Here is a 140192-nt window from a genome sequence, read left to right on the forward strand (position 1 = left end):
GGCACTGTGTTAGTTGCTGGCATAAGACACAAACTCCCTCATCTGGAAGAATTCAGTTTGGAAAGGAGTCGGCCATATTCGAATAGTCATTATGATATTGGGTGTGCTCTGGAGCAGACCACTTGTGTAGGGTCCTATGTAAGATCAGCTGGGCAGCTCCATTAGACGTGTTGGGGACATTGCAGAGCCTCAGTCCAGGCCTGCGTGGTAGTGGTGGGAGCCTGCACTTTAGTTGTCTGTAGAATCAGAATCATGTGGAAGGCTGATACTGTGGTGGAGGCAGAACTCTTCAGGGGAGTTTCTGTTGGAACAAGCATAGCCTATGTCTGAGAGGAATTATTTTTGGAGGAGCAGAAGCCTTGATAGCATTGTTGAGTCATACCCAGGTGTGGGGACGATCTTCACATGCTTTCATCCAGTTCTGGTGTGGTGTAGAGGCAAGAACTCTGGGGAATAATAAGACGTAGGTTGAAGTCTTAGTTTTCTTTTTTTTTTTTTTTTTTAAATTTTTTTTTTTAATGTTTTTTTTATTTATTTCTAGGAGAGAGAGAGAGACAGCGTGAGCAGGGGAGGGTCAGAGAGAGAGGGAGTCACAGACTGAAACAGGCTCCGGGCTCTGAGCTGGCAGTCAGCACAGAGCCCGACGCGGGGCTCGAACCCACGAACCGCGAGATCATGACCTAAGCGAAAGTCGGACGCTTAACCGACTAAGCCACCCAGGCGCCCCTGAAGTCTTAGTTTTCTTACCTAGAGCTAGATCAATTATAACTTTACTGAGCACCTACCATGTGCAAGGAGGGTATGGGAATCAGGCATGTAGACTCCTTTTCTGATCCCAAAAGCCCATAGTCAAGGTTTGGGACAAAGGTTGCATGGCCTAAAGAAGAGGAAGGATAAGTTATTCAGTAATTGTTATTAAAACAATTTAATGACAGGAACTGAGTTACCTGTAATTATACCTCTTTTTTTTTTTAAATATGTTTTCTGTAGCTCCTTGCTTGGAGCTAGGTACTTAGCAAAGTCATTGATAAGTAGTAGTTGACTGAATAAGATTTTGTCATTGAAAGGAAAGCTACTTCTGAGGGTCCTGGTGAAGTGCATTGCATCATTTGAGAACAAAAAATTCCCTCAGCTCTTAAATATGTCTCTAATGCTTTAGAATCCTTGGTGGGAAATGGTGAACTAAATGCAGATGCCATCATTAGCCTGGCCTTGCCATTGGGAAACCTTTGTCCCATCATGAGATGTGACATGCTTATGGTTTCAGTCTAGGCCACTTTGGGTAGAGGCAAGTATCTTGGACCATGAGTCAGAAGGCCTGGCTTCCACTCCCATTTCTGCCATTGCCAGCTGGGTGAATCTGGGGAAGTCGCCTTGCAATTGCTGTGTAAAGGGAATTCTATCTACCCTACCTTAATATAGTAGTACCTCTTTATCCACAGTTTCATTTATTGAGGTTTCAATTACACACAATCACCTGCAATCCAGAAGCAAGTTGATCCTTCTCCTGATGTACCATGAGGTCAGTAGTGGCCTAACGCTGCATCAAAAGGTCTGTATCATTCACCTCTCTGCTTCATCTCATCAACAGGCGTCTTATCATCTCACATCATCACAAGAAGGGTAAGAGAGATCACATTCACATAACTTTGATTACAGTCCACTGTTACAGTTGTTCTATATTATTATCAGTTATTATTGTTCATCTCTTACTGTGCCTGATTGATAAACTTTATCATAGGTGTGTATGTATAGGAAAAAACATGGTATGTGTAGGGTTTGGTACTGTCTGTAGCTTCAGGCATCCATTGGGAGTCTTGGAATATATCCCCTATGGATAAGGGGAGAGTGGCTACTATTATGGAACAGAAAATTTCCAAACAGAACTTAAAGGCTAATGTGTTCCTATCCACAAAAGCACCCTACTCAGAATCACTCACCTTCTAAAGTATCCCTGCTCTATAGATGAAGAAACAAGGTCTAGAAAGGTTAAATGACTTGCATATTATGTTTTGAGCTGATCTTTGTTTCAGAGAAAGAGATCTTTGCTCAAAGGTCACCTTCTCTGTGTTTAAAATTGCCCTTTGCTCCTCCCTCTGTACACATCCTGGCTCCCTTTCCTACTTTATTTTTCTCCCGAATTTAAATTGTGGCAACACTAGGGAGAAAAATAAGGCACATACTTCATATATGTTATATAATATAGATAGATAGATAGATAGATAGATAGATAGATAGATAGATAGATAGATATCAGTGTATCCTATATGCAGAGATGGCTTGCCTACCGGACATTGCCTGAGGGTAGAGTTTAGGCTGGCATTTCAGAAGCAGAGGAAGGAGGTGTAGTGATTAAAGTCGGCCCTAGACATTCGAGCCATCGGCTCTATCTTCTGGTTAAGGAGGGATTCTGCCAAATAAATGGATCTTGGAAGTCTGCTTAGCTGGGTTCAGCTTCTAGGTCAAGAGTAAAGCTAATAGTAGGTAATGTTTGGAAAAAGAGATCTGAGAAATAGGGTTCTGGGGTTCTTTTGCTCTTGTGCTTGCTCCTGGGTTCTGTCATACTGATGGAGGCTCAGCTTCCTTGGAGTGAATTCTCCTATAGGTTTGTCCAGTAAGGAACAAGGCTACTGTATTAAAGCGTTAGGTTTATACAAGATGTAATGATTAACGAAAGAGGGACCATTACTTATGAAAGGATTCTGGGTATTTGTGTGCCGTAGATGACAAAACCCTGGACTAAGCCTTAGCAGCCCTGGGTTCCAGTCTCGGCTTTGTAGCTAATTTTCTGGGTGACCTTTGGTCAGGTGCTATACTTCCTTAAAGTTCTAGGTTTTAAGAATCGTGTAAGATTGCAGCTTTAAAAGTCTTGAAACCTATAAAGGAAGGAAGGAAGGAAATTACTGTTAGCATTTATTAGGTGACTCCTAAGAGCCAGCTACAGTGGAAGATGTCTTCATCAGGAAAATTGGCTCATTTAGCCTTCACAACAACTGGGACCATTTTACAGATGAGGGAACTGAGCCTCAGGGATTTGTCTTCAGAGGGTCTGTAATGTTTTCAGGGTTCTGGGTCTGCTGCATGGGCTCTTACTTAGATGTGGGTCTTCACACTCAAGAGACTTCCAGGTAACCCCACACTGGCTGCTCCATGGTTCAGTGGTGCTTGTCCTAGCATGATTCTCTACTGAACTTTAAGATGAATAAGTAAATTATTTTTGTTATTCAATGGCATTAAGGGGGGGTGGGGGGGGGGGTATCATGAAACACAGCAGTCCTAAGCAGTGTTTTCTGTGTCAGCAGCCTGCATGGCGTCGGTTAGAGTGGTCCCAGGATCTTAGCTTTGTCCAAACACAGTGGGTCTCAACATTTGACCTGTCGACCTCTTCTTCTTGAAACTCTTCTCCCTTGGCTTCTGTGACATACAGAATCACTCTGTTCTGTGTATCACTCAGTTCCTTCTTGGTCTCTTTTGGTGCAGGCACCTCCTCTACCCCTTATATGTTAAGATATCTTAAGAGTCTGCCTCTTCTTTACTTCGCACTCAGCATTTTCTCCCTGGGTGATAGCATTCATTCCCAAGGTTTCAACTCTGCCAATTTCCTATTAATTCCTATATCTCTGTCTTCAGCTCAGATTTCTCCCTTGAGCTTTCAGCTCCTCTATTCAACATCTGCTTGATGGGGCACCTGGCTGACTCAGTTCTGGTAGAGCCCACTACTCTTGATCTCAGGGTTGTGAGTTCAAGCCCCACGTTGAGTGTGGAGACCAACTAAAAATAAATCTTAAAAAAAAAAAAAAACCTTAAAAAAATCTACTTGATGGGTGTGTCTACCTGGATGATCTAAACAAACTTTAGCTAGACTTCTAACTTCAGACGTGTACTTTTAGCTTAATTTGTAAAATCACCTCCATTTTTTCCCCATCAAATCTACTTTTTTATTCACTCTCCTAGTAGGTAATTCCATTCTCTTCTTGATCGCGAAGCATGAGACCTGAACATCTTCCAGGATTTTTTTTCTTCACTCACCCCTATATACCACCAGTTAAGGAAAGACGATATTAAGTCTCCTGTTACCATTGTTTCTGTTCAGTTTCTAATCATCTCTGACCTCAGCCAGCCACAGCTTCCTGTTATTCCCTCCTCTGGTTTCATCCCCATTCAAATCTGGCCTCCAATGAGCCTCCAGAGTAATCTCTCTGAAGCTCAGATCTTACTCTCTTTCCCCTGCTTAAATCCTTCCGTTGCTCTTGATAGCCTTCGGAGTAACGTTTGCATATGCAGATGTGGTATATGTCTGTGAAGGCGCTTTCTGCTCTGCCTTCTACATGTCTTTGCCTTATACTTCAGAACCTCTAGAATAGGATGTCAGGGAATCAACTTAGCTAGGGAGACTTAAAGTTTCTCTGCAGGTATGTGTAAACCCCATTGACTTTTCTGCTCTTGATTTGGTGATGAAGAACTTGAGTCACAGGACTGTCCTGGGATTCAGGAGACTTAGACCTCGTCATGAATCTGTCACTTAGGGCAACTCCCACCCCATTTCTAGGCCCAGAATCAGTGGGTAAGCAAGGCAGTTAGGAGAATGGGCTCTGGAGCCCAGACTGCCTGATTGGAACTCCAGCAACTCTTCTCAATAGCTAACGTCTCCTTGCCTCAGTTTCTCCATCTGTAAATGGGTGTAATAATAGTCTGTCTCACAGAGTAGTTCAATTAGATGAGTCAGTATAGTGTGTGATACAGAGGAAGTGTTAAGTAAATGTTGGTTGCTTAATTGTTACTGTTGAAGGAAATATAGTTGGACTTGAGAGACCTCCAGATGACAGAAAATTATGAGCTTAACCTAGTAGACTTGGAGGAAACCCAAGGCTCCTTTTCAGTCCTTAGTGCTGGGATTAAATTATGACTCAATAACTCAGTCTTCCCTATCTGTGGAATGGGCAGGAATAATGCTTGCCTCCAGCAAGCTTCCAAAGAATGGAAGAGCCAAAGAAGAAAGAACAGAGGTGAAAAACCTAATGGGTATTCCGCATCCTATTTTGCTTCCTCCACCTAGATGCCTTTACACATAGGCTCCCAGAGCCCTCATCTTGCTCCTAGGACCCTGGGATAACCATGATATACCTTCTTGCTGCTGACTTGTTTCCACTGTCCCATGTTCTATCTTAGAGGATCCAGGAACCTCTGTGCTGAGGTTTGATTGATGGTGATTATGTCACCCCATTGGGAACATCTGCTTGATGGTCACTGTTCCTGGACAGGCAGAGTTGGTGCCCTTGGACTGGAATTTTGAGTCCCCTTCAGTTCTGATCATGAGAGCCTGTCTGTCTGGGTAATAGTCTGGCTCTTGGAAGCACTCCGGCCCAGCCAAGGCCCAGGCCACTTGCCTAGTTCGTGCTAGATTTCCCCATATAAAATAGAGGGAGATACTCCAATCATTCTAGACATGGTCATTTTCATTTGTCTACTTACCAAGTGAGATATTTAAACTTAGCACCTAATTGCTGAAGAAGCTATCAAAAATAGAAGGTTCAGAGTTAGGACATTCTGGAATATGGCCTTACCCAAGAGACATGCTTCACCTTAGCTCCATGCTGCTGCCCTCCTCTACTTCCTCAGTTTTTTTTCCCCATATTTCTGCAAGTGCTGTTTTAAATTTTTGTAGCTCTATGGAAAGAAAATGGCAAGCCCTACAAATCCATTTCTTTTGATCCTAATCCTAGGCAGAGCCATATCCTGGCGTTAGGTGGAATCAGAACAGAGACCGCATTAAGGCTCATTTAATAAGTCAGCTAGCTGTCTGCCTGCACTGAAGTTACTCACAGTGCGGCCCAAATAACACCTGTTATGAATAGCCACCTTGGGGATTGGGGAGAGTTGTTGAAAATACATCTTTCTGGGTCCTTCTCTGTTTTATTGAATCAGTCTCTGGAAGGTAGTGTGGTAGTAAGTGTTACAAGCCTATCAGGTGATTCTTATGTTTATTCAAGTTGGGGTAACGTGTTGTTAGAGGTTGGGCTTTTGGTCTGGGATGGCCTGAAATGGGGTCCTGAAGTCTGGGCTTGAAGTAACCTGACTGAGTGCAAGTCGGGGAGGTGCTTGGGATTCAGTAGTAAACATCTCACTTAAATATCCAGGTTTTCCTGAGTGGGATGTTCTTCAGGCTGTGATGGGAATGGAAGAGGATATAGGGGTATCCACCAGCCATCCTGCTGGAAGGTAGAAAGCACTCAAATGGCATTCTATCTCTCTCTGCTTCCAGCCCCAAATGTGAGATTAGTCAGGTCTGCTCAAAACATATACGATTCTAACCTTAGCTTCATTTTTTAACAGGTATTTATTGAACACCTTCTATGTGTCAGGCACTGTTATTGGTGCTTGGGATTCCTTCATGAATAAAGCAAATATCCTGACCCTTGTGGAGTTTACATGCCAGAAGTAAGAAATAGAAAATAAACAATATACATGATAAAGTCAGTTATATGTTAGAAGGTAATAGATGCAAGAGAAGAAAATAAAGAGTAGAGCAGGGTCAAGAGGCTGGGTGGGGGAAGTGTCAGTACTAAAGGTAGGCCTCTTGGGCAAAGAGCACCTGTCTAGGGAAATGCACACCAGCACCGAGAACAGATAGTGCAAAGGCCCTGGGGTGGAGAGCAGATCTGGTACAGCCTTAAGACTAGGGCTCAAGGTCTTAAACCATTTTCCTAGGGAACTTACTTCTATGACCCTGTTTCTGTTGGGTGTCAGGCCCTAAAAGAAATGTACTCTTTGAAAAAATTTTTTTAACATTTATTTATTTTTGAGAGACAGAGCACAAGTTGGGGAGGGGCAGCGAGAGGCAGGGACACAGACTCCAAAGTCGGCTCCAGGCATTGAGCTTTCAGGACACAGCTCGACCCGGGGCTTGAATTCATGGATCGCGAGATCATGACCTGAGCTGAAGTTGGCCGCTTAACTTACTGAGCCACCCAGGCGTCCCAGAAATGTACTCTTTTAGAAAATGTGCTAAGTCTTTGAATTAGAGAAGGTTAGCACTGGACTGAAGTTTAGGTACATTCCCTTCTCTTTAATGCAAATACCGGGAAGTTAAGTACCATTGAAGGTGTGGCAGAGATGGGACTAGACTATAGGCCTCTTTCCCGTTCACCATTGTTAGATTTTTCTAGGCAGCTTTAAGATTAACCCTCCAGAAGGACAAGTCAGGACAGACCCTGAAGAGTCAAAGTAAGCTGGTTCGTGTTGGGGACCATAGAAGCGGTGGGCTCCAGCCCAAGGTTTCCGGGCCCATTTGTTTTTCCCTCTGCCTAGTTTCCCTGCCTCCCAGGACCATCACTAACCGTAACTCTCTCTTCTTTGCTATAATGGTGGAAAGCTTAGAGAGTGGCTGTCAAATAGAGTGATGGTTCTAGAAGACAATATACAGTTTATCAATATTGAATTTTGTAGCTCGCCTCTGCCGCTACCATTGTAGGGAGCTGGCCAGGCTTGGCAATGTTATTTGATAATAGAATAATCATCATTTATATCGCAGCTCTGGAGAGCTTCTGCTACTGACAGTGGCTTGGTGCCTGGGTGTTAGAAAGGTAAAACAAGCTCCAGAAGGGAAAGTGAACCAGGTTGAAATCCTTGACCCTGGAGAGCTAGACTTTGGCCTGTCACTGACCACTAAGAGGGGGTAATTTAACAAAGATGCCACCCAATAAAAGCAGCCCCGAAATGTTTTCTTTAAAAAATGTGTCCTATGAGAACATGTAGGTTTACCTCTGGCTCTCTAGTTGGGTAATTGACTCTACTTTGTCCCCTCTTTATTACATGGTTCCTCAGCTGGAGGTGTGGCTAGTAGGTGGGCAGTGGGTCACACTCCAGTGGCTCTGTCAGCCTAACACCAAAGGGCTATCCTGTGAGAAACATGTGCAGGAAGGAGGAGATGGGGTCAGCAGGCGTGTTCATAGACTTTCAGATCTCCAAAGAAAGGACCTCATCGTTCCTGGTTACTTTTTTTTTTTTTTTAATGTTTATTCATTTATTTTGAGAGAGTGCATGTGCCACCCAGGTGCTCCATTCCTGGATATTTGGATGTAAGTCTCTTTAGCAAATCAAACTATTCTCTCTTTAAAATAGGGGTGGTGAGTTATCTTGTGAAGAGAGTCATCAGTCTTGTAAAGTGGTCGGGGTGGGGGGTGCGTGTTACGTACTGGAAGGATGGGTGTGAAGTGGGATGGATTTCGCATAATAGGACCCAGAAAGCAAAAAAACAATTTTAGTAATGTTTTTCAACATTTGAAATAAGCTGGACATCACCCTTCTCCATTGTTTCCAGGTCCCTAAAGGGCCTTGCAAGAAAAGAGGGGCTCGCACTGTAGCAGGAGGGTGGATGTTCAGAAGCTCCAAAGAGGCTGTGGGCCCTGGCAGGTCTCTGAAGCTGGCTCCGGAGTCTCCTCACTCCGGAGTCATGTGTCCCTGCAGCCTGAAGACAACCAACCTCTTAAAGTCTCTGATAGAGAGGTTAAGTGACCTCAAGGACTCCAGATGCCACAGCAGGAAGGAGAGGCAAAGGGAAGGTTGCTAAGAATACAGTAGGAGATGTTCCAGAAGGCATTTGGGGTTTCTTTTTTTTTTTTTTTTAAATGTTTTATTTATTTATTTCTAGGAGAGAGAGACAGCATGAGCAGGGGAGGGTCAGAGAGAGAGGGAGTGACAGACTCTGAAACAGGCTCCAGGCTCTGAGCTGGCAGTCAGCACAGAGCCCGACGCGGGGCTCGAACCCACGAACCGCGAGATCATGACCTGAGCGAAAGTCGGACGCTTAACCGACTAAGCCACCCGGGCACCCCTGGGGTTTCTTGACCAGAACAAGGTAAAAGTCATGAAGGAGTAGGATCTTTGGGTTGAAAGCAATAGTATATACGGCCACTGGGGGTGGGGGGAGCAGGGACAGGGCACCCTAGAAGACAAGTTCTGAATTCAGGGTATCAGGAGCACCTGGGAGCTTTTGTAAAACACAAACTCCTGCCCCATCCCCACTTCTACAGAAAGATAGGTTAGACTCTCCAGAGGTAGGGAAGTGCCTCAGGGTTCCAAAGGTGGGGGTGAAGAGAGTGGGCAGTGGGGTGAAAAGACTAGCCTCCAGCCTTAGTCAGCAGAGGGAAGGAGTCTGGGTGAAGCTCTTTAAGAGCATATGTAACTGATAAATCCCATGGCAGCCTAGTCCTGGAGTTTTAAGTTCTCGCCCATTCTAAAGGTCAGTAAATTCTGGTCCTAGTGTCAGTGTTGTCATCTAGTGGCTCTGTGATCTTGGGCAAATCACTTCACCCTTCTCAGTCTCAGTTGCTTCTGTTTTAAAATTAAGGAATGGTTGCTAAGGTCTCTTTCCAGCTCTGAAAGTGTAAGTCTGTGGTGCTAAAGATTGTTATGGCTTCTCCATCATGAGCTGGTGTATTACATTCAGAAAACCAGAGCCTAGGTGCTCGTCCTTTGTGGACTGTTGGGATTCAGCTGATCTGGGACCGGCTAGTCCGTCTGCCAGCTTCCAGGCCAAAGCCACACCTGATGACTTGATAGAGTTTTCCCCAAAGTGAAGCACTGCTTCTGTGTGAATAGAATTAATTAAATTAGAAAATATAAAATGAGGGTTCCATGGCCCAATGAGTTTGAGTATCTGAGTTAAACACATTTAACATTGTCTTTTTTTGCAGGACTTCTCAGAGCAATAACAAACCAATATGCATTTTCAGTCTCTTAAAGGGGGAATAAATGGAATTTCCCAAACAAATTTGATCATGGGATCCACTTTTCTAAGGAGCAGCCCTAGAAAGAAGTTTCCCTATACTGGCATCTCCCTTTCTTTAAAAACAGCAACAACTCCAAGCTAGATGGCCCTTACTCACTTTTTCCCAAATTCTTGACCTTGAGGATGGGAAGGAGTGTTTGCACTCTTCCTACCCTGGAATCCCAAAGGCAGTCAGTCTTTTGTCACAGTCTCCCTAGTGCAGCCTTGCAGGCAGTGCCAATGATTTTGCTAATTGCTATTGAATTCCCATTGAATTGACACCCCTCACAGTTCCCCATATCAGTCCCCCATGCCTCCCAGCAGCAGATGCTCACAGATTGCCCCCCCCCCCTTACCTTGATATCTGAGAGGGAGAGACTGACAAATCAACAGGGGCTCCTCTGAGCCCAGAGCTTCCTCTTGGTGATTTGGTTTGAGGATTACCGTGGCTGGATTAACAGGTAGTAGCTGTTGATTTTATGGTTTGGGGTTAATTTTCTATAAGAGACAGGAAGAAAGCTGCCGGAGTTCCTCACCCTAGAAATACATACTTGCTGGGATGGGAGGTAAGCTTGGTGAGAGGAATTGGCTCTGTCTTATTTGAGCAGGAAAGGTGGGCTGCTCTCCCTTCAACTCAGTTTTTACACCCCATTTTCTATGTTCATGTCTCATCGCTCTGTCCTCTTTCTCCATCCTTCTTTTGGGTTCTTTTCATCTTCCCCCTGCTCTTCTAAGCAGACCAGCTCTCTTTCCTCTTCCCCCATCCCAACCTCCCAATCCCCTCTTCACACCCCCACTGCCCTCCCAGCCTGGCAGCCTGCCCTGTAGGAATGTTAATTAGCATTCACGATTTAATTAATTCAGTAGCTAATTAATGATTGGGGGGTGGAGGGCTGGGGAGCTGGGGGCTGGAGGTGGCAAGGAGAAAGCGCGGAGGCTGCAGAAGGCATCGCAGATGGCTGTGTGGTGGCTGGCACAGTGCCCACCGCCATGGATGCAAACACTCACACGCACGCACACGTACACACACACGCACACCAAAAAAAAAGGAAAGGGTGATCGAGGAATAAAATCAAAAGCAGGGAGAGAAGGGCACAGGGGCCCTGGGAACTGGGGGTGGGGAAGGCTCTAGATCTATTTGAATCTGCTCCGGAAGTGGAAGAGGAGAAAAAAAAAGAAACCACCTCAGGCGCAGAGAGAAGAGAGCTCTCCCGATACCCCACCCCACCCCCACCCCACCCCAGCCACCCCTCCTCCCTGGCATGGGATTCATGGGCACCAGCTGAGGACAGGGTCCCCTCCCTCTGCTTGCCATAAATATTGGCACCGGGGACCCAGACTCAGAAGGACAGGACATTCCCAAAGAAAAAAATTTTTAAGTTGCTTTTTAAAATATATATGTATTTATATTTTTAAAACATTGCACCCGTTTTGGTATGAGGGCGAAGGCGAGTGAAAGAAGGTGGCCGAGCCAGGAGGAGAGAGCACAGATGGCTTGGTGGTGGTATGGTGTGGTGAGTTGTGGGGAGGAGAAGAGGGGGTCTGGCAGAGGTTGGGGGTGGGCAGAATGAGGACCCTGTTTTCTTCTTTTCAGTTTACTGTGGATGAAGGAGGGAGAGAGAAAGAGAGAGAAAGGGGGTGGGGAGAGAAGCGAAACAGATGGCAGAGTGGAGAGGCGGCAGCCAGTGCCGGCACTGCCCAGCCTGGGCGGACCCAACTCCCCCCGCCCCACCCCCCACCCCCGCCAGCTTTCCAAATGCCACCCTTCCCCCATCCTCCCCTCACCCTATCCCCCCAGCTTGGCACTGATTTCCGAGAGAGAGGGAGGGAGGCTGGGCAAAGAGCATCTGTTCCCTCCATTCTCCCAGCTCTATCGGCTGCCAACCTAGGGCCATCGTCTGCCTCCATCACCCCTCCGCCCGCCTGCCCGCCCGCCTACCCACCCAATCCCAAACGGTGCTGGATCAGGTGCCGAATCTGGCTGCCTCTTCGGGTATACCCGTCACTGTGCATTGCTGTGTGTCTGCCACCGCTGCCTGGCACTCATGGGGCCGTGTGTGTGTGTGTGTGTGTGTGTGTGTGTGTGTGCGTGCGCGCGCGCGCGCGCATGTACATGTACGCATAAGTGCGTGCTGTATGTGAGCCTCCTGGGCATGGGGTGGGGGTTGGCACTGCGGTTGCCAATCTAGTGTCCAACCAGAAGGACGGGGATTGAGCGGAAGGAGGGGAGAGGTTTGAGGCCTGGGAGGGCAGAAGAGGGTGCATGAGTTGCTTCATGCTGCCTGCTTACAGGCATTGGCACTGCAGCTGCCACCCTTTTGCCCGCGGAGATGGGAGGAAGCGAATGGGGAGGGGGGCAGCGGCAGGAATCCTGGTGCTCTGAGAGGGAGACTCGGTACCTGGGAGCCATTGGCATCACACCCGTCAGGCTGGTGCCCTGAGCTGGGGCAGTGGGATCAGGGGCCCCAGGAGGCAGAGAGGAGGGGCAGAGATGTGTTAATGATGTGTCTGTCCCTCTAGAGCTCAGCTCTGAGGAACGGTTGGACTATAAGGACTATGAGAAGAGGTAGTCGGCCCTCTTCTAGTCTGGGAAAGTAAAGTGGTGGAAAGAGTAGCCAGAGAAGTACCAAGAAAGTGTCTAAGAGCCAGGAGGAGGGATTGTGCCACTGTTCCCTGGGGGAGCGCCTTAGGGCTGGCAGTCTGGCCTTTTGTGAAAAGCACGGGGATGTGGGCGTGAGGCAGTGGGTGCTGGCACTGTCCACAGAGCCTGGCACAGGCTCTGGCATTGTGTGGAATGGAGGAGGGTAGCAGTACCTCTTGCCAATCTGGTTGAGAAGGTTGCTGTGCCAGGAATAAGAAGGGAGTTGAGATGTTGGGAGGGGGGGTGTGTATGTGTGTAAGTGAGTAAGACTTCTTCGGGAGAACAGACTTTTTTCTGCCAGGACCTCCATCCTCTTCCCTCTTAGGCATGGGGAGTGGAGCAACAGACGGAGAGAGGCTTGGGACACAAAGGAGGAACCGCGCCATTGCCAAGACCCCAAGGAAGAAGGACGGAGAGCGCTGGCAGTCCTGTCTGGCCCCCTGCCAGTTTCCTGCTGAAGATGGCCAAATCCTCTTGCCTGGTTTGTGTATGTCACTGTGCAAGCGTGGGGGCGTGGGGGCGGGCTTGCTTGCTGAGCTGGGATCTAGAATGGGAAGGGCACCTTTCTGTGGATCCCGTTTGGACTTTCCACTCTAACAAGTGAGGTATCTGATTTTCTCCCTGGTGCCTTCCTCTCCTCCCCCTCTCCCCACCCCACCCCTCTTTCATCTCTCTATCACCATCTGGGTCCTACTGCTTGGCACCCAACCAACTAGACGCTGCCACGCTTGGCAGTGCTGCATTGGCACGTGAACAGTGTCTCAGATCCTGGCACTGCGGCAAACCCAACGCCGCCAAACAATGCTCACGACCGCCACTTGGCGGCAGAGGGAGAGGGGGCGGCACACATGGGCATGCCGGGCGTCAGGCGGAGCTCACGGGGCGGTGGGGGGGGGGGGGCACGAGACGGCACCCTCCACAGCTTGCTGCATCAGTACTTGCCAGCCAACCCCAACTAGACACCCACCTCCCTCCTACCTCACTGCCCCCAAGAAACGGATTTAACTGCTACCACTCCGTGTTTGAGCAGCTCTTTCAAGGGAAGCTGGAGCACAGAGGGGCAAGGGCATAGTCAAGAAACCAAACCCAGGGCTCCAGGCCAGTGGCCTGTACATCTCTCTGGGCAGTGAAGACAGAAAATACTAGCAGGGCAAATGAAAGCTATAGAGAGGACAGCCAGCTATGTTGTCACAAAGCTGGTGCCAGAAGAGATTGGAAGAGACGTAGGAAGGAGGGACCCTCAGGCCTTGCTGTTGATGGTGGGGTGTTTTATGCCTGTATATGTTTTGTCTGTTCTATGCCTTGTGATCGGCTGAGCTGTGGTTGAGATGAACCAGTTCTCTCTCCCTCGTTAAAAGGCCCATATTCAGTAATAGTCCCAGAAAAATGAAGAGGTGCTCTAGGCCTACAAAGGTAGGTAAGTATAAGGAAAACAAAGGTACCCAGGACTTGTCCTTCCAGAAAGAATGTTTGGGGAGATTTAGTGTTCAGGAATTTCTCCATGGCACCCCAATTAGGTAGAACTGGATAAATGTCCACGTCTTTGAAATCCACCCCTGTAAGAGAAACCATAGGTCAGCAATGAGCCCTCATAGAGAGGAAGGCTCCTAGAAGGAGCATCCCCAGCATCTGTGGTGACACAGACCAGCCCTATGCCTCCAGAGGCAGTGCCATTAAATTGGACCTTGGGCCTCCATCTGGAAGAACTTCTAGTAGGTTGGGCTTTCCTTGCTTTCTGAGTAGCTGGAGGCTGTGGGTTATAATGTGGGAAGATCTTCAAGTAGAAGATTTGGCTCTCGGTGATGTTGGAGGAGGCTGGGTGGCTCCGATGGAGGAGAGGACCTGCCCAGAGGGAAATCAAACCATTGCTGTGTTGAACTGAACTGCTTAGGGTTGGGGGGAGTTCTGGTTTCAGCATCTCTGGAAGTGGATGCCAGCTTCAGAAGAAGGGATGTGGTTTCCCCAGCAGAGGAAAAAGCAGGGAGACACTCAGCCAAATGGGTGAGTGGATGATGTTTCTTTTCTCTTGTTCAAGAACAGCCTGTTGGCAGAAGGCACACATTTCCCAGGTGATGGGGGGGAGGGGGGGTGATGGCAGGGTAATGAAGAAAACAGTTCTGAGGTGATGCTCAGCCCCTGGTGTGGCCATGGGTGCTGAAGACTTTCAGGCAGATCGCAGACGTATATGGGTTGAGCAGCTCAAATCAGGGGTTCTTAAACTAATCTGAAATGTGGTTCAGGAATGTACATTTTAAGCCAGCACGGGTGACCATAATGCAGGTGGAGAGAACTTTGAGAAACTGTTCTGAGAGGCAGCAGTCACCTTGTAGGACAGTAACTCTAGATCGGATCTCTCTAGGCTTTTTGCATCTTCTTCTTCCCCTGCCCAACCACAGGCATGTCTTTATGTTGCCATGCATGGGATATGTGTGTTGTGGGATGTATGTAAATGTGTTTTGGGTAGGAGCAGCAGGAGGAATAGGACAGATTGTGAGGTCAAATCAGGCAGGTTTAGCTTGTCAGAACAGTGCTTCTCCCTGGCAGTAGTCATCATAGAAGAATCTCTTAGAGAGCGCTTTCAAATTCTGATGGTAGGCCGCCCTGTGTTTCTGAAACTTTACCACTGAGAACCACCAGGGTAGGAGCATGGCCGAAAGATGGCTCTCTGTGGTCCTGCAAGATTTGTGTGGACTCTGTGCTGGGTACAGGATGAGTCCTAATTACACTTCTTCTTGGAAACCGATCTGGGTCCTGGGTAGTAGAAGGAGGGGTCAACGGAGTACAGGGCCTGGCCTACCTTGGATACTTAGCAAGATGCCGACGATACTGTTGTTTGAGCACTTGGTGGGAATGAGCACGGTGTGGGTCATCCTTCAAGTCCAGGTGAAAAGACAAGGTACAAGGTTGGGTATCAGGGAAGGACTGTGGATGTGGGACATGCTGACCTCCTACTGATTACCTGTTTCAGTGTTTTAGCCATTGTTTAAGTGTGTGTACACTTGGGTCAGATTAAGAGTTAACCCCAGGAGGGCGCAGGGTGGCTTAGTTGGTGGAGGATCTGACTCTTTTTTTTTTTTTTTTTAAGTTTATTTATTTATTTTGAGAGGGGGACAGAGAGAGAGAGAGAGAGAGAGAGAACATAGCTGGGGGAGGGGCAGAGAGAGGGAGAGACAGAATCCCAAGCAGGCTTCATGCCATCAGTGTAGAGCCTGACATGGGGCTCAAACTCACAAACTATGAGATCATGACCTGAGGCGAGATCAACAGTCAGAGGTTAACTGACTGAGCTAGCCAGGCGCCTCGCATCTGACTCTTGAATTTGGGGCCATGAGTTTGAGGTTTATGTTGGGTGTAAAGATTACTTAAAAAAAAAAAAGTCAGTCCCAGGTCATCTCTCCCCATCACCTTCCTTCTGGTCCACATAAGCGGATCCAGCCTGCTTTCCCATGAGTTTCTAGCCAGACAGTTCTCTGGCTGGAGAGTTGTAGCAAACATCAAGCTCAGACTACTGACAGGGAATAATGCCACTTACCCCTTATCTGTCGTTTGTGTGGAAGGTTGTCTGAGTCCTCTGTATGAAGGAGAATGACAGGGTGGGTCCTTACCCAATTTGATGTTCTTCCTGTAAAGTATAGTCTCACCTGGGAGGCTTTCCCTAGGGATCACTTCCTGTCACTCTCCAAACTTGACGAGTCTAGATCGTTTGGTCTAGATCTTCTATGAATGTCCTCTATCTCACTTTTTCATCTGCCCTTTTCACAATGTATCTGAGCTATAATCCTGCAAACTGGGTCCCTTCTTGTTGTAGCAAAGGTTTACTTGGTATTTGGGGCTTCCTTAGTCCTAAATGACATCCCCATGGCTTACCAGTTTCTCACTTATTGCTCCCAGCTGGTGGTTTGAGCTTCGCACCACAGCCTAGAGAGAGAGGTTCCTCGGTGCCTACCCATCCTATAACATGGGGTCCCAACCCAGTTTATTCCTGTGTTTCATATGAGTTTTCCCTAAAGTTTCCTCCTGATTTCTCTTCTACCTCTCCCCTCCCTGGTGTCACAGTGCACAGAAATTTAAGGTCCTTTCCCCATGGATTATAACATTTGGTCACCCTTTCTGACACTGGTTACATTTCCCCTGACTGTCCATAAGCTTTTCGAACCTCCTGGTTTCTGTACAGAAAATGAGTATATCCTGGAGGGTGGTTCTACTTTTGCGAAGTGTGGGTGATAGGTCTGGGGGCATGTCCTTTGTGCCTCTGTGCCCATGGGGCTCCTCCTTGCGGGCATGTGTGTATCTCTGTAGCTCATCTGCTGCAGTTTCTGACTGTGTGTGGTTGTTCCATTGGTGCAGTTATATGCACAGAGTTCTGTATTTCAGGTGCAAGTTTACATATATTTTTCTATTGGATGGAAAAATGTGTCCTTAAAACAGTCAGGCTGGTGGAGATTTGGGGAATTCGTGATCTGATCGATAAGCCCTGACAGTGGCTAAGGAACAAGTAGAATTAAATAGATGGGTGCTACTGTGGCTGGTTCTTGCGCATGCTTCTGTAAGTACGCTCCAGGGGCTAGAGAGTTGGGGGAAGAATGAGTTTCTTTTAGTGATCTTATTGCAGACTCTGCCCCATATGGCTGCTGCAGCTTCAGATTTCTCTCATATTCTTGCAGAAGATTTTGAGTTTCATTCCTAGTTGAGAATAGGGTACCTTAAGCCATCCCACAATGATTCTGGTTTAGAGCAAAAACAGCCAAGCTCATTTCCACCTCCTGTCTCCTGGTACCGATCCTAGCAGTAAGTAGGGTGGACCAGAATTTGGATGCCTTAGGAGCCAAGGATGTCAGACCCCTAGGCCTTTGCCCCAGGCCATGGAAGACAGTCCTAGGAGCCATGGATTCAAGCTCACTTTAGGGCTGTTGGGGTGGAGCCTATACTACAATCTAGGTATTGATGTGCCAGGTGCTTGAGTTGGATCTACTTCTTCCCAGGAGAAGCAACACGGTTTACCCAGGGTGACCTGGTGTTCGCCTCTAGCATTCTGCATAGGGCCTAATAACTTCTGTCCGCCAGAGTGGCCCACTGTACATTTCTGAAGCAGGAGCTCTGCTCCTGTGGACTTCTGGTCTGAGAATGGGGTTAGGGAGGAATGTTTTCAGGCACTGGGAACATGGCATGGTGAGGAGCCTAACTCCACAGTCAACCAGGCTCTTTTGTCTCTCAAAACTGCAGGGCTCCTGGTTAGGACAATCACTTAGATCCAGTTGCTGTCCACTGCTCTGCATGTACGTGGTGTCTCCAGACCAGGGTGCCCAGGTATAAGGGAATGTGTTCGAGGGCAAGAGGAGGAGGAGGGATTTCTGGCTCTCTTAACTCCCACTAAAACTATACACAGTTCAAACTAAAGCCAACCTAACCTGTCCTGGTTGTGAACTCGTAAAATGCATGACACCACACCCCTAATCATCCCATACCAGGTGTTTGGCATGGTTTTCTTTAAAATGTTTCTTCTGTTTCTTTTTCTTCTGAATTTTTTTTGTTGATTTAAACTTTTACACACAAGTCATATTCCCTGAAAAGCACAGAGTGAAAAAGCTTCTTTCCTCACACATGTTGCTAAGAAAGTAGTTTTATACACAGAATCTCAACAGGAGAAGGAAAAGGATAGGGAGGCAGGCAGAGATGCTGAGAAGCGGGAAGGTTGGCAGCAAGATTGAGACGACAGTTGGACCTGCATTTATACCTGACATCATCAAAATGACTCTGCCCTCCCCCCCGTTTGCTAGAGTAGGAGCTTTCAATTTTAGAAATGAATGGGGCCAGAAGTGCGATTCATAGAACTTGCGGGCACTAGCGGGACTCAGCTGAGTTTTCCCTCCCCTCCCATCTTCTGGGCGTGTAAGCCACCGCTTTGGTGTTAACCAGTTCACAGGGCAAAGTGACAGGCCAGGAAGCCAAAAATCCCAGGGCTGGCTGAATTTGTGTGTCTGCATATTAAATGGATGATGGTAGTGGAAGAAGCCTGAAGGGAGAGTTTGCAAGGAGACGACCTTGAGAAGGGAGGTCCCGGGGGCAAGGGTGGTAGCAGAAATGACTTGGGACTGAGAGCTTTTGCAAGCTTTTCTTTGTTGAACTAAAGCACCTGCTTTTCTACCCTGTGGTAATTTAGCTGGGTTTTGGGGTTGCCAATTACCTGCCACTTGATGCCGGCAGAAACAGTGAGATTAGTGGTGGGGAGACCTCTTCCGGTTCGTTCCTCTTTCACTGGCTCCCTTGGTGACAGCACCCTGTCAGACATTCACCTTGTGCTTCAGTCACCTTGCCCACCCACCCCCTCATCTGTCATGGGTTCCAGAGGCCTTGGGGGCCTCCCAGACAGTCTGACTCCTTTGGTGGCGCCTCCAGCAGCTGCTGCTTGCTGATGGGAGGAAGGGCAGAGGATGAGGGAAGAACACAGATGGGGAACAAGGGACCCTACAAAGGCAAGAAGTCCAAGAAGTGACCAGAAATGGGAAGGAGCCACCAGGAAGGGAAATAGCAGGGCTTTGTGAATGAAGCAAAAGAGAGGCATACCCCAAACTCAGAAACTAAACTGCCCTGTCCACCCCTTTCTTCCTCAGACCTCCAAGATACATTTGACAGCATTGACTCTTCTAACTAGCAGCAGGGAACGAGGGGATGTTACCTGTCCTGATAAATACTCAATTCAGAGGGCAAGGGTAGGTCCCCACATCTCTGGGCCCTTGTCTCCATTACCAGCCCCAGTCTGTGAGGCTGGGCATGGCCAGGGCCAGGCTGCATGGCTTTCCATCTTGAGGATCATGGAACCCACACAAGGACTTAAAGCCAGTAGATCTCCCAAAGACCAGTGGTTTAAAGAAACCCTCAACATGGAGGGGGGAAGGTAACACAAACAGGAAAAAAACACTTGTTTGATTGGAGACTTTTCAGGTTTTTTTCTGTATTTTCCAAGTTTGTGTTTTACTTTAGTTCAATCCTCTGTCTCCATCTGTCTCCCGTGCACATGTGCGCGCGTGCTCTCTCTCATTTTTATTTTGTTTTTGTTTTTTTTTTTTGGTTGTGTGTGTGTTTCAGTTTTTTTAAAAGAACTTTGGATTTGCCGTTGGTGGGCAGCGCCGGTCCCGGAGGCTGGACCCCCACATGGCAGGGCTGGGGACAAGGGGCGGGCCCACGGCTGCTGAGAGGATCTCTGTGTTTAAAGCCTTTGAGAATAAGTTACTGCAGTTCCCAGGGTGCGGGGTGGGGGTTGGCAGAGGGGTTCCTGGCGACGGCTTCCCCTAGAGTCCAGGTCGCAGGGGCTCCTCTGTCAGGCGAGGAGAGGATTAGGAGGGTGGGGTGTGGAGAGAGTGAGCTGCGAGCACTTCTCCCCCTGCCAACCTCCAGTTTGGTTAGAGTTTTGTGGGCTCCCTGCCCATCCCAGGCTTCACTTTGAGAGCCAACTAGGTATTTGGAAAGTTTGTGAGCTGTGTGTCGCTCTAAACAAGGGGGTAGGGAGAAGGGGGAGTAGCAGTGTTTGTTTTCCTTCCCCCTTCTTTGCCTTGGGTATTCTTTTTTACTTTATTCTTCCTTTTTTTTTTTTTTTTTTTTGGTGTTTTCTCAGTCAGAACAGCATGGAGTAACATGTACTTGTGTGTTTGCAGGGATTGAGTGTTGCGGGGGTAGGGGGGTGACTGGGAATTCAGTGGGGAAAAGGTTGTAGGAAGATGGACTCTAGGATAGATCTTGTGTGTGGTGGGCAGGGCAGAGATGAGTGGACCGTCAGGATGACAAGGTGGATGTCTGTGAAGACGGGGCAAGGAGCCGCAGAGGATCAGTGTATATCTGGGGGCAGGGGAGGAGGCAGGACTCTGCTGGAGGTGGGGTGTGTGAAGCCCACTGAGGGTGGGAATTTAAAGATTCCCATGAGGTGGGCGGAAACAAGGGTTGGGGTGAGGGATTTGAGCTCCCACCGAACACCCCTTGGAGTAAGGGAGGGAGCCCTGAGGCCCTCCCCTCTCCCCCCATCTTGGTTTATCTGTTTATAAAGCTAGAAGTGTAGAGGTAGTAGTAGTTTTTGGATTGGAGTCCGTGTGAGGTAATCTTGCTTCCTCTTTGGCAAAAGCCACAGCAGCCGTGGCGGCAGTGGCGGCGTTGGTGACGGTGATGGGTGGGCCCCCTGGGGGTGGGGCCGCCTTGCGCCTGTGGGCCGAGGAGCGCAGGTGGGAGGCCAGGGCTTCGTGCCCACTCAGCAGCACCTCACATGCCAGGCAATGGTAGGTGCAGATGGGCACCCGCAGTGGGGGGGGCACAGAACCCCCAGAACCCCGCCCAAAGAAGCAGAAGGATCTCTGATGAGCAGTGGCCGGGGCCTCCCCATCAAATGCCATCTTGCACTGGCGGCACAGATAGCGGTGGGTCACATCCACAGTGGAGATGCCGGTACTGCCTGACAGCAGCTCATCAGCCTCCCCGGCTTCCCCCTCCCCTGGAGCAGGCAGTTCAGGAGGCTTTGGAGGCGCTGTAGCTGTGGGCTCAGGGGCCTGGGGTGGTGGCTGGAGGAGGGCGTTGGGGAGCAGTCCGATGAGGGTCTGAGGTATCACAGGGTTCATGGGAAATAGCCCCTTCTTCATGCCATAGAGCTGTTGGAAGTAGGCCCCCTGTAACTGTGGGCCAAAGACAGCTGGTGGTGTTGCTCCCCCTGCAGGGGGCAATGGGAAGGGCAGGAATTGGCCCCCCAACAGGGCTGGAACAGTAGCCTTCAGTGCTTTGAGGTTCTTGAGGGCGTCAGTGGAGGAGTTGGCGGGGGCTGCAACTGGCTTGCGCTCACCAGAGACCTTGTCCCCAGAGGGCTCAGTAGGGGGGCCTGGGACAGGGTCAGTGGTGCCTGCTGTGGAGTTGATAGTTTGCTCGGGCACAGGTCTCTGAGGTAAGGGGCACCCTGGGCCAGCAGTCTGAACCACCGTGGTAGCAGGCAGGACTGAAGTGGCGAGGCCCAGGAGGCCAGAGGAGGCTGCAGGGCCTAGGAAGATGAAAGGGATGAAGGATTAGCCACCTCCAGCCACACCCTCGCCCATTCCCACCACCTAGCTGCCTTGCTCCCTTCCCTCCCTTCTCTCCCCCAAAAGCTTGAAACTAAGGAAGGCCACGGGAGAGTGGAGGTGGAAGAGTCCAGGAGAAAAGAGGAGCATGTCATTAGAGAGAGTTAATTTCTGAAGTCCAACCGCCCCCCCTCAACTGCCCACTCACCTGAATTGAAAGGAGCTAGGCTGCCCAGCGGGGGCTGGGCCAAAGCTGGACCAGACAAGAGGACCGGGGCCAGGCGAGGCAGGGCCGGGGCAGCCCCAAGGGGCATAGAGGCAGGTGTGGTGGCAGGTGGGGCCTTGGAAGCCAGGGGTGCCTCAGGTGCTGGGGCCAACTCATAGCACTTGCTTTCACTCTTCAACTGGGCTCGGACTGCTTCTTTGAGCTTGGCCAGGTGCTGGCGGGAAAAGAGATGGCCTCGGCAGGAGACATAGAAATCATACTTGACATCACAGTAGGGGCAGTCCGTGCGCTGGGCTCCCAAGGGGCCCTCACTGCTGCCCCCAGCCCCACCAACTGCTGCCCCCTGCAGTTTGGCCTTCTTTTCCTTGGCACGAGCGTTCTGGAACCAGACCTGGATGACTCTCTTGGGCAGCCCAATCTCCTCCCCCAGCACCTCGCACTCCTGCATGGTTGGGGTACGGTAGGCTTCATAGCAGGCTTTCATGATCTTCAATTGCAGGCTGCTCATCTGGGTCCTGTAGCGCCGCTGCCCCATTCCATCTGGAGCCCCGACGCCACTTCCTGTTCCTCCACCGCTTCCTCCAGCCCCAGGAGACTCTGGTTCGGCCAGACTGGAAGCAGACGAATCGCTGAGATCACCTGCAGATGGACTACAAGCCTCGCTCTCTGGTGAAGCTTTAGACGGTTCCTCTGCACCCTCTTCCTCACTGGGTGGAGGGGGAGGTGGGAGAAGTAGAGGTGGCTCTGGTGTTGGGGTGGTGGCCTCTTTCCCAGGTGGTAGAAAAGGCAGGGGCCCGGCCGCAGGAGTGACGGGGGGGTAGGGAAAAACAGGTGCTTCCCGCTTTGGGGCTTCCCTCCCAGACCCATCGTCTACCTTGCCCAACAAGAGGTTGAACTTGGGGAAGGTTGCAGGGGCAGGAGTGACAAGGGGCTTGACTGCTGGGTTGGGCACCCCACCAGGAGTGCTTCGAAATTGGCCTTTCCTCTCCCGGGCCCTGGTGTTCTGAAACCAGACCTGCACCACTCGCTTTTTGAGTCCCACCTCCTCAGAGATGCAGTCGAGCATCTTGCGTGTTGGGTTGGAGTCTTGCATGTACCAGCGGTACAGGATCTCCAGCTGTTCGGGCAGGATGGTAGTACGCAGGCGCTTGTCCCTGGGGGGCTCGCCCTCCCCTCCACCCCCTGCTTCACTGCCCGTTGGGGACAGGCTGCCCTCCTCATGCTTCCGTTTCAGCGGTGGCCCTGGGGCTGGTGGAGCTCCTGCCACCAGGGGGCTTCGCTCCCCAAACACCAGCAAGGGCAAATCTAGGAGGTGGGGGGCAGCACTGGGCTGCACAGATGGCAGGAAGTGTAGCCGGCGGTGACTGGACAGGAGGTCTTGGCTGGGGAAAGACATGGTGCACTGGTCACAAGTATGGGCTGGGGAAGGTGAGGGAGGAGCCCTCGCTTCAGGCTCTTTGCCTCCTGGGTTTGTTGCCTCTGCTTGGCTCAGCTCTTCCCTGTCTGTGGGTTCTGGTGAGGGTCCCTCGGGCCTTGCGGGGGGTTCCAGGCTCTGTTCCTCTTCTGCATCCTCCTCCTCTACCTCTTCCTCTTCCTCCTCTCTCTCTGCCTCTTCCTCTTCCCCTTCAGGGGGCTGGTCATCATAGCATTTCTTGAGGTGCCGCACCAACTCAAAAACACAAGAGAAGGTGGCGTGGCAGCGCCTGCAGCCAGAGGCTCCCCCGCTGCCGCCTCCGGTCGGCACACCCTCAATGGCATTTTTGCGTGCTTTCTGGCGGGCATTCTGGAACCACACTACCACCACACGGGTAGCCAGGCCCAGGAGACTTGCAAGCCGCTCCACTTCTCCGTCCTTGGGGTAAGCACTGGTCTCAAAGAAAGACTGCAGGGCTTGGGTCTGGAACTCTGTGAACTTGGTTCTGGAGAACCTGCGGCCTGCAGGCACTAGGGGAGGCAGATTCCCTCTGGAGCTTTCTTCCTCCTCTGGTGGCCAGCGTCCTCCTGCCCGGCTTCGCTCCTCAGAGGGACGGGCCACCCCTGCCTCGGGCTCTGGGACCAGGAAGGGTGGGCCCAGTTGGGGAGCTGGTGAATCCAGTGACCCATCAGGAGGTTTGGGGGGCTCTGCAGGGGGTGGGTAGAGGCTATCATAGCTCTTTCGGAACTGAGCAGCATAACGGCTCAGGGCCTCAAAGGGCAGAAATCGGCGGTGGACGTGCTCCTCGTGGGTCTTGAGGATAAGCATATTGGAGAAGAGTTTCCCACAGGCCCCACAGGCCAGCTTGTCTCCACCCCCCAGGGCCTCTGGTGGGGGTGGGGCTGGGGGAGGGGGCACAGCCTGCTTCCCTTCGTTGTACTGGATTACCAGCTCAAAGCCAAAGTTTTCTAGAAGGGCTTTGGCTGCAGTGCGCGCCGCTTCATTGGGTGTTGAGCTGGGGGGCGAAGTGGGCCCTGCCTCATTCCCCTCTTCTGCCATGGGGGGCCGCTCCCACTCCCGCTCAGCCAGCTCGGCTTTAGGGGGTGGGGGAGGGGGAGGGGCAGCTGGCAGAGACAGCAGGGGTGTGGGCCCAGCCAGTGCCAGCTTGGGCCCCACCTTGAGGTCATGGAGGTAGAAGGGCAGGAGCAGCTGTTGCTGCTGGAGCTTAAGCAGTGATTCGGGCACCAGCGGGAAGGGGGGCAAGACCGGTGGGGTGAAGAGGGGTGCTGGGAAACGGTGCAGGTCCAAGGGGGGTGGGGGAGGTGACAGGAAGGGCAACCCAGATATGAAGCCACCAGGGTCAGGGCCCTTCTTCTCAGCGCCCACCTCCCCCTCCGTCTCGCCTTCCTTGGGCTCTTCTTGGCCACGCTCTGGCCCCTCAGCCTTAGCGTCGGTCTTGTTCCCCCGAGAGCGAGTCTGGTGCAGAACTGAGCGCATGTGGATCTCTAGGGTGGAGCTCTGGTTGTAGGAGACGCGGCAGACCGTGCACTTAAAGGGCTTGTCTGTGGCGGCAGCAGTGGGAGGCGCAGCACCTGCCTCTCCTCGGGCAGGGCCAGACGGGTCAATGGCAGCCTTCTTCATCTTGTGCAGGTGAGAGACAGAGTTGTAATGGACCAGGAGGATATTCTTCTGTGTGAAGGACTCCTTACACACAGTGCACTTATAGGGCCTCGCAGGGTCAAGAAACTTGTCCAGGGCAAAGTTGGTGGTCTTCCGGTAGGTCAGAGGGTGGCGGGAGTCAGCTGGAGTCGGCTCTGCATGGCGGGGCTCCCCCACACTCCCCTCTTCCTCCTCAGCCACAGCAGGTAGAGGGGCCATTTCTTCCGCCGGGGCATCAGGCCGAGGGGCTGGCGATGGGGCTGGAGAAGGGGGTTGATCAGGGCTTCCTGGGGGTTTGTCTGGGGCCTCGGCTGAGGGCGGGGGAGGCTCAGGAAGAGGATCAGGACTGGCTTCTGGAGTCAGGTGGGGGCCTTCTGAGGGAAAGAGAAAGGTGCCATGAGAAGGGAAATTTGTCTGAAGTCAGACCACACCCACCCAACATCCAGGGCAACTGATCCTTGCCTCGGGTGTCTTCAGACCCTCTTGGTCCCCAGAGCCCAGGTCCCCTTTCTTACCTGCTCCCTGTTCTCTGCTGGGTGCAGGCTCTGGCCCAGAAGCAGGGGGCTCTGGGGCATCCCCCAGTGGGCATAGAGTGGGCCCAGGCAGCACTTTGGTCATAAAGGTCATCTCTACCGTTGTTGCCTGTGATGGAAGAAAGCCCAGTGACTCCCCTGCAACGACCCACCCCACTACTCCTCATGCCCTGCTCTGCACCTGCGCTTATGCCCAGCCCCTGTCCGGGGCTCCAGTCTCCTCCTGGACATGCTCCCCTAACTTCAGCTTTTCCCCAGAGGAGAGGGCCTATGGCTGCTGCCTCTCCTGCACCAAAGCCCATGCCTCTCATTGAACAGCTCTGGTCAGGACCTAAGGGAAATGAAGGAAATGCTTAGCTCCCTCACCAGCGAGCAGAGGTAGCCAGACGAGCTCTGCTGAGTTTCCGTCCAATTCTAAAATCCCCCTGCAAACCTGTGAAATGCTGCTTTCCTCACCAACACCGTTCCTGCTACACACACACTTCCTGGACACCCTTGCCTCTTCCCCTCCTGGCCCAAACAGGGCCTCCTGGATGGCTCCTCACCCAGCCAGTACTCACCACAAGCAGCAGCTTCTCAACGCACTCGGGCACCACATTGTGAAGGTGGCTAAGGTGGAAGTGCAAGGCAGGCCGGCCCACCAGCTGCTCCTGGCACAGCGGACACCTGTACTTGGGCTGCACTGCATGCTGGGAGAGCACATGAGCCCTCACCTGGTCGGGCTCTGGGCTCAGGAAGCTGCAGTATGGACAGCAGAATACCTAGGGGCGCACAGGGGGTGGACGAGGTGTCAGGGAAGGCTGGGACCCACCGTCACCCAGCCCTTTGTGTTCTTGGACACAGCATGATCCCCTGCTCCCAGTTTAGGAGGCATGAGCCCCATTCGGAAGCATCAAGGCATCACCATGAATCCAGCCAGAAGCAAGAAGCTGGCTCCTCCCTCATTTCCTTTCCACTGGGACAAGGGCCTAGGCTAGACTTTCCCTTGCCTTCCTTTGTCCAGCCCTCTCCCTCCATCCTGGCCTGTCTCTCCTTGATCTTTCCCTGTCTCTGCTGCCTTGCTTAGTACTCCAGCTAACAGTATGACCCTCCTCCTCCGGATTTAGGTTTCTTACCCACCCACACACACCCTGCCCGTGTCTTCTCCGTGAGACGGCCCCTGCCTCCTGGCACATCTGGACCCAGAGTCTCCTTCATCCCTGCCCACTCTGCCTCTCCAAGGTCCCTAACCAGACTGTCTCTGAAGAGGGGCCCTCCCTACCTGTCTGCTCAGAAGCCAGCTCATTCTCCCAGAGGCTTAGCAGCTCCCACTTTCTTTCCTTCTCCCCTTCTTAATGTAAACAGATACCACAGCTCCCCCAGTGGCCCAGGAAAATTCTGCCCTGGCTCTGCTGGCACCTTCCCACCAACACCTCCGGAGGGGTGGGGCCGAGGGAAGGCCCTGTCTCTGTCTCAGTCACCTGACTGCCCGACCTCCTGCCTGCGTTCATCGGCTCACTTCCTCTCCTGCCCTCTGTGCCACTGGGACAGGAAGGCCATAAAGCAAAGGCATCCAGATGCCCATTTTAATGCACTCGGGCCTAGGAACAAACATCTGGAATCAGTCTGCAGGAGGGAACAGGAGTGAGAAGGGCCTGGCCAGCACAATGAGAATGCAGTAATCCTGCCTGTTGAGGTCCCATTTGGAGCCTCGGGACCCAGGCTGGGAGTCCCCTCAGAATCCACACTTTCAGGCCACAGAGCTAAGTGGTACCACCCAGGTCCTGCCTAGGCCAGGCAGAGGTCCAAAGTCGGGAGACTTGGAGAGCTGCAGTGTTTGCTCTCTGGGTCAGTCATCTGAGCTGGGGCCTCTGTCCTCAGGAAGGAAACGCCTGGATGGGTCCGTGCAGGCTTGGGGCCTTCTGCTGAGGGGACCAACCAGGACTAGTTGTTTTTCTGCTCCTGACAGGAATAGAGAGCTGGGCAGCTCACTTCTGTCTTCTCTCCTTCCTCCACCTACTTCCAGCCTTTCCTACCTCGGTACAGCTTCTGTCTTCACTTTTACCTCAAGTCCTGCCCTCCCTTGTCTTCTCCCTCTATGCTCCAACCCCCGGGGCCAGCTTTGCTCCCTGTACGGTGCTGGCCCTAGGTGGCTTCTCTTAATGTGTTCTGAGGGAGACGTCACAAGCATGACAAAACTAGGTCTGCCTTTAGTCTGAAATCTGACTGTAAAGCTCTACAAGAATTTCAGGCTTTAGAATATGAACAAATCTCAGTAAAACCAGTCGTTCCCCCCTCCCCTCCCTCCCCCCACTGCCGCCCAGCTCTTCCCAGTTATCCCAGTTCTGACCGTGGTCTGGTGGGCACTGTCTCCTAGAGAGCCGGTCTTGTTCTCGGCCTCTTCAGAAGCTGAAAGGAGAGGAGATGAAGAGAGACTGACAGCCCTCCCTCTTCCTTTCCAGACCCCCAGCCCTTAAGATGACCTGATTGTAGCAGAGAGCCCCCAGGGTAGGGGGCTGGGCTCGGGGGAAAGGGCAGGAAAGTACAAAGCTGTACCCATTATAGGGAGAGGAGGCCCAGCAGGGCTGATCCCAGGTTAGCGGGATGGCCAGATGTAAGCCTTTTGTGGCTCCCCCTCCTTTCCCTCTGATGAGCCCTTTCTTGTATCAGTTTGTCTCCGTGCACCTAGGAGGCCTTGCTGGGCGGCTGGCTTACTGCAGAATCCCATGTGCATCTCAGAAGTTATCAGGATGGGGCAGGGGGTGGGGGGCAGGCGGCAGGGATAGAGCGGAAATGGACCAGATGAACAACTCACCCAATTGCTCTGTCTTGTTCTGAGCATCTTTTTCAGGGGCGGGCGGCTCAGCTAGTGGGGTGACAGGAGCCTTCCCTGCATGGGATGAGGGGAGAGCCAACTTAAAAGAGTGAAGCATCAGGAAAGGGAGGACATAGGGCAGAGGAAGCAGGACAAGCAGCCAGGAGAAGGAGAAAATGGATGGAGGAGTCAAAAAGCTGCAGAAAAGAGACGATGTAGAAGTGACAGGGTTGGAGCTGGGAGACCCTAAGATTAAGTAAATGGTGGGGGCTGGGTCAAGAATGGAAACAAGTCTGGCCATAGGCAGCAGAGACGGGGCCACCTGGGCTCTCTGCCTACTGGTCCTCGAAACAGGGAGCCCAGAGACATAAAGGGAGGGGCACTGAAGAAGGAAAGTGAAGTTGAATGGAAGCAGGTGCGGCAAACAGGAGGCGGCAGGTCTGGCTGAGAGAGGAGATTACCACTCAAGTAAGAATTGACAGATGTGTAGGAATTTATTTTCGGTGGCAGCCTAATTAAAGTGTTAAAGTTCCTTAACTCCATTCAGCCCTGCGCCAGGATCATTAGCTATTGATCCGGGCCCCTCCGGCACTTAACTCGAGCCAGCATATTGGCAATTCAATTAGCACCGGTCAATGCTGCCTGTTCCCGGTTCCTGCTGCCCGTACCCTCACTCTCGCCCCCCACTGGCCCTTACAAAGCCCAGATGCCCATGCCCACCTCTGACAGCCCCTGCCAGGCTCTTCTCCTGCACCCTCTGGATCAATGGTGCCTGGCGGGCTGTTCCCGGTCTCTGCTGGTACAACCTCAGCTGCCTAAGGGGGGACCCTAAGCCCAGCCTTCGGGCTAAAGACCTCCTAGGAGACAGGAAGAGGCTGGGGAACTCATCAAGGACTTCCTACCCCTGCAGCCTTCAGGTCAGGCCCACAGCTCCCATCTTCTTCTGACCTGCCCTGACCCAGCACAAAGTGGATTCCATTCTTCTGTTTTTCGACTTCCTGTCTCCTTCCTGGCCAGCTCCTTCCACCCCCCCTCCCCCCCCACCCAGTGTTGCTGGGATGCTGGTCACGATTCAGAATCACTGGGTGATTCCCCCTCATATACCTTCCCGTTCTCTGCTCTCCACCCAGCAAAGCCCTTGCCTTTCACTGCCTCCTCCCTCCAGCGGCCTATTGCTCCTTGCTTCACTGGGCAGCCTCGCTCTTCCCCAAGTCTGGTTTTATCGCTCCTTCCCACTTGCTCTTGACTGCCCACAGACTCGTTTCTCCTCACTGGTATCCCCACACCTGCTGCCCACCCTGCCCAGTCCTCTCTTCCTCACCGGGAGTCCGGAGCTGCCCATGGCTGAAGCTCAGGATGCTCTGAAGAGCCGAGAGCCCTTCCTCGGCCGCAGGGCCGCTCTGCAGCAGCTGCAGACGCCGCTGGGCCTGGGCGTCGCGGTGGGCCGGTGCGCGCAGGTGCTGCAGCACAGCCAGGCGGGAGGGCGTCTCCCACGCACACAGCAGGCAGCGGAACAGCCCCAGCTCAGCCCCTGCCGCGGCCCCCTCCATCTCCAGCAGAAACTGGAAGCACAGAAAGAGGCTGCTCAGGCCCAGAAGAGACAGACGCCTCTACATCTCGGGGACCCCTTCACCTCCCCCAAAGGAGCCTGAGCGGCAGCAACCCCTCGTTGCCCATCCCTTCCACCCTCTTGAGCCCCCTCTTTTCCCCCCTATGGCCACCTGAGTATTACTGCTTTATCTCCCCCGCCTTTTCTTCCTACAGTCCTGGACTCCCTCCTAGTAGGTGAATGGAATCTGGTTCCATCCTCTTGAACTGTTGACAAGATGCCCTGAGCAGACACTCTCCTCTAGTCCCAAACACCAGAAAAGCTGAATAAAGTATTGGATTCGTGGGGCGCCTGGGTGGCTCAGTCGGTTAAGCATCCGACTTCAGCTCAGGTCATGATCTCACGGTTCGTGGGTTCAAGCCCCGCATCGGGCTCTGTGCTGACAACTAGCTCAGAGCCTGGAGACTGCTTCAGATTCTATATCTCCCTCTCTCTCTGACCCTCCCCTGCTCATGCTGTCTCTCTCTCCCTCTTAGAAATAAATAAAACAGTAAAAAAAAAAAAAAAAGGTATTGGATTCATTTCATCAGAGTCCACCATCCTTTGGTCTCCTCTCCACGACTATCTCCAAAAAAATCCCAGTACATATTTGCCATTGTATCCAATCCTGCCACCCTGGGTCTTCCCATCGCTCTCCCACTCAGCATCTCCTTGGTCTGTCCCCATGCCTTCCTCTTCTTCCCCACCCCAGAGGCTCTGTACTGCTCCCCTCAAGTCCCAGACACTCCCTGCCCCGCTCTCACCTTATAGATCTGGCTGTTTTCTTCATGGGCTGTGCCCCGGGCGTGCAGCTGCATCTTCTCCTTGCTGTTGGACTCGAAGTCACAGATGTTGCAGCGCAGGTGCAAGGGGGGAACAGAGCCATAAGGAGCCCCATCTCCCAGGGGCACTGGGGAGGGGGTGCCCATGGCCCCACCCCCCTCCCTCAGGTGGGCTGCCAGCTGGTACTTCTGAGCATGTTTGTCAGTCTTAAGGTGGAGTTGAAAGTTGGCCTTGAGCTGGGTGCCATAGCAGCAGAGCTTGCAGCGGTGGGTGTCACCGGCCACCTCCTTCCATTCGGCCTCCGGGAGGCTCCGGCCCACGCTGCAGTGGTAGAGCAGCAGCTCCAGGTTGTCTGTGCTGAAGGCCTGGCACACGAGGCAGCGGAACACTTTCGGGGACGGGCTGTCATCTGGGGGCGGTGAGGTGGGCAGGCTGTCGGACAAGGAGCCCAGGAGCTGACTTGGAGGCAGGTGGGTGTCCGGGGAGAGGCTGCCAGGGGCTGGGGGACAGAAGCCGATTAGTGGCCCAGGGAAGGAATGGGGCAGGTGGGTAAGTGAGGATAGTGCCGAGGGAGCTGGGGTTACCAAGTGGGGGGCTGGCCCTCGGGAGGAAGTGGGGACTAGAGTCAGACCCTGGGGAAGGGAAAGGGGAGACAGGTGCAGAGCCCAGGCTGCTTACCAGGTGGGGGGAACTTGCGAGCAGGCGCTCCGAGGTGGTGGAAGCCATTGAGAAGCAGCTGGGCTTCCAGGGGCTTGTCTGGCCTCAGCCCAGGGCCAGGCAAGGGAGCCTGAGGCTGCCCTAGGGCCTGCGGTCCGAAGTACTGGAAGAGCTCAGGGGGGGTGGTGGGGGCAGCTCCTGCCGGCGGAGGGGGCCCCGGCCCCACCAGTCCAGGTGGCAGGCCCAGCGGCAACCCCTGATGCAGCATGAGGACATTCTGCATGTGCTTCTCGGAGGTCATGTGGATGCGCAGGTTGCGCGAGATGTTAGTCTCATAGCTGCACACCTTGCACTGCCAGGATGATTTGGTCTTGGGCTCCTTGTCCCCGGCAGAGGGCGGGAGTGGTGCCTCCGGGGGACTGCCCTGCCCGCCGGGGCCCGCCTGGAAGCCTTGCAGGTTGGCCAGGTGCTTGTCGGACTGCATGTGGATGCTGAGGTTGCCCTTGGTGGTGGTGGAGTAGTTGCAGACATCGCAGCGGTAGGGCTTGTAGCCACAGTTGTAGCTCTCCCCCCGGGCCAGACGGGGGTGGGCGCCCCCAGCGCTGCAGTAGCTGCAGTGGCTGTTGCTCTCCGGGTGCTTTTCCCGCATGTGCACGTCCAGGGTCTGCTGGTACTTGTAATGCCAGTTGCACTTGGGACACTTGAGCGTCTTGCAGGAGTTGCGAGAGTGTAACAGAGACATGTGGCTGGACAGGCTGAGGCCCTGGAAGGCTGCAGGGGCTGGGGTGTAGTCTTCAGCTAGGCGGTAGGGCTGGGGTGGGTCGCTGGGGTCTTCGGGGGAGCCGACTGTGGCAGGGAGAGTGCCCCCCTCCTTGGAGGCAGGTGAGCTTTGGTTGAGTGGGGGGCAGAGCCCTCCTTCCTCTTCTTGCCCCTCAGGGAACCAATCTGGCCCTGCCTCGCCAGCTGCCATTGGCGATTCTTTGGCTTGGGTTGGGCTGGGGTCCCAGGTGGCGGAGGTTGTTGCCGGGGAGGGTGGGCTAAGGGCCATGACTTCTTCAGCAGGCAGGACAGGAGCCGCGGCTTCTGCCTCAGGGGGCCCATCCTCAGCCTGGGCTACATGTGCCTCTGTGTTCACTGTGCTGCTGTTATCAGGGGGCATTTCTAAGGGGGGGTGAGCAGGCGGTTTTGGTTCCAGAAAGCTTAGGAGAGCCACACAGCCCTTATCTCCCGCCTGAAGCACAGCTGTGCTACTGGGCAAGCCCAGATGTTGAGCTGGGGTTAGCTTCACCCCATGAGACTGTATGTGACCCATAAAGACCTGGGCCCTGCTGAAACCCAGGCGGCATATGAGGCAGAGCCAGAAGAGCGCCCTGTGGTCTCCTTCCCTGCTCCCCATAGGGCCATCTTTGGGATCTCCAGGTGGGTTTGGAACCAGCTGGTAGCTCCAGAAGGCTCCATCCCTTCCCTCACGGGTGGCCAGAGATGGCGCTGAGGTATCATGGGACAGAATTTGGTCAGAAGAGCTAAAGCCTTGGATTGGGTCAAAGCCACGTTGGATGTGAAGGGCAGTGAGGTGTGCAGAGGGTAGGTGGGCAAGGAGGGGCAAGCCGGGCTCTTCCTTGATTCCCACCTCACCCCAGGGGAAGCCCTTTGGTAACAGGAGTTCACTGCCACCTGACAGGGACAGCTTGGCCACTAGGTAGGCCTCACCACCAGCTGTGAATAAATGGTTGCTTAGGTCCACGGGAGGGAGCCCTCCTCCTTCTTCCTCCTCCTGCTCCTTGTCGTCTTGCCCTCCTAGGTCCTTTGGGGAGAGGCCACCACAGCCAGGCTCTTCTCGGGGCTCCCCAGTCTCCTTTGGTGGGACGAGGCCACAGCCCGACTCTGGGGCCTGTCCCCCCGGCTCTGAGGGCCTCATGCTCTCAGAGGTGGAGGGGGCAGCAGGGGGATCTTTGGTGACAGGATCAGCGGGGGTGCCAGGGGAGGAGGTGTCCGGAGGCGGGGACGGGGCATTGTGCCCGGGGGCGGGGGTGGTGCCAGCGGTAGAGGATGACTTAAGGGTGGCCATGGCAGACGGAGGAGTGCCGGGGGTTCATTTCAGCGTGACAGCCAGTACCCTGCGGGGGGAAACATGGAGAGAGCGGGGCTGTGAGCTGGCAGGAGAGACACCCAGCCAGGCACTTGCCTCTCCAGACACTCCAGCCCCACTCTCTTCCCTGAGCACCAGACTCAGCTACCCACCTGCCAACCTGAAGCTTCTCCTTAGTGCTAACAGACGTCAAACATAACGTGTCCAGGCTCACAACTCTCTATTTTCTCCCCCAGGCTTGTTCTTCCCATCTCAAACTTGGGACCACCGTTCATCTGGTTGCTTAGGCTAAAAACCTCGACGTTTCCTCTTGCCCCCTACCCACATGCAACAGGACAGCAACCTCTCAGACACGTGTCCTATCCCTCCACTAGCATCCACGTCGCCCAAGCCACGGTCTTTCCTGAACCAGTGCAATGGGCTCCACAGCGGCCGCTGTTTCCACTGCTGCCCCTACAGTCCCGTCTCCCTCCATCCAGCAGCCAGAATGATCTTTCATTTATTTTTTTTAAAATTTTTTAAAATGTTTTATTTATTTCTAGGAGAGAGAGAGAGAGAGAGAGACAGCGTGAGCAGGGGAGGGTCAGAGAGAGAGGGAGCCACAGAGCAGGGGAGGGTCAGAGAGAGAGGGAGTCACAGACTCTGAAACAGGCTCCAGGCTCTGAGCTGGCAGTCAGCACAGAGCCCGACGCGGGGCTCGAACCCACAAACCATGAGATCATGACCTAAGCGAAAGTCGGACGCTTAACCGACTAAGCCACCCAGGCGCCCCGGAATGATCTTTCATTTAATTCTCAATTATAAAAAATGCCAGACCTCTATATAAAAGTAGACCAAATAACATAAGGAACCTCTTTGTACTCATCACTCGACTTCAACAGCCACCAACACATGGCCCATCTAGTTTCATCCGTATCTTTACTCACTTCCCCTTTTCCTATAATGTTGTAAAGCAAATTTCAGGTATCAGAAAGAATCGTCTTTTAAAAGGTCAATTGTAGGGCACCTGGGTGGCTTGGTTAAGTGTCTGACTTCAGCTCAGTTCATGATCTCATGGCTTATGGGTTCGAGCCCCGCCTCAGACTCTGTGCTGACAGGTCAGAGCCTGGAGCCTCCTTCAGATTCTGTGTCTTCTCTCTCTGCCCCTCCCCTGCTCACACTCTATCTCTCAAAACAAAACAAACAAAAAAAAAAAAACCAAAAAAAAACAACTAAATGTTAAAAAAAAAATTGGGGTGCCTGGGTGGCTCAGGTCATGATCTCACGGTTTGTGGGTTTGAGCCCCACATCGGGTTCTGGGCTAGCGGCTCGGAGCCTGGAGCCTGTTTCAGATTCTGTGTCTCCCTCTCTCTCTCTCTCTCTGCCCCTCCCCCGCTCATGTTCTGTCTCTGTCTCAAAAATTAACTATAAAAAAATTTTTTTTAATAAATAAATAAAATAAAAGGTAAATTGGAGGGTGCCTGGGTGGCTTAGTCGGTTAGGCGTGTGACTCTTGATTTCAGCTCAGATCCTGATTTCGTGGTTCACAAGATCAAGCTCTGTGTTGACAGTGCAGAGCCTGCTTGGGATTCTCTCTCTCAACCCTCCTCTGCTCTGTCTTATAAATAAATATTAAAAAAATAAAATGTAGGGCCACCTGGGTGGCTCAGTCGGTTAAGTGTCCGACTTCGTCTCAGGTCATGATCTCATAGTCTTTGGGTTCAAGCCCCGCGTCAGGCTCTGTGTGGACAACTCGGAGCCTGGGGCCTGATTCAGATTCTGTGTCTCTCTCGCTCTCTGCCCCTCCCCCATTCATGCTCTGTTCTCTCGGTCTGAATAACAAATAAACACCAAAAAAAATTTTTTTAATAAAATGTAAGTTATACTATATTCTGCTTAGAACCCATCCATGATTTCTCACTGTACAATGAATAAGATCCAAACTCCATCCCTGATCTACAAAAGGATCTATCTGATCCGATGCCTGCCTACTTCTGACACATCTTGATACCCTCCACTCTGCCTGGCCTGGCTAGCTCCAGGCCACTGGCCGCCTTTCCGGCCTTAGGGCCTTGCCTAAGCTAAACAGCTTACTCTCAGCCAGGAAAACTCTTCCCCAGACCTGGGCATGGTGGCTCGTTCTCATTCAGGTATCTGCTTAAATATCGCCTCTTCCAATAGGCCTTCTCTCCCCACAGGAGCTAACATGCTCTGGGGGGTTACTTTCTTCAGAGATTTATCACTACCTGGTATTTCCTGGTTTACTTACTTCTCCCTTCTAGAAGTAGGGAAGTTCCATGAGAGTAGGAACCCTACTGTATTTCTCTATCATTAGCACCAACAAAGATGCCTGCCACATAGTCAATACATGTATGTTGAGTGAATGACCTCTAGGAAAGACCCTCAGATTTTCCACTCGCTGAAGGGGTAGTTTCCCTAAGTCAAGGTCCTCTAGCCAGAGAGGCCACAGTGAACTTCCACTGGCCTGCAGGCCCGGTGCTGCTCTCACAGATGCCCTCCAGAACCATCTCTGGTCACAAGCATGTGAAATAAGCGGCGGGGGTGGAAGGGCCGGGGAGAGGTTCCCTGGCCAGTTAGAAGACAACAGTTCTATGTGATTAGCCTCCTCCCCCACCAAAGAGATTACAAATGTAATAGTAATATTGCTAAAACCTGTTAAGGTACATATACCATGGTCCTTGCACTGTGCTAAATGCTTTCCATCAATCATTTCATTTAATCTTATTTTACAGATGATGTGGCGCCTGGGTGGCTCAGTCGGTTAAGCGTCCGACTTCAGCTCAAGTTATGACCTCACGGTTAGTGGGTTCGAGCCCTGCGTCGGGCTCTGTGCTGACCACCAGCTCAGAGCCTGGAGCCTGTTTCAGATTCTGTGTCTCCCTCTCTCTCTGACCCTCCCCTGCTCACGCTGTCTCTCTCGCTCTCTCTCAGAAATAAATAAAACATTAAAAATTTTTTTGAAAAAAAAATCTTATTTTATAGATGAGGCAGCCAAGACACAGAGAGGCTGAGTGAGCTGCTGTCACACAGCTCCAAGGAGGTGAAACTAGAGAAGGGCTGGCGGGGCATAGAGACCTGGGCTCCTCCATTTACCTGGATGGTCCCTCAGACCCAGTACCGGCCAAATGAGCCTCCAAAGATCTAGCAGTCAGGATTCCCGGGGTTCCTTCCAGCTACTAGAAGCACCAGGCCTCCCACGCTGCTCCCAACCTTTTCACCTTGATTACCACACCTTCTTCCCCGCCCCCCGTCCCCACCAAACTCACCAGTTTCCCATGCTTCACCATCCCGTACTTTTCCCAGTGTCCCAAGTGGCCTGCATCCTCTCCACGTCTTAATATCAGCCCATCTCTAATGATTAAACCTTTGGGGCTCAAGCCCATGCTTCCAGAAGAGATATTCCTTCCTTGGGCCACCTCTAATGCTCACCTCCAGATTCTTTGATTAGGAATGGGTCTTCAGTCTGGCCCCACCCGGCCTGCAGACCCCCTTTCCCACTTTCCCCCCTCCTCCTGAGGGGCTAGCCAGGCGTGAAGTCGGAGCCATTTAAGGAGCTCCGCGTGGGGCTGGATCAGCATGCTAATGAAAATGCAAATCAGCACCTGGGCGAGGGGTGGAGGGCTGAGGAGGGAAGTAAAGGAATTACATGGAGGGGTTATCCTAGATAACCAGAAAGCAGAAGCCCGAAACTACGGGAGAGAGGTGGCTCTCCTACGGAATTCTTGGGGGTAGGGGGTAAATGCGCTCGCTCACGAGGGTCTGACAGTCCACTGTCACCTCTCGCAGTGGGGGCCCACCACCCTTAAGCTGCCCCACCTGGTGGGAAGAAGGGAGGCTGGGCAAGACGGGCTTCTCCTGGGCCCTGCCGCTGAGGGCTGACCTGGGTGGTGCTTCATCCCTGCTGGGCCCCCGAGCCTACATCATATCCTGGCGCCTGATTCACAACTCCAGATCTAACTTCAGAAGAGGTGCTAGAAAGACCTAAGCCCCAGATCCTGCCTCCAAAGCTTCTAACTTCCCAGGACTGGAAAAAGACCCAGCTGATTCCTAGCTAGAAACCAAAGGAGTTGAGCTTTGGGCAAGCTTGTGGGTGAGACCCAGACCGCCGAGGGTAGGTCGGCAGCTGTTTAAAATTGCAAATCTCTTCCCTACCTCCCCCCTCCTCCTCTACAGGAAAGAATTTCAATTGCAAATTTATCTCTGCCTCAGTGCACCCCCCCAACTCTCCCCCCTTTTCTTCTCCGCGCTTCTCCCATCACCCTCTATTTATTACAAACCTTTAACTGCAGCAATGATTTTTTTTCACCTTTTCTTTCCTCCTTCCATTTCCCTCCACCTCAGTCTTTTCTTCCTTCCCTCTCTGAATCTGTGTCCCTCTCTTTGCCCTTCCTACCTTGAACTCAGTTTTCAGCTCTTTCTGGAGATGATGCAGAACTGGATGACAGACCAAAAAGTCACCCTCCACCTACCACCCCCAGGCCAAGAGTCACGTTCACGCTCAGACCACTGCCATTCCTCCCGTAGTTCCGGGTTTGCCTTAAGGGCGGCTTCTCTCCCTTGGGACACATCTTAGATGTGGGGAGGGGGGGAAGGCGACCCTCAAGTGCCCTGGCATTCCCGCCTCTGGGGAAGGGAGGGAGGAAGAGGGCGGTTCAGGTGTAGGGGGATAGTCAAAGGAGAGGTGGCAGGAGGGGCTGGGGCCCAGGAGGAGAGGGGTTAGGGGAGACAGCAGGCAGTGGCGGCGGTGTGATTAGAGCGGAGATTGATGTGCAGGGGCGCCACAGACGGCAGAGAGAGTCAATAAAACGAGAGGATCACATTAGAGGCGACAGAGAGAGCTTTAAATTACAAGGCTGCTGCCACCGAGGGGGATGGGAGGAGGCAGGCCTGGAGCCAAGGGAGGGTGGAGAGTTCTGAGGGTGTAGTCATCCCTTGAGATGAATCTTCCAGCTCCAAAATGGCCCTCAGTCTCCAGAGCTCCCCTGCTGCCCCTTCATTCCATTTCCATCCCTAATGTTTCTTTCCCTCACGGGGGAGGAGAGCAGAAAGGGGAAGATGGAGCGAAAGCTATGGAGGAATAGAAGAGACTTTTTTTTCCCCCCTATTGCCCTCTTCCTCTTTCCAGAGCCGGGTCCATGGTTGTTGCTTAGGATGAGAAGGGAAGGCAGGAAGTGCTACTTTCAAAGCTCGGCCAGGAAGGAGTTGCCCCACAAACAATCACTGAACTGCAAACATTTTTTCCATGGGAGGTGGGCGGAAATGCGCTTGGTAAATAGCTGCACAAGAATTCCTCCTTCTTGATAAGCGCTCCCCGTTCAGGGAGCAGATACACACTGCTTAAAACAGGAAGGAGCCAGGGAGCTGAGAGGCTCCAAGACAGACAGTAGGACCCAGAAAGCCACCTAGAGAGAAAGATGTTAAGTGATGGACTGAAAGGCGTGGATGTGAAATTATGGATGTCTGAAAAGGTGGGCGCTGAGACCACGCAGGGCGGGGAGAACACGGTGAGACTTCTAGGACCCAAAGGAGCAAGGGCAAAGGAAAGACCAAAAAATGAGGCCGAGGACAGAGAGACTCTGTCTCTCCCCGAGGAGGAACTAGGACACAGGTTCAGGAAATGGAGGCAAAGCCCCGTGCATGACCAGGACTACCCAGGATGGCGCCCCCTTCGGCCCTCAGCAGTCCACCGAGAGAAGAGACACGACTGCTACCTAGTGGTTATGGAAGGAACATCACCTAGGAGAAGATGAGCCAGGAGGGCCGAAAAGAAAGAACCAGAAAGCAAAATCCCACTCCCTTCTCTTCTCCAAACCCTAGCACAAGGCAAAGGCTCTCCCAGAGAGTCTACCAGACAACACCAGCACATTTGCTTAAAATTTGTATACAATGATTTCCACATCACAGCCTTCCAAATACTTTTGACTTTCACTTTTCCAACTGTTGGGTCCATCCCCTCTCCCTTACTGAAGAGTCAAGTTTTAGGGCCTTTCCTCTTCTTTTTCCTCTCTCTGAAATTCTTGCCTAGGGCACTGCCCTCTTCCACATTCACTTTGCCTCTTACCCCTTTTTGTCTCAATCTGTTGCTTTCAAGAGGTGGCAGCCATGGAGAAGAGGGGAAGAGAAAAAGGAAGGATGGAGTGTCCCGCCTAACAGGATTGTTTGGTATAGACAAGTAAACTCTAACTTGATGAGCTTTATTTTTAAAGCAGTGTAAGAACATGGGCTATGGATTCATTCAGACCCAGGTTTAGTGCTGGGCTGCTTCCCTCACTCACCAGCCATGCAACCTTGGTAAGTTACTTGTCTGTTTCCATATCTGGGAAAACGGGAAGAATGACGCCTTCCTTCCTGGCCCTTTGTGAAGAGCATATGAAAGCGCATACACTGCGTGATCAGTCAGGTCGGTTCTTTTCCTTCTCTCTTGGCTAGTTCCTCCCACAGAGCAGAGGGAGGTGTTTGCAGGTGGGTGACAACTTTCCTTCTGCTTCGCTCCTCCTTGACCGGGACTCATCATCTAATTTCTGCCCTTTTCAAAAATGGAGGGCAGAGCTTTCCGTGGCCAGGATTTAAAGCTAAATCTGCCCGTAGGCAGAGTTCATTTCTCCCTTGGTCCTCTCGATTGCCCGGCCTCGAGACACCCCATCATCCCAGGGCAGAGAATGGAAGCCTTGCCCAGGCACACAGTTCGACTGGGTGCAGAAGCAGTTAATACCTGGACCGAAACTATGTGGCCGCTTCCTTCATTTAAAACTATCATTTTCTCAGGGCGCCTGGGTGGCTCAGTCGATTAAGTGTCCAACTCTTGAGTGTGTGGGTTCCGCTTGGGATTCTCTCTCTGCCCCTTCCCTGCTCGCTCTCTCTCTCTCAAAATAAACTTAAAAAAAAAAAAAACTATCATTTTCTTCCTCACACTCCCCCCCAAAAAAACTCAAAAAGCATTATCATTTTCTGTCTCTAAATCTTCCCTTCCTATTTAAAAAGGAAACAAGTTTTACTCCTATTCCTCCATTCTATTTTTTTTTTCATATTTCAAGTTTTTAGTTAAATTCCAGTAACATTGAGTGTAATATTAGTTTCAGGAGTACCTCCTACCTACCTCTCCTAGCCCTCTCCTCCTCCCCAAATATTTGGGAGTGTTTACTTTGTGCAAAATACATTTGTCCAAAAGACAGAAAATGAGAGTTGGCAGGGAATGAAGCACTTAGGCAGAAGGCGTGTCATAGAGGGTAAAGAAAGAGACAGCTAAGGTAGAGAGGGGGAGGGAAGAGGCAGGCAAGTTGGGGGATGGCGCCAGATCTTGATCCACAAGTGTGATTACTGAGTCACACTTTGGTATCAGATTGGGCAGGTGGCCTGTCCCCACTGAGAGGGGTGGAGCCAGGGGACTGTGTGTTACACCTTGCAAGATGCTTCAGGTGGGCATGATGGAACTAGGCGAGATGTGAGGAGACAGCAGAGGCAGAGAGGAAGAAGATGGGGGTAGGCTGGGAGCAGACAGGTCAAAGGGAAGCTGTGGACTAGAACCGCAACCAGCTAGTCGAACATCTATCCACATTCACACGACTTTGCTGTGTGGACTGCAGGGTGTCTGCAGCCACAGGGGTGGATGTGCTGCAGAGGAGTGGACCCTCTTGCCCATGCATCTCCTTTAATGACACCACAAGTGTTAGGACAGCAGTGTGGAGCTGTGTGCTCTTATAAGTGCCTCTGGGAGATTCAGGCTCAGACAACCCCATAAAGCCAGCCCTGACCCTCGAGTTCAGATTCAGGATCCTATCTGATCCTGGCATAGAGGACCCCTCTGCAGAAGACTGTTGATCTTCCTGTACTTGAAAGGAATTACACACGATTCTTATGAATTATTTGGAAGAATACCATTGTAAGCGACTGTGTATATAAATAAAACCTTCTGATTCTTGGAGTCTATGTGAACCCTTGCCATAGTAATGGCATTTAAATAGTGTTAAAATGATGACAACTAATAATAATAGTATCTTTAAATGTTTGCCAGCCCTGTGCTGAGCCCTGGAAATTGCATCGCCTCATTCTCTACTACAATCTGATGAAACAGATAGAGCCGTTCATTCCCATTTTGCAAACGTGGAAACAGACATTGATGGGGTAAGGAATTTTTAAGGTCTCACACCTGGAAAGAAGTAGAGTCTAGACTGGACTCCCGTAGCCTGACCCCAGCCACTCCTCTCTTGGGTTAGTTTGTAAGCTTCTGAACTCTGGCCGCTGTACATTTTGAATAAAATCTTTTGAGTTTTGTGTGTGTTACTCTGTCCTATGTGTGTCCCCTTGAGTATATGAGCTGTTGTGCTCCTCTCTGAACTTAAAGGTGTTAGATGGCTGCTCTCAGTTTCTTGTAAAAGATGAGCTAGAACAGGACCACCGCTTTGTGCAACTCCAGGGGGTGCTAGTCACATTGCTGTCAATGAGGGGCTCTGGCCATTCCTTTTGTGTGTGTTTGGGGGGGTAGGGGAGGGTTGGAGATAGAAATGAATGGTAGGGGCTATGTGTATTCATGTGTGATACTGTCTCTTAAAGCTGCAAGTCTACACAGACGCATTCATAATAGCATATGAACTTCAAAACAAGCAGCATGCTAGCTGTTCTTGTAGAACTCGCGTTTAGGGCCAGACAGACCTGGTATCAAATTTTAGTTGTAATCTGCATTATGTAAATGACCCCAGGAGGGTTGCTTAAAAACTGTTTCTTCATATACAAAATGGGGAATAGTTCCTCATGGAGTTGTGCCCGTTGAGATGATCGTTATCCAGACCAGCACTTTGTGATCAATAAATAGAAACGGTAATTATTCACTCACGTGCCTTATTTCCTGAGTTGGGGTGTACGTGTGTGTTCACAGCTTTCTGCCTGTGTGTGTGGCTGAGGGCGTAGGGGTAACGCTGCCTGTCCCAGCACACCTTCGGGGTTAGGGAAGGTGCTAGCTGTCAGACCTCCAGCTGGGGCTGGGTCCTCCCAGGCCCTAGTTCTCGCCCGCGTGGGCTCGGGGCTGCCCGGTGCGGGTGTGTCGCCGCGTGCCTGTTTGCGCTCGGCGGCCCGGCTGGCGCGGGCGTGTTTGGGGTGGCGGTAATTACTGGGATGGCCCAGCCCTAATGAGTGTGATCCCGTTACACTCTCGCCGCCTCTAATGGAGCTAACCTCATTTCACAGCCATTAGAGATGGAGATGAGGCCCCGCCCACTGGCCCCGCCAGCTGCAGCTCCCGCAGCTCCGGCCACGTTCTTTCCCTCCGGCTCGCCATTTCCCGGTGCCACCTCTCCTTCTCCCGCCTGGTCTTCTGCTCCTCCTTCCAGGCTTCCCTGCCCCGTTCCCCATTGTTCTTTCCCCCTCCCGTCTTTCGCTGCTCTCTCCTCTCCCCTACTCTTGGCGCGTCCCCTTTCCCCCGGCCTCCTCCCGGCCCCGGTCCGCTCGGCCTCCGCATCCCCACTTCCCGGTCCTGTCCTCCGCGCCCCTCCCCCCCTCCCCGCCGCTGGCCCTCCCCTCCCCCACGTTGCCCCGTCTGGCCAAAGGACAAATCTCAAGGGGAAACCAGCAAAGACAAACAAGGAGCAGTGACTTCATTATCGTCGTTAATTTGCCACTTCAGTTCCTCCCACAAGGGTCAAAGCCAGCACGGCTTGAACTCAGGACTGCCACGGAGGCTGAGCCCGGGCGGCCTTTTCCGCTTGAAGCCTCTCCCCAGCCACTCTCCCTCCCTCCTCCTCCCTACAGCCGTCGTTTCCCGGCAGGGGGTCAGGCTCCCGGTTTTGCTCTTCCCATTTCTTTCCCCGGCCGCGCAGCCCACCGCCCTCCTTTCTTTTTCATTTAAATTGCGGCCTTCTTCACGGCGGCTCCAAGTCACATGGTTTTTACCTCGGACTCCCTCCCTCTGTCAGACTCAGGCTGCCCCCACTTCTCCCACTCCTCCCCGCCCTATCCCTCCTGCACTCCTTTCTTGGCCTGCCCTGGTCTCTCTTCCTAACCTCAAGTGCACTCCTTTCCCCGAAGCACCAGGATTTATCTCTGGGTTTTGAAAATCGGGTAGCGGGAAGAAACTGGAGATGGAAGAAGGCATTCTGGCCCAAGCAGGCCAGTGGTCCAGAACCTGGAAATGGCTGGACAGAAAGGAAGACAGCTGCCAGGGGGGCGGGCAGGCCCATGAATCAGAGGAGGGAGCGAAATCTAGACTCAGACACCCCAAACCCAAGACACACTGGGCCCCAGAGAAACAACCTCCTGAGCCCAGAGAAAAAGGACTGAGCCAGAAGACTGAGCTGGGGGCGGGGGTGGGGTGTGTGTGTGTGTGTGTGTGTGTGTGTGTGTGTGTGTATGGAGGGGGTCACTGACAACACAAGGGCTGAAAAATCTGAGGATGGGAATGTCGTGTATCCCATCAGTTCCTCAGGGAAACCCAATCTAACACTCCTGTCCCACCCTCTGCCTTCCTTCACTGAGAAGCCAAATGACTGGCAATTGACTCTTAACCTTTTGTCTGATCCCAGCCCCACAGGGACAGGCTGAGGGTAGCTGGCTGTGACCGGAGGAGGCACTAGGGAAATGTCCACACGGGAAGTAAAAATTTCTGCCCCACACCCATCCTGCTCCACTGCCTGCACGTCAACACACTACACTGAACTAGACACTGCGAACATTTACCTTCTCTGAGAAGAGAGCTCTTGCCACTATGTCCCAATGGCAGAGGCTTCCCGTGCAAGCCCCGTTGTGGTGGATGGCCCTGCTGTGACTCCAGGGCTGGTAGTTAAGCTTTAACGTAATCCCTTATTCCTGCCCAAAGAGAGGCCGCTCCTGTTCTCTCACTTGACTTTGGAAGAAAATTTTTGAGGGGCCCCTGGGTGGCTCAGTCGGTTGAGCATCCGACTTCGGCTCACGTCATGATCTCACAGTTCCGCAGGTTCGAGCCCTGTGTCGGGCTCTGTGCTGACAGCTCAGAGCCTGGAGCCTGTTTCAGATTCTGTGTCTCCCTCTCTCTCTGACCCTCCCCTGCTCATGCTGTCCCTCTCTCTCCAAAATAAATTTAAAAAACATTAAATAAAAAAATTAAAAAAAAAACTTTTTAAGAAAGAAAATTTTTGAGGGATACCAAGCTGTCTCGGGAGGAATTAGAAAAAGATGTCTCCTTCTAGGCACATGCAGCCTGCACTTCAGTGGTATAGCTTGGTGACAGGAGAACAGGCGGGTTTTAGCCCTGTCGCCCCTTAACTGGGCATCCTGAACAACCCTACAGAGGCCCTGGTTGGTCTCTGGACTAGTTCCTACATAAGGGGGTTACTGAGAACCAATGGGATTACCTGGGGGTGGGGGCTGGAAGGCCCTCTAAATCTTTAAACCCCTATCTCATGAGCCTGGAGTGGAGGGGGGGCAGGCAGTCCCCTGGGGCTCAGGCAAGGGGCTCTGAGAAAGTGAGTGGTGGGATGACTGAGAAGCCAGAGAAGAAAGATGGAAAAATCAATGAAATGAGTTTCTAACGGTGAGGTAAAGGACCGCTGTGTCGACAGCCTGTCGCCTGCTGCAAAATATGAGCTGCCCAAGTCCATGGTGGCGGCTGACAGTGCATCCAGCTGCCACTGCCCTCCCTTCAGGGTGCCCCGCACCCCCAGCACTCTCCAGTCTCCCTGGCCCTTCTGATTATAGCCAGACTCTCTCCTGCCAGGGCTCCCAGCTTGCTTGCTCCCTTCCGGGTCTTCTCTCCGAGAGTTCCCAATCCATTCAGGGTCCTTCTGACTCTTCACCACAGAAACGGGGCAGGTTGTAATCCCTGACTGGAGCATCTTTCTCTAAGTCTTCTGTGGACGGAGACCTCTACAGATTTCGTTTGGAGTTGCGGTGAGCTCTACATCTCTTGCCTCCCTCCCCACCTTCTAGATACCTCTGGACTCTTTCAACAATGAGCCATCAGGCATCAAGGCCATCGTCATAGTGTTCTTACATCCAGGTCTGTACCTCCTGCTTATTGGCCTACTTGGCCAACGCTGACTGACTTCCTTGGAGTTCTCTGGATTGGGACAAGGTCGGTGTGTAGGATGGGCCCTGTACTGCTTTATGAACTCTGTCACATGACGGGGAGGGCAGGGTACAACCCATTCAATTGTGGTTTCAAGGTTGGGAATGCAGTAGGGCGGGATGCTCCTTCCAGTTCAAATCTGTACAGCTCCCAACCTTTTCTGGAAACCATTTCCTTTCCCTACCCTCCTCCACATCTTCCTCTTGGGCTCCTGAGACTGTTCACTCATGTTTTCTTCCTATTATCTCTACAGAGACTCCCCAGAGCAGACCCTGGAGTCAGCCCTCCAAGCGTGGCTGCCCTGGGCTGACCCCAGGTGTGCCCCTGACCTAGTCTCTCCTCTCTCTACCTGAGAGCTCACTGTTGCTCGGAGAACTCCCCTGTAGACCTTCCCTTCAGTTTCTACTTTCCCAGCTTGCCCACTTATGCAGACTTAGGCCTGAAGGTTGGGGTGAGAGGGAAGTGGAAAACTCTTTTCCCTAGCTTCTCCCTACTAGTCAACATTCAATCAACAGATATTAAATAGCATCTTCTATGTGACAGACACCGAGCTAGGTGCTGGGAAACAGTCGGAAGGTAGACGGACAAGGCCCCAACTCATAAGACCATCATGACTCACTCTGGCTCTCTCACCCAACGGCCTCATCTCTCCAACTTAGAGCCGCCGAGCCCCAGCCAGATTCCACTGTGCCCTCTGCCAGTTCAGAACCCTCCTCTTTATCCCTGCGTCAGGTTACCCGCACACAGCTCTGATCTTGCCTCTTCTGCATTTCCAGCTTCAGTCTCCATTCCTGAACCCAGAGCTTGGTTCATCTTACATGTTCAATAACTCTCCTCCCTGCTCACAAAGCCCTTCTCTCTGCATGTTCTGTAACCGCCATTTCCAGTTGCCCTCCTCCTTTGCCTTTCAGTCCTATCGCCCGGTCTTCAATGGCCCCTGTCTCCCAAGGTCCCTTCCTCTCGCTCCGGCAGGAGCGAGTGAACGCCAGGCACTCACATACAAGATCTCACTCTGAGCTAAGAACGGCTTTGGGGAGGCAAGGTCAAGCTAGCTACCCAGGAATCCTACAGATCAGACTCAGGCCCCGGCCCCGTTACGTGTACAGCTCCCAGCAACGCAGCAAGTTGTTCTTCTGTGGGTTTCAAGGTAACACCAGCTGCTCTGACATCATGGAGGGAGGAACCCTGTCAGGTTGCCAAGGCAACACCAGCAATTTATGACATCAGAGGCTTGAGATCTTTGGTTCTCAGGGGGCTAGCAAGATTCAAGTTCCTGTCAGGTAAAGTAAATGGGAATTCTACTTTTTTTCATCTCTTTGCTTATGTCCCCCTGGCTTGGAAATGAAATGCAAAGTCCTCTGGTGGGGTGGTGAGGGATGTGGCCAATGGAATGAATGCTTGTAAGCTTCTCTTTCCCTCTCTCTTCACCAGTGTCTCTGCCTCTCCTTTGGCATCTCTCTCTTGTGGGGCTTCACCCAGTGGTATTTCTGCTATGCCTTTTTCCAAATCACCCCTCCTGCGGCTTCTCTTTGCACCGGTCATGCTGTGTCCCTCTCACACCAGAGGCATTTGTTTCCTTTGATACCTCATCCTCTCCTTTTTCCCCCCACCAAGCTCTATGCGGCTCTGATCTGCTTCAGCACTCCTCCGCTTGCCTTCCATTTACCTTCTTTGTACCATACTCTTTTTCCACCTCATCTTATTCTTCAGTTCCTCCCTTCCCCCACTCTACCATTGTATTCATTGCATATTGCCTTTTCTGTTGACCTCCTCTCGAGGAATACTCTATCATTTCTCTCCATCTTCTGTATCGCCATACAGTCATGTTTTATTTCATTCTCCCAATCACCCCTCAGTTCCTTCCCTGCCCCCATTCCGCATGGATTTTCTTCCCTTCCTTTTGCACATCCCTCACGCCATGCATTTCTCTACCCATATTACACCCAGCCTCTTCTTCCTTTCTGGAACACTGTTCACCTCGGAAATCTTCCATCCTCTGCCCCTGTCTACCTCCTCCTTTTACCCTTCCAAGCTCCAAGGGATGGAAAACAATGATGGGCTTAAATTGTAAACCCTCCATCCAGACTCTATCCACCTTTCCCATTCTTTAGGCTGAACGAACCTGGCCTCTTGCATAAGATAGCTTCTGTCATATGAATGAAAACGGCCTCGTAAAGGGTCACGCTGAATCCAAATACGATAATAACAGGAGCCCAGGAAGAACATGAACTAGAAAGTGAAGAAAAAGCCACGGATATCTAGAATGACCTGAAGGATGAGAGGCGACCAAGCAGGGTGGAGCTCAGAGTCCTAGAGAATGTCCCCTTACAAAATCAAAGTTGACAGGTAATGGACATAATGGCCCTGACTGATGAAGGGGTTATATGCCCCTGGAAGCCCATTAAATTGATTTCTTGGCCTGTTTATGTGCCTTCACAAACCATACCCCCTCTCTCTCCCAGCCCCTTCCTCTCTGGTACCTTCTGCTGCTGAGGTTAAAACACTGGGTGAGAGGATAAGGGACAAGAAGGAATTAGGGTGACCAAAGAGAAAAGGTAGGCAGAGGGCAGGTTATGGGAACAAAGGTAAATAATAGGCAAGGGAGACCATGGGAGACAGGAATGCAAAAAGAAAAAAAGGTGGGACACAAAATGGGGAAATGAAAAAATGTACAATGGCAAAGTGAGGAAAGGGAGGAAATCAAGTCAGCATGGAAAAGGTTTGCGGTGGGAAGCTCCTGGAGAGGCAGATGACACACAGGAGACCGAAGGTCCTGGTGGGGGAGACAGGCACATGGCAAAGGAGACAGTCCACAATGCTAGAAGTTCCAAAGCTTCCCGGGTGAAGGCGGAAGAGGAGTCTGTCCTGGCTGTGCTGAAAGGGTACCTGAGTCCTTGGGGGAGACACATCTGCTCCATCCCTCAGACTCTTTCCAGGCCCCTGACCACTGACTACCACGGTCATGGTAAGCATGAAAAAAGTAGCCTGAGAAGGCCTGAGATAATCATAAGGACCCCGAAGGAGAGGGCATGGAGTCCTAGACGGACCAGTCAGGCAGCCAAGGCATGACACACAGTGACAGGGACACACAGGGAGAGGATCACTAGGATAGGAAGAGTCACATGCGGAGACAGTGACACACAGACCCAGAGATGGATGGGTGGGGAGAATGAATGAGGCGAAGAATGGCAAAATCAAGAGGCAGGGACACATGGACAGAGATCAGCAGGGCGACAGGCACATCGAGACCAGCATGGTCCAGTGCTCAAAAATGATATGGGTACTCTGAGAGGGGGCCAGACAAGAGCGCATGGAGAGTTGGGGGGCCAGGAGAGACACACTTCACCTTGAATGGAGCAGTGGCCTCCCCTCACCTACTGGCACCTTTCCAAAAAAAAAAAAAAAACAAACCCAACTCAACTTCAGGCAAAAACGAAGATCGAAGATTAAGAGTTATCCATATCTCCTCCCACCCACCCCCACCCTCACCCCCATCCCCAGCACGCTAGCCCATCCATCAGCCCGCCCGCCGCGGTTCCCGATCCCGCAGCCGGCGGGGGGCAGCCGAGACCCAGGCCCCTCTGGGCTGACAGCTCCGAGCCCTCACTCACCCGGCCTCCCATTCCCTCCGGGACCCCCGCTACCCGCACAGCTCGGCGCGGTCCGTCTAAGGCTCTCGTTACCCTCCGTCTGTCCGGCTGGCTCCCGGTCCAGCCTCGATGCCTTTCCCTTCGCCGTCTCTCCCTCCACCCCTGCATCTCTATCTCCCACCCGCCACCATCCTCGCTCGCACGCCCCCTCCCCCCTGCCCATGCCCCTCCTCCTCAGGCTCTCGGTCGGTCTGTCCGTCCGTCCGTGTCCCCTCCCCCAGTCCTTTCCTGTCCCTCTCCGTGCCCTCCAGCGGCAGTCTCCGAGCGCCTCCTCTCCCCTCCGTCTCCAGCTTCCAAAGAGCAAGGAAAGGAAGAAGAGAGAGAGGGAGAGGAGAAAAAAAACAACCCAGCAGCATCGGAAATCGATGCACTTACACCTCAGCTGGAAGCAGGGACGGGAGTCGAACCGCGGCCGCCGAGCAGCGCGAGGCGGGGAGGGGAGGGGGCGGCTCTTGGAAGGGACTTCTCCGATGTGTTGATTCCTTTTTTTTTCCCCCTCCTCCTCCCTCCCTCCAGCGCTCACTCCGGGGCGTCGGGGACGGAGATGGAAAAAAAATAAATAAATAAATTCACGGCGGTGAGGGAAGTGAAGGAAAATAATCAATGCTATTTGGCTGCGGCTGAAGTGTTTTCCCGGCTTCGTGAGGGGGTTTCCATTGATTCACCCTGGGCACTCGCTCGCTCCCTGCCTCCTCCTCCTCGCCCTCCTCCTCCTCACCCTCCTCCTCCTGCTCCTCCTCCTCCTCCTCCTCGCCCTCACTCCTCCGCCTCATTCACTGGCTGGAGCCGAGGCGTCCCACACAATGGAATAATCAATACCCAGGCGCCCGGGGCGGCCCCACTGAGCAGGTGCAGCGGCCCGCCCGCCGCAGTGAATGCCGGTAGTTGTAGTCCATCTGTCCCCGCTCCCACCCAGAGGCCAGCAAACGCTGCGTGCCTGCGCTGGACCCGAGGCCCTAGGACAGGCCAGCGAGCGGGCGGGGCTGCCTTGCAAGATTGTGGCGCTGAGTCCAAGCCGGTGCTTGCAAAGGGGGCAGCTGTCTTTAAACTCTTTCCCGTGTTTTTCTCTTCTTTATCCCGCCTACAGAAACCATACATGTGTTTTTGTTGTTTTAAATCAGCTCTAGAGCAAGCCTGAGCTTCTACCAGCCTCCCAGAGCCACCCCAGGCCACTCCCTCTCCCCCCCCCACTCCCTTCTTTCTGCCTTATTAATCCCCCTCCTTTCCAGTTGGGCATTAGAAACTTCTCTTCCACAGCAATTACTCTGAAGTCCCTGAGAGCTTGTCTCCACTGAGTGTTGGATGGGGGAAAGGGAGGATATGGCTCCTGGTCCTCATCTTCAGTTTATAAGCTCATTTATATTGTAATAATAATAACTGCTAAGATTTATTTAGTGCACAGTGACAGTTTCCAAGACCTTTTATGTATAGTAACTTACTTAATCTTCACAACTATTCCCATTTTACAGGTGAGGAAACCAGGGCACAAACAAGTTAATTAGGTGGTGCAAGGTCACACAGCCAATAAGTGACAGCACCAGCACCTCAGTAGTCTGACTCTAGGGGCGCCTGGGTGGCTCAGTCGGTTAAGTGTCCAGCTTCAGCTCAGGTCATGATCTCATGGTTCATGGGTTCAAGCCCCGCTTCGGGCCCTGTGCTGACAGCCAGCTCAGAGCCTGGAGCCTGTTTCAGATTCTGTATCTCCCTCTCTCTCTGACCCTCCCCTGCTCACGCTGCCACTCTCTCTCTCTCTCTCAGAAATAAATAAAACATTAAAAAAAAATTTTTTTTAAAGTAGTCTGACTCTAGAGCTCACAACAGCTGCAATAGCCTACTCCTCTTAAAAATAAAATAAATAAGAAAAAGAAAAGGAAAGGAGGAGAGAAAGAAGGGAAAAGAAAAAGAACCCTGGAGTTCACAGGAAAAGAGGAAGAAGAAAGAAACTAACATTTTGAATCTCTTGTGACAATTTCTCACTGAATCCTCACACATAACTGTGGCAGTTCACATTTTACCATGGAGAAATGAGACGTTTAGGGAGGTGGAGTAGCTTGCCCAAGACCAAACATCTGGAAATCCAAGCTGGGAGTTACCTCAGGTCTGTCTGGTCCCTGAGTCTGGTCTTTCAGCTAAACTGTTGCCTCTGCCCGACTGGACTGAACCTTGTAACTCAGAGAAAAGCACTTTATAATTAAGGAAAAGAGGTCTTTTTCCCCAGGGAGGAAAACTGCAAAGCAAAGGAGGGATGAAAAGTAGGTCAGTGATTGGAGCTAGGGGCTGGAGGCCCTCACCTCCCTGACTGCTGGTTCCTGTTATGGGGTGGAGGAGGGATGCATCCGAGACATCCCAAGCTCAAAATGTCATGTCTGAATCAGTGCCTTCCCCACAGCACTTCCCACAGGTCGTTTGTTTCTAGAAAGCTACTGAGAAATGCAGATGTTGACAATCTGGCACTTCTCACCCATCATAGGAGTTGACAAGAGCCACTGTTCCTCAGCAAGCTACTTCACCCAGAGGATCAGACACACGGTGACATCTCCAGGTAAGCATAGTCCTCAGAGGGAGTAAGGAGAAGGGGCCTTCTCTATTTTGTCTCCCAAAGCAGTCAAGGGGCCATTCCAGTGTCTTCCTGTGTTTTAAGCGAACACGAGTATTTCTCCCACTCCGCACAAAGCCTGCTCAGGGGCCACTGGCAATTCAGTGACAAATTGCTCAGTCTGGTTGACCCTCAAGGCCATACATATTCTTCAGCAGTGTTTCTAGCCTCATCTCCTTCTCCTTACACACTGGCCAGGTGCTCTCCAGCTTCTTGGTCTTTGCTCATGCTATTCCTGTCTCCATCTATGTCTCTAACTGTTGAAATCCCAGTGTCTCTAGTTCTTATCCAAAATACTCCGTTCCTCCTCTGACAGTTTTCCACCCTTACCCTAAACTTTCACTCTAGGTTGCTACTCCAGAGTAGTTAAACTGGCCTGAGTTATCCCTTTTTTCAACCCATTGCCACTGGCCTGTATTTGTGGACCGCCATAATAGTCAGTAAAATATCTGTTGGGACAGCGTCCGAGTGAGTTGCTTGGATTTCAGGTCCATCTGCCTAGGGAGTGAGAGGGCTGGAGATGGGACTGGGGCTCAGCTCCTTCCGTCCGACCGTCCACACCGCCCCTGCTCAACTTTACGTAGGGTCTCTGGGGCACTAATCACAGCTTTCCTGTCACCATAGCGACGGGCGAGGCGAGGAAGCAAAATCTCCCTTTGGAACTACATCTCCCATCATGCACCTGGACCTCCCCCCCCACCCCTCCCGCTTCTGGGCTCAGACTGAGGCCTGAGACCCGGGCGGACCCGCGGGAACCAGGAAGAGTCGGAGAGGAGGAGCAAGGCACAGGGGGACTTCTGCGCTCCCGGCCTACCGCCGAGGTCGCAGCATCCCTATCACGTGACTGGCCTCTCAAGCCCCGGCCTGTCCTTGGCACTGCCACATCACACCTAATATGGCCGCTTGTGCTGGGACAGGCCTGGTGCACCGAGAGCCGGGCCGAGGTCCGAGGCCAGGTACTACTCCCAGCATTCCTCGCTAGCGTGGTGTGGGCACCCCTCTCCCATCTCCAGGTCCCCGGGGAGGGAGGTCCTCGGGCTTTGAGGTGAGACCCGGGGCTCCAATGCCCGGTGCTGTGGCGAAGGGCGGGGTCGTTCCTGGAAGTGAGCCACTGGCCACCTGGGGTAGCAAGGTGTGGACGGCAAGTACTGAAAGGAGGACACCCACCACAGTTCTCTAGGGAGCCCTTTAAATTGAGGCCATCGTGAACGGCGTAAGGGATTACCTGGAGGGCCTTAAAACATCAGACAGAAGGGGCCATCCATCACTAGGCAGGGAGAAGGGGCTATAGTCCCAACAGAGCCCTGTGACTGTGTGTTCCTCTTAAGTTCTTCCTGGGGGGAAAGGGGTTACTGAATTGTCATCCTGCAAGGGGGAGCACCCTTGGGAGCTCAGCAAATGTTTGTTGATTGACTGATTGCAGATATCACGGACCAGGCCTTGATTGAGGTGGAGCGAAAGTTCATTCCTGGGCCTGGCACAGAGAAGCGGCTGCAGGAGTTGGGGGGCACCCTAGAGCACCAGGTTACCTTCCGGGACAGCTACTATGACACCCCTGAGCTGAGCCTCATGCAGGCTGACCACTGGCTGCGGCAGCGAGAGGGTAGTGGCTGGGAGCTCAAATGTCCTGGAACAGCGGGCGTCTCAGAACCCCACCAGGAGTATGTGGAAGTTACAGTTGAGCCTGCAGTTGTGGCCCAGCTCTGTGAGGTGCTGGGGGCTGAGGTCCTGGGGGCAGGAGGTGTGGCAGCTGTGCTGGGCCCACTGGGGCTGCGGGAAGTAGCTAGTTTTGTGACTAAGCGTAGCTCCTGGAAGCTGGTGCTCTCTGGAGTTGATGAAGAGGAGCCTCCACTCAGGGTGGACTTGGACACAGCAGACTTCGGCTACACCGTAGGTGAGGTAGAGGCCCTGGTGCACAAGGAGGTTGAAGTCCCAGCTGCCCTTGAGAAGATTCGCAGACTCAGCAGCATGCTTGGTGAGGGAGCCAGGCCCTTCTGTGTGTTCCTCGGCTTCAGCATCCATCTGGGTGTACCCACTGAATGGGTTCGTGGGGAGGGTTCGTGCAGAGGCTCTCGGGGTTATTTCTGCAATAGGGGTTGCCTGAGCAGTTTTTTAGAGGACCCAGTTTGCTTTTCCAGTAGCTGCCTGCCCTGAGTCAAATCCTTCCAGGTTTCTAATCTCTCTCAATCCTTGCCTCATTTAGTTCGCACACCTCCAGCCACTCCCAAGTTTGCATCAGATCTCTGTTTTAATCCATCCACCCATCCTTCTTTCTCCCAAATCCTGTCCTCTTATTTGTACAACTACCTGGAGCCCTAATTTAATTTGTCCTGTTGACTTTAGGTAAAAAGGTGAGACCACTGTATTTACGTGACAGACAGCAGGACAAGTGTTGGCTGATTTCTTTTCTGTAGACAGTTTATCCACACAAGTGTGGGCCTGCGCATCCCACGAAGCCTTAAAGCCGTGGAATGCTGTTCTTGCTTTCCCAACAAGCATATGCTGAGCTCCCTGCTAGATGCTCAGCATGCTGCCGGGCACTAACAATAAGATATGACTTCTCATGGCTCCATACCACCACTCTAGAGGCTAGAATTCTGTGTGAGTCCCACCCCACGGCTGTAGCTACTTCTCTCCTTTCTTCTATAGCCTTTGGGTTCTCTGTGTGTATCTCTGCATGTGCATCATTACCAACCTGATGAGCTCCGGCCTGCCTAGATGGGCTTTAATCTCGATTGAGGGACAGGAGCAATAGCTGAAATGAGTGGATACTGAGGCACCCTCTGTCTTCAGGGCACCTGAGCGCCTCCTCACCATTTGTCCTTTGCTGGAGGTGAGGCTCACACTTGGCTTCCTAGCCCCACTACTACCTGAAGTGGTGCTCGTAGGCCCCATTTCCACACGCCAGGCAGGGTGTGGGCTGGAGGGTTATAGAAGCTGGTTCAGAATCCCAGTGCTGCCTTGGAAACAACTCTGGGGTCTGGCTCTGTGGACAGAGAGCAGAGTCAAAGCATCTGCAGCTCTGTCTGATTCTCTCCTGCTTCCCCTTTTTCCTGTAGGTGTGCCGGTACAGGAGAGAGCGCCTGCCAAGCTGATCGTGTACCTACAGCGCTTCCAGCCGCAGGACTATCAGCGCCTGCTACAAGGACACAGCTGTGGAGAGAAGCCACAGGGGGACTAAAGATCCTGACGGCAACCTGGGCTAGGGTGTCACTTCCTCAGCAGGGAAGAGAACTCTGAGTTTAAGAGGGTTCCCTCCTGGCCTCACTGTGCCTCTTCCCCGGCCTTCTTCCCACACTGACTCCTCTCTCTCCAGCTCCGCCTCTTCTTTCACCTCACCCTCAGCGATCCTTCCTTGAGCCCTCCCTGGCTGCCTCCTCTCCCTCATCCGTCAGATGCAATCTGTGGGCCGCCCCTCTCCCCTGGCCGCTAAGCAGCCTCCATTGATTTCCGCTCGTGTTTATAGGATTTCCACTTAGCTGTGATCAGTAGTTAAGCACAGGAAAATCCCTTGCCACCCCCCTCCCTTGGTCGATGCCATTGATTCTGCCAGCGGCTCCTAAACCGCCTTACAGCTGAGTTAGAGATGAGGGGAGGCAGCAGGGATTTCCCTGCCTTGGGGTGTGGGAAATAGCAGCAGGTTGGGGAAGGAGGTGGGAATCCGTTAGAGATCTAGAAGTTTTTGTATTACTTTTTGCTCCTGTACCCTACTCTGGCCCAAATGGTACAGTGTCTCCTATGGAGGTGTAGGGGCAGATTTGCTCCCAAACCTGGAAGGGGAAGAAAGCAAAGTCCTCATTTATTAAAATAGGTTCCTAAGGCTCAGGGGAAAATACACAAGTTTACTTTCTGAATAAGAAAACTCTTCCCAGAGCGCTAGTCGCTCAGTCTAATTAAGCCTCCAACTTCGGCTCGGGTCATGATCTTCCAGTTCATGGATTTGAGCCCCGCATTGGGCTCTGTGTTGACAGCTTAGAGCCTGAAGCCTGCTTCAGATTCCCTATCTCTCTCTCTCTCTTCCCCTCCCCCGTTCACACTTGGTCTCTTGAAAATAAACATTGAAAAAAAAAAAAAAGAAAATCCTTCCCTTGCTATGATTCATAAACGCCTTCTATCTCAAATATACCCAAATATGGCTTTTGCCCCTCAGGCTTTATTGGGCTCTCATTATTGGGGAAGGCAGCATCCCCCACTCCCCCAGTTTTTGCAGAGGCAAGCACAGGCGCAGAGCACCACCTGCTGGTAGCCATCAGGTACAGGCTCAAAGTGGCTGGGACCCTGGGGGGTTTGGGACACAGGAGGATTTCAGACCGTGAGTGGAGGCTGAGTCACTGCCATGTCTCCACAGGCAAGTTGTTCACCTCAAAGATCTCCTGCACCGACTGGCCAAAGTGGTTGTAGGTGAGGCGCAGCTTTAGCCTCAAGGGGGCCTAGGAGTACGAGAGTGGAGACCGGGGTTAGTACCTGCGACGTCTCCTGTCCCTGGGCCTTATCAACAGGAAGCGGGTGGGTGAGTGCTTTGGAGCTCACCTTGTTAGGATTGAGGATTCTGAGGAGCTGGGTCACTGGAAGGCCATCCTGAGCTGGAACTGTGTCCCCACTGGGGGCCTGTAGCTGCAGTTGGAAACTCTGAGCACAGGAGATTGGGCAGAACACAGTAAGGCAGCTAGCTGGGCTCAGCAACCCCTCCACACCCAAGAGTCTTAAACCCGCTTCCCATAACTTCCCCAGTGCTTGTCCCTGAATGTCATTCCCTTCTCGTTCTTCCCCCCACCCACCTCCTCTACATAGCCTTTTCTCCTCGAGTGCCCAGGCCACCTTGAATCCTGGTCTTCCACAAACCTTGGGCACGGCGGCCTGGCAGATGAAGTGGGTGACATCAGCCCCTGAGGTGTTGGTAGCAGTGACTGTGATTAAGAGCAAAGCAGGAGTTCCAGGGGGTCGAACAAAAGACAGACTCAGCTGTAGTCCTTCACGCTCAAACACTCTGAGATCTGGGATGGAAGCTGGAACATGGAGAGAGAAGCAGCTCCGTGTATGGGCGAAGATAAAAAGCTCGCTTATTCATTCATTCATTGAACAGAAATGAAGAGAGAGCCCACAGGGTGCAGGGCAGTGCTTGAGGTGCTAGTGACAAAGTAGACAACAAGATGGAACTCATAGTCTAGCAGTCAGAGAAACAATAAACAAGAAAACAACCAAGATAATCACAGACTAAGTGTTGCTATGAAGACCATTAACTATGTCCGAATAACTGGGGGGAACTAACTTAGGAGTGGCAGGGGGAGGCATCCGACAGTTTAGCTGAGGCCTGAAAAATGAGAAGGAGCCAGGCGTTTGGTGTGCTGGGCAAGAACATTCATGTAAAAGGAACACAAGTTGCCAAGGGCTTCAGGTGAGAGGGTCTGAGACGCTGGCAGGGGCCAGTGGAGCGGTAGCAGGGAAAGTAGATGAGGCGTGCTGGGAGGAAGCCGGGCACCACAGGTAAGGGTAAGAAGTCTGGAACAAAGGGGAGGCACTGAGAGTTATGTGGGAGGGAACTGGCACCAGCTAATGAACACTTTTACCTCTCACGATGGGGATGTGAGAGGGATGTGATCTTGGCAAAGAAGGAGAAGCAGCACATTTCTACCCCTCCTTTTCTTAAGACACCTCCCATCTCCCTCCACTTTCTTTTTTTATTTTTTTTTTATTTTTTTATTTTTTTTTAATATTTTTTATTTATTTCTAGGAGAGAGAGACAGAGAGAGACAGCGTGAGCAGGGGAGGGTCAGAGAGAGAGGAAGACACAGACTCTGAAATAGGCTCCAGGCTCTGAGCTGGCAGTCAGCACAGAGCCCGATGCGGGGCTCGAACCCACGAACCGCGAGATCATGACCTAAGCGAAAGTCGGACGCTTAACCAACTAAGCCACCCAGGCGCCCCTCCACTTTCTTTTTTTAAGGTTTATGTATTTATTTTGAGAGCGTGCATGCATGTGCAGGAGGGACAGAGAAAGAGAGAATCCCAAGCAGGCTCTGTGCTACCAGAGCCCGACGTGGGGCGCCGTCCCATGAACCACGAGATCATGACCTGAGCCAAAATCAGGAGTTGGACGCTTGGGGCACCTGGGTGGCTCAATCAGTTAAGTAACTGACTCTTGAGTTTGGCTCAGGTCACGATTTTGTGGTTCATGGGATGGAGACCCATGTGAGCCCCGCATCGGGCTCTGTGCTCTTGGGGATTCTCTCTCTCTTTCTCACTCAAAATAAACACTTTAAAAAAAGAAAAAAAGAGTCAGATGCTTAACTGACTGAGCCACCCAGGTGACCCAGGTGACCCCCGCCCCATCTCCCCTTTGCTGCGGCTTACGTGGGGGTGGAGGTGCACAGGGAAGGTCGAGGAGGTGTATTAAAGTGCCTCTGGGGGAGGGATCCAGAGGGGGTGGGGGCTGGGCATCCCCAGAAGTGCCATCCAGGAGATCTAACAGATCCAAGAGCTTGGAGGCCTAGGGGAAAGGGCAGAAGGAGCAGGGCTGGGTGTGGAAGCCCGACCAAGTCCTTATCCCCCTGCGGCTTCCGGCCTCCTCACCTGAGGCTCTGTGGACACAAGGGCTGTTTCCGAAAGCTGGGTTTCTTTGCTTTCCTCTGCTTCCCCATCAACCTGAGGCCTGCCTCGCTCCACAAGAGGCATCTTTTCCAGGATGGCGGCCCTGAGAGGATGGAATACAGGTGTGTCCCTCTGGGTGGACCTTGGGCTTTTCATAAGAACTATGGGGAAGGAAGGGCGAGACCATGCAGAACCCTGGGCACACGGTGGGTCAGAGTGCCTTTCTGATTTCCTAAGATGGCACTCTGTGGCCAGTTTTCAGATGAGCAATGAGGGTTGGAAGCCAACTTAGCTTCAATGAACTACAGGTGGGAGGCTCTGACTGTGTTTGAGGAAGGACACAGGTGAGGATGAGACCCTCATGCCCGGAAAGGGGTACTAGGGAGAGGACAGGTGGGGAGAGGGCAGGGGTGTGTGTCCAACACCGCGGCACAGCGCCAATCGCACCTCATGTGGTCGTACTTCCGGAAAAGCGTGCTGTACTCCACAGCCCGCTGCTGCAGCTCCACATCCAGGCAGCTCCCAAAGATGGACACCACCTGGCGGATGCGGCTGGGCCACACGATGGTGTGTGAGTGGAACGGCAGCCTGCCCTGCCCTTCAACTCCACAGTATGGCAGGGGAGGGAAAGGCCCCCCAGAGCAGTGGGGTGCCCATGATACTTGGCTCAAAAGGAAGAACCTAAGGATTGGGGGAACTGGGGTGCGTGTATGGAGAGAAACTCAGAAACCGGTGGGCATGATGAAGGGACATCTGTCCCTGGAGACACCAAGAAGAGGGTCTCTGGAGGGGCTGGGACCCTTTCTTACCTGCTGTCTCTACGAAGCCGGGTGCTGAGCTTCATGAGGGCTGTCAGGGCATATCCTCGGGTGGCTGGCAGGGACATATGGGACTGCAGCACCTTTTCTAGCAGGGCCAACACCTCCTCTTCCTCCACCTTCAGCAGAGACACAGTAGTAGCCCTGGGGCATCTTGCCTCTCCTGCCGAGTCCCTCCTTGGTGTCCTCCCAGCGGAGGTCTTACCTGAAGGGGCTCTGTTTCCTCACAGCTACCCTCCAGCAGGAGGTCCCCGTATTCTCCAATGCACCAGGCTGCCACTTGCACCAATGGTTGCTGCATGGGATAAGAAACGTGCTAGGCCAGGTTCTGGGTCCCCTCCTCAGCCTCCAAGACCCGTGACCTCCCTTTATGCAGCACAGAGGTGGTGGGGTTTGCAGGCGTGGGCAACGGGAAAGGTCTTGCCCTGAAACAGTTATGGAAGAGTGTTTCTCTCTGGCTCTGTCCTGGCTCTTGGACATCTTCTGCCCTCTGGTGGCCACGCATCAGAACTACATGGCTTCCTCAAAAGGGGCTCAGCGAGAGTGAAGCAAGAGGGTCCCTCCCTTGAGGAAGGGGTACATGGTTTCTGCCCACTTTACTTTAATATGGAGAAATGACTACGGGTAGTGGCTGGCTTCTGTTAATCCACTCAGAACTCAAGGTAATAAAACCTGATACATGCAGAAAGAACTCCATTTCATTTGATTCTCAAGACTGCTCTGGGAGGTAGACAGGGTGGAGTAGGCTGAGCAGATGGAGACTTACATAAGTCATCTGTAGTAGTATCTACGGCCAGTAGATACCAGAGCCAGTTCAAAAGTCTAGGTGTCCTAACTAAAAACAGGGCTCCATCCTTGAGTGTCTCCACTAAGTAGGTAGCTGTGACCTCCAGGGAGAAACAGTTAGGACTCAGATGTAGGGAGTAGGTGGCCCAAGAAGGCCAAGGAGGGTTGGGCGGCCCGAGGTCTGTGCGGTGGTAACAGTACTTGAGAGATGTCCTCTGCCAGGGCGCTGTAGAGGCGGCGCACGGAGTAGGCGTGTAGCTCCTGGGCCCCTCCAATCAGCTGGGTCAGGTTGGCCACTGCATCATCCCGTACATAGGTGCCTGCCTGGAGGAGGTGAATGTGGCCAAGTGAGGGTGGTGAGCCCCGCCCACTCCCTCCCAGCTCTTAGTCCAGTTCCTGCCTCACCGTTGTCAGCACGCGCAGGATGGTGTCTATGTGCCACCGCTTGGTTGGGGCAAACCTAGGGGACACACGGCTCTTCAGCCCTGGTGCTGACCCTCCCCAGATTCTCCCATCTTTACCTCCTAGTCTTTGCCTCCTGGGCACCTGTCACCTCACCTCTCTGCTGCCAGCAGGATTCCTGAGGCACAGTCGGCCCGTAGATCAGGGGGGCAGGATTCCAGAAAGCTCTGCAGCTCTTGTGTCATGGCTCGCACGTTGGAGCTATTCACCAGAGCCAGACTCAGTTCCAGGGCCCGGCTGGCAGGAGAAAGAGGTCTGTCTATATGGAATGGCCAGGTCACCCTGAGAACATGCCTCAGGCCCTCCCTTCTCCAGGCACCTGTCTCTTTAATACCCCTACTTCAGCTGCTCTGATCCGATCCAGCTCTTGGCTACCAGGTGCGGGGCCCTCTGCCCTCTCTTCTTGCTCCTCTGTCCTACTCACCGGCTGAGGGAGGCATCAGGGTCCCGCAGACATTCAACCACAGTGGGCCGATGCCGCTGCACAGCACTGTGATCAGACTGCACCATACGCAGCAATGATGTCAGGGCTACATACCTGGCCAGAGTGGGAGAGGCCCTATCACACCACAGCCATCAGCCCCCTCTCTGCCCCATTCTGCCCTGAGTATTGGAATAAGAGGCAGGTGAATCAGGAGACCCGGGAAGAAGCAGGGGCGATGGCCAGGGGCTCGGTGGCACAGCCCGGCCAGACACCTGGGACTATTACCTAATGTTCTTGTCATTGTTGAGCAGAAAGCGGCCAAGAATGTTGACAGCTAGAACCTGATGGGCGGGGGAGGAGAAACCAGTGAATAGGACCTGTCTGCCTGGCTGGGGCTGGTGGGCGGGGCCACAGTGGGAGAGGCATATGGGAGGATACCCGAAGGCCAGGTGCAGAGCGAATGTCCATGACGGTCAGCACTGTCTCAAACAAGACTGCGTTGCCCGCATTTCGGCTGGTATCTGTGTTAGTGGCCACCTGAGTGGATGGGAGAGAAGATGCAGCTAGAAGTGGCTCTGTCCTCTCTCAGGTCTCTGGAAGGTATCCACCACATCAGCCCTCCAGCATCTAACAAAGTTCCCTGAGCCCCCACCATGTGCCAGCGGCTGCCACACTGAGACAGACTGTGTCCCTGTCCTCATGGAGATCACAGTCTAGAGGGAAACGGAGATGTGATTATATGGCCACCACAGAGTGGATGGTCATGTGAGGAATCCTGGGGCCAGTGGGATCTCAGGGCAACACACCTAACCACTGCCCACTCTCCAGCCCCCCACCTGGGCCAGCAAGTCATTCATGGTCTCACTGCTCTCTTCATGGTTCCGGCCCAGAATCCGAAGAAGACGAAGTATCTGGACCTGAAGTTGGGTTAAAGGTTGAAAGGTGGAGGGGTTCAGAGGGTAAGAAGTTGGGCTGAGGAGAAAAATCCAACACTGAAGAAATTATCAGGAGGGATCTGGCTGGTTTCCTAGAGCTTCTCTGCCCCTCTCCCTCCCCTGCACAGGTCCCTTGGGTCCTGGGAGATCAGACGTGTGTGAGGCTAGGCGATCTGGAGACAGGTTTTTGTGTTGTCATTGTTACCAAACTGGATTTTCTGACCTTTAGGCATCCCCCTTCCCGCACTGGTCTCAGGATGACCTGTACAATACTGTGTCTGCCATGCTCCTGCCTAAGATTAACTGACCCAAAGGGTTCTCTGGGAGGTGACCGATAGCCATGGGCTTACTGCTAAGCCCTCTGTTCCAGGGATACAGCAGGAAAGGATCAGCCCACCTGCAGGAAGGGGTCGCTGACTCCAGATATACTGTGTTCTGTGGAATATCCTGTTGTCACCAGGGTCCGGAGGATCTGCACCAGCTGGGGCACCACCTGGAGGGAGGGCACAGCCTTACTGGGCATTCTTCCTAATCCTCTGAACCTTCAGCCCCATTCCAACCCCAGTGCCCCTCTTTTCCTGGCCCAGGGCCTGCCCCTTTCACCAGCCCACCTTTCGAAAGTGCTTGAGGGCTGCAGGGCTTCGTTCACAGAGCTCCGTGATCAGCGTGACGGTGCCCAGCAGGATGCCTGGTGTGGGGGTGGGGAGTGAATGGTGGGCCAGGGGCAGAGTCTACTGCACATGTGTTTGTGTGCACATGCCACCCTTCTCCTATGGGCTGGTGTTCTCGTCCCATTTTTCACTTCTGTCCATAGCCAGAGGTAAGGCAGGGGACGGGGAGCCCCATGGCCTTACCGTGGTGGCGCTCATGAAGCAGTTGGGCACAGGGTGGGAGGAAGATGTTGGAGAGCTCAGGGACCTTCCGGATCATGTGCACTGCAGTCAGAACAGCCTGCAGAGATCAGGGGGCTCAGAAGAGGGCAGGGGTCAGCCAGGATGGACCCCCCCCCCACCTATAACACATGGCCAAAAGGATAGTTTCTGGTGGGGTAAGTGCCTGTGGTCCTGCTGTCTCACCTTCTTGCGCACATAGGAGCTGGGCTGCAGGAGCAGTTTCTCCACCTCAGTGGCCAGGTCCCGGCACATCTCAGCAGAGCCCATAGTGCTCAGAGTGCACAGGGCCAGGCCTTGTACTGCCTGAATCCCCTGGCTCAGGTCACTGCAGAGTTGGGATGGTGGTCAGTCAAGCTCTGAGAAATCCATCTAGTCCAAGACCTTCATTAGGCAGCCCCCTGGGAGTTAGTTCCCCACTCTCCCATCTCCCTGATTCCAAGTGGTACCCAGACCCCTCTCACTTCTTGATGCTGTTGGTAATGAGCAGGTGGGCATCCTGCCTCTCATCCAGTAGAAGCATGGCCCCCAGGTAGCCCACCCTCTTGTCTGTGAATCTGGGGGAGGCAATCAGTTTCAGGCACTCCATCTATAGGGAAGGAGGCAGAACAGGAAGGGGCAGGGGTGAAACCGGAGGCACTAACATCCCTTTCCTATCTTCTTTACCAGCAAATTAACTTATGGTAGCACCATTTCCAATCACCCTTCTTCAACCAGAGGAATGGCTTAGGAAATTCAACTACTAGTGGGTAGTTTTAAGGAACCCGGAGTCAAAGAGGATGGGAGAAGAAAGGAGGTGACTTGAATGGGGCTGGCCAGAAAATGAAGAGTTCAGACCAGCTTATGACCCATCGGGGTTGTAATGGGGAAGGAGGTGAGCAGTGCATGCCGCGAGGGAGGGCTCAGAATTTTTGCAGGAAAAAAAAAAATCAGGGCACAACTAGGTAAGGGGGAGGGGTGTCCCAGATCCTGCTCCATTACTCTTTCTCATCAAACTCAGAAGGGAGGTGGACCTGCCCAATACCTGTCCAAAGTGGGCGGGGTAGCCCAACATGTGGACGTAGAGCAGTTTGGCCAGCTGGCGGTGTCTGTTTAAGGGGTCTCCATCGCGGAAGGAGGCGCGGATGTGGGCGCACTCCTTTTGGATCACCTCCCGCTCCTGGGCCTGGGTCTTGGCCCCACGTATCTCCTCAATTAGATCTTGAAGTTTCAGTGAAGGCACCACCATCCTGAAGGGGCAGAGCCCGGAAATGGAGAGGGCTTTAAACCTCTCGGGCCGAGTGCCAGGCCTTCTAGCCCAGGTTTGCCCTGTGCCAAGATCCTGAGGGACTGAATCTCGAAGCTACCCTAAAACCAAACCCACATTTACCTTTCCCCACGTGGGTCTCCACATCCGCCCCTTCCTCAGTGAGGGAGGATATTCGCCACCACGCATGCGTGGCCGCCCCACCCCGCGCCCTTTCGTACTGAGCATGCGCCAGAACCCCGCCTATTTCCACTCCCCACCACCCCCCATCCTCCGGCCCCACCTGGTTTCCCATCCCTAGCCCCGCCATTCATTTCCCTTCAAGGCTCTGCGCTACCTCTTTCGCGGGATTCCTCCCCAGGGTCACACCTCAGGCGGCCTCAGCTTCACACCTGGACGCCAGCCCTAACGACAGCCTCACCTGGCTTGTCTCAACTCCGCTCCTCTCCCCCCAGCACTTCCTGGTACAAGGCCCGACGGGGGTTGGTCCTTCGACTGGCCGGTCCTTCCCTCTTCCCGCCCTTATCACGGGACCCCGCCCCTCCCGGGCAGCCCCACTGAGCCATCTAGAATACTCTGACCTCAGGCCTCAGGCTTTGGAGTTAGGGGGAAGGAGCTCTTCTGGCAGTAAGACTGCTTGGCATGCCTGGGGTTCCCCAAGAGGTCTCTTTGTACATTCTCAGCACCCGGAGAGCCTCAGAGAGCTTGGATTTGAAGCCATCGCACCCCAAAGGAGATGACAATCCCCCCCCTTTTTTGAACTTTTTTATTAATATATTTTTTTGTTAAATTTCTTTGTATTTTTTTCCTGCAAGACTTGGTGTTGGCGGCACTGTAGTTTAACTTCAATCCCAAATTCCATGAAATAGAAATCAGAAGTAAAGGTTTAGAGGGGAGGGAGGGAGGCAGGCCAAGGAGTAAACAGAGTTTGACTAGAAAAAAAGAAGAGGGTATGTGTGGTGGGCATTCCCAGGCAAGGCCATTCCTTGAGGGAGGGGGTTGGCAGGCAGCTTGCGTCTGCCTCATGCAGGGGAGGGAGGAAAGATCCCCTGAGGACCCTACAGAGGGGTCCCCCTCTTTCTAGGGCTTCCTGCCCCCAGGGGAAAGCTATTAACAGGGATCAGCCACAATCTCAAACAGGGCTCTCAACCCACCTCTCACCCTGGTTTGACTTCCACCTCTGCCCTGCCTGGAAAGTGTGTGAGAGATTGGCTTCCTTTGATCCCTCTTTTCTGTTGTTTTCCCATTTCACAAGATCCTGATGTGATGGGGGAAGGGATATAACCCACTTAGAGACTACTAAACTTGTCACAGCTTCTGCTGCTCTGTGAGTTCCCCTTATCTAGGCTGGTTGTGTTCCCCGAAACGCCTCCCCGCAACCCACACGCCACAACTGAGTTGGGGAGTGGGGTCCTAGCTCAAGTGCCTCTAACCCTCTGCAGTAGAAATATCTTCTTCAGGCCCCGTAGAAATCTAATCAAAGGCCACAAGTGAGTCCAGACCAACCAAATACATTGTAGGGCGGGGGTGGGGGGTGGAGAAGAGGGTGGGAGAGGTCAGTGGGTAGACGTGACTGCGTTAGACATTTTCTTTCCTTTACACGTTGTCTTGACAAGGCATGCCACCCTAGGGGGTTGGGCGAGAGGCTGGCTGTTGAGTAAAGGAAGAGGGAGATCCTTGGGAGTCATTCTACTTTTCGTCTCCCTTAGCTCCTTCAGGGAAGGATGGAGTTAGGCAAGAACCTAGCTCAGTGCTTGGAGGTGAGATCGGATCCTCCAAAGTCAGAGATGGAGGCCACACCTCCTCCAGCTCTTCCACTAGGCCTCAGAGGGACACCAGGCCCCTTGGGTCAGGGAGCCGCAGCAGCCCAGCCAGTGCCTTGCCCAGTATACAGTCATCCCTTCTCCATTTTCTTCTTCCTTCCCACTCAGCTTCCAGGAAACCCCTCAGGACACCAGACCCCCACCCTCATCGAAGTCCAGGTCTAAAGAAAAGGCGGGGAGGACATGGGGCAATGGTCTGACTTAGATTTGTGTGTCTCAGAGAAGAGAGCAACTCTGAGCGAGAAAAGCCCTTCATATGTAAACAATCTAGAGAGAGAGGTGGGGCAGGGTGGGGAAGAGAGTGAGGAAGACAGAGACAGATCCAGAATAAATGAGAGAATCTGAAAGGAGAGCTGGAAAGAAAAAGCAAAAGACAAAAACAAAGGGGGACAGAAAAGAAAGGGAAGGGAGAAGAGAAAGAAAGATAGGAGAAAAAACAACCAGGAGGAGGAAAAGAGAAAAAGGCAGGTCAAAGAAGGGAAGAGGCAGCAACTGAAGCCAGAACTAGGCCGGGCAGGAGCCTCAGGTGAGGAGCTGGGAGAACAGGAACGCCAGGCTGAGGTCCAGGAGGGCCACGGCTCCCACCACCAGGGGGTTGGCAGCTCCCTAGAGAGATGAGGGGAAATGCAGTCTCAGTCCCTAAGGACCATGTCCAACGACAGGTCCCAACTTCCTGCCCTGGCAAGTGGCAAAGCTGAAGGGTCCCAGGCACCTCTCCTCAGAGGTGGGAGCAGGGGCATCTCCAACCTTTGTTTTGGATTGCAGAAACACCTCTCTTCTCGCAGGAGGGCCTTGCCTTCTCTCAGGCTCCCTCAAGTTAGGGACAGCCCTTCCTCCCTCCTCCCTCCCCTCCCCTCCCACTAGCATGTCACGTGGCCCAGGCAGAAGGTGCCTGGCCTTAGTAGCAGACGCTGGCAGCAGCAGCCAGTACTGCAGTAAAGCAGAGGGATGAAGGGGTGAGGATGTGGTTGCTAGGAAACAGGAGAGGTCTGGGGTCCAATCAGAGTAGAGGGTTCTGGGGAAACTCCACCCCTCCCAGTTTTCTGCCTCCTTTCCCATTTCCCGTCTTCCCAGGAGAGGGAGGGAGAGTCAGGGTAGGGAGGGAACAAGCTTTTCCTTTTTTAATTCTGGGCACCAAAGAGAGAAACTGTGGAGGTGGGGGTGGGGGTGGAGTAGGAAACCAGGAGCTGGAAATTATATGGAAGGAGAACAGGGAAAGATGTTTTGGCTCTACCATTATTCAGTGGTAACCTTGGGCAAATTACTTTAAGTGCTTTGGGCCTCAGTTCCCCCATCTGTCAAATAAGGGAGCTGGAGATGAAGGTCTCTAAGGTTGCTTGCAGCTCACAAGTTCCCTTTTTTTTTTTTTTTTTAGGTGGGATATGGTCCAAGACTGGGCAGGCAGAAAGGAAGCTGAGTCCAAATCGGAGGCCCTGAAGGGATCAGAGAGATGTCTGGAAAGGATGAGAGGCAAGGCTCTGAGGAGAAAAGGGGCCACAAAGCAGGGACGGAGGGCATCTCACCGGCTGGGCGGGCCTCTCTGTTGCAGCAGGCTCCTCAAACTCTTCCATCAGGCACCCGGCTTCAGGACCCCTCGAGAATGGGCCCCTCAGGACTGGCGTGGCCATGGGCTCAGGCTCAGAGCCCCCTGGGGTTCTCAGCTGGGGCAAGGGCTCTTCATCTTCCCCTTCCTCCTCTCGAAGACTTCCGGAGCTGTCACTGCAGCCTCCGAGGAGTGGGGAACCGTCTCTGGGCCCTGGCCCCTGCATCCCAGCCTCATCCTCAGCCTCATAGCCAGCTAGTTCCTCTGCCTGCTCACCTGGCCCCCCCCACTCCTCAGGCCAAGCTTTGGGGCTGGAGAAGGGACCCCGGTCCCCTCCAGGAGGCAGTGGGCTCCGGCGGGCAGGGGGTCGCCAGGGCTGGCGGGAGGAGGCAGGACTGCTGGGCAGTTCAGGAGAGCCCTCTGAGGGGGTCAGTCCATTCTCGTACACCCCAGGGCTGTCCTCATCCAAGGGCTCTGTGTCGGAACCTTCTGAATCTTGCCTGGGTCTGCGGCCTGCGACAGGGATAGCTAAGAATCAGAGGGGCCTAAGTGGCCTTGGGCAGCAAAAGCTATAGCTTTATCCCTCTGTCTGGGCACCTCCTGGGACTTTGGTATCCCCAGGCTTACAGCCTCTCATAGCCAGACCCCAAGCCCCTAGTCCTTATTACCAGATTTCATAAATTCCCCAAACAACAGAGTCTGGCCCCCCTCTTCATCCCCTTGGTCCCTCATACCTTGGCTTTTTCCGTCCCCAGTCCCCTGCAGGGACTTCCTTCCCTTTCCCCACACCTGAGCCCCTCCAGCTTCCCAGACTGCCCACGCCTCACCTGGGGCCTCTAACATGGGTTGCAGGTCCTGGGCTATCAGTTTGGCCATTCGAGCTGCCTCCACAGCCTTCTCAGCGACGCTGCTGGCTGCCACTGCCTTTAGAAGGGCATCTGCCGCCCTGTCGGGTTCCAGGGGCAGGGACTTAGCAGACCTGCTCAGATGCTCCAGGCCCCTGGCCCATGTCCCCACCACATCATGTCCCTCTGGATTTGAGCTCACCTCTGGAGTCCTCACTCTTGCTCACACACTGCCAGCTGTTCCCTTTCCTGGCCCGACAGGGCAGCTGGCTTCTGGTTTCCTCTCCTAGACCTGGAAACCAGGCCGTGCCTGCTCTCATCACACTCTTTTGCTCCTCTCATATCTGCCACCATCATGTCCTGTAGTAACACCTCCCTTTTTCCAGCAACAGGGGCAGGCCCTCCCTGGCTGTCCTCAACTCTGTCATCCCAGCCCTATCCTGCTCCCTTGCCAGGGACAGAGGAGACCTCATGCTCTTAGCACATCTCTCTGTAGTTGCACCTGCCTGGTACTTCCCAGCAGCTTCCTTGTTCTGGGCCACCTTGTTCTGGGCCACCTGCTCCCTGTGCTAAGAGTCTTTGCCTCCTGTCCCCTTACCGCTGCTAACCCCGCCTCTTCCCTGCAGATTCCCTGACATGAGAATTTCACGGGCTGCTTTTCTTCAGCCTCTTCTATTTTCACACTCTTCTCGCCCCTTGGTCACTGCCTCTGCCTGCCTGCACCATCACATCCTTTCTAAATTCTGGAACTGGGATAAAGCGTGGGTCCCCCCTTTCTGCTATTCCTACTTCCTCTCCCAGCTACCATGCATGTGTTCTCACCATGGTACTTATACCTCCAAGTAAGCTCTTAGTTTCCTTCCCTTTCATATGTCCCTCCCATTGTGCCTTGCTCTGTGGGTACAGGCCACTGTGAAGCATTATCAGTCCTTTCCCCGGGGTTGTTTCCCAGTTCTCCCTCTGATGTCAGATGCTTCTTCAATTTACCTTCCCTTTCACCCTCTGCTGTTAATCACAGATGCCCTGTGATCATTAAATTCATTCTGTAATCCTGACTAAAGGTGGGGCACAAAGGAACAGAGATAAAGGTAATCAGATATACGTGGGCTTAAATGGATCAAGCCCCCTCTGGCCCCAGGCTTGTTTCAACTGGCTTAGGAAGGCAGACTGGGTATGGGGATAGGGAGAGGGGTGGTGGTGTTCCTTATAGTCTTAAGCCCACCACCACCTTATGTACCTCAGGAGATATGATCAGCCTCCTCCCCTCAAACCTGCTGGGTTAAGGACTTTTAGAGCCTGTTTGGAGGGACCTCAGATAACCATGTTCTTCTGTCTATGGGCTGTTAGATTCTATATGACTAGTCCTCTTTGAAAGTAAGCTGGTCTCAGGGTTTAGAGCAGAGGAGGACGATCACAGTCTTGGGTTGCATGGAATTCTATCAGTGGCCAAAAAATTGCAACACTGACAAGAGCCTGTGTTTCTGAGTTTGGAGGGTGTCGATGAGCAAGTCCTAGGCAGCAGATCCAGTCATCAGGCTACCTGGCAGAGGCACCTGCTGCTGAGGCTCTGCTGTTTCCATGGCAGCTGGCAACCAATCAGGTTTGCCAGGCCTGTTGCTGGGGAGACCAACCAGCCTCCTCCCACTGACTGATCTCTCAGCTACTGAGATCAGTTTTTCCTGCCCATGCCTGTTCCTCATCTAGGCTAAAATGCTCCCTGGTGCCCTGCCCTCCCCCTTCCCTGGCTTAAGGCCTTGGACTCTAACTACCCAGACACGGAGATGTATCTACAGATAGAAATCTCTGGCTCAGGCATCTTCTTTGGATATGACACGTTCCTACACATACCTTGGTCACCCATTATACAAACTCACTGAAGCATATTTGGACATATCTTGGCCCCTAATCCTCCGAAACAGCCTCAGATTTAAACAAAATCCTTCAACTGTACCCCTCCCCTTTAAAGAAAATCCAATATATGAAAACTTACATGTATGAGTTATATATGAGGGGCCTGTGAATCACATTACAAATGGGTTTTTGCCTTTCTTTAGATTTGTGCTATCTAATCCAGCACTTAAATTGTGGCTAGTCTGATTTGAAATTATGTGCTACACATATAAAATATATTCTAGATTTCAAAGGCTTAGTAAAAAAAAAAAAAAGGTAATGTAAAATCCCTCCTTAATAATTTTATGTTGATTATATGTTGGAATGATCAAAATTTGGATCTACTGGTTTAAATAAAAATGTACTGTTTAGGGGGCACCTGGCTGGCTCACTTGGCAGAGTGTGCAACTCTTGATCTCAGGGTCGCTTGGGTTCAATCCCCAAGTTGGACCTAGGGCTTACTTAAGAAAAAAAAAAGAAAGTACTATTTAAATTCATTTACCTGTTTCTTTTTATCTTTTCACACAGTTACTGGAAGATTTAAAGTAACATATTTGGCATACATTATATTCCTACTGCACAGTGCTGTTTTAGATAATAAGGTTTCTGATGCATGGAAGTGCAAGCTGAATTACAGAAAGAAAATTTCATTTACAGGCAAGCCTCCTCCCCTCAAACCTTTTCAGTTGGATAAAGGAAGGCAGGGAGGCAAAGCTGACAGGAACTATCTTTTCATGTGGACAGATCAGCTGTTCAAACTAGATCTGCCGAAGGCCCAAAGCTGAAATTCTATCAGTCTGTGGGCAGGCTAGGATGTGGCTAGGGATGCCCGTTCCCTGTCTCCCTGCCCAAGGCTGCTGCCCCCAGCTGCTAGAGGAAGACCAGGGACATGTCTGACTTCCAAGAGGTTTCTGAGCCTGCATAAGCCAGCGCTCATTGCTACTCCCACACACAACAATGACACACATCCCCACAAAAGACACTAAGGCACACTTATAGTCTAACACGGCTTCCCTCAAATACCCAGCCACCCACAGTTACACCCACATCCACCTGTAGCCTCAGATATAAACACTCCCAGTATCCAGGGCTACAACTGCTTGGCCCTAGGCCTGTTCTTCCCCCCGGGGCTCTAGGCCTTTGGTCATGGCCCTCCTTTAGGCACCACCCCCTCCCCTCAAGAGTCCCCAGGGTACCTTCTCCACTTAGCCCAGCTTTGGCCTCTGCAGCGGATGCCCACCTGGCAGCGGCGATCTCCTGGCGCTGGCGCGCAGCGCTTACGGCTCGACGGGCGCCTTCGACAGCCCTGTCCACCTTCTCCTTGACTTTGCCCCGCCGTAGGGCCAGAGGCAGGAGGCTGCGCACACGCCCCCCGTGCACGAGCCGGTTGCGCTTGTACTTGCCCTCCTCGCGGGAGCCGTCCGGGCGGGTGGTTCGTCCGTAGCCGTGCCGCCGGTTGCCCAGCCACTCGCCCTCGTAGCGCAGCCCGTTGGAGCGCTGGCTCACACCGTAGCCGCTGCGCCGGTCGGCGCGCCATTCGCCCGCATACACCTCAGTGGCAGAGCCCTCGATGAGGGCGGGCGGAGCCGGGGCCGGGGGCCCGCTGGCTTCGGAGCCCGGGGGTCCTGTGCTGCCCACCTCACTGCTCACCTCGCTGCGCAGGGAGCCCCGCTTGCTGCCCAAGGAGCTGCGGCGCCCGCCCGCCCGGAGCCCGCTGAGCAGCAGCGAGCGGCGGAAGAACCCGCCGGCCGCGGGAGTGCGCTTTCGGGTGGACGCGCCTTCAGCGTCCCCCGGCCCGGCCAGCACGAAGCCGCCGCGGGAGCCTGAGGCCGGGCTGCCTCCCTCGTCGCCCGGCAGGGGCAGGGGCGGGGGCGGTGTCGGGGGGTCGCTGTGGCCAGAGTCCAGGGAGGTGCGGCGGGGCGAGCGCAGCAGCGCCGCCTGATGGTAGGGCACACTCTGGCGCACCCCGTAGCCGTGGCGCTTCCCGGCCTGCCACTGGCCCTGGTAGGTGCCTGCGGGCGGGGTAGGACGGGGACAAAGGGTCAGGATCCGCTGCTTCCTGCACCCTAGGCCCCAAGCGCCCCTGAAGGCCTAAGTGTCGGGAGGGAGAGGTGGGGGCAGTGAGCGGGGAGGTCGGGGAAGAGCACTAGGAGCTGGGACAGGCCAGATTGGGTCAAAAGGTGTGGAAGAGCAGTGAAGACCGACAGGTAGCAGGAGATCTGGGGATTTGGGGCGTGCAGGTAGACAAGGGAAAGGGGGAGGGACGGGCAGGCTGGGGTGTGTGAAGGACAGTAGTCCAGAGGGTGTGAGGCACAGGCTGACGGGTGTTTAAGATAGTCATGTGACAGGCAGACAGGACTATGAGGAGCAAGCGGACTGGGGAAATGTGAGGGGACAGGCAGAGCAGAAGTATTATGGGCAGGCAGGTGGAGAGGCGAGGTGTGGGACAGGCAGAGGGGAGGGGTGCAAGGGACAAGCAGACGGAGGGTGTGAGAGTCGGGTAGATGGAGGTGGGGAGGACAGGCAGACAGGGAAGAGGTGAGGGCAGGCAGACTGCAGGCTGGGGAGAGGGAGAAGCAGGCAGGGGCCAGACAAATGAGGGAGACGTGTGCGATGGGAGGAGAAGGCAACAAGATGGGCGCTCGGGGCGCCTATGAATGGGGAAGGCATACGGGAGGACAGCGGCGTGCGGATGCAGATGGTGGGGAAGGCGCACGCGGGACAGGCCGACGGGGAGGCGCACGCGGACGAGCAGACAGACAGTAGTGGGCCGGGCCCCGCACCTCCGTCGGAGTAGGTCTCGGTGCCGTAGCCGTCCTGGAAGCCGTCCTTCCAGAGCCCGGCGTAGCGCAGGCCCGACACGCTCTCCCACACGCCGCTGCGCCCCTTCAGCCCGCCCAGCCACTCGCCGCGGTACGTCCAGCGGCTCTTGCGCTCCACGCCCAGCCCTTCGCGCTTGCCATGCTGCCAGTGGCCCTGGTAGCTGTGTCCGCCGGGCCCCGTGAAGACGCCCAGTGACTCGAAGCCGTGCGCCCAGCAGCCGCTGTACTCGCCCTGGGCGCCGGGCCCCGTGCACACGCCGTAGCCATGTGCCCGCCCCGCCTCCCAGCCCCCCACGTAGCAGCCCCCGTCGTCAAAGTCGAACTTGCCCCCGGGGGACATGCATGTAGTTGGCGCGGCCTCAGCCCCCCGGCGGCTCAGCGCATCCTGGGGCTGGAGAGCCGGCTGGGGGCCTGCGAGCCGGGCGAGGCCTGGGGGCGGGGGCAGTTAGACCGGGGCCGGGCGGGGGGGCCCCAGCGCGGGCTGGCAGGGCCGGACCCTCATCCTGAGTGGCTGCGGAGAAAGAGGGGGGAAGTGGCGAGCGAGGCCCCTCCTCTTTGCCCGCCGCTCCCTGGCCCAGTGGCTCTGGGGCATCAGCACCGCCCCCCAACCCCCCACCCGTCGGCAGCATCTTCCAGCAGCTCCTAAGCTTCGGAGGCATGGGGGCTCCCCCACCCCTACCTCCTTGTAGAGAGCCCCTCCCAGGACTTGGGGCCCCAACCCCAAGCGGGCGTCCCGCTTCTTCAGCCTAGACCCCCAAAGTGTCGAGTGTGGACGGCAGCTGCTGGGGCGGGGGGTCTTGAGAGGGGGCTGGGCAAAGTCTTAGGCCACCCGCTCCTCTGGGTGCTGTCAGGACCCTTCGGCCCCAGATCTTTGGCTTCCCAGGCAAGGGGTGGGGGTGGGGTGAAAATGTAGGGGGGGGGGATCCGAGCAAGGTGGGCAGTGGGCTTGGTGGGGGAAAGGATGGGGATGGAGGAGGCTCTGCAGGGAAAAGGCGAGGGTGGGGATGGGCAGACAGGCGGAAGGGAGGGGGCAGGTTACTCACCATGTGGGCTGGGGCTCAGGCTGCCTCCCCGGCACAGCATCCATGGCAGGATACCTCCACTCCCACCTCGTCCGGGCAAGTCAAAGCCCCCTCCCCTTCCGGAGAGACTGCTCCTACCCAGAGAGCGAAGGTGGGAGAGCGGCAAGAGAGAGTCCCCTCTCTCCCCAGCTGGAGGAGCAGGCGGTGGGGGTGGGGGGCGAGGTAGTGGCAGGGGGGGAATGAGAATAGTGGAGGGGAAAAAATTTGCCTTGGATGGAGATAGGGAAGAGGAGCTGGGAACTGGATGGGAAGGGAGAGGGGTCTATCAAAAGGAGGTGTTTTTATTATTTTTTTCCTTCTTATGGTTGGGAAAGGAAAAAAAAATCAAAATTCCGATTCCATCCGAGCACAAATCAATGTTTGCTCCATCCCAGCATCACGGGGGAGGCTGGGCCAGGCAGATTTAAAGGGGCAGGGAGAAGAGAGAAGAGGAGAGGGTGGGGAGAGGAGGAGAGGAAGAAGAGACAGTGGCGATGTTAGCAGTGTGTGGGGGGTGCCCAGGCAGGAAAGGATGGGTGGCGGCTAAACCTGAGGTGAGCGCAAGGCAGGTAGAGAGGAGAATGAGAGGCACAGAGACCCCCAGGGTGGAAAGAAACCCAGGGATGCTGGCGGGGATTGGGGTGAGACCGAGGGTGGGGGGGAGAGAGGGGAGGGGAGCAGAGCGAGAGGGAGGAGACTGAGCTGAAGATGGGGAGGCTGGGGGAGGCTGAAGGCAGGCGGGGGAGGAGAGATACAGGCGAGGCCGGGAGAGGGCCAGAGGAATACAAAGAAAGAGGTGCAGGGGTGAGAGCTAAGGAGGTGGAGATGCTGTGGGGGTGGGGGGAAGGGGGGAAACCCATTCTGGGGCTGCTGAGGATCGGCAAGGAGGAGAGAAGAAGGGGAGGAGGAGGGAGAAAGAAATAGAGAGTGAATAAGGGTTGTAAGGGAGAGAGAAAGCTCTGCACAGGGAAGGACTGGCATGGGCTTAGAAATCCAGGCAGCAAGAGCCCAAGCAGAAACAGGAGGGCCGGAAGTGGTGTTTGTGGGGCTCTAGGGAGAAGGATGAACCTGCCAGCTGCTTGGGCTGAAGCCACAAAGCCTTTGGGCATGGATGTCTGTGTCCACCAAGCCCACTGTCCTCCCTCAGTGACTGCTGCAGCGGGACCAGAAGGCTTCCCTGCTTGTACTTTCTGAGGAAGCTTGAAATGGGGCCCTGCAGGAAGCCTGGCCTCGCCAGTGCTTTTCCAGATCTCACCATCTTCCACCCCCATCAGCTACTTCTCCCTGGATTTTCTCTCCGAAAGGGGAGGGTGGCATGAGGCATGTATTGTTTTTGAATGGTGAGCAGGAGTTCATGCTTGGTAGTGCCGTGAAGACTCTGGGGCTTTGGAGCTTTTTGTAAACCTAGGGGCTAAGACACATGGACATGTTTGGGTGGGCCCTTCTTGTGGCAAGCCTCCCTTTGGCCCACCAGCCCCCCCGACCACTCACTAGAGGGCAGGACATCCTGGGCCTTCCTTTTTCCAGACTGAAGTAGGCCCATGCTGTCTTCCTGCCCCTCAGCTTCTTGATGCATCTATCCGGCACCTAAGCTTTTAGGAGGGAAGGCACTGTCCAATTACACACTGTGGGGTAAATAGTCAGATGTACCTAACTGCTTTTATTTTCATACAAAATCAGGTCCATCCGTCATTTTACAAAGAGAACTGAGGCCCAGAGGGAAAGTCATTCACTGGAGGTTACACAGCTGAGGTGGCCGAGCTAGGATTAGAACACTAGACTTTAGACCTCTGAATCCTGTAATTCCTCTCCAGATTCCATCTACCTGGGAACCTCCCTCAGACTCAGGCACTCCATTTTGAGTACTGTAGTAAAATAAAGAGCATGAGGTTTGGAATAAACAGGAATTTCCCTTGCAACGTATTTTCCTAAAGGTGGATACAGAGTTGGAGAAATGTGTATATTTTAAGTCTCCAGGGCATGGATCACATCTTCAAAATGCTTCGCACAGAACAGGGCAGCTGTGAGTCTAATTGGTAAAGAGGCCCTTCCTCCCTCCCTCCCTCCCTCTTTCCCTCCCTCCATTTCTCCATTTAGCAAACATTTACATAGTTTACTGTGGACCAGGCACATTGCTAGGTGCTAGAGATCTAGGATCCTCCTCACGGAGCTTACTAGCAAAAAACTATACTAGGAAAAAAACTAGCCAGGGGCGCCTGGGTGGCTTAGTCAGTTAAACATCCGACTTCGGCTCAGGTCATGATCTCACGGTTCGTGGGTTCAAGCCTGTCCTGACTGCTAGCTCAGAGCCTGGAGCCTGCTTCAGATTCTGTGTCTCCCTCTCTCTCTGACCCTCCCCTGTTCATGCTGTCTTTTTCTCTCAGAAATAAACATTTAAAAAAAAAAAAAAAAGAAACACAACTAACCAGTAACTCTAGCGTAGTTAGTGCTATAAAACTTTGGAGGGGTAGACTAGGGAGTAGAGATGGAAACTAAGTTAGGCTGGCTCCCTAGGGAAAGAGGCATCTTAAAAGATGAATCCAGAAGGGATTCTGGAGCAGGCCAGCCTCCTTCACAATCCTCACCCTCAGATATGCAGGACTTCCTTCTCCACACAGGGCCCCATCCTGCTCAGCCCCTAAGATTTTCCTGTTCTTCAAGAAAGGGGGAGAATAAGAAATCTACAGGCCTGGTGAGACCTGCGCCCTGTTCTTTAGGGAGAAAGGGTGGGAGGGGTAAGTGGAATGTAGGAAGCGATGCCTCCTTGGTAGAGTGATTCTGTACTGAATTCCAGGCTGCAAAGCAACGTGTAGAGCTGCTAAAGCCCTGAAGAAGTCACTGGCAGAACTACCCTGGAACTCAGGACACTGTCCCAGCCTCCCTATCTCCCTGAGTGAGGCAGTCTTCCAGCCCATCTGGTTGGTTCCTGCAGATCCTATAATCCCTTTTAAACTTTTTTTTTTGGAGGGTGTGCTGGTTTGTTTTGCCACAATTTACCCTTATGCTGTGGTCCTAGAATAGGGAACGAAGCAGTAGAGCAGCTCTGTGCTTGGAGCCAGGCACCATGTGTGGGACTTTACCTGCATTACTTCATTCAGTCCAACAGAAATGCAACTGTAAACAGCCAAGGCTGGAGGGCCGAGAACAGGGCTTTCAAAGATGGACAGGCCTATGTCTGAATCCCAACTGTATTGCTTATTAGCTGGATAAAACTGAGCACTTCCCTAACTTTCCTGAGCCACAGCTCACGTAGCTCTAAGATGGCAGTACCCTAATCTACTCCAGAGCTTGTTGTGAGGATTGAAATGGTTATGTATGAATGGCGTGTGTGATTGTATATGGGGAAAACCCCCGCAACCAGAGTGCCTAGCACATAGTAAATACCCAGTAACTGGTGGCTTGAAAAATAGGTTGGTGTTATGCCAGTTTTATAGGTGAGGAATCTGGGACCCAGATGTGAATTTGCTCAACATTGCACAAGTAATACATGGCAGTCCTTGGAGTTGAATATATCTCAGACCCCCAAGTTGGTATACTTTCACAAAGGCAATTTTGGAACCTATTTATAAAAGACATGCTTATTGTAGAATTAAGACAATAAAGGGCAATTGTCAAGAATAGAAATCACCCCAGTCTCACTGTATAACAAACGTGTTAGTGTATTTCCATATAGTCTTCCTTCTATGTACTTTTTTATTTTTTTTTTTAAGAGAGAGCCAGCATGAGTGGGGAGGGGCAGAAGGAAAGGGAGAGAGAATCTTAAGCAGGCTCCACCCTGATGCAGGGCTTGATCTCACAACTCTGGGATCATGACCTGACCCCAAACCAAGAATCAGATGCTCAACTGAGCCACCCAGGCACACTTATGCACTTTTTATTTAACATACTTAGTTAAATACTACATATGCAATTTTGATTTCTACTTATTTGCTTCGTATCACACTGTAAACATTTTTCCACGTCACAAAAACACTCTTGCATTTTTAATGGCTGCATAATATTCCATGATTTGGGTGCAGCATAATTTGTTAACCATCCCAGCATAGCGCTTTTTTTTGCCATTTGCATGGGTTTGCTATTAAAAATTAACATCTTTCATACAAATCTTTGCATCTCTGATGCTTTCTTCTAAAAATATCATGGCAAATTTACAACATATAGCAAAGCAGACCAAAAAAACCCAACCAAACCAGAATAAAGAACTGTCATGTAACCATCATCCAGCCTCAGTGATGATCACGCTTGGCTTATCCTGTTTCTTCCTCTCCCATTTATTTCAAATTTTGGGTTTCGTGTTATTTGAGTATTGATCTTTTTTGAAGCTGGATTCCTAACTACTGGGTCAGAGGATAGAAATGCTTAGTAAGATTTTGGATTTATTTTGCTCAGCTCACTGAGCTAAGGGGTTAAACTTTCTGTATTATCCAGTGGAACTGAGTTATATAGTTATACAGGCAGAAGAGTTATACGAATTTGTACTCTCACCAATTGTGCATGAGAGTGCTTGTCTTATTGTACCCCGACCTGCATTAACTTTTAGTAATAACACACACACACATACACACACCCCTTTTTTAAACACACCTTATGCCAACTTGGTAGGTGAAAGTGCTTTCTTTATACACATTTATTTGACTGGTCTCTGGACTTATACTGAGAAGGTACCTGGTGACCACAGTGAAATAAACCCCCGTGAAAGACCCCTACAAAACACACTTGTACTTCCTGGGGACCCTAGCCAGGACCAGTAGGGTGGGGGATTTATGTTTCCTCCTATTCTGGGACCAGGGCAGGGAGGAGCTTGGGAAGAATGCTCGCCTCATCCCATGGGCAGCCACCAGGGGTCAGGATGGGGCCAGAGATCCTGATGGTGGGAGTGAGGGTAAGAATGGCGGGCAGCCAGACGCTGCATTTCCTCTCTCTGGCCACTGCTGGCTGCACAAACAGCTCTCCTCTGCTCCTCAGATGGTGATTCCAGAATGTTCTAGGTGGCTGTCCCCTGCCTGATCACTCCTGCCTCTGGCTGCTACCAGGTTTGGCTTGCTAAAAAGGGAAAGGATGTTTGAGAATTCTGTTTCTTTCTCTACACTCTCTATGGGACGAAGTTCACTAGGAGCAGGGCTTTTTAACCAGAGGGCCATAGACTGAGGGACTCAAAGAAAATGGGCAAGTGAGGCATGAATATCCATTCCCCACCCCTCCCTTGGGGAGAGGACAATTTTTTTTGTGAGATTCTGAGAGGGGGATCCATGTCCCCCTAAGTCCAGCATCTTCTGGTACCCCCATATCTCTCCTAAGCCCACTTGCTTCCTGTGGGTACTGTGAAGGGGACAGGTTAGTATTGACAACAGAGGTGGTCTTGAGGGTTATGCTAAGGGGTTAAACCTTCTGTATTATCCAGTGGAACTGAGAGATAAGAGTCTGGGGGCGCCTGGGTGGCTCAGTCAGTTGAGTGTCCAACTCTTTTTTTTTTTTTTTCGAGAGAGGGAGTGAGAGCTGGAGAGGGGCAGAGAGAGAATCCTAAGTAGGCTCTGCACTGTCATCACAGAGCCCCATGTTGGGCTCCAACTGCAAGATCATGACTTGAGCTGAAATCAAGAGTCAAACCAACTGAGTCACCAAGGTGCCCCAAGCATTCGACTCTTGATTTCAGCTCAAGTCATGACCCCAGGGTCATGGGATTGAGCCCCACATCAGGCTCCACACTGAGAATGAAGCCTGCTTGAGATTCCCTCTCTCCCTCTCCCTCTGCTCACCCTTCTCTCTCAAAAAAAGAGGGGGGCAGCTGAAGTTTTCCCTAGGGTGGGATGGGGTGGGGGAGGGGAGGTGTGTACTCTAACCACCTGAGCAGTCAGTGGGGCTGCACTAGATTTGGGTGCACACTGACGTACCCTGCCTCACACTGTGTTTATGTGTTTTAAATAACTGGCATGGGGAGCAGAGGATCAGGGGAAGGAAGGCTGATCCCAAGCCAGTGGTGGCCAGCGGATTTTGGAACCTGTACCTCTGAGTCATGAGTGGTAGCAGGTACAGGATGCCCAAGGGGGAGAGAAACCAGTCAGGTTACTATCTGCCAGGGCACTGCTCTGAGTCTAACCTCACCACAGCTTGCTCTAAGTCATAGTCCCTGCACCTGCACGTCTGGGAGGTGGGGTTAGGGCCCCGGGATTCTCAGACCTGTGCTGGTTGGCCCCATGGGTGCAAGAGGAGCTGGGGGCTAGGAGAGGCTCAGAGTCAAGGCCAGAGTCATCCAGCACATCAGATATGAAGGAAAATTTGTGAGCATGCCTAAATTCCACGTTAGTGCTCCATTTTGTTTCATAATAATGGTTTCAACTTGCATGTAAAGATAACCTGAAGATACAGCAAATTGTGATCATTACCCACATCCCTGTTTGGCAGCCATGCAAGGGAAGGAAGCAGCCGTTTAAACCACAATGATCATACTTAACGTGCATACAGGACATTCGGCTTTGGGCTTCCTGGTGTCTGATCTTCATTCTGGACTCAGCAGTTCACCCGTCTCATTTTCCAGAGCAGAATTTCACCTCTCGAGGCTGCCACTGCTTCCCACAGAACTTACTTGTTAAATGGGGAATGAGCACATGTTCAAGGCACATTCACATCTAGGTGACTCTGATGAAAATAGAGAAATTGAAAAAATATTTTAAAAGTGACATCTTCGAAGTAAACTGGGAACGACTGTTCAAAATGCTGTGTGCCAAGAATAACTGCGGGGAGATGTCAATACCTGGGAAACTCACGTTCAGGTAAAGAGGTTCCTCCTTCTGGCCCAGGGAACCTGCAGGGGCCCCACCCTTTCCTCCCTTGCTCCTTTGTGAGGCCTCCTTCCAGACATGGCAGCCACAGACCCCCGTTCCTGCTGTTTATACTTCAGGTTCTCCTGGGCAAAGCTGCTCTTGGTAACCATAGAGACCAGGAGGTGCCCCTGCACTGTTAGGTGGAAGAACAAAGGCTTTCACACCACGAGGTCACCCCCCCCACCCCTACACACCTCCCTAATGAATCTGTTTACACGAGCACATTCACCTGTCCAATCTGTTGTTTGATTCATAGCTTTCCAACCACCCTGGAATAGGTGGCAATGGTGTGGGCTGATCATCATGCAAAGCACAGAGAAGTTGAAGGCGATTTCACCCTTCAGTGACGACTGAAGGGCCAGCATGTCCCTGTTCTGGGGTGTGGATCGCTTGCCAAGAGAACATGGGACTGTATGCCTAGGGCAGCTCTAGAGTGTCTCATGCTGTATTATTTGTGGTTGTGCTGCCCTCCATCCCCCGCCCCTTGGCCCTAGAGGGCAGGGGCCCCCATTCAGGGCTAAGCAAAGCCAGAGGAGCAATAAGAAGCCAAAGACAGTCACGTCACATGACCTCCGGTGCTGTTAGCCCCTTCCCATGTCCCCCTGGGCTACTGGGTTCTCTGGATTTGTTCTAAAATTCAAAGCTCAAGCTACTCCAGCCAAATCCCCACGCTGGTGAGGAGGAGGCAGTCAGGGAGAGGGGAGATGAGGTGTGGGGGCGCAGCAAAGCTGTGATGAGCTGGGGACTGTACCTTATGCTAGGCTCCAACGGCGTGGGAATCTGCTGCAGAAAGGAGAGGGAATATTGGTGGGAGGCAAAGAAGCCCAAAGCACTAGAGTTTGGGACAAGCCTCCAGCAGCTGTTGTGGCTCCAACTAGGCTGGACCCCCCTCCCTTTGGAATGCATTCGTACTAGTAAAACCCATTATCGGATGGGTTTGGGATCTGGGCAGCTTAAGGTGGGAAGGGCAGAAGGCTGGGGGGTCCCTTGTAGGAGACAGGGGTGGGGTAGGGGATGACGTCACTTGACATTCGACTGTCCAGTAAACTCCTCATGATAGACCCGACTTGTATGTTAGGCCTAGGCTTGACCACAGGCTCCACACAGGTGGTTGGGACCCTTGACAAGGCTGCAGGGGCCTCTTCCCAGTAGCCTCGGTGTCTGAACAGGCTCTGGAGCCTGTAGATTGCACGTCGTTGGGAAAGCTGTGTGACCTCTCTGAGACTCAGATTTCCTTATCTGTTAAGTTGGACATAGTCACACCTCGCGAGCATGAAGAGAATTCAGCTGCACAGCTTGGGAAAGAGCCTGGCAGAGGGCTTGCCACAGGCCTGGTCCAGCAGTCCTTGCTCCTGGCCTCCCCTTCCTTCCCTGCCTCCCGCTCCTGCCAGTTAGAGGCTGTGCAGCTAACACACAGCTCTCTGCCGCAGCTTCTGGGCCAGGAGCTTCGTCCCCAGTCCCTGCGGTCTCCTAGAGCCTTTGGCTTGTTGTGTCTAGTCTCCTGGGCTCTGCCTGGGGCTCTGGGACAGGAGGCTGGACGCAGAGCTACAGGGCCTTGGGAATCCACAAGACTAGCATCTCCAAGCTCTGGAGAAGGAACCTTTTCCTGCCTCTCTGCAGGGTACAAACTGGCTCAAGTCTCTGGCCCAAATAAGCCACTTGGTGTCTCCTGCTTCAAGGTTTCATTCTCATTGGACCCAAGGCTAGACCGGGACTCTCTTCTCCATTACCTAAGAGAGAAGGAGATAGGGACTGGCTGTGGGCCCTTCACACCCTGGCCTTGCTCTGACCCTGTAGGACCTGCTCTTGCCAGGAAAAAAGGCCCTGTTTGGAGGTGAGACGGGGAGAAGTTAAAGACCCCTCAACTCCCTGCACCATTTTGCCAACCCTGGCCCTGCTTACCTCCCCTTGTGTGCAGACTGAGACCGGGTTGCCAGTCCTGACCCAAACTGAAGCTAGTGATTTGGGGCTGTAGAGAAGTCCTTTGTCTGGCAGGGCAGACATCCCAAGCATGCATCTGTGAGAGGTGGAGAAAAAGCCCTCAGTTAGAGGGTAAACCAGAAGGGGCTAACAAGAGATTTGTGCCAACAGCAGACACAGCTTTCTAGGCAATTAACAAAAGATTCAAGCTCTAAGTCCTTATCAGAGACTCTCCGGTGGCGCTCTTCATTAAGGTTTACACATGGTAGTTACTGAATGAAGGACAGCATTAGAGGCGCAGCCGGAAGAGAAGGGGAAACACTGGGAGAAAGCACTGATGGTGGGATCAGGCCTGCGCGCAGGCTGAGCTGCAGGACAGGTGGGAAGCATTGCAGACATAAGGCCACCGTGTGGTAGGGGACCGTGTAGATGCCAAATGTGGCACAGAGTCAGTGTCCTGGGATTCATGGGTCAGATGTCACATAGTCCGGGACTGCCTGGATTACCATACGACTATTTCATGGTTGGGGTGTAGCCAGCTCTGACCTATAGCTTTTGTTCTATTCTTCTTGGTACCTAGCCAGTTGAGCACCAGCCTATATTTGTGGGGTGTGACTTTTTATTCCTATCTATAGTGACATTGTTCTAAGAACAGAGGGATCATCTTGACCCCCGAAGTGTCTTTTCCACAATTAGTCACCTTTTACGGTGAATATCAGAGACATCACTTCTCTGCTCAAATGCTTTGCTGAGACCAACAGCCGAAGTCCTCATCGTGGCCTGGAAGCCTGACCCTCCCTGACTTAATCCTTATCCTCCCCTTCAGTCCGTCCCTTCCAGTGACACTGGCCTCCGTGCTGTTTCCTGAATGACACCACACACCCTATCTCCCAACTCTGCCTTAGTGTTTCCTATGGTCCAAAACATTCTGTACTCTCCCACTTCGTTTGGCCTCTGCTCACTTATTGCTTTAGCATCTTTTGCCTGACCTGGCCTGACATGAGACACCCCATCCTGCATTCCCTGGCCTCCTCACCTTGTTTGTTTTGGTTTGGTTCATTTTGTTGTTTTGTTTTTTTCAGAGCACGTGTCAGCACCTGCTCTTTTGTGTTTCCTTCTTTGATTATCTGTCTCCCTCCACAGGAAGGTAACTACTCCTTGAAGGAATAGACTTTTTAGTTTAATTTAATTTTTATTTGATTCGATTTTTTAAAAGTTTATTTATTTATTGAGAGAGAGAGAGAGAGGCAGAGATGGAGGAAAAGAGAAAGAATCCCAAGCAGGCTCCACACTGTCAGCACGGAGTCTGAGCCACCTAGGCACCCCTCATGTAATTTTTAAAAAGATTTTATTTTTAAGTAATCTTTGCACCCAGTGTGGGACTCAAACTTACAACCCAGAGATCAAGAGTCACACACTCTACTGACTGAGCTAGCCAGGTGCCCAGAGGAATAGATTTTTTAAAACTCGCTGCTGGGGGTGCCTGGGTGACTCAGTCGTTTGAGTGTCAGACTCTTGGTTTTGGGTCAGGTCATGATTTTGAGGTTTGTTAGTTCCAGCCCTGCATCAGGCTCGGCACTGACAGCGCAGAGCCTGCTTGGGATTCTCTCTCCCCACCACCATCCCTCCCTTGCACACGCTCACTCTTTCTTCTCTCTCAAAAATAAATAAGATAAACATTAACAAGAAAAATCTCGCTGCTGTATCCACAGCACCTAGAGTAGTACCTGGCACATAAGAGGTGCTGAATAAACATTTGCTGAATTAATAAGTCATGAAGACTTTGACAACACCCCCAGCCCTGTGCACCTGCTGTGACAGCTCTTGCAGGGTGTTCCTGGCTGTCATGCTGTGGTTGGTCCTCTGCAGGAGCTGAGAGGTGGCCGTTGGCAGTCTGCCTGTGCCTGCCTATCCATAAGGGTGTTACCAGACAAGGGGCTGTTGCCCGATGCCCAGTAAGCCAAACACCCACACGGATTTTGTGGTGCCACATCAGACCCTTTCCTCAAGCTGCCTGCCCTTTACACTCTCCCAAGAGGAGGCTGAGTCTTCCTCTAGCTTGCTCTTACCCCCACCATTGCCAGAGGCTGCTTCTGGGAGGTCTGGCCATTCTTCCTGTTCCTCTAATCGTCAGCCTCTTCTCATGTTTCTTCCTCTCTCAAGGGCAGTGACTGCTGCTCACCATTCCCAAACCTCTTTTCCCTTTTGTTTCTTTCATTCATGCATTTTTTTTTAACGTTTATTTATTTTTTGGGGAGAGAGCATGTGCATGAGCAGGGGAGGATCAGAAAGAGGGGGACAGAGAATCTAAAGCGGGCCCCACACTGTCAGTTCAGAGCCCCAGACACACCAACTGTGAGATCACGACCTGACCCAGGTGCCCCTTGCCTTCAGTTTCATGACACACCTACTTTGCCTCCTGCCTCTCTGGCTCCTTTTAGGCTTCCTCTTCCTCTTCCCACCCTTAAAACAGAGGGATTTCTGTGTCAATTTGGGCCCATCCAGGAAGATGATCCTATATATGGCGCTCCATACAGGGTGTGTATGCAGGGAATCACTAGTCCCATGTTGGAAGAGCAAACGGAGGCACTGTGGTGACCAGCCGAGGTAACTGCAGGGAGCACTATTACCCCCAGGCTGGAGGAACAGAGAGAAGAGGTGGTGTCCCCAGAACCTCTGGGTCCAGGGGAGGTGCTGTGACTGCTGTGTGGGCCCTTGGTGACCGTGCTGGTGTCTCCAAGGAGGTGCCCTTCAATGGCTGTTAACGCCTAACTTGGGAGCCAGAGCAGGGCGAGCTGCAGCTCCTGGGACAAGGCCACCTATTTCTCTATGACCTGTGAGAATTTTTTTTTACATTTTTATTAAAAATTTTTTTTTTAATGTAAGCTCTAAACCCAACATGGGGCTTGAACTCAAGACCCTGAGATCAAGAGTCACATGCTCTACAGACTGAGCCATCCAGGTGCCCCAAGACTGAGTCTTTATAAGACTCTGTGGCGGGGCGCCTGGGTGGCTTAGTCGGTTAAGCGTCCGACTTTCGCTTAGGTCATGATCTCGCGGTTCGTGGGTTCGAGCCCCGCGTCGGGCTCTGTGCTGACTGCCAGCTCAGAGCCTGGAGCCTATTTCAGAGTCTGTCACTCCCTCTCTCTCTGACCCTCCCCTGCTCACGCTGTCTCTCTCTCTCCTTGAAATAAAAATAAAAAAATATTAAAAAAAAAAAAAAAGACTTTGTGATCGTTTCCCTCCTTCTTCCCTTCCCAGAACCATCATCTGGGTTTGAGACACCATTACCTTTTGCCTAGGTTACAAATATGGCCTGATAATGGACATTATGCCACATGAGTCTCAGTCTAGCTCATCTCACACATAGTCACCAGGTTCATCTTTTGAATCATCATGTTCAAAGGTCCTCCTGGCTTCCTTTTGTGTGGGTTGGCCAAGCATTTACAGCTTTCCATACAGTCCAAATGACTGCAATTTGGTTTCCCAACTTCATTTCCTATTTCTTCCTTTCCTATACTTTATATACATCCCTTTCCCCCAGGTTCTGTGCACTTTATATTCTCCCCTCTGCAAGAATGGCTTTGGTACTCATGAAAATGTGTTCAGCTATGAGTGACTGAAAACCCAGGGCAAGGGGCCTGTTGAGATTGTACCAGATCCCCTTGGACCTGTTGGTCATGTCCCACAGCTTCTGCATATGCAGAGGGCCTGAGGGCAGTCTTTAGCTTGAACTAGTGAGGAAGGACGAAAGCCCAGTCCCTTGTCTCAAATTAGGACAAACTCTGAGGTGTCATTTGTGCTCCAGAGCTCCCTTTCAGGATCAGCCTGAGGCTGGCACTTTGCTGAAAGCACACCCTTGTTTTCTCCTTTCCTGTCTTGCTTCCCACACTTACTTGTTCCTCCTGGGAGCATTTAATTGTTCACTTGCAGGCGAAGTCTGGTCTCAGGATCGTTGCAGGCAGCCCACCCTAAGGCATAAACACAAGAGCAGCTTAAACAAGACCACAGCAGGTCTCATACGGTCTTTATGATTTTCATGGGCCCGGACTGCTTCAACCTCATAGCGCAGCAGTCTCAATGTGTAGCTTCTTCTTAGGTCAAAGGTGGCGGCTCCAGCTCATTCTAGCCAGCAGAAGGGAGGGAAAGGAGGGATGAGCATGCTCCCTGCATTGAAGAATACTTCCAGGAAATTGAATACCTTACTTCTGCTATATCCTTTTATTATCCAGAACTTGGTCATGTGGCCATGCCTGGCTGAAAGGGAGGCTGGGAAATATAACCTTTATTCTGGGTGTCCAGTTGTACAGCTAAAGTTTTGGGGGCATGATTACTGATGGAACAGATATAAGGGACAATGAATCATCTCAGTTACCCCCTCCTTCTTATCCCTGCCTGTCCAGGTTCTTCAAAACTCAGTACAAATGCCATTTTCTCCATGGATCCTTCTGTTAAAGAAACAAAATTCAACTGAGTAAATTTGAAGATCGAATTGGCTTACTGAAGGATTCATGAATCAGGCAGCATCTCATCTAGCAAATAGGGGAGAGCTCCACTGAGCTAAACAAAGGAAGGGTTTTCAAAGGCATAAGAAAAAAAAGAAGAAAGGAATTTATTAGCAAGGATGCATTGTTTAGGCAGTGTTACCCTCCTAAAGGGAGGGGAAGGAATCCATCATGAAATTTCCTCATATTGGCAGGAAATTCCTTGTTGACTGGTTAAAGATTACATTCCTAGAGGGCAGTTAGGTTAGGCTTTAAGTCTTGATTTACTGACTTTAGGCCTTAACCTGATTGAAGCTGTTTTGGTTGTGTGTGTGTGTTTAATGATTATTTATTTTTGAGAGAGCGGGAGAGAGTGTGCAAGTGGGGGAAGGGCAGAAAGAGAGGGAGACAGAGAATCTCAAGCATCCATGCTGTGCCCAATGTGGGGCACGACCTCAATAACCATGAGATCGTGACCTGAGTTGAAGTTGGACAATTAATCGACTGAGGCACCCAGGTGCCCCTGTGGTTTTCTTTTTAACAGAGCCCTATTTGAGGATAAAATTACTCTTTTTTTTTCCCTCAACAAAAGTGCATCGCTGGGGGTGGCTGGCTGGCTGAGTTCGTAGAACACATGACTCTTAATCTCAGGGCTGTGAGTTCAAGCCCCACATAGAGCATGAAGGCTACTTAAAAAAAAAAAAAAAGTACATCTCTGTCATACCTTGTCTTAATGAAAAGATATCTTACTTTCCCAGGAAGTAGAGATGATTATCTTATTTTCAGTAGCTTTAATTACATATATTAATTAAAATTCTTAACCCTTAGAAACCTTAATTTCTAAGTGAAAGCTAATAAGCAAGTAGGGCGCCTGGCTGGCTCAGCTGGTAGAGCATGAGACTCTTGATCTCAGGGTTGTGAGTTTGAGCATGGAACCTACTTTAAATAAGCAAACAAATAAATAAATAAATAAATAACAACCACAATGAAAACCACTAAAGAAGTAAGCAATTGTGAAGTGCCTATTATACTGATGAGGTTTTGGGGTGATGGTGGGGTTCGGAGCTATTGGTCAAGAAAGAATTCTTGAAGATGTCTTTGGTGCAAAAATGGTGATTTTATGAAAACACAGGGCCAGGACCTATGGGCAGGAAGAGCTGCACTGGGGTCATGACAGGTAATTCATTATATACCCTCAGGTTGGGAGGGGGTCAGGGACAGAATAAGTCTCTAGAGAATTTTAGAAGCAAGGTTTCCGGGACCTTGAGGGGCTAGCTGTTGCTAGGGAAACACCATTTATCACTGTTTAATACAACCCCAGTCATGAGACCCCTCAGATGCATATGGTGGCAGGGGGGCGAGGGGGGCCCATAAGCTTAGAGGATGATTTCCAACATATATACTGGGACAGTTGATATAAAGGAAGTAGATTTACAAGGATTCTCGAGGTTGGGACAATATTAAGTCAAAGTTCTCTTTTGCACCTAGCAAAGTGTCATCTTTGAGGCAGCTGAGCTCCTAGAGGGAGGTCAGTCATTCTGTCCCTGTCAAGGACTTATCAATGGGCTGTAGGCAGTAAGGGAATTTAATTTTTCATTTGCCTCAGTTTCCCACATTACCATGGCAAGCACTTCAACCCCTTCCTTTGTTCTTGGGTAGCCAGGACTGTCTGAGGAATATCACACATATTCTACCTGGGGCGGGAGTGGGGTGGGGTGCCAGCCTGTATTTTGCCCTCAGCTTGCCTCATGCTCCCTCATCAATTAACAATATATTAGATATATTATTTTATCTTCTTGGGAAATGGTCCTGAGAAGGGGATATTCAATGATGTTAAGTGAACTCACCACTTAACTTTAGGTTTTAGGTTAGCAAAGATTTTATGTTACTGAAAAGATTTGGGGAAACCATCTAAGTAGACATGACTATTGCTGAAAAGCTCATTTATAAACTTTTATGTTGCTTACATCTATTTAATTCACTTGTTTTTCATAATTGTTTAGATTACCGGAGTGCCTGGGTGGTTCAGTCAGTTAAGTGTCTGATTCTTGATTTTGGCTCAGGTCATGATCTCACGCTTGTGGGACCGAGCCCCCATACTCCCAGTCAGGGTCTGCGCCAATGACTGTTGAGCCTGCTTGAGATTTTCTCTCCCCATGTCTTTCTCTGCCTCTCTCCTACATGCATGCACATGCCTCTCTCTCTCTCTCAAAATAGATAAATGAACATTAAAAAAAAAAAAAAGAATTATTTAGGGCACCTGGGTGGCTCAGTCAGTTGAGTGTCCGTCTTCGGCTCAGGTCATGATCTTGCAGTTTGAGAGTTCAAGCCCCGCATAGAGCTCGCTGCCACCCTCCTCTCTCTGCCCTTGCCCTGCTTGCACTCTCCTGCTTTCAAAAATAAATAGACATTGCCCCGCGTCGGGCTCTGTGCTGACTGCCAGCTCAGAGCCTGGAGCCTGTTTCAGTCTGTGACTCCCTCTCTCTCTGACCCTCCCTTGCTCACGCTGTCTCTCTCTCTCTCTCCTAGAAATAAATAAAACATTAAAAAAAATAAAATTAAAAAAAAAATAAATAAATAGACATAAAAAAAAAGGATTGTTTAGATTACCCACAAAACTTTATTAAACATTATACAAATCAGTCATTATCCTAAGCTACCTTTCTTTTGGCAGATCTTATAAGAGATAATATGAACTTATTTGGCTAATAAACTCAGGTGGAATAAAAGTGACAGTGCCCAGGATTTCTTTCACTGACTTCCTCTGGCAAGATACTGGGCAGTGTCTGTGCACAAGGCTTTATTATCTGTCTGCTGTTGTGTGCACTTCTCCAGCTGATACAATGTGATAACTTACCCTGTAAGATACAGTCAGTGACTTTTTCATTTCTACTTTGAAAAGCTCTAGGAAATTTTTTTTGGCTTTTAAAGAGCTCATCATGTCTACATTTAAAACAGGCAGTTCCTTTTTCTCTAAACTCTGAATGGTCTCAAAATGATGCTGCATCTTCCCTAGTGCTAGAATACTATTCAACATGTATCCGTTGCATAACACATAATAAGATAAACTGCTAATATCTAGTAGAGAAAAATCTAGATTTCATCTTATTTTTGTTTCTTTAAACACTTTTTAACATTTACTTATTCTTTTTTAGAGACAGAAAGAGACAGAGCACAATCAGGGGAGAGGCAGAGAGAGAGGGAGACAGAATCCGAAGCAGGCTCCAGGCTCTGAGCTGTCAGCACAGAGCCAGACACAGAGCTTGAACCCATGAACTGTGAGACCCTGACCTGAGCTGAAGTCAGACACTTAACCCACTGAGCCACACAGGTGCCCCTTTCATATTTTTGTTTCTTACTTACTTTTGCACAATTTCTTTGGAGTACATCCTTCCCTTCCGCTAGTCAGAGAGCTCTCTTGATATCCCATTTTCATCTTTTCCAGTATTTTTAGACATAGATGGTGCAGCTGTGGGTTGAGGAAGCAAGTCTTCTAATCTATGTTTCTTAAGCCAATGATGAATCCTTGAATATCAGGAAAAATATAATGTAAATAAGTGATTTTATGTGTTAGAATATAATACTATTACATTTTAACAATTTCAGATAAAACTGCAAAATTTAGAAAGCTTTTTTGAAAAATATTTTTTTCTTTCACCGTTTATTGTCAAGTTGGTTTCCATATAACACCCAGTGCTCATCCCAACAAGTGCCCTCCTCCATGCCCATCACCCGCCTTCCCCTCACCCCTACCCCCATCAGCCCTCAGTGAAAAAATATTTTAAAATATTATTTCAAAACAAGGTAATGTGTATTTGTTTCTTGTGCTTCTATACGAGTACAAGAAAATTCCAGGATTTCAAAATAATAATTTATTGGACAATAATATCGAAACTGTGGAAGGTATAACTGAAGATAGCTAGCAAGTCTGAGAGCAAATTAAGTTACTATCTTGAGAAGGCACATATTTACATCCCAAATTTACTTCTTTAGAAAATTTTGGAAAACATAAGACATATACGTACACATTTCATTAGATGTCAGAGCAATGACATCATCACATATGTGTATGTAGCCTCTGGAACACTACACTGTATTCTTTGTGAGAGTCAGGGCACAAATGGCAAATAACATCTTACTCTTATTATGAAAATAATTTTGACCTCATAGACCTCATAAAATGATTCCTCAGGGGGGTCTCAGACCATGCTTTGAGAATGGCTAAACGGGGACAATATTTATTCTGTGGAATATTATGCAGCTTTCAAAAATAAAATAATGAGGTAGATCTATATGAACCATCATGTAACCAGTTACAGAACAATGGGATAGTGTTTACAATATGACACCCACTAACACACGAAACAAATCGACATATTCTATACTCACATATGCATGCAAGCACACAGAAAAATTTTAGAAGAACACACCATTAACTGTGGTTGCTTTTGGGAACCAAAAGTAGGAATTTGGCTTTTGCCCATGTACTTTATGAAAACGGATGCAAGGAGACTGTACCCATGTGTAGTGGTATCATTTAAATATATTTTATAAATAATAGTTGCTCTTCATCTCAGAGGGATGTTACATTTATACAATTTTGATAGCTCTTTTCAGATCAATTAACAAGCTGAAAAAAAGAATGAAAAATAAAGAAGCGGACAGTTGTCTCTATTCTCTGAAGAACCACTGGGGCTTCTGGGTGGTTCAGCCAGTTAAGCGTCTGGCTTCAGCTCAGGTCATGATCTCATGGTTCCTGTGTTCCAGCCTCGCTTTGGGCTTTCTGGGGCTTTCTGCTGTCAGCGCGGAGCCTGCTTTGGATCTTCTGTCCCCCTCTCTCCTCCCTTCCCCCCTTGCCCCCCCATCAAAAATAAATTAACATTTTAAAAAGATTTAAAAATAAAGAATCATTATCACCAGCATTAAAAGGTACGGTTGCTAGATAAAGTACAGGATGCCCAGGTAAGTGTGAATTTCAAATAAACCAGGAATAAGTTTTTTCCTATAAGCGTGTCCCATGCAATTCTTGGGACATACTTTTCTACTCCAAAATCACTTTTTGTTTATCTGAACTTTAAATTTAACCAGGCATTCTGCATTTTTTTCTTTCCTTAATCTGTCACTCTCATAAAGGGGACATAAAGAAACACCCTTAAATGCCAAGATGTGGAGTAGAACCCACATCCCTTCCCTTATATTCATCTGTTTTGTTTCTTAAATTCCTCACGAGTGAAGTCATATGATATTTGCTTTTCTCTAATTTTGTTTAGCAGAATATCCTCTAGTTCCATCCGCGTAGTTGCAAATGGCAAGATTTCATTCTTTTTGATTGCTGAGTAATACTCCATTGAATGTGTGTGTGCGTGTGTGTGTGTGTGTGTATGTATATATATATGTATATATATGTATGTATATATGTATGTATATATATGTATATATATGTATGTATGTATATATATATATATATATATATACACATACACATACACACACACACATACACACACACACACCACATCTTTATCCATACATCTGTTGATGGGCATTTGGGCTTTTTCCATAGTTTGGCTATTGCTGATAGTGATGCTATAAGCATTGGGGTGCATGTGTCCCTTCAAAAACCTGTATCCCTTGGATATATACCTAGTAGTGCAATTGCTGGGCCATGGGGTAGTTCTATTTGTAACTTTTTAAGGAACTTCCAAACTGTTTTCCAGAGTGGCTGCACCAGTTTGCATTCCCAACCTACTTCTCTTTTAACATGTAGCACTCTGCACTTCATTTGTTTGATTTCTCCATCAGATTGTAATCTTCTCAAAGGTATGGACTGTCCCTTCATTATTTTGATGTTCACAGTACTTAATGCAGTGCCCGGCAGGAAGCAGGTGCCCATTCAAATATTTGAGACTATGGGACAGCCTGGGCGGTGGGTAGCCACCTGGATGGAACTACGTGGATGGAACAGAAGTGCATCTGGAACCCTACAGCCATTAGTCCCGTATAGTGCGAGGGGCCTGATCCCTTGATCCAGATGGTAGGGCCTGTTTCATGGCTTTGGGGCTGAGGCCCACAGTCTCCTCTCTGTGCTTATAGAAGTATCTTTGTGGCTTTGTCCCCAGCACTGCCTCCCCAACCAGCTAAGTGAGCCCTGGGTCTGTCTGCTTCTGTTGTGTGAGTGTCTAGGGACAGCTGGACTGACAGGACTGGGTTCCTGGTGAATGGCATGTGTGACATTCTGCAGACAATTACTCACACAGCATGTCCTGCACTTTCCCCCGGGCCACCCCTGTTCCCAAGTTTCCTCCCCAGCTGTGGGGGAGGGCTTTTCTCACCTCTGTCTTTCACCTTTGCCTTTCGTAACTTTAAGAAGGTGGATTTCAAGAATCCTTGAGTTTTTCAGATAGAGTCCCAGTGCCTGGAACCCAGTCTGTTGTCTCCTCACATCCTCACACTCAGTCAGCTGCAAGCTCTCCAGCAGAAGGGCTCCTGACCTGCACTCAAGAACGACGACAAGAGCATACCCAGGTAAGACCAGAGCAGGGACAATGTGGCCCAGCAAACGGCTGGCTGCGTTGGGGTCCATGTCACTACTACTGCCCACCTTCACTCTTTTTTATTTTGCATGCGGATGCTTCTTTCTCCCTGGCTCTGTCTGCAGCTGTCTTTGTTTTTTTCTTTGATTCTCATAATAAAGCTTTTGGGGGCTATCAGAGCCCTTAGGGTCCCCCAACTCAGCGCCTCATCTTACCCAGGTGCAGCTGGAGCCAGAGTAGGGAACAGATTTGCCCAAATCACGCACCTTCTGTAGATATCTGCCTCATCTCTCTCTTTGCTGATTTTCAATGTTTCTAACTACTGTATGTCTTTCCCCTAATCTTTTCTTTGCTTTTCCCTTTTCTTTTCTCTTTGGTGAAGGCCATCCAGCTCCAAGATGGGACTAAGTTGAGGGTGTGCCCACTTGGCTTCCCCACCTCCACTTCTGGGCAACTGAACTGATCAGCACGGAAAGGGGGATCAGGGTGGACAGTGCCAGGCTCAGAGGCTACTCTAAGCTCCCAGGACCTGTGGTCGACTCTGGCCTAGCTGGCCCTGCTGACTGCTCTAGAGGAAAGCAGAAGTGAGGACAAGGGCAGATTGAGCAAGAGCCTGGGCCCTTGGAAGCTGCTCAGTCTCAGGCCCTGGGAAAGAGGAACCTGGAATGGGAAGGAGAACCAAGACAGACAGACGGGGCCTGCCCAGTCTCTCCATGCTTTCTACCTGCAAAAGGCCACAGCTGCTTTTTTCCCTACAAGTAGGACAGCTTTCCTGCAGACCATCTCGCGGCAAGTTTAAAAAGGAGCAGGCTTGGTAAGAACTGTTGTAGAAAGGAGGAGGGGACAGCCACAGACTTGCCGGTATGCTAACAGCTTCTCAGAGGTGCCATAACTCTGGTCTTCCAGCAGGGGGCAGCCCATCCTGACAAAATTCCAGTTCTCTTTTTTCCTGCTGCCCTCCCAGCCAAGGAGACCAATTCCCCTGAGCTTCGTGGGGTTAATCTGTGCTCACAGCTGGGGGTAGAGAAGTCCCCCAGGGGTCATAACAGTGTTTAGAATCTGGTGTCCTGTTTAGGAACGGTAGAAAAATCAGAAGCTGAAACCCTTCATCCTCTGGAATTGGAAGGCTGTAGATAGATACATGACCTTGGCAGAAAAGAGAGAGCATGTGAGAGAGAGGAGAGTGACAGCAGCTTAGGACAAAAAGGAGACGAGGTCTAGGACCTGCAAAGGGTGTCTTTGGAAATATGGTATCCGAAGAGACATAAATTTGAAACCACAGCTGTCTCTTAAAGCAGACCATTTGATTATCTTCATTGTGACATGGATACAAACTGATATTTAATCTGAAATGTCTCCCTAATTCCTGAGCAGCACCCATTCATTTATTATTACAGATACGGACCCCAAACTCGAGGGAACTGGGTTATGTAAAGGTTGGTTGCTAAGGAACAAGGGAGCTGCAGTAGGTATGGCAAGGGTTGCTTAGTAACGAGGAGTCCCCTGGTGTTGGAGTGGCTGGGGCAGGTCTGGGACCGATGAGGGTCTGCGGACAGTCAGCCCGCACCAGGGCCTCCTGAAAGTGTGTGTCTGATGGCCCCTCCAGGCCAGAGCCACCAGGGACCGCGTCTCTTCAGTTTCCTGGCACTATCCTACCTGAAAAGTATATCCTGAGTCCCTGCCATATCCTCAGTGACCCTTTTCTCCAACCATTCCTTCCCCTCTGCCTCCCTGCAGGAAAAGGTTCAGACTTCTAGATTCAGGACCCCACAGGGTTCCTGGGCAAGAAAATGGGAATCTCACACTGGGGGGAGGCAGGAGCCTCTGCGCTCACACCGATGTGGAGCTGGGAAATTTGGGGTCTCAGTGAAAGAGGGTTCCCTACGCAAACCTCTCTCATGTATCCCCGGTTCATACAGTGTCTGCATGTGTGAGTCTTCCACACCAGGTCCTCACCCTGCCTTCACACCTGCACAGACCTACCCCTTTCCTTCCTGAGGGCGTCCAAAGGGCACGGCTCTGTACCCTGCAGCCTGGCGTGGGGCTGCTTTGTCCGGCTTAGGCTCCACACAGCCTCTATTCCATTAGCTTCACTACAGCACAGCCTGGTGAGCATGTCATGCAGGCGCTCAGGACCTTGGTCTACTTTATCTGACATGTTGCAAGTGCTCCGTGCTTGGTCATGGAATGAATGGGAAAAGAATCCTGTCTACCGAATGGTGGGTCTCACGCTCTAATTTGCCTGTGTTATAAATAGAGACTTTTCACACAGAGTTTGCCTGACCTGAGGCTCACCTGTTTGAAATTCACCCTGCCTAGCCAGACTCTCTCTGGCTCTCTGCTGCTGGCCTTGTCCGTCTGCAGGAGCTGGGGGAAGATTACCATCATGCTCACTCACGCACCAGTGATAGGTGAAGTTGACTCTCTCCTCCAGGGCCGAGTTCGGCAGGAAGCACAGAAAGGAACTGGCCGCCATGCTCCCAACAGTGGCCTGGGTCCACAGAAGCCTGCTCCGTTCCGTGCTAGGCTCTCTGTGCGCATGAGCGGCAGTGGGATAAGCCAACAGGCCCTCCTGGCCGACCAGGTGGCCGTGGTCACGGGGTCCACTGATGGGTAAGTGCCCTGATTGCCCTCTGGGTCTCGAGCCCTCACAAGGACTCTTGCTTCCACAGAGGTGCCTCCGGGTTGTAGATCAGGACGCAGCCTTGTTGGTTTCCAGGGCTGAGTCGAGGGACCTTGGTGGCAAGGGGCTGAGGTTGTCTTGTTCCCTCCATCTCTGCCACAGGATCGGCTTCGCCATCGCCCGGCGCCTGGCCCGGGACGGGGCCCGCGTGGTGGTCAGCAGCTGGAAGCAGCAGAACGTGGACCGCGCAGTGGCGGCGCTGCAGGGGGAGGGGCTGAGCGTGGTGGGCACCGTGTGCCACGTGGGGAAGGCCGAGGCCCGGCAGCGTCTGGTGGACTCGGTGAGGGGCCACAGGGGTAGAAGGACATGGGGAGGAGAATGCGCAGAGCCCTTCCCACTCTGTGGGGCAGGGACTGGGGTGGGGTCTGGGGGGCCTGACAAAAGTCTGGAAACCAGGATTTCTCATGGTCTCAGCGGGTAGACCTCATTGTTCACGCTGGGTTTCTGGAAAGAGGACCCTTGCCCTGGAGAACTGTGGTTGAGGAGGAATCTAAAGGGATTCCCCATCTCAGGCGTAGATGGATTCCTGGAGCAGACAGACCTTCCTCTCCTGAGGCCCTCAGCTCTGCAGAGCCCATCCTTGGGCCTGTCTAGGGCATTTGCCTCCCCCAGTATTGGGTTCTCACACCAGCTTTGTGACCATTCCTGGTCGAGACAATATCTAATTAGCAAGGGTTGCCTCAATGCCCTGTGTGCCTGGCACGGTGCTGGGAGGGGAGGCCTCCCCGCGTCTGCCCTTCATGTCACTATTTCCCCCAGGTCCTGGAGCACTGTGGGGGTCTCGACATCCTGGTGTGCAGTGCAGGCGTCAACTTCCCGCTGGTGGAAAGCACCCTGGGGGCCAGTGAGCAGGTGTGGGACAAGGTGAGAGGCTGCTGTTGGGAGCTGGCAGAGGGGTCTGACGTGCTCCCCTGTTGAGACTCTGCCCCCCCAACCCCTGAAGTTACTGTGAAAACAGGCACTGACCACTTGTCCCCTGGAATGTGCTCCGCTGCTCCTTTCCCATGTGGGTGTGTTTAAAGCAGCTTCCTACATTCTTGCTGCCTTCTTTTTTCCCTTCCCATCCCTTTTGCACTTATTCATTCAGCAAATATTTATTGAGTGTTTGCTATGTGCCAGGCGCTGTTCCAGGCTCTGGCTTTACAGCTGTGGGAGTAGGTCTCTGCTCCTAGTAAGAGTCAAGAATAGTAAGGTCTCTGCTCTTTGTTGACAGCAGATATATTTTACTTCTTTGTGTGTGGTGATTTTGCCCCTTTTTGGTGACCTGTACCTGCCGTTGAGACTCTTTCTTCACCCTTCCTAGATGAGGGCTCCTTACTGTCCCTCAGATGAACCTGCTGCTACACCTGTCGGGCCTGGGCCCGGCCATCGGCTTCCCATGAGCCTGGACATTCCAACCCACTGCCTTCCACCTGATGATCCTGCCACCTGAGCCACAGGGTCCAGAAGGGGCCTTGCAAAATGTCTTGAGGTCTACTTTGAGCTTTGTTATCCTAGGACTCCCGAGCCATTCACTCCTGTCTTTGGTTTCCGAGTCCCTCTACCAGACAAGACGGACTGCAATGAAATCACCTTGTTAGCCCCCCTCTTCATCCCAAGCACTGGCCAGAACACTCCCTTCTGCCTTCCCCAGCTCTCTGCGCTCCGTAGACATGGTTCAAGGGCCGCCTCTCCTGTGCTGCTGCCCTTGGCCGCTTACCCTTTCCTCCATCCTCTGAGATGACCTGAAGTCTGAGCTCCCGCAGTTGCTGCTAGCAGCCTCCTCAGGCTCCCCAGCCTCCCGAGGCCTCCGAAGGACTGTTTGTGATGAAGTAGCTGGGACCGCATGGCTGCCCGTCTCCTAACCCTCCTGAGTCATTCTCCCTTTTAGTGTCTTAGACTCTTCTTTCCCCAGAACCCATTTCACATCTTCTTTCCTGAAGCTGACCGCACTTGCCCGCAGCCCGGCCTTGCTTTCTGTGCCGCTACCCTGTTCTCCAAGGTCTTGCTAGTCTGCGAGCTGTCTGTCCCACTGGGTAGAAGTCCTCTCTGGGCACATCTGCCACCACCTCAGAGGTGAAAGGGTCACAAAACGAGTGTGACATTGACCTGCCGCTCTCTCTGCATGCAGTTTTCAGCAGGTGTCCTGGGAGTTCCTTCTTGTTCATCTTATCCTAGGCCAGTTTGAGCGCCTCCCCAGGCAGACCCCCATTTTCTCCGGCTGGTTGGGAAATCTCCCATCTCCCGTCCCTCCGCCTCTCCTCCACCCGTCTCCTGCCTGAAGACTCTCTAGCATCCATCCTCCTCAGCCCCACAATCTCTACTCAGGACTTCGTGGCGCCCAGAGACACTTCCTGATTTTCCAAGAGGGCAGTCCTCTTCAGCAGGGGAGGGGCTCGAACCTTTTCCTTGGCTCATGTTAGGCTGCTGAGTCTTAGAGGGGCCCTGTCTGAGCCCATCACCCAGCCTGACATCCATGGAGCTTAGGGCAGACATCGGCGGGATGGCGGGGGTCTGTTTCGAACAGAGAATGACCAGGAAGTCCCTTCGTCTAAGCCTCAGTTCCTTCTTATCAGAGATCTCATGCTCTCTTGCCTTTAGCCATCTGAGCCACTTCTTATAGTCCTGGGGGTCATCCCCAACACTGGCAGCTTGTCATCACACTGGCCCAGCATCTCCCCTGCCCGTGTCCAAGGGGGTGCTTGAGTGTGGGGTGAAAACGTGGCATCGCAGATGTGCAGCCTCACTCCCTAGAGACACAGACTCGCTGACCTCACTCGAGGCGGTGGCCCACAGGAGGGACCCTGCTGCCATGTTAGTCCCAGCTGGCACTCTGTCCTGAACCCAGATGGCAGGTTCATCTGAGGGACAGTAAGGAGCCTTCATCTAGCCCTCAAGGTCTCTGCATCTTTGCCTGCCAGTTCCTCTCGGACTTTTCCTCTGTCCCCAGTCCCACCAGACCCAGTTCCTAGACAGAGGGTCAGGGACCCTTATGTCTGAGTCCAGATCCAGGTTTTGGTTGCAGGCAGGCTCAGCGTGGGCACCTAACTCCAGGACGGCGATTCTCTGTTACGTCTCCCTCTTTGTGGTGGCCGCAGGAAAGCTCAGAGCCAAGTGCGCAGTAAACTGGCATGCACGTAGGCCCTCACAGCTTGCATTTTTGTGAACGAATCATAGAATAATGCTCAGCTCTTACCACCAGCTGTGAACTGTGGGCACCAACCTTACTCTTGCTTTTTCTTATTTTTCTACACTTATTTTTTTTTTACTGTTCTCCATTTCTTCACACATAATACCAATTTGATTTGTTTTATGCTGTTGCATTGTGTGTACACCTTAAATTCTATTGGGACAAGACAAAGACATAAACCAGTGGAAACACAAAGACAACTCTTCCAGAAATCTCCTTTGCTCCCAGCACCTACATTCCCTCCATCCGTTCTACTTTCAATCTTTTTTCCAGTGGCCTCTGCGCATAGCTTCTGTCTGCACAACCAGGACATAGTCCAGTTTCTTTAAAAGGCCTGAACACCGCCCTCCTTCACCCCAGTCCTGAACAATTCACATTTCACAGGCCTGCCACTTAGCCTGCCTGCCTGTTAAACCGGAAGCACCTCTTGTCCTGATGGGAAGGGGAATTGATCTCAGATATGCGGCTATCTGGGTTTATTGCACCAATTCTAGGACCCCGTGTGTCCTATGAGAACAGGCCCTGGGCTGTGTCTCTGTGCCCTCCATCACGCCTCTGCTCTGACTTCAGATCCTGGACGTGAATGTGAAGGCCCCGGCCCTGATGTTGAGCCAGCTGCTGCCTCACATGGAGAAGAGGGGGTAGGTTTCAGGGTGGGGGTGGGGCCTGGAGGGGAGGCAGGGCAAGAACTGAGTCTAGAGAACATGGGGCCATAGCCGGGAGGGGAGGACAAAAGAGGTGTCCCTGGGATCGCCACGTTCCCCTCCCTGTCCTATGTCTGTGTCCTGTCTCCACACCCCACCCCCCTTTTTTACAGCTGCATCTTCTAATTCTAATGGCTGTAGGATGAGGGTGATGTCCCAGGGGCTCAGGCACCCTCTCTTTAACCTTGACATCACCATGTTTGGGAAAGGGCTGTGCTTTTATCTCCTTAGCCTTGTGGCCAGGTCATTTTCACCCTCACTCTGGTTCTCTCCCAGCTGGACAATGCCTCTTCACCAGCTTACAGCCTGGGACAGATCTGCCCCTTTGCTCCCAGCAGGCCAGGCGGGGAGACGCCCCTCCACACGTCCTGCTTCTCAGTCTCCAGGAAGCCTGCCTGCTTCTAGGTCCCGTGTATCTGACTCCACTCCACACACAGTCTCGGGGTCTCGGGTTAGGGACTTGGGCCACCACCTCCCTCAGGACATAGCTGCTCTTCCGGTTCCTCCATGCACACACACCCTTCCGGAACTGGGCCTGCGGACTGGCTTGGATAGAAGGAAAAGTTCCTGCCTCTCATTTCTGGTCTTCTCGTGCCCCATCTGCTTGTCAGAGGCCGCCCATTGATAGGCATTCACTGTCAGCCCTGGGGGCCTGTTTGCCAAGCCCACTCTGCCCCATTCCCCAAGCACCTGGCTTTCTGTTCTGTTCTTCGCTACCCCAGGAAGGCAGAAGAGGCAGAAGAGTGTAAAGGTTCAGAGCATAGACACTGGGTCAGAGAGAGAGAGGGTTGGAGTCCCAGCTCTGCCCCTTATTGGCTTTGTTGCTGAACCCTGCTGAGCCTCCGTTTACTCAGCCGGGAAATGGGGACAACAACAGGAACTGAATGGCTATTGTGAGGATTGCATTATTCAAGGACTCTAACAATTCAAATGTTATCATTATAAAGTTTTGTCTTTAAAAAATAATAGCACCTCAGTCTGTGCTAAGTTATTGGTTTTCTGTCTCGCCTATGTCTGTCTCCTCTCAGGAAGGGGGCGGTCATCCTGGTCTCCTCCGTTTCAGCGTATATGCCAGTTGCGGTAAGTTCTTGCTTATGTGTGCCCGGTAGGATTAGGGGAAGGGGTCCCCAGAACACCACAGGGACAATGTTTGGGAGAGACCTCCACCTTACTCCTGCTGCCCTAGGCTGAACTGATGCCCATGTGGCTGCTGGGTCCCTCAGATCCAGCTTCTGTTCTCAGACCAGCCTGGGGAGAGTGTGTCTGAGCTCTGCTTGGACCAGGGTGGGATCATCTGTAGGTGAGAAATCCAACCGATGTGTTCCTCTGCTTCCCCATATCTTTAAAAAAAAATTTTTTTTAAGGTTGTTTATTTATTTTGAGAGAGAGTGTGTGGGAGGGGGAGAGAGAGAGAATCCCAACTAGCTTCTCCACCGTCAGCACAGACCTGATGTGGGGCTGGAACCCATGAACCGTGAGATCATGACCTGAGCTGAAAGCAAGAGTCGGACACTTAGCCACCCAGGCATCCTTGCTTCCCGATATCCTAATCACTGTCTTGATTCCCTTCCCAGCAACTGGGTCCCTACAATGTCAGTAAGACGGCCCTGCTGGGCCTCACCAGGACACTGTCATTGGAGCTGGCTCCCAAGGGCATCCGAGTGAACTGCCTGGTTCCAGGAGTAATCAATACTGACTTCAGCAAAGTGGTGAGGATTGGGGCGTGTCCCCCATTTCTCAGCCTGGCTCAGTAGAAACCTCCCCAATGACTAAGCGATGAAGGAGTGACTGGAGCCTCAGATCAGCATCCTTAACAGCTGAGGTCCTCATTGTCCTCCGAATTCAGCCATGACTCAGTCCATCACCCCCAAGAAATGCAAGTCTGCTATGGGATCACCTCGGGCCCTGCCCATTTCCTTGTTTTAGCCAGCACTGACTCTTCCACGTCTTCTCTTTGCCCAGTTATACAAGGATGAGGTTTTCTGGAACAACTTCAAGGAAAACTACCAGTTGCAGAGGTGAGTTGGGTTTGGAACCTTGGTAATCTGGGTACAGTCGGTCAGGGGTGGCTGGTCTATCTCACAGGCTGACCCCTCCCTGGGTGCTGGTCATTCCTTTAGCTGAAGTCTGGTTTCCACAGAGCCCTGGAGGATGCAAATAGCCCTCACAGGTCCACCCTTGTCCCTCCTTGGAGCCCACTCCCGCTGGAGCAGCAGAACCAGAGTCTGAGATCATTGACATGTGTTCTGTCCTCCTTCTATCCAGGGTCGGGCATCCTGAGGACTGTGCAGGACTTGTGTCCTTCCTGTGCTCTCCAGATGCCAGCTACATCACCGGTGAGAACATCTCCGTGGCCGGCTCTTCCTTTCATCTCTGACAGGGCTAAGGGAGTCTGGGGGTCATTAAGGTCTGCTAGATGATGAAGCTGGGGGCTTGTTTGTGCCAGGCTCGAGGAAGGACCCCCAGTATTCTCCATCTGTGTAATGGTTACTGATTAAGTTGTTGTGATTCGGCTAACATGTGGGTTCTTGGTGTGGGGCTGTGAAGCTGACGGAGTTCATCGGGCTGACACTTCGGAGGAACCGTAAGGGAAAGGAGCAGAGACTCGGGCCCCTGACATATCCTGGCTTCTTCTCTGTGCCTCGTGTGCTTTAAACATTTCTTTCCTAAAATAAACTCAAATTTATCCTCAAGCCTGGAAACTCGTGGTGAGGGTAGAGACAAGGGGAATGAGGCTGAGGACGGCCTCTCCTGTCTCCTGCCTGAGCCCGTCCACAGACCCATGGTGGTGGTCAGTGAGTGTTTACAGCAGGCTCTGCTCCATTCTCTGAGCTGGCTGGAGGGAGTGGCAGGAGTGGTGGGAGGGAGTGGGGAGAATTCTGGAACTCCTCCTGAGGTTCTCCAGCCTCGTGGTTCTTTTCTGGGCCATACGGGTCTTTGAGAACCTGAAGAAAAAAGTCCCATCAAATCTTGCATACAACTCCAGGTTGAGAACTTCTCATTTAGACAGAAGAGAGAAGTCAATGTGAAGTTCTTGAGGTTGTCTCCTCTTGGCAAAGGTTCTTTTTATTGTCCTGAGTCATGTTCATGGGCACTGTCCTGCTTTGTGTACGTGTCCAAGGCTCAGCAGAGTCTGGGAGGAACAGTAGCCCTGCGAACGCCTCTCTTCCTCTCTTGCCATCCATAAGTGGTGCCCAAGGGAGGACCTAAGCTGGGCACCCTGCCCACTGGCCTTCTCCTCACTGAAGCCCCTCACTGGTGCCCCCTCTCTGGACCCCTTGGGCATGGGTCTTTGTCTTGAGACTGATTCTATTACAAAAACATTTATTGCTCCCTACATCGTACATTGGACCAGGCAACCTGGTCCCTACCTCAAGTTCCTTCACTGTGGTAGGAAAACAGGGGTTTAAAATAAGGCAGAATCTATTCATTCATTCATTCATTCATTCATTCAATAAATGTAGTGCCAAAGTACCACTCCCTACCAGGCACTGTTCTGGGCACTCAGAGGGCGACTCTGAACAAAACAAAGATCATTTCCCTACAGAGCTTACCCTCTCATGGGGGAGGGGCACAATAAGCAACAAATATGTTGAAAAATATATAATGTCTTAGTAGGTACAGAGGTACAGAAAAAAAAAAAGACTAAGAGTAGAGTAGGGGTACAATTCTGTACCCAATTCTTTTTTTTTTTTAATCTGTGTAAAGTTTTGTGCTTTTCTTTCTTTCTTGTTTTTTAGTTTATTTTATTTATTTTTTGAGAGAGACAGAGCCAGCACAAGTCAGGAAGGGGCAGAGAGAGCGAGAGAGAGAATCCCAAGCAGGTTCCGAGCTGCCAGTGCAGAGCCCAACTTGGGGCTCGAACTCATGAAACTGTGAGATCATGACCTGAGCCAAAACCAAGAGTCGAATGCCTAACCGACTGAGCCACCCAGGTGCTCCTGTACCCAATTCTAATGTGTGGGCTCTTCCCCCACACCAAGCAGTTCTCTAACACCAGCTGCATGTCTCCCAATTCTACTTGATTCTGACACCATCTACCTGGAGATAGGGTGAGATGCCATAGGTCAAGGGCTCAGTTCTACAAGACCAGCCCCCACTCTACTGGCCAATCACAAGTCCCTGCTGTCACCTGTGCTCTGACTCTAGCTTGGAGATTCCAACAACTTCCTCCTTGGGTTTGATTAGTTTGCTGGAGTGGCTCACAGGACTCCGAGAAACATTTTTCTTGCTAGATTACCAGTTTACTATAAAAGCTTATAGCTCAGAAACAGCCGGATGGAGGAGTTCCGTTGGGCAAGCATGGGGAAACATACGCAGCTTCCGTGTCTGCTCCAGGAGTGCCCCTCTCTCCACATCACCATGGGCTCAGCAGCCCAAAAGCTCTCCGAACCCTGCCCTTTAGGGTTTTATGGAGGCTTCATTAGGCATAGTTGGCAATTGATTCAACCTCCAGCCCCTCTCCCCTCCCCAGAGGTCAGGGGGGTGGGACTGAAAGTTTCAACCCTTCGATCATATGATTGGTTTCCCTGGCAACCAGCCCATCCTTAGCCGTTTTCCGAAAGTTACTTCATTAACACAAACTGAGGTATAGTTGCGAGGGAGTTGTTATGAATATCGAGACACCTTTATCACTCTCATCGCTTATGAAATTCCAAGGGTTTTAGGAACTCTGTGGCAGAAATGGGGACAGTGAGGGCTCCCTAGGGTTGGCGCTTGTCCAGGCCACAGGTGCAGGGCTAAGGTGCCACCAGAAGCGGCCTGAATGAGGCGTCTGAGGTGAGGAATCAGAATACAACAGTAAACCGAGCATAAAGCTCAGGCTGAAGGCTGAGGTCTGGGGGAGTAGTTGAAGATGGGGGACTTGGGCATCAAGGTGTAGTGGGAAGATGCAGACAGGCAGAGCAGGACAGGATTCCACAGGCGAGGAGGCCAGGCCCAGAGAGGAGACTCTGGAGGCTCCCACAGCTCTAGAATAGCCAAGGCAGGGGGCAGAAGCTTGTATGGGTCCTCCAGCCCCAGGACCTCCTCCTGTACTCTGTCGGGGCGGAGTGTAGAGAAAGGGAAGTGGCCAGGCAAGCGGGGACAGTGCCCTTTAGGCCGGCAGGAAGGACACCCGGCGTGGTGCAGAGGACAGGGACGCCCCCCTCCCCAAGGGGAGAGGGCAGCCTGAGAGTGGGGCAGGGGCTGCCGAGCCCTCTCCTTCCCAGGATGAGAGCAGAGGAGGAAGGGTGAGGGTGTGTTACTGGGAAGGAAGGCCCTGGTTCTGGACCCCATGCTGGAGGCAGCGAGTCGACGCCAAGGGAGAAGAGAGCTTTGCTTGCAATGGAGCAGTGCTCAGAGAGGCGATTTGGTACCCCAGCGATACATGCTGTGTGTTTGTTACAGCGAGTGTGTGTCCCTGGTAGAGTGAGACTCCCCTCTGGAAGGAGAAGAGAGAGCTCTCCCTCTGGGAGAGAGAGCAGGTGAACATACGGGGGTGTGGAGGGACGCTTGGCACTCCATTTATGGCTCTTGCCCCTTCCTCTGTTGAGAAGTGTCTGGAAAAGCCCACCCGGGGCCCACGTTACCCAGGGCATGCCAGGAAGGGGAGGGTGCAAGGACAGGGAGAAGGACAGGCCCGCTGCTCTGCTCCCAGTTCTTGCCTTAGAGCCACACAAGTGGGCGGGAGCTCCGGACCGGCTTGGTTAAGGACTAGGGCCAGACTGAGTCTCCCCCTCCGGCCTCCCCTTAGGAGGACTCCTTAGGCTAGGTTTCCAGCCAGAGGGCTGCAGGTCACAGACACCCGCATATAAGTGCTTCCTTGGAATAAACAACCTCAGTACATACTGGGTTCCCAACAGCCCTTGGGCAGTGCTGAGCTGCTTTCACCTGGGCTAATAAATGAAAAACAAAACAACAGCAGCCAGTTTGGCTCATCAGAGGGTTTCTGCCAGCTTGGGGTACTTGTGTGCTTGAGGGACAGGGGAGGAGGGAGAGGAGGAAATGGAGCTGGGTGAAGTGGGGACTTGACACATCTGCCGCTCCACCTGGGAGCACTTTGTCTGCATTAATACATTTCAAGTTAACCCCTTCATCTCTGATTCCTAAGGAAAGATCTGGAGAAAAAAAGTATCAAGGCATGGGGAATTCTAGGGTATCCAGGGATGGCCATAGGTAAGGATTATGATAAACCGAGTGATGACAATCCAGACGGAGGATTCTGTGTCTTACAACTCTTGAGGGTATCCAACCTTGATCGGATGTTGTGGCCCCATGGGAATAAAAAGCTGCAGTCCCAGGCCTGGTTTCTTCTTTCCAGACCACGCTGGCAGTGGGTCCCTTGTCCCACCAGTGTGTATCGCTCACTCTTGCAATGAACATTCCCGGTTGTGTCTGTCCAGGCCTAATGAGCGGGAGGGCAGCTCAAGGGGCAGTGCGAGGGCAGAGGGTCCTGGTGCTGCATCTGGGGAAGGAGGGGCGGTCCCAGGGTGGCCTGCTTCAGATTTCTGTGTCTCCCTCTCTCTCTCTGCCCCTCCCCCCTCACGCTTTATCTCTCTCTCTCTCTCAAAAATAAATAAGCATTGAAAACAAAACAAAACAAAAAACCCCCCACAAAACTCTCAACCCATTGCTCTTGTGAAGCTCCAGGGAGAAAGTGTCTCTCCTCCTCCCAAAATAACAATTAATCCACTTCCCCCAAGGGATGGCCATCAGAAGTTTCCACCGAGGCTTTCAAGCTGCCAGATCTCAAATCTCCAGTTACTGGTTTGAGTGGTGCACATGGCTATTCTGCAGGGTTCCCAGAAGACTGAAGAGAGAGGAAGGCAGGAAAGGAAGATCAGAGAGGAAACTCTTAATAAACTAATCACACACAAAGAGAGCTTCGGTCTCTCAACAACTAGATGCTCTACTTGTTAAACAATGAAAATTTAAAATGCAACACTCAATGCCATTAAATTTACATATCAATTTTGAAACTCCCTTTACTTCTCCCTAAGTAAAAAATCAGGACAGTTTTAGAATGTGAGGTCCTAGGAGGGAAGGAATCCAGGGCCACCTTTTCCCCCTTTCTGGTGACCCAGCTTCTGGGAGTAATTGACAAAAGATGCTGGTGGTAAAGATGGCTCCTCGGTGATCCAAAGCACCGCAGGTGTGGGGATGAGATGTGGGGCCTTGGAGTTTAATGAATGGATAACTCAGCAGCCAGCCCAACCCAAACACCAGGCATTTTGGGTCTTGAATGTCCTGGGTCAGACTCTACCAAGAAGATGACCGTTTTTCATCCAAAGCAAGTGACCCCCTTGGCCAATTAAACAGCTTACAGATGGCACCATTAGCTCCCATGTAGAGTTCCTTTCAACAGACAGGACGGAGTGTGGGATGCCAATCAAAAGAAGCCATCACCCCCACCACCCAACTTCAGAACAGCCCACCTCAGATGGAGCCATTTCCAGAATTCTCTTCCACCTCCTTTCTTCTCTTCCTTGTCCTCCTGAAGTTTAGCAGCTGACTCCACGCCAGTCCTTTCAGGGAGGCTCAGTGCCCCTCCTGTCTTGTTTCATTTGCTGGGAATTAAGAACTGACGCAGGTGCAGGGAGGTGTAGCCCTCTGAGTCTGTGAGATCGAAGCCCACTTGCTTGTCATGGAGGCTGTGTTTTTCCTGCCAGATATGCTGGCCTCTCTCCAGTGCACCTGGTCTCTTGCCTTTACCAGAAGAGGCTGAAATGGGCTCATCACCTGCCTTTGGAACATTTGTGCCCAGGATCATGGAAAAGATCATACAGTGATCTGGTTTACTTCTCCCTTCCCTTGCCCCTGCCATTTTACAGATAAAGAGACTGAATCCCATGGAGGGGAGGGGACTTGGCCGTGTGGTGGGCTGGTAGGAGAAGTGGTCCAGAGATGAGGTTCCCTGATCCTCAGTCTGGCCTTGCCATGAGACAGTCCTGTGTCAGGTTCACTTGGCCCATTACCTGCCCCACAGACGATCCCCTAATAAGTTCTCTTTTCCAGGGCAGGAGTTTCTGCATTTGAACAGGGAGTGCTGTGGACTGAAAGTCTATGTACCCCTAAAATTCATATATCGAAATCCTAATCCCTAACATGGTGGTATTTGGAGATGGGGCCTTTTTTTAAAAGTTTATTTTTATTTTGAGACAGAGAGTGGGGGAGGGGCAGATAGAGAGGGAGACCAAATCCCAAGGAGGCTCAACACGATCAGCACAGAGCCCAATGCGGGGCTTGAACTCATGAACCGAGAGACGGTGACCTGAGCTGAAACCAAGAGTCGGAGGCTTAATCAACGGAGCCACCCAGGCACCCCAGGAGATGGGTTATTTGGGTTAGATGAGGTCATGAGAGTGCAGCCTTCATGATGGGGTAAGAGGGCTTATAAAAGGGACATGAGGGGCACCTGGGTGGCTCAGTGGGTTAAGCGGCTGACTCCTGATTTCAGCTCAGGTCATGATCTCACAGTTCGTGATTCGAGCCCCACTACAGGTCCTGTGCTGATAGCGCGGAGCCTGCTTCAGATTCCCTGTCTCCCTCTCTCTGCCCCTCTCCTACTTGTGCTTGCACTCTTTCTCTCTCTTTCTCTCAAAAATAAATAAATGTTAAAAACAAATTTTAAAAAAAGGGGCAGAGGGGGACATGAGATCTCTCTCTTTCTCTCAACCAGGTGAGGCTAGAGCAAGAAAATGGCCATTGGAAACCAGGAAAATTGCTCTCACCTGAACCTGACTAAGGGGGCACTCTGATCTCAGATTCTGGGCCTCCAGAGGTGTGAGAAATAGATGTCTGTTGTTAAGCCAGCCTGTCAGTGGTGTTTTGTTATAGCAGCCCAGGCTGTCTGAGGCTGTGGAGCTGACACTAACCCCTGCCCACGTGACTTTGCTATGGTGTTGTTGATGGGTCAGAGAGCCTGGCCATCTATGTCAGCCACGAGTGGGCCCATTCTCAGGGACCTTCCCCAGCTCAGGCTTTAGAATATACTGTATTAAAGCTTCCTGGTCTCTCACAAAAAGCTGCTGAAGTGATCCTTACTTAGTGTTGAACCCATATTTTAAAAAATATGCTCAATTTCTATTATGACTCAGGCAGTATAGTAAGAAAGATCAACTAATTGAATTAATATCTGTACTCTTTAGTTTGAAGGGTAGCCTGGAGCTGACCCGGCACAATTAGTCAGGCCTTGGTCCTGATGGACTGGACCCCCCTCCCCCCACCCCAGCACTAGGCAAGGGTGTTCAGTTAGACATAAACAATTCGGGGGGATACTGCCACCAGACAAGCCCATTCTGTCCCCTTGATGGATGAGGACAAAAACAAGATCACTCTGAAATCATGTCTGAACACAGACAAATTATTTTTTAAGGGAGTTTTAAAAATTGTTTATTTATTTATTTTGAGAGAGAGAGAGAGAAGGGAAGGGGCAGAGAGAGAGAGAGAGAGAGAGAATCCCAAGCAGGCTCCACACTGTCTGCATAGACCCTGATGTGGGGCTCAAACTCACAAACTGTAGGATCACGACCTGAGCTGAAGTCAAGTCAGATACTTAACCAATTGAGCCACCCAGGAGCCCCTGAATATAGACAAATTGTTGTCCAAACCACAAAAATCTGAACATCTGTCCTCCATCCTGAATAATGGATGACGGCTGCTGCTTCGTCAACAGCCCCCATAACTTTGCCCTTTTCTTCTCTCCTTCTACATACAAATTAAGATACTCATGATTAAGATTCCAGCCATAGAGTTATCCCAGGATCCAATCCAGAGCAAAGCCTTGCTTCCTTGAATCCTCCCCAAAATCATCCAACATAAGCCCGATCTGATAAGTCCTTTCTAACATTCTGTTAGTGAGACACCCCACATGTCCCCACGGGTTATGTTTTCCCTCATCTGCTAAGAGTCAATAAATCCCAATTTTATTTGACTACATTGTATTCGTGGTAGTCTTTGACTGGAGGGTATTGACAGTATATGCATTTATTTTTAAAAAGTATTTTCATAGAACATGGTAAGAAATTGAAGTACTTCAAGAGGGTGAAAAGTGAAAGGCGAGTCTCCCTTCCACACCTGAACCCCAGAATCTGCTTCCTTTCCCCACAGGCCATCGCTGTTCCCAAAGACAGTCTGGGCACGTACAAGCACATATGTGTATTTACCAGTTTCAGTGCCCATCTCATCTGTCGTTATTACCCCTGTTTGGCCTTCCTTTCATCCACCCGTCCACCCAATATTTATTGCACCTGAGGCTCCACAGCAGTGCTATGGACTTTCTGAGTGGAATTACAAAGGTGACTCAGGATACCTTGTGGACCATTCTTCAATAAGTAGAAGAGGAGGGACGAAACAGCTCCATGACTGGCGGTGTTTTAAGCAGAGGTCCAAACTTTATTGGCAGAGAGGTTTATTGGTTGCTTTCCATTCTCCCTTCACCTCTACGATAGTTGGAGATATCACCATTGATGCAGAGATAGCTTTCCATCAGCCTCAGGATGAGGCCAAATTCCTTTGTCTGGGGAACAGCTCCTCAGATCCTGACCTCTGCCTCCTTTGTTGCTGTTTTATTTTGTGTTGTTTTGTTTAAAACAATTTTTTAAAGTTTATTTATTTATTTTGAGAGAGGGAGAGAGAACACACAAGTGAGGGAGGGGCAGAAAGAGAATCCCAGGCAGGCTCTGCGTTGACAGTGTGGAGCCCGATGCGGGGCTCAAGCTCACGAACCGTGAGATCATGACCTGAGCTGAAATCAAGAGTCAGACGCTTGGGGCGCCTGGGTGGCTCAGTCGGTTAAGCATCCAGCTTTGACTCAGGTCATGACCTCATGGTTCGTGAGTTCATTCGAGTCCCGCGTCGGGCTCTGTGCTGACAGCTCAGAGCCTGAAGCCTGCTTCAGATTCTGTGTGTGTGTCTCTCTCTCTGCCCCTCCCCTGCTTACAGTCTGTCTCTCTCTTTCAAAAATAAAGAAACACTAAAAAAAAAAAGTCAGAGGCTTAACCGACTGAGCCACCCAGGAGCCCCTGTCCCTCTGTTTTTCAAACCATCACTTGCCCTCAGGAGCTTTCCTCTTGCTGGCCGATGGATTCATGGTTCCCCACAGGCTGTGTTCTCTTGCTTGAGGTCTCTGAACAAATAGCTGCCTTCGTCAGAAGCCATCCCCCAGGGCAGCCACTCCCATGGCACTTACTGCACTGTGTGGGCATTGTTGTCAGAGTGTTCTGTTTTCTTCTTGGGCTCAGAGATGGTCTTGCATCTCTGAAGCCCCAGCCTCTAGCAGAAAGCCCAGCACCTAGAAACTTTTCAGTGCGGTTTGTTGAATAACTGAATGGATTGTGAATGACCGAATTCGTCTTCTGGATGGTCAGCCTGGTGTGTCTAGCTCTTCCTGCTTCTGGGAACCCCTTCTTAGACCCTAAATTCCTGGAAATGGCAGAGGCAAACCATATAAGAAAAATGGTTCCTTCTAGAAAAAGCAAGATTTTCCTCCCCAGCCACTCTGGAGCTATAGCCCTCTCTGCCTCTTGCACTCTGGAAAGCAGTTGTCTTTCCTTTGGGAAAGGAAGGAAAAACTCTTGAAGTTTTCTAGTCCCAGAACTCAGGCTGCTTCCTCAGGATTCATCTCCCAAATGACTTCCAGTCCTGCCCAATCTGGGTCCTGCCAAAGAGAGAGGGTGAGGTGGGGAACAGACCCCCAGGGCTTTAGTGCAAGATAGGCGACCCCCACTGTCCCCAGTCATAGGAAGAGTAGTAGCTGCCACTAACTGAGCCTTATTCTGGATCAAGAACAGTGCTACTTCTCAGGAATTCTCCATTTTAAAGTTAGTAACAACTCTGTGAGGCAGGGCAGATCTTAGTCCCATTTTACCTGCTGAGAACCTGAGATTCTAGAAAAATTCAGTAACGTGCCAAAGTGTGGCCACAGCCCACCTCAGAGGTCAGCCACAGTGTAGGTGGACGGTTCCTGGGGACCCCAGACTTACCTGCAACACCCACCACAAATCATCTGCTTTTCTGCCCAGGGGAGTGCAGAGGGAGTCCTGTGGGGGGGTGGGCGTTGCCTGCCAGGGGCAGGGGCAGCCTCGGCCAGTGGGGAGCCCTGAGGGAGGAGGAACAGGAAGTCATCCGATTTCCTCAGTGAGTCTGTGTGGAGTCCATTCCCATTGCCCACAGCAGAGGCTGCCGTGTCTCCCTTCCCGCCCTCTCACTTCTGTGCCCCACGACCCACATCACAAAGGATTTGCTGGTCTTAGGCTCTGCTTTTGGAGGAATTCCAGTAAAGACAGTCACGTAGTGAAAAAAGTGACACAGCCGGTACCTCAAGTGTACTTGATGAAGGCCTTTCAGATGCGTTTTCAGGAGTGAGAAATCCCAGGCGGAACCCAGGATTACTAAGCAGAAGAGGGGAGGGGAGGCAAGGTGGGGTGCTGTCTGCACCCCCCGACCCCAGGCTGCTCCATAGGTGTGGCAGTGGCTACAGGGCTGTGCTCCTGGGCTCCTAACGAGGAAGCAGTGACATCGGGCAGTGAACGTAACGTTCTCTGTGGTGACACCACACCTAGCTTCAGTGTAGCAGACTTTTATGAAGTCACACTCCTTGGCTTAAGAACTAGAAGTTAAAGCGAAACAAACCTTTTATTGTCCAAGGGAGTCGGCAAGTGCAAAGAAATGCTTTGGAAGAAAGAAAATCCATGTCACTTCCTTCTTTTTCTCCCTAACAGCAAAGTCCAAACTTTACTTTTAGGGCACCTGTCCTATGAACTGGTGCCCGCAAGTCCACTTAGGAGCTCGTTCCTTACAATTTAACTTCTGAACGCCCTGAGAGTTGGCTTTTATCTGTCATTGCTCACATTCAAGTGCGAATGGGTTTCTGATCTCTCTGTGAGAGCAAAGATTGACGGGGAGAGGGAAGGAGTCACTGGGTGCCTGAGGTAGGTGGGGAGACAGATTCCTGCCTGGGAGGCCCAGGCAGAAAAGGCCGTATCTCCTAACCCAGCCCAGCCTGATTCCAGGTATGCGGGTGTTGGGTTAGAAAGGGTTTAGGGGTTTCAAAGAACCCTAATGCCCTCCCTGCTCTGCTGTGAGCTTGAACCATGCCAGAGCCAGGTTCGTGGTGTGAGAAGCCGGAGAGAAAGGCACAAATGCAGGGCAGAAATGCCTCCCACGGACTGCCGTGGGCCAGGTGAGATCTGCTGGTCTTATTATGGAAGGTCCTGTGAGAACACCCAAGCCTCTGGGGGCAGGGCGAGGCACTGATAACACTGTTTTCCGCCACATCAGCTCACACCTTAGCAAGGAGGAGTGGGCCCAGGGTCCCGGCAGACGGGAGAGAGACTTCGAGGAGAAGCCGAGTGGGCAGGGACGCTGCACCGCCGGGTCAGGCACCCCCCACCCCAACCACGCTGTCCATACTAGCCGTTCTTATGGGGTGCAGCCAGGGATCTGGAGTTGGGCTTCCTCCATGGCTGGAAGGTAGACAGAGATGGTGACACCGCTGTTAGAAACCTAGGCTTCCCAAGGCCACTGGAATGGCTAAAGAACCTTGTCTCCATGAGGGGCATCTCTCCTGACCTCTCAGGAAGAGCTAATTTCCCAGGAGGGCTCTTGTGAGTTCATTTCCAAGGCCAGCGTCCTTCCTCCACAGATTCTTTTCATTGCCATGGAGACAGTCTGCTGCTCTGTCCAGTGAGGAGTCTGAGCAGCAGACACCATGACAACCCGTGGGGGTTGGAAGGACAACTCCAGAGCACCTCGCAGACCAGAGCGAGGACAGAGGTCCTGGGACATTATGATTGTCACAGGTGCAGCTGATGAAAGGTGGATGGCTCAATTTTTAAAACATTTTTTAAGATGTTTGTTTATTTTTGAAAGAGACAAAGCATGAGTGGGGGAGGGGCAGAGAGAGAGAGATGGAGACACAGAATCCGAAGCAGGCTCCAGGTTTCGAGTTGTCAGCGCAGAGCCTGATGTGGGCTTGAACCCACGGACCGTGAGAACATGGCCTGAGCCGAAGCGACTGAGCCACCCACGCGCCCCATGACAGCTTGATTTTTGACCTCCTTCTTCTCAGTGAGCAGTGAGGGAGGGATGTGCATGGTGGATGGGTCTGGGGATGGCGGCATTGAGGTCTTGGGCTGCCAAAGACAGGCAGCCTCATTCTTTTTCTGACTGCATGTCAGACCAGCAGATACATGCCTGGAGACATGATCTGTCTAGCCATGGGTGGGGAGTGGGGCTGGGGAGGACAAAGTAGTACATTCTTAGGTGGTGACCCAAAGCTAAAGCAGTGTTTTTCTGTGGAAATCACGCCAGCCCTCCCAAGCTGGTGGAGGCAAAGGACTTGCTGTCAAGTTGAAGTGAAGCAAATCCCGATTCCCATGTTGGGATATCCCAGCTTCTGCAATGGATGAGTTTGTTTGCAGTATGAGGCCCGACACCTGCCACACCCTCCCCGTTTGTCCCCAGTGTTTGCCTGACTCCTGCCAGAGCCTCCCAACATAGGGGGATCTAGTGACCTCTGTGTTCAGCCCATAGCTGTTACTCTGCAGAGCCCATCTCCTTCCTTCCTTTCCAGCTGTCTCTCCATTCCATTTGCCCCAGCCCTGGGCTTCCTGACTCCTAGGTCAGTGCTCTTGCTCCCACTATCCCACGGTTGGGTTATTCAGAGAGAGCTTATATCTGCAGCCCTCACCCTGCAGGGCTGGGGGGGAGCAGCGTGGTACTGAGAGCTGCCCGTTCCTAGAGGGGTTTAGGAAAGTCCCAGGCAGGACCCAAGGCCCGATCATCCTGCTGGGGGCTATCGTGAAGACCACATCTTAGGTGACAGCAGGTGATCCCCTAGGGCTAAACGGATGATCAAATTTTGATAATAGATACAAGTTACGTGACTTCGATTCTGGAGGGTCAACTTCTCTGTGACTCACTTTTCTCAAGTGTAAAATGGGGATAAATGTGCAGGGGTGTGAGGAGAATCAAATGAATTAATCCCTGGGCCTGGTTATGGTAGGTATTAGCTGCTATTATGATGTCTTATCCCCAAGTCCTTATACAGAGCTTGGAAACACGACTTACTGTTCAGTTATTCCCTGTAGATGCCCTCACCCCTGCCCACAGTAAGAGATTTGCTTGTTCCCAGCCAGTCCAGCACTAAGGAACAGCTTTTGCCCCTCTTCCACCATGCACACTGATTACCTGGGGAGTGGCCCTCCCCTCCTAGAACTATTCCTCCTCATCTCCCAGGGATCTCCAGCTAGGAGGGCTTGCACTTCAACAAATCTGGATAAGAAAGCATCTTCCTCAGACAATCCTTAAAGTTGATGAGGTTCCCAGCTCACACTTCTCTCTGTGGCATCTTCCCTCTACCAGCATGGACAGAAGCTTTCAACTGCCCACCATAGGCCCTTTATATTCTCATATAACCGAAGGTCAGTTCTGCATTCAGAGGTCTGGTCTGAATCCTGTTGGCCTTGCTTCCTTGGACATCACCCCGCCTAGCACAAGGAACATGCCTCCATTCCCTCCAGCCCAAGGCCAACCCAATTAGCCTGCATCCACTAGCAGCAGTTCTTCTGAACCAGCCTACAGGGAATGCCTCACATACATCACCCACAGTTTGTCTGCAGAAGCTCCTCCATCCCGGGTTATCACCATTTGGTTCATCCCATGACCGTAATCATGTGATATCTTTCTCCCCTCCCCAGGTCAGAACGTGCTCTTAGGAAGTTTTGCAAACTCATTCATTCTGAGGCGTGATTTTTAGGACTTCGACCCTGAGAGTTAAAAGACTTCCAGGAAGCCGTCTCCTTACTGCTGTAGACTGACGGCACGCTCATAAACACACCTGATGGTGTGCTGCGGTAAATGCTGTTGGGTGTCGCCATCGCCACTGTCACCGGTAACATTTACAAGCAGTGTAAATATTTGGCCGGGTAAGATATTTGGCCATTGTAGAGTATAGTGGCCAACATCTTTACTGAATCCCTACCTCATTTGTTACCAGAATTCCAGGACCAAGCATTTGCATGGAATGTAATACAACTTATGTTGAGATATGTGGGCAAGTATACACTTTTCAGCTCCATGCTAATAGCAAAAGACAGGAAACCACCTAAATGCCCACCAATAGAGGATGTTTAAATAAGGTATAGTATTTCCATTTATGGAAATACTCTAGATCTGTTAAGAAGAATGGTTATAGGTCTGTAACTGCTGATAATGGAACAATGTCCAGGAAGTAAATTAAGTGGGAAGTGGGAAGTGGGAAGAAAAGCAAGGTGTAGGACTGTATGTAGCGTATGCTACTGCGTGTATAGTGAAAGCAAATCTATAGAGAGGTATATGCACATGGCCTTGCGTGAGTTAGTTACCCTCTCCTAGTCTCCTCCTCTGCAGGATGGGGAGTAATGGCACCTACCTCTTGGGCTACGGTGAAGATTAAGGGGGAGAGTACCTGTCAAGTTCTCCTGCCCAGCGCCTGGCATAAAGCAAACCATCAGTCCTGAGGTGCTTCACATAATCACCTCTAATTATCACTCCAGGTTCAGGGTGTTCAGCTACACTATGTCCTGTGCGTCAGCACCCAGCAAAATCTGGCGATCCAAAAACAATAGGAGAGTTGGACGGTGAACAACCAACTGCAACAATCTGGAAATGAAGCGGAAAGCACGTCTAACAATGCCAGAGGGATATAGGCTAAGAGTTCAAGAAGTGTTTACTCAGATCTCATCTGAGACCTGATTTCGCAGAACGAGAAGGAACAGTTCCCGCAGAGAGACATTGCATGAAGAAAGGCACAGGTGGGAAGCCTTGGGGCTTGGGGCGTCCTGTACCTGCCACTGGAGTGCAGAGGGTGTGGAGGGAGGGGCAGAACCTCGGGGTTGGGAACAGAGGAAAGGGCATCTGTTCTTCTCAAAAGCAGTGCCTTGTTTCCCTCTGGCCTGCGGCTACCTCCTTGAGACACTAACCTGTTTCATGTCCTGCGGTGGAGTCTAGGGCAAAAGTACTGGGGGCCTTTATGTCAACGTGCTCTGGGGACTTCTTTTCTACGCACAGCCCCCATGCCATGTTAGCTGGAGAAGTAGCCAGTGACCTGTGTTCTTTAGGGCAGGAGTGTTTCTATCCCACATGCTTCTAATCCTGCAGTCAGTTGCCCAGAGACATTTTTTTCTCCCCCGAACGATTCACACAGGAGATTTGTGTGTTTTCTCCGTCAATTATGTATCTGTCTATAAAATATAGATATGTTTCTCCCTCTCTAAGAAGGGAAGGATCACACTTCTAGAAGGAGGAAGCGCCAGAACAACTGAAGGGCTTTGGTGGTCACCCTACAACCAGAAGAGAGAGAGAGAGACCCGAGAGTGCATTGTCAGATGATGGATGAGCCACGCCTGCGGAAGACAGCTGAGTGCGCAGCTCCGCCCCCCCCCCCGCCCCCGTCTCCTGGGCAACGAAGCCTCCAGATGACCCCCGCCAACAATAATGAGATGAAAATGAAGAGCACTGCAGTATAATGAGCACGACAAAAATAGAGACATTGCTAAGTAATGGGCCGGCCATGGTTGAGGAGCAGGAGGAGGAAGACAGCCCCCCCTCCTCCCCCCCAGTGATCTCCTAGCTAGACTCGGCTGTATCGCTGAGACTCAACCAGGCCGAGGCAGGGTTGGACTCCGTAGTGGCAAGGATGTCAGAGAGGGATCAAAAAGCGGGCCCAGGTAAAAAGCGCAAGCAGACTCTCCCCGGCTCGCTGTGGGGAAGGGATGCGTGGCTTGCTGACGGTGGTAGCGAAGTGGGGCAGCCTCTAGCACGAACACCTTGCCCACCTGTGAGGATCAGGAAACGGTCGAAGAGTTAACGTGCCAGATTTCTTTCAAAATATGGCACCTCATGTCTGCAGCGTACAGCGGGAGAAGCGTGTCAGTTACGGCTTTGTGCAATCGGCAGCGCGGTGTATCTGCCAGGAAAGGTGGCCGTGCCCGGGGAGGGAGGTGCTGCAGGGGCAGCTGTCCGTGAAGCCTTCTGGCACCGAGCCCCTCTGCGGTCTTTGTTTATCACTGTTTTCTAAAAAATTCAATTAAAAGTTATTTTTGAGGGGCGCCCAGGTGGCTTAGTCGGTTAAGCGTCCGACTTTCGCTCAGGCCGTGATCTCGCGGTTTGTGGGTTCGAGCCCCGCGTCGGGCTCTGTGCTGACTGCCAGCTCAGAGCCTGGAGCCTGTTTCAGTCTGTGACTCCTTCTCTCTCTGACCCTTACCTGCTCACGCTGTCTCTCTCTCTCCTAGAAATAAATAAAAATATTAAAAAAAAAAAAAAGTTATTTTTGAGGAGGGGCAGGGGCAAAATGAACGTAAACATAAAGGTTTCTGAATAAGTAATGCTTGCATAGAGTACATAATTCAAAAGGGACAAAAGCATTTACAGTAAAACTGGATATTCCTTCCTGCTGCTCTCCGCCCCCAGCCACCCGGCCCTTCCTCGAAGCAACCACTGTGAGCAGCTTCTCCTGTGGTTTTCTAGAGATGCTAAGCATGCATAAGTACATGTGTCCCCCTCCCCAACACACACACACACACACACACACACACATTCTATTAGTATTATCTCAAAAAACTTTTTTTTTAATGTTCATTCATTTTTGAGAGACAGAAACAGAAGCACGTGCGTGAGCACGGAAGGGTCAGAGAGAGAGGAAGACACAGAATCCAAAGCAGGCTCCAGGCTTTGAGCTGTCAGCACAGACCCCGATGTGGGGCTTGAACCCATGGACCGCGAGACCATGACCTGAGCTGAAGTCCGACGCTTAACCAACGGAGCCATCCAGGCGCCCCTTATTATTAGTAGTAGTATTGTTATTATTATTATATGTTTTTTTTTTTTTTTTTTTTTACCTCAGTGCTAACATACCATATCACTCAGAGTCCTGACAGAAAACAGATGGCCCACATAAAGTGAGTCATTTGAGTCAAGCGTAATGAATGGACTGTTTACAAAAGCATAGGCCGGGCATAGGAAAAACACAAGAGATAGTGCAATACCCAGGGCCAGCAACAGCAGCGGGAGACGGCACAGTGACTCCTGTGAGCAGCACAGCCAGCGGGGCGTCACAGGGAGGAGGCCGGGGGCATAGACCCGCTCCCCCCTCCTTCCTCCCTCTGCCCTCCTGCTGCTGTACTGCAAGGGCTGAACCCACATGAGTCAGAGAACAAGACAATCTGTTCATGTCATTTACAGAGGTCACTCTCAGGCAGGAGAGAGGGGGTGAGTGAGGAGGGCAAGCAGTGGCATGATACCCACAGGTGCGCTCAGCACCTTGTTACACATTTCACTGTTTTCCACTTAGCAGTCTGCCTGTGCTTATAGGCTCATTCTTCCGCTGGCCTAGAGCATTCTGTAGCATTACTGCTGTGGAATACTCGGTCACATATGTAGTATATGTAACATTACATGTATATGATATATAATAATACAAACTGCATATATATGTTCATATATATATAGGAAACTAATCCCTCACTGATGGACCTTTATGATTGTTTCGTCTTCAGCTATTACAAACAATGCTGCAGGCGATATCCTTTTACTTAGTCATTTCACATGGCAGGGATATGTACAGAATAAATTTCTGGGGAAGAGATGGCTGGATCAAAGAATGTATGCTTTTAAAATTTTGATAGACACTGCCACATGCCCTGCATTGAGCTGGTACAAATTTACACGTGCATCAGTGACAGCGGACATTCCTGGGCAGTATTTAAATGTCTGGGTTATTAAGATGTGGATAAAGTTATTAGAGCATCTCTCTAGCAGTGTCTGTCACCTTCACAAAGTATAAATTCCTCTTTTTGTTGGGGGGGGGATTGTGAAAATCCACATTGCCCCCTTGTTTCTGTCATTTTTTTTTCAGAATGACTCAGCAGGGATAACATTTCTCCATTCCTGAATGAAGTGCTGCTCACTCTTTGAGAACAGTCCTGTGTCAACTTAAGTTACAAATAACAGCCTCAATTTAAAAGTTAAAAGTTTCTAGTTTATCTTCCTAGGCACGAACATATCAGCTGTATTTTTATTTTTGTTAAAAAATTGGGGGGGGGCAACTGGGTGGCTCAGTTGGCTGAGTGTCTGACTTCAGCTCAGGTTCATGATCTCATGGTCCATGGGTTCGAGTGCCGCATCGGGTTCTGTGCTGACAGCTCAGAACCTGGAGCCTGTTTCAGAGTCTGTCTGTCTGTCTGTCTGTCTCTCTCTCTTTCTGTGCCCCTCCCCCACTCATGCTCTGTCTCTCTCTGCCTCAAAAATAAATAAATCAAAAATATTTTAAAAAATCTTAATATTTATTTATATTTGAGACAGAGAGAGAGAGAAAGTGTGCCAGCAGGGGAGGGGCAGAGGGAGACAGAGACAGAATCTGAAGCAGGCTCTAGGGTCTGACCTGTCGGCACAGAGCCCGAGTCGGGGCTTGAACTCACGAACCGTGAGATCATGACCTGAGCCAAAAGTCAGATGCTTAACTGGCTGAGCCACCCAGACGCCCCCATCAACTAACTGTATTTTTATAAAAAGACATCTTGGAGACAGCTGAGGAAATATGTCTCTGGCATCAGGGGACTCCGAAAAAAATCACCATTAATACCACTATGGGCGATGGTGTTGCTGGAGCATATAAGAAAATGTCCCTGTTCTCTAAAAAGACGGTATAAGTCCCCAGAAATGTGAATGCCAGATGTCTGCAATTTACCCCCCAAAAAAAAACTTTGAAAAAAAAGATGGAGTTAATACAAACATTAACTATCATTAAATCTAATGAGGGACACCTTCCCACATGCTCAGAAACCCTCATAACAAAACAACTTAACAAAATGTCCAACCAAGATAATAATCAGCATTTCACCGTTTATCCAAAGTTAAGACTTCTTGTTCTTCCCCCTCTTCCTCTGGCTTCCGTTCCTCTGGTTGCTGCACCCACATTGTCCCAGCCCTGTTCCGGTGGTCCACGACACATCAGCAAACAGAGGCTATTCACTCTCCACATGGTCTTCCTGGAGGAGACTGTAAAATGGCTCCAGCCTGGGTTTCCCTCTGCTGAGTGGCAAACATTTGTTCCGTGGAAAGCCTTCAGCTCTCCAACATACCCTGAAAATGTCGGCTCCCTGTCCTGTCCCATGTGCCGCAGCATCAGCTTCCTCACGCCTGAATTAGGCAGGTGCCAAGGACCGCCCCCACCTTCACCTGCAGAGAACACACACCTAGCTTTCAGTGTGTCCTGTAAGCCTCCTCTCAATATTTGTGGTTTATGTTGGAAAGTAGCTTCCTGTCCTCTCCCTGAAGATGGGGGAGTGAGGAGGTATCAGCGTTCCCCAAAGAAATCATATAACCCCCCCCAATATATCTCTTGGGTAAGATAACTTCCCTCATCACAACGTTCCTCCCTGGTGATACTGAATATATCTTAATAGTATCAAACTTTTACTTTCCGTCACATGCGTTTAGAGATTTGTCCATATTTACATAGTAGGGTTTATGACATTAAACTCCATTTGTTTGTAATATTGCTAGAGAACGTTATTTTATTATCTATTGCTACAGTGGCTTAAGACAACAACATTTATTATCTCAAATGGCTTCTGAGAGTCAGGAATCCAGGACTGGTTTATTTGGGTGTTTCTGGCTCAGGATTTCCCATGGGGTTGCAATCACGACGTTGGCCAGGACGGCTGTCATCTGAAGGCTTGACTGGGGCTGGAGGATCCACTTCCAGGAGGGGTCACTTACATGGCTGAGCCTCAGGTTCTCTCAGCATATCTGGAGACCTCCATTTTTCAACAAGTAGTCTTCTCCATAGGACTGTTCAAACTATGGCAGCCAGCCTTGCCCTGAGCAAGTTATCTGAGGGAACAAGGGAAAAGTCACGATATCTCTTATGACCTAGCCTCAGAAGTGACATGCCATGCTCCTGGCATATGCTATTGGTCACATGGATCAACCACGGTGCACGTGGGAGGAGACAAGGATGTGAATACCAGGAGGCAGGGACCACTGGGGGCATCTTGGAGGCTGCCCACCTTGCCTACTGACGTCATCCTGCGTGTCCTCAGAGCTGTCAGCGTAAGCTGTGACACATGGACCCATTCCCCACGGAGCTGTATTCCATGGCAGGGGAAATCCTTCCAAGGTTTTGGGCGTGGCACTGGGTCACTGTGTACCAATACCGAGTAAAGTCTGTGTCTCTCAGAGATCACAGTGATAACAGCACCATTATTCTCTTTGCGGTGAGTCTGGGCCAGAGGATACATTTTCCAGACAGATCCTGTTCAGTGCTTCTAATCTCCTGCCATAGTGGCCAGTGCTCTCTTGTGCCCTTACCATCAAATGTCTTATAAAAGAAAGCCCTGGGGGGCCCAGCATGCAAACATGACTGAAACTTAGCAGAGATTAGGCTCAAATCAGGGTACTCCTAGCTACTCCCTCCGAACCCTGAAGCAGCCCGGATAGGGAGCCCTATCTTCGGCGATCAGCGTGAGAAATGAGGACAAAGCAAGGAGGGGAGCGGCATTCAAGTTGGGGCAGAGAATGTCTATCTTCCCGTCACAGAACAAGAAAGCTTCAGTGGATGAGGAGAGAAGACACCAGGGGCAAAGGCACAGAGGACACGCGATATTCCTCTCTGCAGTGGACCTTCAAGGAATCTATGAATTCAGTGGTCCTGCGACATCAGGAGAAGGGAGGGGTAAGAGAAAGGAAAGTTTATTTTCTTCTTTGTTTTAAAGATTTTATTCTTAAGTAATCTCTCTACCCATTGTGGGACTTGAACCCACATCCCTGAGATCAAGATCATTCTATTTTTTTTTTTTTTTACAAATAGTTTATTGTCAAATTAGTTTCTACATAACACTCAGTGCTCATCCCCAAAGTGCCCTCCTCCATGCCCATCCCCCCCTCCCCCCCACATCCATCAGTCCTCAGCTTTTGTCAGCATTCAAGAGTCTCTCATGGTTTGCCTCTCTCCCTTTCCCCCACCATTTCCGCCCTTCTTCTCCCCCTTGTTCCTCCGTCAAGTTCCTAATCCTCCTATACGTGCAAACATATATTTGTCCTTCTCTGCCTGACTTATTTCGCTCAGCATAACACCCTCAAGGTCCATCCATGTTGCTACACATGGCCAGATTTCATTGTTTCTCATTGCCATGTAGTATTCCATGGTATAGATAAACCACATCTTCTTGATCCATTCATCTGTTGATAGACACTTAGGCTCTTTCCATGTGTTAGCTATTGTGGAGAGTGCTGCTATGAACATTGGGGTCCATGTGCTCCTATGCCTCAGCATTTCTGTATCCCTTGGGTAAATTCCTAGCAGTACTATTGCTGGGTCATAGGGGAGTTCAAGATCACTCTATTGACTGAGGCAGCCAGGCACTCCAAGGAAAATTTCTTTTCGAGTTAGAGAGAAACTGTCTACACGGCACTTACACTAACTTAAAACAAAGAAATTATGTTTGGGTTTGCATATCAGTTTCTGACAATTTTGGTTTGTGCAAATTAGTTTCCCTGGGGTAAAAATGAGAACGGAGAGTAGGCCCTGGGCTGAGACGGTATTGCCTGTGGGAAGGTGCAGTACTGTGTGATGGTAGGTCTTCGGTACCAAAGGCTCACTATGTCCAGACTCTGGAATCTAGTTTAGCCGGCCTCCAAACTCGGAGAGACGGCATTGCTCTTTTTATTCTATGGGTGAAGAAACAGGCCTACAGAAGAGAAATAACTTGCTAAGTCGCTCTCAAAACTTGAGAGCAGGTTCATATCCAGACAAAGCTCACATGACTTCACCAGTGCTTTTCATTTTCTTTACGGACCATCCCTTCTCAGCAATACCTTTCAAATTAGTACGCTCGCTGGCCAGAAAAGAGTGATCTGAACTGATACACCCACTTTGTGGGTCCTTCTCATTTCCTGTCCTGACCTCCCCTAGCAGTGGGCTTACTGCCATTAACCTGTTCCTTCAGGTGCTGGCCAAGGTGTCGTTTCTACAGGCGCCATCCCTTAGAGGTCACGGTGAAGCCAAAAGAATAAATGCAGTGTCTTTTCAAACAGTATTTATTTGGATGAAAAAAAGTCAACCTGAGACACCCCATTGTTTTAAGAAATGAGTTTAGTTTGCACATTTTTTCTCCAATTCCTGTTGTACATATTTGGGCATATTTCTCCTTTACCAAGGTTTTCTTCTCTGTTTCTTTTCTCCTATCTTGTCTTTTGTTGGATTCATGAAGTTTCCTTGGCTCTTTCATTGGCTATAAGTCCTACATGGTATTTCCACATCTATTTTTGGGACTAGGTAAAACAAAAAAAAATGTTTTTATTTATTTTTAAGAGACAGAGAGACACAAGCAGGGGAGGGGCAGAGAGAGGAGACACAGAATCCAAAGCAGGTTCCAGGCTCTGAGCTGTCAGCACAGAGCCCAATCAATGTGGGGCTCGAACTCACAAGCTGTGAGAGATCATGACCTGAGCCAAAGTTGGACACTTAACCAACTGAGCCACCCAGGTGCCCTGAAACTTTTTTTTTTTTTAACATCCATACCTATTTTTCTATGTACGTCAAAAGTTCATTAAAGGGGTAATCCTTCTCCTCCACTGAAGATTTAGAATACCTTAATTTCCCTCTGCAATTTTTTCTTTCTAACTTCCGTATTGTGGTTCTCTAGTATTTTAATACCTCTATGCTTTCAACCTCTCAATAGTTATGATTTACCATCAATCAAGGATTAGGTTTGCCAACATGTTTTACCACTCTTGGCCCACTACTGCTTCTCACAGCCAATTCTTACTTTCTGGCTCATTTTCTTTTCTGCTGAAGTAATACTTCTGAAGTTCTTTCAAGTTGTTCTTTTTCTTTGATGTTCTGTGATAAAACTCTGACTTCTCCAGCCGAGGTGAGGATTGTCTTTAATTACGTTGCTTGATGTTTGGTGTATTCCTTTAATTCTGTAAACTCTCAGCCATTATTCCTCAACTGGACAATGTCATAGGAGTGTCAGGAGGTGGGGACAACATGACATGGGACGGTTAAGGAAAGATCTCTGAGGAGGTGTTGTGGGAACTGAGATCTAAATGATGAGAAAGAGCCAGCCCCGGTGAGAAGAGTGTTCCAGACAGAAGGAAGAGCAAAGTCGAGGGCTTGGCGGGATTTGGGAATTGAAGGGAGGCCCCTAAGACTGGGGTGTGGGGAACGGGGTGTGTGGCGTGTGGCGTGTGGTGGGAGGTTAGGTTACAGCAGAGAGGGAGGCAGGAGCCAGCTACATAAGGGTTCCTGAGCTCTTCATGGGAGTTTGAGTTGAATGCAATCCAGAGGACCTCGGCAAGGAAATTTGAAGTCCTGTGGATCACATGAGGGAAGGCTTGAATGTTCAGGGTAGTATTAGATTTTTTAAAATATAATTTAAACTTTTTTCTAAGTTTATTTATTTATTCTGGGGGGGGGGGGATGGGGAGGAAGGAACAGAGAAAGAGAATCCCAAGCAAGTTCTGCATTGACAGTGCAAAGCCTGATGTGGGGCTTGAACTCATGAACCACGAGATCATGATTTAAAAAAAATTGTTTTAATGTGTAATTTATTTTTGAGAGAGAGAAAGAGAGAGAGACAGCATGAGCAAGGGAGGATCAGAGAGAGAGGGAGACACAGAATCTGAAGACAGGCTCCAGGCTCTGAGCTAACTGTCAGCACAGAGCCCAATGTGGGGCTCGAATGCAGGAATCATGAGATCATGACCTGAACTGAAGTCAGACGCTTAACCGACTGAGCCACCCAGGTGCCCCCAGAGTAGATTTTATAGATTAATAGTGTCAGAGACAGAATGGCTTGCTGACGGGGTTGTGCTCTTCAACACATGAAGCAATCACGACCCAGAGAAATTGGCTACTCTGCCCAAAGACACTCAATGGCAAAGATCAGATTATACACCAGAACTCCCAGTTTCTAGTCCAGATTTTGTTCTTGGGACAGCAGGAGGGAGTTGGGGTGAGTTGGAGGAGAGAGGTGAATGAGTCTGCACTTAGTTTCATTGACCACCGAGGGCTGTGCTCCTCACTGGTGCTTTAGGACACCTTGGCGAGAACTTTAACTATCTGCCTCTTGAATTCTTTAGACAAGTCTATGCTCCCTCCTTGTGGCTGAGGACACTTATGTCCTGCAATGATGCTTTGGGCTGTGTATCAGTTTAGAGCCTCGGCAGGAAACAGGTAACAACTCAAACTGGGTAATTGTAAATTAGTCCTCTTATTAAACTCCCCTCAAAGGTATGGTGGGGTTTAAGAAACCAAGTAGGATGGTGCAGTGCTGTGGGGCATGTGTTGGTGAAAACCATTGTCTTCCATAAGTCTGAAGAGGTATATTGATTTCCTATCAGTGCTATAACAAATTACCACAAATCTGGTAGCTGGAAATGGCACAAATTCATTCTCCTACAGTTCTAGAGGTTCAGAAGTCTAAAATGGGTCTCAGTGGATCAAACTCTAGAGCCATGTTTCTTTCTAGAGACTCTAGGGAAGAATAGTCTCCTTGCCTTTTGTAGTAGCTGCTTCCAGAAGCTATCTGTATTCTTTGGTTCATAGCCCCCTTCCATCTTTAAAACCAGCAATGGCTGGTTGAGTGTTTCTAATGATGCCGTTTCTCCACTTCTGACTCCTCTGGGTCCCTCCTCTACATTGAAAGGACCCTTGTGATTACATCGGGCCAAACTGGATAATTCAGGATAATCTCCTAATTTGAAAGTCAGGTGATTGGCAACCTTAATTCCATCTGCAAACGTAATACTCCCCGTGCCATACAACCTAACATATTCACAGGTTCTGGGAATTAGGATGGGGACATCCGTAGGAGACATTATTCTGCCTACAATAAAGGGGCAGACATGAAATGGTTACTAGAACCCAGAGGATGTAGCTGTGTGCGTCATGTGACTAGAATGTGAGCTTTGGGTAGGTCCCCCAAATTAGGAGCAGTAGCTATCATCTGGCCACGGTGGATCAGGAAGCAAAGGAAAGACTTATTGCACTGGCTGGGTAATCGATCCTGATTAGAATGAGGAACTAGGGTTGCTGGTACACAAGGGAATAGAAAAGAAAATTTCTGGATCTCAGGGCATTTCTTTGGGTGTCTCGTAGTACTTCTATGTCCTGTAATAATCATGGGAATTGTAGCTTCCACAACCCAGCAAAGGCAGGGAAACTAAAGAGCCCAAAGCTCTCAATCAACTTGGTCGAACCTAAATGCTGTCAAGGGATGAGGGAAATTTAGAATGGGTGTGGAGGAGAGAGGTGATGAATATCAGGTATGATCAAGGACCAGCTTTCAATAGCAAGGACACTTGTTTCTGAATTCTTCCAGGAGTCTGCAACTGGGTACCACCTTGAGGGACTCTGAGACTCATTTGGACCCAGACTTCCCTCTAGGGCAAGGAATAGGGCCTCTTGTACTCACACACACACAAAAATCTCTACAATATACTACAGGAATCAATACAATGGAGAATGAGTGGATTGGAGTGGTAGGAGGGGTGGGTTATATCTGATGCAAATCTATGTTCATCCTTAGATTTCCTCAGCACTAATAGCCTCTGAGACTCTATTCACACTACCAGACATTGATCATCACTCTCTCCGGGAATGCTAGGTCCTTCACCTTGACCTCCACCATGCAGTTAGGCCAAACATCCACGAACCCAGAGTTTCTGGCTCCTCCCACAACTTCTAGACTTGGATGAAATGCCACATTGGTTCTCGCTACAGAAAAGGCCTCCTGACAAGCCCTGTAAGTGCTGGGAAGTTAACTTCCTGTGGACTGAGTCTCTACTAATGGAAAACAGGGGATGGGAGACTGGCAGATACATTCCCCGTCCTCCCCCCTCTAGTGGCCTGCTCTAAAGTGCCATTTCTCTCTACAGCCTGTTTGGAGCAGAACCATCTGCCAACCAGACACGCTTGCTGAGTAACCTGCTGTGATCTTGGAGGCTTCTCATGAAGTGTCAGCCAGAAGGACAACGTTACCATTTCACACTTCCTCATGTCTTTTTTGCTTCCCTTCCCCTATCCTCATCTTTGCTGCCTCTCTTGTACTTCCCGAGTGGAATGGTTAATTTTATGTGTCAATATGTCTGGGCCATGGTGCCCAGATATGTGGTCGAACATTTTTCTGAAATGTTTCTGTGAGGGTGATTTTTAGATGAGATGAACATTTGACTCAGTGGGCTTTGGGTCAAGCATATCTTCCTCCATATGTGGGTGGGTCTTGTACAAACAACTGAAAGCCTGATGAGGACAAAAGGATGACTTCCTCTAAGCAAGAGAAAGTTCTATAGCAGACAGGCTTCGAATGTCAAATGCAGCATTATTTGGCCAAGACTTCCCTGGCCTCCAGCCTGCTGACCCACCTTGCCCGTTTTGGACCTGTTAGCCCCATAATTGCAGGAGCCAATTCCTTTTAATTCATTAATTTTTAAATGCTCATTTATTTATTTATTTTAGAGAGAGAGTATGTGAGCAGGGGAGAGGGACAGAGAGAGAGAGAGAGAGAGAGAGAGAGAGAGAGAATCTCAATCAGGTTCCATGCTCAGGATGGAGCAGTGGCAGAGCCGGATCCCACGTCCTTGGAATCGAGACCTGAGCTGAAATCAAGAGTCAGATGCCCAACTCACTGAGTCACTCAGGCACGCTGCATGAGCCAATTCCTTAAAATAAATCCTTTCTTATATAGATATACATCCTACTGGTTGTTCTCTGGAGAACCTTGACTAATAACACCAAGTAAGGCTCCAGCTCTTTCATCCTTGCTTCAGCCTGTTTTAGAGGGAATCAATCCACCCAAGATAAGATCCCTGCCTTTCATGGACCTGAGACTTCGGCTCCATCCCCATGTGAATATTAAAACTCCAGGCCGTAGACACTCAGGGTCTATCTCCAGGTCTATACTCCACTGATTGCCCTCGTTTCTTCATCTCTCTTACCACCCTGCCTTTAGGTTCCTTATTTCTTTTCGAGACTTGAGAATTTCCTATTATTTAATAATAAGATGTCCTTTTGTTAATTCCCTTTCTTTTATTCCTCAACTTATATTTTTAGTATTATTATACACTATTCAGTATCTCTTTGTATGTGTAGCAAGAAGGTAACCCTGTCTCTGTATAGCACATTGAGTGGATTTTTCTCATGCAATTTGTCTCTGTACATATCAAATTGTTAAACAATAACAAATTCTTCATATACCTGTGTGTGTGTGTGTGTGTGAGAGAGAGAGAGAGAGAGAGAGGCTCACAATTTCCATTGTATGGGATTCCTTTTCACTAGCCACTTCACTAGTGTTGGATATTTAGAGTGATTTCCATTTTTACTATTAAAATTCATTTTCTGGTGAATATATTTACGGATAAAACTCTTTAGTTATGTCGTATTATGCCCCTAGTATAGATTTCAAAAAGTAGAATCACCACATCAAAGAATACAAACATTTTAAAATCTAAATCGCTCTCATCAATTATGCCTTCATGTGACTTCACTCTAGACATCCTGATTGAAGTTTGGCATCGACTTGTCTCTTTCGACTTTGATCTGTTCCTTAAGGTGAATTCTTTAGATAGCTACTCTCATCCATTAAAGATTTCTTTTCACTGGTTTAAATCTCAGAGGGCAGTCATCTGCAAGTTTTATCTTTCTGGTTGTAAGGACACAGTTGTGTTAATGAACAAAATATTCCACATGCTCTTAACATAGCTATTGGTTTGGATTACACTTTACCACCACGATGTGTGTGTGGACGTCTTGTTTTCGCTTACTAGAAAACACGCTTTGCAGCAACCTGGTTAAGTGTCTGAGCTCTGAGGTCAGACCTGCCTGGATACAAATCATAGGTGCCCCGCTCACTTGCTTTGTCACTTTGGCAAATCATTTACCTTCATTGAGCTTTCGATTTTTTATCTGTCAAGTGAGAATAACAATAGTACGGAACTCAAAACGCTGCCATGAGAATTAATTGAGATAACACATTTAAAGCCCTGGATACACACAAAAGAAGGCCCGTAAAAAGCCCTCACAAATGTAGCACTTTTTAAAAAGTGTTTGTTTATTTATTTATTTTTGAGAGACAATAAGTGGAGAAGGGGCAGAGAGAGATGGGGAGAGGAAGAATCCCAAGCAGGCTCTACGCTGTCAGTGCAGAACTCAATGCGGGGCTTCATCTCACAACCGTGAGATCAGGACCTGAGCCGAAATAAAGAGTCTGACACTTAACCACCGACTGGGACACCCAGGCGCCCCAGGAGCTGTAATCAACAATCAGACTTCAGCACCTGATGGATCTCCCTGTGGTCCCAGGGGTATCCTAGTGGTAGACAGTGGCCGTGGGGAGCCTGACTCACCCCCCAGGACTCAGTTTGTCATCCCTCTTTTCTGCTGCTTCTTCTTTTTTAATGTTTTTGTTATTTATTTTTGAGAAAAAGAGAGAAAGAGTGAGGGCAGGGGAGGGGCAAAGAGAGAGAGACACACAGAATCCGAAGCAGGCTGAAGGCTCTGAGCTGTCAGCACAGAGCCCAATGCAAGGCCTGAACCCACAAACTGCGAGATCATGACCTGAGACAAAGTCGGACACTCAACCAACTGAGCCACCCAGGTGCCCCTCTTCTGCTTCTAACAGTACTTTACAGATTAACTAAGTGTAACATAATTATTTGTCTTATTCTATTTTCACTTTAGTCTTATAAAAAATTTTTTAGTTTTTTTAAAAGTTAAGACATTATAAATACCACTAAAGTCCCTTTTTTTTCGTAGGTTTTAAAAAAATTGTTAATGTTCCTTTATTTTTGAGAGAGAGCGAGTGCATGAGCAGGGGAGGGGTAGAGAGAGTGCAGGGGAGGGGTAGAGAGAGAAGAGGACAGAGGGTCTGATCATGATGCTTAACTTACTGAGCCACCCAGGCCCCTCCTCCAGAACTCCTTTCATCTTGTAAAACTCAAACACTATACCCATTAAATAACTCCCATACCCCCTACTCTGGCCCTGGCGATCACCACTCTACTTTCGGTCTCTATGAAGTTGACTCCTCTAAGTACCTCCTATAAGCGGAATCATACAGCATTTGCCTTTTTGGCAAAAAAAGGCAAAAGCCATACTGGCTTATTTCACTTAGCATGATGTCCTTAAGGTTCATCTATGCTGTAGCCCATGCCAGAATCTCCTTCCTTTTTAGGCTGGACAACATTCCAGCCTGAACATTGCACATATTTACCACATTGTGCTTATACAGCCACACAAAGCCTCTTGGGCCACCCTCCTACTCTCCATCCCCTCCCCTCATACCCAAGTCGATCACACTCATGAACTTAGTTTTGCCTTCCAGACTTAAATTTTTTTAAAATTTGAATATTTATACCCACAGAAAATGCACAGAATATGTGTGGTGTTTTGCATAATCAGTATCAGACCACATATAATATTTTGCATCTTGTACTTTTCACTTAATGTTTTTGAATTATCCATGCTGATACATATGGCTCTAGTTACTTCATCTTAACACTGCATAATTTTTCGCTTTCTGTATCTATTTCACGTTGTATTTACCCACTCTCCTATTGATCCCTAGGATTTGAGCCCAGTAGCTTTTGACGGCTTTCCGATACTTTAAAATACATTAAAAATAATTTGTCTGTCTTTTTCAGCCCTTAGAGGGAGAGCTGGTCCTGGCTTTGTTTGTGGCTCTTCCCTCTGCAAACCAAAGGTTCAAGAATATATGCACAGAACGTTTTACAATGTCAAGCTCCAGACAAAACGTCAATAAAATTTTCTGCCAGAGAGAGAGGCAACAACATTCTCTGACTTCAATTCAGCAAAATTAGAAACAGAAATGAACTTTAATGAGCACACCATAAGTGTTAGGCACAAATCGAGACTCTTTAAACATACTAAGCTACCAAATCTCATTCAATTAACACAATAAGCCCATGGAGTAGAGGAAGTGTTATTACCCTACCCAGATGAGGAAACAGCAGTGAAATGACTTGCCCAAGTCCTCACAGGACTTTGTTGGTAGAGCAAGGATTCAAAACAGAGCAGCTGTCTGATTTCATCATGCTTAATCATTTCATTATACTACTATATTGAAAGTATAATTAGAAAAAAAGAAATACCAGTTGCAAATTAAAAGCTAAAGAGAAAATAAGTGGATCGGAAGACACCATGGGAGATGTTGTAGCACAGAGGGGCTCCTGGCTGGCTGTCGATAGAGCATGTAACTCTTTAAAAAATTTTTTTTAAATGTTTATTTATTTCTGAAAGAGAGACAGACAGACAGACAGACAGAGTGAGAACACAGAATCTGAAGCAGGTTCCAGGCTCTGAGCTGTTAGCACAGGGCCGGACACAGGGCTCGAACTCACGAACTGTGAGATCATGACCTGAGCTTAAGCTGGACCCTTAACCGACTGAGCCACCCAGGTGCCCCTAGAGCAAGCAACTCTTGATCTCAGGGTCAAGAGCTCAAACACCACCCTGGGCATGGAGCCTACTTAAAATAAAGATTTAACAAATTCTTTTAAAAAGAAGATTCTGTAGCATAGAGAGGCAAAAAGAAAAGAAAGAAAAGAAGACAAAAGTAGACAAAAAGACTCAAAATACACCTACTGGACAGCTGGAAGCCTAACTTACTAAATGAAAGTAAACGACAAGGGAAGATGTCGGAAGTGAGCAGCAATGGTAATTAATGAGTTTTGTAAAACATTTTCATAAATGTAATTCTAAACTGACAGTAAATTTAATAACATACTTGGTGTGTTATTTTTGAAAGTGAAAGGAAATCTCCGAACAAGTGGCGTCCAAAATAGGGTACATGTGCCCCAGAGGTTAGGAAGGTGATCTCTTTGTGCCCAGAAAGAAAATAGCAGAATTTTTCAGATTTATGTTATATGTATCTATTTTTATCTCTTTGCATATATTTTACAATGTACAGAATACATTGGAAAGTGATGTATATCTATAATTTATAAATAAATGAATGAATAAATAAATATTGCTGATGGGTGCTCAAAGTTTATTAACTGGGTATTTGAAGATTTTGGACACCATTTCTAGACAAAATAACAAAAAAGAGGGGTGCCTGGGTGCCCCAATTAAACATCCGGCTCTTGATTTTGGCTCAAGTCATTATCTCATGCTTTGTGAGTTTGAGTCCCACATTGGGCTCTGAGCTGACAGCACAAGAGCCTGTGTGGTATTCTCTCTCTCCCTCTCTCTGCTCTCCCCTGTTCTCTCTCTCAAAGATAAATAAAAAATAAGCATTTTAAAAAATAACAAAAGAGAATGGGTTCAGATTTATTCAGTGGGAAATAAAAGTATGCTAATTTGGGGGATCTTTTCTGTGAAAGAATGGAAATACCAAAAAACCCCAAAGAATTTATTACAAAATTTTATGTCTAAAAAACAGTTTAAAAAAAGGGGCACCTCAGTGGCTCAGTCAGTTGAGCATCTGACTCTTGATTTCGGCTCAGGTCATGATCCCAGGTCGTGAAACTGAGCCCTGAGTCAAGGCCTCGGCTGGGCTTGGAGCCTACTTAAGATTCTCTCTTTCTCCCTCTGCCCACCTCCTCTCTCTCTCTCTCTCTCTCCCTTTCTTTCTCATGCACATGTGCACACAGACTCTCTCTCTCACTCAAAAAGAAAAAAAAAAGAAAAGAAAATTTTATCACTTAAAATTTAAGGATACTCACCAAAATTAATGTAAATATCTAATACTTTCTTTTTTTTTATAATTTTTTTTAGTGTTTTATTTATTTCTAGGAGACAGAGAGAGAGACAGCGTGAGCAGGGGAGGGTCAGAGAGAGAGGGAGTCACAGACTGAAACAGGCTCCAGGCTCTGAGCTGGCAGTCAGCACAGAGCCCGACGCGGGGCCCGAACCCACGAACCACGAGATCATGACCCAAGCGAAAGTCGGACGCTTAACCAACGAAGCCACCCAGGCGCCCCTGTAAATATCTAATACTTTCTAAACAAGCAGAGGTAAAAAGACCAACCTTTACCAATCTGACATTAGTGAAGAAAAGAGGGAGAATAATCAAAGAATAAGGAACAAAGATGGTGTGCGGTGGGTTGAGCCCCTAAAAGATATGTTCACATCCCAGTCCCTGGAATTCGTGAATATGACCTTATTTGGAAAAAAAGTCTTTGTGCATGGAATGAAGTTAAGGATCCCCAGACGAGATCATCCTCAATTATCTGGGTGGGCCCTAAATCCGGATCAAACGCAGGGAAAGGAATGCTGGTCATATGAAGACAGAGGCAGAGATCGGAGTGATGCACCTGGCAGCCGAGGAATGCAGACAGCCACAGAGGCTGGGTGAGGCAAGGGACGGAATCTTCCAGAGAGGAGGGAACGCGACCCTGCTGACACCTGGATTTCAGACTTCTGGCCTCTAGAACTGTGAGAAAACAAATTTCTGTTTTTGTTTTTTAAGTTCGCCACATTTTGTAGCAATTCCTTCTAGCAGCCTTAAGAAATTAATAGAGATGAGAGAAAACACAGTAACATATGGTAGAAATAAGTCCAAATTCATCGATAATCACAAGCTGGTAAACTAATCTATTCACACTAGCAGATTGGATGAAATAAAGCAATGCAAAACCCAGTTATATGCTGGTGACAAGAAGCTGAGTGAAAAAAAGTGGTTGCAAAGGTTGTAAATATAAGGGTGGGAAAGATATAGCGGTCCATTATTAACCAAAGAAAGTTAGAGTAGCAACATTAAGTCAGACCGTATAAAATTTAAGACAATAAGGAATTAATGAGAATAAGAAACAATAGTACATAACTCCACCAAGTGGGCTTTATTTATTTGTAAGTAACGTTAAAATACAACTAACAAACTGGAGGAAAGTATTTGCAACTCATAGGATAGGCTACGGCCTTATTTTCCCAACGCATAAAGAACCTCTACAAATGAATAAAAAAAAGAAACTCTTAGGAAAAAACAGGCAAGGGATACGAATAGATGTTCACAGAGAACGCTCAGTTTCAGCAGCGTGGAAATGTAGTTGTCAACTATGCTGAAATACCATTTTTATTGAATTTATTTATTAAAATATTTTTATCACTGAAGTACAGTTGACATACGATGTTTTATTAGTTTCGTGTGTGCAACAGAGTGCACGATTCTGTACATTATGCAGAGCTCGCTGTGGCGCGTGCGGCTACCCTGTGGCGCCCTACTATGTTACTGGAATGCCACTGATGGTATTCCCTGCAGTACCTTTCACCCCTATGACTTATTTTGTAACTAGAAGTGTGTACCTCTTAATCACTTTCACCATTTTAAAATGATCAGATTGGTAAAGATCCAACAAGTTGACTGAACACCGGGTTAGCCAGTGTTTAGGGTGTGATGACACAGGTCCTCTCACACGTTGTAAGCAGCAGGGCAAATCGATACAGCATCTGCGGATGACAATTTGGCAATACAGAATAAAATAACACGAGCATATTCCTTCTGACCTATCGATTCCACTTCTCCTAATTTATTCTCCAGATGCAAATAAAATGATGTATGAAAAAGGCTATTAATTATACTGTTTATAAAAACAAAAGATTGACTACCCTTTAGTGAACAGTCCTAAAATACAAATACTGTGTGTAACTATTAATTATGAGGGGCGCCTGCATGGCTCAGTCGGTTAAGCATCTGACTTAGGCTCAGGTCATGATCTCGATGTTCGTGGGTTTGAGCCCCACATCGGGCTCTGTGCTGACAGCTCAGACCCTGGAGCCTGCTTGGGATTCTGTGTCTCCCTCTCTCTCTACCCCTCCCCTGCTCACACTCTGTCTCTCTCTCTCTCTCTCTCAACAATAAATAAACATTAAAAAAGATTTTTTTTAAAGAATGAGGACCCTTGCTATGTGGTGATTCCTAATCATCTCCAGTATATATTATTAAATGAAGAAAGTAATGGACAGGACAGCGTGCAAATATGCCACTCTTTTATAATAAGGAGTTACAGCTACACAAGTACGATTTATAAATGCCCATAGCTGCTCATACGTTCACAAAATCTTGCTGAAACGGTAGGTAAGAAACCAACTAGTAACGCTGGTTGCCACTGGAGGGGAACCCAGAGGCTGGTGGAGTGGCGTAGGAGGGAGACTGAGAATGAACGAACCACCAAAGCAAACGGCAACTACACCAAACCGCCATCATCCTCCCATCTCCACAGAATGAAAATACCTGTAGAGATAATTGGCAAAACTAAGAGCTGGTTCTTTCTTTCTTTCTTTCTTTCTTTCTTTCTTTCTTTCTTTCTTTCTTTCTTTCTTTCTTTCTTTCCTTTCTTTCTTTCTTTCTTGGAGAGGGAGAGAGAGCGAGAGAGAGAGGGAGGGAGAATACACATGAGCATGTGAGCCCGGGGGAAGGGGGAAGGGGCAGAGGGAGACAGAGAATCTCAAGTGGGCTCTACACTTAGCACAGGAGCCCAATGCAGGGTTCAATCCCCACCCTGGGATCCTGACCCGAGCTGAAATCAAGAGTGGGATGCTCAGCTGAAGCCACCCAGGTGCACCAGGGCTGACTCTTTTAAAATGACTAATAAACTAGACAAACCTATGGGAAAGGGTGGTCAAGGAAAAGAGAGAATGTACAAATAGTATTTGGTGAGCTGTGTTCATTCTTGGCCCCACCTATTGTGTGTCAAGGCTGAGGATGACTTCCATGTCACCTAGAATGGGTCAAGGCTTTCTTGGGAAAGGGATCACTTCCAAGGTGAGCTGTCAAGAGATGGCAGGAGTCCCCTCATCTTCTCTTCATCCCACAGAAGCATGCCGGGGACTGCCTCCAGCAGTGAGGGTCTCTTCCCTTTGGGACCTTCCCTTCTTTTTATTTTTTTATTTTTTAATGTTTATTTATTTTTGAGAGAGAGAAAGAGACAGAGCATGAGCAGGGGAGGAGCAGAGAGAGAGGGAGACCCAGAATATGAAGCAGGCTCTGGGGTCCAAGCTGTCAGCACAGAGCCTGATGTGAGGCTTGAACCCATGAACCACGAGATCATGACCTGAGCTGAAGTCGGATGCTTAACTGACCAAGCCATTCAGGTGCCCCTGTAACCTTCCCTTCTTAAAAATGCAAATGTATGAGCAACCTTATCAGTGAAAGAACAAACAAGTCATTTGACATCAGAAAAACTTGAAAAAATAAAAAATTAGAGAAAAGGAATCAATAGTTAATCAAATTCTGTCTTCTGCCCTCTCTCAATAAAAGCACCAGGACAAGATGGTTTTAGAGATGTGTTTTACCAGCTAGAAATGGATCATTTAAAAAAAATAGAAACTGTTTTGGAGAAGAGACAGAGAGTCAGAGAAGGAGAGACAGAGAGAAAGAGAGAGAGAGAACACTATATATCCCCCCGGTTTTGATATACTTGTGTTTTCATTTCCAATCAATTAAAATTTTTCTAATGTCTCTTGTAAATCACTGTTGATGTGTGGGTATTTAGCAGTGTTGTTTCATTTCAAGATGTTTAGAGATTTTCCAAATATCTTTGTTATTTACTTCTAATTTAATCCTGTCGAGGCCAGAGGACTTGCTTGTAATATTTCAGTCTCGTTAAATGTGTTGGGATTTGTTTATGGCCCAGGATATGGTCTATCATGATGAATGTTTCATGTGTGCTTGGGGGAAAAAATGTATATTCTGCTTTTGTTGCGTAGAGTGTTCTATATATGTCAATAAGGTCAAGTTGGTTGATAGTACTGTTCAGGTCTTCCACATCCTCATTGATTTTCTGTTTACTTGCTCTATCAATTACTGAGAGAGGGGTGTTGAGGTCTTCAACTATAAATGCATATTATCCTATTTCTCCTTCTAATCCTAACAGTTTTTACTTTATCTATTTTGAAGTTCTGTTTTTAGATGCATACACATTTAGACAGTTACATCTTCTTGCTGATGTGATCCCTTTTTCATTATGTAATGTTCCTCTTTATCCCTGGCTTTGTTCTGAAGTCTACGTTTTTTTTCCAAAAACATTTTTTAATGTTTTATTTATTTTTGAGAGAGAGATAGAGACAGCGTGAGCAAGGGAGTGTCAGAGAGAGAGGGAGACACAGAATCTAAAACAGGCTCCAGGCTCTGAGCTGGCAGTCAGCACAGAGCCCGACGCGGGGCTCGAACCCACAAATCATGAGATCATGACCTGAGCCGAAGTCAGACGCTTAACCGACTGAGCCACCCAGGCACCCCAGAAGTCTACTTTTTTTATACTAATATAGCTCTTCCAGCTTTCTTTTGAGTATTGCTTGCATAATCTCCTTTTTCCGTCTTTTTACTTTAATTTTTTTTTAAATGGACCACTTTCTTTTTTTTTAATGTTTTTTATTTATTTCTAGGAGAGAGAGAGAGACAGCGTGAGCAGGGGAGTGTCAGAGAGAGAGGGAGTCACAGACTCCGAAATAGGCTCCAGGCTCTGAGCTGGCAGTCAGCACAGAGCCCGACGCGGGGCTCGAACCCACGAACCGCAAGATCATGACCCAAGCGAAAGTTGGACGCTTAACCGACTAAGCCACCCAGGCGCCCCTCCATCTTTTTACTTTTAAACCATTTCTCTCTTTATTTTTAGAATGAGTTTCTTGTAGACAACATATTAGTTTTGTCAGAGATCTGATCATCTTTGCTTTTTAATTTGGGGTTCTCTCTGCCACTGTCCTTTACATCAGTACTAGGTGAAGGCCCTTGGAAAAAAAGCTTATGAGACACCCTGTGTCTGGGTGTCCATTGTTCTAAACCAGTGATTCTCAATCGGGGCATTTTGCCCCCCAAGGGATATTTGGTAATGTCTGAAGACATTTCTGATTATCACAATTAGGGCAGTGGTACTACTGGCATCTAGTAGGTAGATGCCAGGAATCCTGCTAAATATTCTACAATGCCTCGGACAACCTTTGACAACAAATAATTATCCTTCCCACAATATCAATAGTGCTAAAGCTGAGAAACCCCATTCTAAACTGCATGTTAACCCACACTAGGCTTTAAGGAGTTCATTAACATTTTAGCTGCTTTCTTCCTATCCACTTTTATGGCGGCCACCTCTTCCTCCCCTGCTTTAACAAAAGCAAAACAGTTCATGTATCCCATCTTTCCTTCAAGGGTCTTCTCAGTCTTCGGAATCCAGTTCGCATGGTTGCCTCAGCGTTCTGATGGAGTCTAGGAAAGTTATATTTCTGTAGATGATCTATATTTTTTCATTCCTAGGGTGGGAGTTGATATTATCTTGTGGCTTTGTGCATTCTAAGTGGAAGCTAAACTTCCATTTGTTTGTTTGTTTGTTTTTGTTGTTGTTGAGAGAGAGAGAGAGAAGGAGGGCACAAGTGAGCAGGGGCAGAGAGAGACGGAAAGAGTGAGAGAATCCCACAAGGGGCAGAAAGGGAGAGACAGTGAGAGAGAGGGAGAGAGAAACGGGCTCACCCAAAGCAGGACTCAAACTCATGAGCCATGAGATCATGAGCTGAGCTGAAGTCAGATGCTTAACTGACTGAGCCACCCAGGCACCTCCCCCCACCCATTTGGTTTTTAAATAATCAATTCTAAACCAGGATAAGGTTTCAATCTCATAGATAGGAACATAGGTGTAAAATGAGGAACATAGATGTAAAAATTCCAAAGTTGTAATAGCAGTATATAGTATATACAAAATAGAGAATAGCAGCTGGAAATTGATCTCATTCAATGTTCAGAGATAGAAGGGTTAACCATTCATTCCATTATTTTCTGCAGATAAGTCCTTTTATCACACTGAAATCTGATGGCAATTAAATTCTGATATTTTTCCAAGCTACTGTACGAAGGGGATGCTGAGGGCTCTCACTACAGAGCACACTGCAATATAAGGACTCTACTGTCCACCAGTTCTGGCGCAGTAGTGTGTACAAAATAAATCATGGCCATGTAGAGTTTATCCCAAGAGTACAAGGATGTTCACCAACAGAAAATTTATCACCATAATCCAGTTCCTTAAAAGATCAAAGGAGCAATATGATCATCTCAATAGAAGCAAAAAACTTTTTTCTATAGGATTTAAATAAATAGGATTTAAAATCTATTCAGGATGAAAAAAAAATAACTCTTAGCAGACTAGGACTAGAAGGGAATTATCTTAACACAATATGGAATCCTAATGAACATCTATAATAAATAGCATTTAAAAATGAATCCTAACTATATTCCCATTGAAGTCAGTAATAAGACAAGGATGCCTGTAGCACCCCTACTATACAATATACTGGAGGTTTTAATCAATACAAT

General features: G+C 50.4%; 5 protein-coding genes across 7 annotated transcripts; 2 read left to right on the forward strand and 3 right to left on the reverse strand.

Annotated features, from left to right (window-relative positions):
* Nucleotides 1-19992: 19992 nt before the first annotated feature.
* Nucleotides 19993-33200, reverse strand: ZFHX2 (zinc finger homeobox 2). The gene is made up of 9 exons (XM_039254689.1): nt 31115-33200; nt 30418-30935; nt 29387-29627; nt 28066-28140; nt 27601-27659; nt 25832-26032; nt 25254-25380; nt 21648-25112; nt 19993-21420 (listed from the first exon to the last, which is right to left on the reverse strand). Exons 1-9 carry the CDS (start codon nt 33159-33161, stop codon nt 20441-20443), a joined length of 7713 nt encoding a protein of 2570 aa, XP_039110620.1. The 5' UTR covers nt 33162-33200; the 3' UTR covers nt 19993-20440.
* Nucleotides 33201-52176: 18976 nt separating this feature from the next.
* THTPA (thiamine triphosphatase) lies at nt 52177-55428 on the forward strand. The gene is given in 4 exon segments (XM_039254748.1): nt 52177-52415; nt 52883-53434; nt 54519-54631; nt 54633-55428. Coding segments are annotated over 4 exon segments (759 nt in total). The 5' UTR covers nt 52177-52354; the 3' UTR covers nt 54666-55428.
* Nucleotides 55429-55575: 147 nt separating this feature from the next.
* AP1G2 (adaptor related protein complex 1 subunit gamma 2) lies at nt 55576-64071 on the reverse strand. Of its 3 annotated transcripts, XM_039254722.1 has the most exons (22): nt 63946-64071; nt 63387-63591; nt 62827-62951; nt 62549-62690; nt 62327-62423; nt 62084-62160; nt 61870-61965; nt 61374-61454; nt 60976-61074; nt 60823-60878; nt 60538-60651; nt 60210-60350; nt 60057-60111; nt 59853-59975; nt 59071-59160; nt 58857-58984; nt 58495-58599; nt 58030-58150; nt 57811-57946; nt 56302-56465; nt 55990-56088; nt 55576-55889 (listed from the first exon to the last, which is right to left on the reverse strand). In XM_039254722.1, exons 2-22 carry the CDS (start codon nt 63588-63590, stop codon nt 55788-55790), a joined length of 2355 nt encoding a protein of 784 aa, XP_039110653.1. In that variant the 5' UTR covers nt 63591; nt 63946-64071; the 3' UTR covers nt 55576-55787. The 3 variants fall into 3 exon arrangements, with proteins under 3 accessions (XP_039110653.1, XP_039110654.1, XP_039110655.1); XM_039254723.1 differs by lacking the exon at nt 60210-60350; XM_039254724.1 differs by lacking the exons at nt 62084-62160; nt 62549-62690; nt 62827-62951; nt 63387-63591; nt 63946-64071 and having other exon boundaries at nt 62327-62419.
* Nucleotides 64072-65854: 1783 nt separating this feature from the next.
* Nucleotides 65855-72958, reverse strand: JPH4 (junctophilin 4). The gene is made up of 5 exons (XM_039254661.1): nt 72493-72958; nt 70950-71721; nt 67802-67920; nt 66955-67487; nt 65855-66037 (listed from the first exon to the last, which is right to left on the reverse strand). The coding sequence occupies exons 1-5, from the start codon at nt 72869-72871 to the stop codon at nt 65954-65956; spliced, it is 1887 nt and encodes a 628-aa protein (XP_039110592.1). The 5' UTR covers nt 72872-72958; the 3' UTR covers nt 65855-65953.
* A 20377-nt stretch (nt 72959-93335) lies between these two features.
* LOC120247033 (dehydrogenase/reductase SDR family member 2, mitochondrial-like) lies at nt 93336-102283 on the forward strand. Its single transcript, XM_039254738.1, is given in 10 exon segments — nt 93336-93342; nt 95785-95867; nt 95870-95963; nt 96136-96313; nt 96793-96897; nt 99773-99843; nt 100935-100986; nt 101481-101615; nt 101869-101924; nt 102172-102283. Coding segments are annotated over 9 exon segments (846 nt in total). The 5' UTR covers nt 93336-93342; nt 95785-95824.
* The last annotated feature ends 37909 nt before the right edge of the window (nt 102284-140192 follow it).

The sequence above is a fragment of the Hyaena hyaena genome, unplaced genomic scaffold (assembly GCF_003009895.1).
Source record: "Hyaena hyaena isolate Hyena2069 unplaced genomic scaffold, ASM300989v1 scaffold_497, whole genome shotgun sequence".
Classification (NCBI taxonomy): Eukaryota; Metazoa; Chordata; class Mammalia; order Carnivora; family Hyaenidae; genus Hyaena; species Hyaena hyaena.

Coding starts and splice junctions, on each gene's coding strand:
- ZFHX2 (XM_039254689.1), bottom strand. CDS start 33,161: ATGGCCACCCTTAAGTCATCCTCTACCGCTGGCACCACCCCCGCCCCC. Junction 26,033..27,600: donor ACAGTGCCCACCAGACCACG/GTCAGAACTGGG, acceptor GTGCGCCCCTAG/GTATTCTGCTGTCCATACTG. Junction 25,113..25,253: donor CAGCAGAGAACAGGGAGCAG/GTAAGAAAGGGG, acceptor TCTTTCCCTCAG/AAGGCCCCCACCTGACTCCA.
- AP1G2 (XM_039254722.1), bottom strand. CDS start 63,590: ATGGTGGTGCCTTCACTGAAACTTCAAGATCTAATTGAGGAGATACGT. Junction 62,424..62,548: donor GCTCCTATGTGCGCAAGAAG/GTGAGACAGCAG, acceptor TGATCTCTGCAG/GCTGTTCTGACTGCAGTGCA. Junction 58,600..58,856: donor CGGCTTCGTAGAGACAGCAG/GTAAGAAAGGGT, acceptor CGTGTGGCCCAG/CCGCATCCGCCAGGTGGTGT.
- JPH4 (XM_039254661.1), bottom strand. CDS start 72,871: ATGTCCCCCGGGGGCAAGTTCGACTTTGACGACGGGGGCTGCTACGTG. Junction 67,921..70,949: donor CAGGAGATCGCCGCTGCCAG/GTGGGCATCCGC, acceptor GGAACCCGACAG/GGCGGCAGATGCCCTTCTAA. Junction 67,488..67,801: donor ACCCATGTTAGAGGCCCCAG/GTGAGGCGTGGG, acceptor TCCCTGTCGCAG/GCCGCAGACCCAGGCAAGAT.